The following is a 133237-nucleotide window of genomic DNA, read 5'->3' as shown; positions in this document are numbered from 1 at the left end:
CGAACTACTTTTAGTTCATTTATGAATAAGCCCATGTTACCTAATGCGGCAAAACGCCTAAGGAGCTTAACGAAATAAATCGAAATCATACATAAAATCATACTAAAAACTGCTGCTATTCATACATATGCGCAACGAATGATACAATACAAATATTCTCGTCTCTAAAATGATTGGCATCTTATGTACAGGTTCATGGACCGGACGATGACACGGGGGAGAACTTATTGAGATGATCTTTATCTCTTGTTGTCAGTTTATCAGCAGATAGGAGTAGATGTGACTGCCCACACTAGTTCAGTGACTCACTGTTTCTGCTGTCCGGAGTTTATCTTTCATCATTCATATGAAGCTTTGCCGCAATGTGTTATTAGAAGATGACATACTTTCGTGACAAAATACTGTATCTGAAAAAGATAAATAATTGATTTTTCATTCAAGTGAAAGAATATCTTTAGTGTGTCTCATGGGAGAACTCCTTAAAGACCATGTTTAACTGCACACATGAAACAAACACGCATTTATGCACGAACAACCAGACGCATGGTCTGATCTTACATGCCTCAAAAACACAGTTTCAGCAGGCCCCTCATAGGTTATTAGTTCACTTGAACACTCCAGGCAATTCACTTTTATATATGACGATTGATATAGTAATTACTCTTCAAATATTTCATAACAATCAATAAACTCACAGAGAGATAATAAACTATAATAACATTATTTTCATAGTTTTAGAGATATAGAATACTTACGACGCTTATCACATAGCAGGGAAGCAGGTGATGTTCTGGCTTACCGACCTGTCTAGATGACAGCACTGGGATGGCTGACACACGCCAGTGTTCCAGATTATCAGCAGAAGTATCAGCCTATTGCCAGATAACAGTCAGATATGTTAGCATACGTGCGACGAACTATTAAGTATGTTTACCTAACTCTTCTTGCAGTGGTCTGATATTCGAACCTAATGCAGTTGAACACCTTTCTTGCAGTGACCTGATGTTCTGACCGATTTGTAGTTGAAGGCTTTTCAGCAGCGGCCTAATGATTAAATCAAATATAATTTAAGAAATCAAAGTCATCAAAATATCGCCTAAATGTACATGCCCATATCGTCAAGAACGCTGTCCGACTTTGCTAGTAGTTTGTTATGCAAATGGGACGGAATTGTGAACCACTCGTAGGAGCAATTCCCTTCAACTCTGAAATAATGCAATATCTACTGGTGCCAGATATATGTGACTGAATCAAGAGGTCGTATTGGTGGCAACCCTATTCTTACCATGCCAACTGGCACTTCAATCCTAGTCATCTAAGAAGCCACAATTCGCTGTACAATAAGAGATGGTCTGTCTCACAGTCCCTGAACCATATTATTTCATCTACAGCCAAGCCCTCCCTGCAATGCTAAAGGCCTACATGAAGCGAGTTTAGATATCCCCAGGTTCTCTTGTCTCCCTTGGGCTCCTTTTCAATTTAAATGGGTTATTTGTTACAATCAAAATTATATATATATCTTCAGAGACTAAGCGTTAGTCTAAATAGGAGCACGTGACACGATTCATTAGCAGGGGTGCTATGATATAACTGATGTAACTGAAAACATCTCAAACCAAATTCATTTGCTCATTTACGATGTTTGATTCGTCGAGTTACGTTTTCTATATCCATGGCGGTATTACTACAAATCAGGCAGCAGGTGTAGGATCCCGTGTTAATATTGGTGATGAACTGGTTTATTTGTTGGTTACTCATGCACACTACAATTTGCATGTCTTTGCACAGTGAGTACTTTTGTATCAAATTGCATGCATAATGGATCTGTTCAGCGGGTCAGTAAACCGCTCTCTTGCTGCATAACCTTTACAAACTTATTTTTTTAAGGAATACGGAAACAATAAAAGAAAATCTCAATAATAATCCTGGAGGTGAGTAAAGAACATTTTACAGACGTTTCTCTTGTGCTTCGTCAATATGTCAAGATTGTGTTGCAGTAAGGTGGCGCCTGTACCATGCCAATGCCTTCAGGGAACTCGTCATCGTAACTATGGCACATGAGCTGTAGAAACCAATATACACGTAAGAGCATTAACACTCCAAACCCTAGAGCATGGAGTCAAGCTCGGACATAACTTTGCGCTATTGAACAATATAATATATTTCGCAATGTTGTCCACATATTCTTGTCTTGACAAATGCATAAAAATATTTCTTCGTCAGCCAATCAAATGCTTTGGAATCACATCCAAGTTAATTATGATTATGAAGTCAATATAGCGATAACTTAAATAGGCCTACGTCTATTTCGTTTCAGGTCATACGCCAAAACTGATATCCATAATCGGTGAGCGAGTGAGTGAATTTAGTTTTACGCCACACTCAGCAATAGTCCAGCTATATGGCGGCGGTCTGTGAATAATCGAATCTGGACCAGACAATCCAGTCATCAACAGCATGAGCATCGATCTGCGCAATTGGGAACCGATGACATGTGTCAACCAAGTCAGCGAGCCTGACCACCCTGAAATAGTTACGTAGATAATTAATTTTCCAAAATATATACCCACCCACCCCACCCCAAAATAATTCGCTCCATTGATATTTACGAATATACACTCAGGGACAAAAATTGAAGCGTAGACAAATCAAGGGGACCTAACTTATTTCCGCTTCCTGAACGATTTGGCGTCAAGGCTCCAAGATGGCAGCTTTGGGGATATTGCTACGAAAAGCTGGACCTAAAGCCGCGTCGCTTTTGCAAAAAACAGCTTTCCGAAATGGAGCACCTCTCTATTTCGCAAGGTAAACCCATGCATGCAACAACAATACACATGTGTAAAAAATATACAGCTGACTTTCTCCCTGGGCAACGTTTGACCTTTTATGAAACTTCAAGTTCATCGTTTTCCAATATGCGTATTTCCATGCACGTTACTGAATACTGGCCAAAGCTTACGACAGTTGTTTACGTATTTTATCACAGTGAGGTGGATCATCATTTTTGGGAATTCCATCAGTATGATTAATGGTCGTCAGAGCTGCAACTCGGTGTGCTCTTCCCTTTTTACATAACCAGATGATACTCACATTGGTTACATTAAATTAAATTAAATCCAGGACAGATTTCCGCAAATATACCTCCTCCAAAAGCGGATAGTTTATTTGTTGCTTGTCGTTTTCTTGCTTGTCACAAGAACAACTGTAAAACGTCTCACTATCTTTTGAAAGAAAACTAAAACAAGCGATCATCCAAGTATTTACAGAACCGCTTGATTCGTGGATCGCTGTAATTATCATGCTGTTTTGTAAATTAAGCCTTGTATGACGTCCTGAAACGGTACTTTTATGTACACACACTGCCACGCCTCGCTGACAAAAATGTTCCAAATCTCTGCATTACATGTATATACACTAAATCGAATTGTCCCAAAACACTAATGCCACTAATACCAAATTTGATTTTTACAAAATGTTAAGTAAAAAAAGATACCGTTAGCAACGCCCTTCTCACATCTCACGCCTGCTTTCCTAGGTGTCAGTATTAACTGCCATTGGTTGTCGTACATAGTGATATATTGTAACCGACTTAGTGCGCACACAAATTGGTGATGATTGTAAATGACTTCGGTAAACAAATGTTTCATTCACGAGTGGAATATTAGGCATTTTCAATTAGCTGAATCAATGAATAAAATAATCAGTGGGTATACAAAATGAAATCTTGCATTTAAAATATGATTTTTGCCGCACTTCCCTTATATCCACGAATCAAGGTTAAGCGAGTGTTCAATGTCTGTGTGACTGGAACAAGTGTGCCATTGGAAACGTCCAACATGTGGTACAATATGGGGTCTTATGTTTTGGTCAATACAGCGAACAGCTGTCATGTCGTTTCCTCCTTCTGGATCGAGATTCTGGAACACTATGGGGACAACTCTGGTTCAGACCAATTGCACCCACACCATGATGCATGGACCACCCCACGAGTCTCTTTCACACTAATTGGAAAACCATTCCCCATGCCTTCGCCATACTCTCACCCTGCCATGGGCTGTCAAACACAATATCAGCTTTCATCAGATAAAAAGTACAGTTCTCAATTGCCCATTGCAGTCGGTTTTGGCATTGACGATTGGTGAGGATAGGACCACGGTATGGCTTGTGACAGCAGAGATTTCTTCCGTGCAAAAGTCGAGGCACTATATCAGCATTAATGGGTCTGTTGTGAGTCCCAATGGTCTGGCGTGTCATTTCCGTCACTCTGGTGATGTGATCTTGCAGATGGTGGCGCACAGTCTAGATCTGTCGCTCTTGACGTTGTGATGTTGCTGAAGGTCGTCCACTGTGTGGATGGTCTTGGATGCTGTTAGTGACCTGATACCACTCCTGCAGTCGGTAGATTGTCCTAACATGAACATTAACATGATTGGCTACCCTCCATGCAGTATGGCCAACTTGCAGTTGTCCCAAGGGTTGGTTCCTCTGATTTCTCTTAAGTTGTGGCATGGTGATTGTGTCAAAACAAGAATAATTTCAGGCGAGTTTGGGACTCGCTTTCATTGGTGGGGTTGTCACAATACGCACATGCATTATCATTTTCTCATATGTCACATGGAACCTTTTACCACGTCTGCCTTTTCAGGTATGCATTTTCATCAGAAAACACACTGATGTTGGCAAGAACTGTCAATTTGGATTGAAAACCATGTTAACAAAACGGTACAATCATGATAAAAACACCATCTTGTAAGAACAAAATTTTGCTTTTGGTTTTTAAAGGATGATGTTTCTTCTGCAGTTCAGTATAGAACACAGTGTTGCACTTTACTGGGGGCTTTGGTTTGGATTTAGATTAGCACAATAAAGACTGAACTCTGGTTGCCATCTTGTATCTAATCAACATGCTACAACAGGACCACAAGCACTATCTTACCAATGATTATTTATTTTAATAAGTCATGAGCACTCAAATATTTACCACCACCCCAAAATCATATTTAATGACGTACTATCAACTTAATTTACAATTCTATTACCCTTTCTGAAAATGAACTATATGTAATTTAAAAAAAATTCTATTCTGTATTTTCACTTGCAACTTTGAGTGTTGGAGAGGGAAAACTTCAGATTTTAAGTATAGAGATTCAGTTATCAAGGGTATCATCACAGGATATAATAAATAATGGACATGGTGTGATGACATTAAAATATCTGTCTATATACATTTTTTTACAGCAATTGTGGTTTCTTTTGTCATTATCGTTACTGTATGAATAACATTCATAATGTATATCATCACTTGTCCATTAAATGTTCACTGTTTTTATGGACATTGTTTACATGAAGTAAACAAGTTCCAAACCACTTCTGTTCTGTGTAAAGTTTTCAACTGATGATCACTAGAAATCATCTAACCACCATCACTATATTACATCGTCAACAGTATTCTGTGGAATGTTTTACATAAGCAAATCTAGATTAATAGAATAATATATAATATATCTTGATATAGGAATTCAATTACAATGACAAGTATATGATGTTAATGTGAAGAGGTGAATGGATCTCTCAAAATTCCAGTTTGAGAATTAGCTGCTGTCATGGGGCAGGTCATTGTATGTATGTTTTCTGTTTCTTAGCAAAGGAGCCAAGACATGGATACCTGACAAAGATTACTTCGACCAGTTCAACAGCCCTTGCATGTATCCTGACAGCCTCACCTCCAACTGGAAACTCCCAGCTGTAAATGGTATGTTGAGTTCATTTATTGCTGAATGAAAGTGCAAAATATCCGAGCACTGCCAAGTTATTCAAATATTATGCATGATATCAGAATCTTGATTTCATTTGGTTGTGAAAATGTAAAGAACTGAATGAAACACTGTTGATTATTGTGGGCTAGCAACTACTGATTCATATATCATGAGAGTTTAATTAATGATCTTCTGGAATATTTTATTCCCATGATGGTGGACCAGAAACTTTTTGTGTAATGGTCCCTAAATCATGTTGTGTTAAGTCATTGACAACTTCCAAAGATTTTTACTTGTTTTCTGAAAAAGTTTGTCAGTAAAAAAAATTCATTTTTTGCCATTAGATATAGACATGTGAGAAATGTTTTAAACAGGCACCAGTACATAGTAGGTAGGCCTAGCTTGGGTTCCTGGTGGTATTTCTTGTTATGAATGAAGAGCTGTGATTGTCTTTCACTAGTGATGGATTTCTATTTTGGTAACTTGTCCTGCTTGTGTTATCCAGCTTTTGCTCACTGACAACTAATGAGATGTGATTATCATTCATTTGTGCAGAAAAATCCGAGGTTCATGAGAAGCAGGTACAGAACTTGACACTGAACTTTGGACCTCAGCACCCAGCAGCTCACGGTGTGCTACGACTAGTGCTGACACTTGATGGGGAGGTGAGTAACTCATGGTGTGTTATGACTTGTGATGACCGTAGTGTGAGTGAGTTGAGTTTTACACCACACTCGGCAATATTCCAGCTATATAGCGGCAGTCTGTAAATAATCGAGTCTGGACCAGACAATCCAGTGATCAACAGCATGAGCATCGATCTGCTCAACTGGGAACCGATGACATGTGTCAACCAAGGGGGCGAGCCTGACCACCCAATCCTGTTAGTTGCCTCTTACGACAAGCATGGGTTACTGAAGGCCAATATTCTAACCGGGACCTTCACGAGTTGATGACCGTAGATGGGAGGTGAGTAACTCACGGTGTATTATGACTTGTGATGATTGTAGATGGGAGGCTAGTAACTCATGGTGTATTATGACTTGTGATGACCGTAAATGGGAGGCTAGTCGTAGTGTATTATGACTTGTGATGGCCGTAGATGGGGATGTGGGGCCCACACAGTGTGTTGACCCTAGACGTTAATATGGGTCAAGTTCCAAGATTGTAAATAACCATCACATAGTCGTGCATGTCTGTGTCTGTGAGCAAGGTGATAGTTTTATTCCATGTATCAGTGGGTAAGCAAAGATATGTGTCCTCCAGTAGTTGAACATTCTATACTAAGCAGCAAAAGAAACATCAGTTTGGAATTTTCCTTCGCAGAAACGGGATAACTCATCTAATGTTTTGATTGTACATTTTTCACAACATCTCCAACTTTACCTGAGCAATGACATTCCTTCCCAAACTTAGAATGGAACCCTGGAAATGGTCTCAAAAACGCAACCTGATCTCTGAGATGGTACAGTGTTCTCCATGTTTATCATGCAACTCATGCTGCACGTGCTGTTCACAAGGATGCCCCTTCTCACGACAGCTCAGATGAACCAGGCGCTAGGAAGACTTGAAGCTGGCCACACTTCACAAGCCGTTGCGAATCACTTACAGGTCAACGTTCGGACCATCTACAGGCTGCAGCAACGTTTCCGGGCCACCAACACCACAAATGGTCTCCCCCGTACTGGCAGACCAAGGGTGACCACAAGACGACAAGACCGCCATGTTGTGCGACAGCATGTACAGAATCCCTTCATGCAGGCATCCGAAACAGCATGCCAGACAGTGGGAACACACGGAAGACCAATCAGTACTGATACAGTACGCCGACATCTTAACAGCGGGAACTTCAGTTGCCGTAGACCTTACCATGGACCTATCCACACCCTTGTCATTGGCGTGAGCGTCTACAGTTTGCCCTACACCACCAAAACTGGCGATACAGGCAATGGAGAACTGTTCTGTTCACAGATGAGAGTTGGTACTGCGTATCAACTGCAGATGGCAGAACAAGAATATGGCGATGACGTGGCCAGTGTTACTCAGACCAATGTTTTATGGAAAGAGACTCATGGGGAGGTGCAAGCATCATGGTATGGGGTGGAATGGGCCTGAACTAGAGAGTGGGTCTGGTGGTGTTCCAGAACCTTGGTCCAGGGAGAGGGCACTACATCGACCAAGCACTCAGACCCCACATCATACCACATTTCGCACGTCACCAGAACAACATGTTCCAGCATGATAACGCCCTGGCCCATACTGCTAGAGCTACACAGGACTTCCTACAGCAGAACGGTGTCAACATTATGCAGTGGCCAGCCCTTGGTCCTGATTTAAACCCAATTTAACATCTTTGGGATGAATTTCAGAGGAGACTGAATAATGTCGTACCAAGGCCGAACAGATGATTTAGTGCACCAGGACTTTCTCAGAGTGTGGTTCCAGGCCAATGCCAATGGCCTTCATCAATCGATTGGTGCACTCCATGCATAGACGCTGTGCTGTGGTTATTGTCGCTTGTGGTGGTCACACTAGATACTGAAGGATCTGAATGGACTGCAAATGTTCACGTAATGTCTTGAAATTGTGCTGAGTTATTCATTGATGTGTCAAAATATTGTACACAAAAAATGTTTTTGATCAGCTTATTATTTCTGTAGCTGTAATGATTTGATTACAGTGCCTATCTAATTTTGAATTTGTACTGACGTTTTTTTACTGCTGAGTATAGTAGTAGTACTTGAGGTATTTAAGTGAGAAGAGAGAAAATGATGACTAATGCATGTTTCTTCTTTTACTTAGACGGTGGTTCGAGCAGATCCCCACATCGGCCTGCTGCACAGGGGAACAGAGAAGCTGATCGAGTACAAGACCTATCTACAGGTAGACTCATCAATAAAATATGTCTTAGTTGTGCCATTTCCTGTCCAGAGTTGTATCCCTTGTCTTAGTTGTGCCATTTCCTGTCCAGAGTTGTATCCCTTGTCTTAGTTGTGCCATTTCCTGTCCAGAGTTGTGTCCCTTGTCTTAGTGGCGCCATTTCCTGTCCAGAGTTGTATCCTTGTCTTAGTTGTGCCATTTCCTGTCCAGAGTTGTGTCCCTTGTCTTAGTGGCGCCATTTCCTGTCCAGAGTTGTGTCCCTTGTCTTAGTGGCGCCATTTCCTGTCCAGAGTTGTATCCCCTGTCTTAGTTGTGCCATTTCCTGTCCAGAGTTGTGTCCCTTGTCTTAGTGGCGCCATTTCCTGTCCAGAGTTGTGTCCCTTGTCTTAGTGGCGCCATTTCCTGTCCAGAGTTGTGTCCCTTGTCTTAGTGGCGCCATTTCCTGTCCAGAGTTGTATCCCTTGTCTTAGTTGTGCCATTTCCTGTCCAGAGTTGTATCCCTTGTCTTAGTGGCACCATTTCCTGTCCAGAGTTGTGTCCCTTGTCTTAGTGGCGCCATTTCCTGTCCAGAGTTGTATCCTTGTCTTAGTTGTGCCATTCACTGTCCAGAGTTGTATTCCTTGTCTTAGTTGTGTCATTTACTGTGCTGAGTTATGTCCCTTTGCCTTGCCAGAGTCCGATAATTCTGGTTGTCATGGTTTTCATTTTTGTCAAGACCAGTGCTTCGTGGGTTTCCCTGTGAAGTGTCAAACGTTCAACATCAGATCCCTTCTGGCCTTACACGTAAAGCTGACACAGGGTGATAAAACTGAAAAATAAAATATTCACAGCTCCCGCACTCAACAAATGCTTTGATTTATTGATTCTGTAAGAATTCTGTAAGAATTTGTGTAAACATGGTAAATGGACAGTACACCACTAAATCAATAGGACCGTTAAAGATGCTGTCTATGGGCCTAAAATGTACATATTTGGTTGCCCTTGTTTTCGTCCTCGGCAATATTACAGCTTTACGACAGGGGTCAGTAAAAATTAATTGAGTCATTACCAAACAATCATCTTGTGTTGGTCAAATACTAACACCTCTGTGAAGCTTAAATTTGGTTGGGGTGGGAAAAATGTTAATACTGTTTTTGCTACTATGTATATATATTTGCTTCTGATGAGATGTGTTTTATGTGCTCTTTTCACAGAGGGTGTTTTTTTTTAGAGAAAAATGGTGTGCAGTATACGCATGAAATATGTGGTATATAGGTTCACGAGAGGTGTTGATGGACAATATGATGGTCCTGGCGACTTGTTGTTACACGGGGTCGACTATGACGTGGGCGGTCATCAGTGCTGTTGGTGGCGTTGTATCGGTGTCTTAAACGTTCTATCGTTTGTATGCTGCAATTGAAGTCATTAGCAATCACTCAAGCACATTGACCAGCCTCCAGACGTCCATTGGCTTGTCGGTGATCTCTCGTTAACCTAGCCATAGCTGCTGTGTCCAGAACACAGGCGAATAAATGCCATTCAAGACGGCAATTTATTCCTGAATGCATGCATGATGCGCGTGCATTTCGATTTCTATGTTGTGTTTTGTTCCCTTTCAACAAACAAACATTTGTAACCTCAATCTCAAACAATAGTTTTGGGGAGCAAAACAGGCTATACTACAACGATTCATTGTTTCCTCAAACTTGACTTTCAGTGTATATTTTAAATAAAAGGTTTAAATACTCCATTGATACTTAAAATGTCATTTCAAATATTACGACGTTTCTTTTGCCTTTCAGTAAATTATTAAATACACTCTTGATTGTATTCTTTTATTGATATATGATTGTCAAACGATAACTGAAGCCATTTATTGGGTCAAACCATGCACTTAACCATAATCACTTAAACATGAGCATTGGTGACAAACAGTGACTCGGGCATTTAAACATTTTATTACCTACGAGGGCGAACATATCAGGGTTCATATTTTTCATACGATGCCCTAGGGCAAAATATCACTTTGTCATGGTGACGTGACGTCATGAACAATGCTATGACGTCACGTTTCTTCTGTGACGTTGCGTTCTACATGTGGCGATGGCTGGTTGCAAGCCTATGTTTGAAAGTAGATTTGGGTTTTTTTCCCTCAATTTTACAACTTCGGTAATAAACAGAATATTATTCTTGTGCCCATGACATACTATGTTTACGACACTCGTGCCTAAATATCGGTATATCCCTCACTCTCGCTCGGGAAATACCAAAATTTAGGCACTCGTGTCATAAACATAGTATGACATGGGCGCTCATATAATATCCTCTATGTAATCATGATGCCAAGGTCTCTCTTTGTGACTACAGCATTTCTGCAATATTCTATCTTTTTAGTTAAGCATATATTTGTTTAGGCTCTTCCGTATTTTGACCGGCTGGACTATGTGTCGATGATGTGTAACGAGCAGTGTTACTCCCTGGCAGTGGAGAAACTCCTCAACATTGAGGTGCCAGAGAGAGCCAAGTGGATCAGAAGTAAGTCACACAACACCAGACTAAAGATCACACATCCATTGTCATGGTTGTACATCCATTCAAATCCAAGACCTCAAAACTAAGTTGAGTGGAATAAAGATGGTGATTTGATCAGGATGAAGTACTGGTTTGCAGCCACCATGACCATGTGACTGTTTCATTTAGGCCTGGTAGGTATTCTCTCGTTATATGTGTCGATGGATTGATTGATAATGAGTGTGTACATTTCCTGGATTATGTTTAACTTTGATTTTCAAGACTATCATTTGGGGATCATCTGACAAAAGGTATGCTAATTGACAGTCTATTTAACTGGAGTCGAGCTGTCTGTTCCAGAATGGAGCCCAGTTTGTGAGTAGGAAGTGTCATGTGTCAAATGGTCAGCATTAGTGAGAGTATGTGGAAATCTCTCGGTCTTTGTCTTGTATTACCCTTGTGGGGTAAATTTGTCTATAGATTATTCCTTGCTGTTTCAGCTTTATTTGGTGAGATCACCCGTCTGCTGAATCACATGATGGCTATAGGGACCCATGCCCTTGATGTGGGAGCCATGACACCCTTCTTCTGGCTGTTTGAGGAAAGAGAGAAGGTAAACTAGACTAGTTCTCCTGTGTTTAGTGTTACAGTTGAATATCTGTGTCCATGTTGCACACTTTACCTGCAGTTGAAATTTTGTTAAAAGTGCTTTCATTTTCATCATTATTCTGAATTATATTTGGGTCATAATAACATGGCAGTCTCAAGTTTTGTTATTTATTTTATTTTATTAGTATTTTGCTGAACTCCACTGTGAGCTTATTACATCATGTAGGTCAGCATTTTTCAAGATTTTCCCATACATGTTGATTATTATCCCTTGCCACACGTTTAGCGCGAAGCGGGGGATATAGTATAAGGCTCTGTCCGTCCGTACGGATTGGAATATCTTAAGAACCGTTCACTAGATTCTGTTCATATTTGGTACCTAGGTTCATCACAGTATAAGAAAGATCCAAATCAGGTTTGATGACCTTGACCTTCATTTCAAGGTCACAAGGGGACTTTAACGTTTTACCTGCATGTTAAGCTATCTCAAGAACCGTTCTCTGGATTTTCTTCATATTCAAAACCAAGCTTTATCTAGGGACAGTGCAGGACCCAGTCGATTTTGGTGACCTTCACTTAATTTTCAAGGTCCAGCACAGAGAGACTTTGAAGATTTCAGTATGTTAAATTGCATGTTAAGATAGTCAGCAAGATATCGCAAAAAATATTCTCTGGATTTTCTTCATATTTGACACCAAGCTTCATCTGGGGGAAGGCCCAGGGGCCAGTCAATTTTGGTGACTTCACATAATTTTTAGGGTCACGACGACACTTTGAATATTTCAGCATGTTAACCTGAATTGTCAGCAAGATATTTTAAGAACGGTTCTCTGGATTTTCTTCATAGACTTTCAAGACATCCCTTGAATGTTTTTCAATAAGCAATTTCTTTAGTAATTTTGCATATTTCATACACTATGACATTCATGTCAAGCTCAAAGTCAGTCTTGTAAATATGTGTGTGTTTGAACAACTAAAGAGCCAGATATCAAGAGAGGTTGACTGGTCATGATTTTGTTGACATTTAACGTCATCTTAAACTTTCATTACTTTTAATATAAGTTTGATTTGATAATTTGCGGCTGGGCATTATGTCTCCTTAGTGACAATGCTTGTCTAATATACTTTAGGCAGGATATCAGAACTCTGATTATTTTAGCCAGACACTAACTGTGCCAACATAGACTCAAACCAGGGACAGTTCTTGGAGTGGTGAAGTGCACAACATGTTCAGTTCAAAGCAAAATATATTGCCATCAGTCATGCTGATTGTCATACCTAATATGTTGTTTGTAATTGCTCGTTTATCATTACTTTATACCCAGTTGCCCTAGATATTCCTAATTGCCTCAGTTAAGGGTGGGCATGTCTATGATATGCTATGTGAACGCAGATAGGAAGCACAACTAATACAAGGATGACAGTGTGTTACAACCAAGCATGTATGCCCTGTAAACCAGCAGCAAACTGTATTAGTAATACTCTCAGTTTGTTAGTTCAGAAACAGCTTTGTTTCTACAGGCCTTCTGTTGTCAATGTGATGTCAATATTTCTTATAGCTGATGGAGTTTTACGAGCGAGTATCAGGAGCCCGTATGCACGCTGCGTACGTCCGACCAGGAGGTGTATCGTTGGTGAGTCTCTTCAGTTGTCAGTAGGTGGCTTGTCATACTTTGCCTGGATACAACAAATCAATGAACCCAATTTGGAAATCACTGTTTATTGCAGTAGTCTCACATAATGGCTTTGATAAGAGAGAAAGAGAGAGAGAGAGAGAGAGAGTTGTATCCTGTGCCCATATTATTATATTATTCTTCGCACCCTCGTAACTCCACTCGTGTAAGCATGGTTGTCATGGCTTCTGACACGAAATGACCGTGGAGTATCTGCCTTCCGTGATTCAACGTCCTGATATGAATTAATCAAATTGTAACTTCGCAGTAAGACAAAACGAGCTTCAGACAGGAATCTTATGCATCTGTCAATCTATCACGTATAACTGCATCAAATGACCCGATTGACCTACATGTAATACCGACTGAATACCAAGAGAGAATCATGATGGTTTTAAGAGGGGTTATAGGGGTGGGGGGGTCATTAATTTTGTACATAAAAGTATTTTATGCATTTTATAATTATGCATAACAAACATGGGAAGGCTGATTTTGTACATGACATGCAGGGCGTGTGTGTGTTTTTTTTTTGGGGGGGGGGGCACTTACTTTGTACATACGTTTTAGGGGGGTGTCATTCACACGGTCATAGGCGAATCTAGATCTAGAAGAGGGGTGCACCCCTCCTTACTTTGCATTCATTGCTGTATTGAAAATTTATGTATTAAAGCATTTTCCTTTCTAAATTCTAATAGTCCTGTTAGTTGCATGTTCAGCAAGTCACAGGTAACTTAAATATAGAAATGTTTAATTCTATTTGGTAGGACTTTTCTAACACATGCTGTAAACCTAGGGTCACATATCATCCTCTGAGAATGTCTAGACAATTCTGTGGACTTTTTCAGTATTAATTCATTCTATTAATAGAATCAATAGTGCACAGGTATTTAGCTTTCACTCCAGTAGCAAAGAATTGTGGTGTCAGTGGTGATGTTAACACTCACTGACTATTCTTTTTTAATGGCTTGTCCTAATTTAAAGTCAGTATTACCTACTCAACATTTTGGCCAGTCTGTAAACTGAATTTCTCCAGGACATGCCACTGGGACTGATGGATGACATCTTTGAGTTCATTGAGAAGTTTGGGCAGCGGATTGATGAGGTGGATGACCTACTGACATTGAACAGGATCTGGAAGGCCCGCACTGTCGACATAGGGATCATTTCTGCTGAAGATGCCCTCAATTATGGATTCAGGCAAGTACTAATGTGTTAGTGAGTGAATTTTGATCTATGCCACAGTTGACAATGCTGCTCCTTCATCCAATGTCTGTAAATCACTTTTTAAACAAGCATACAGGAGTGAGTGTGTTTTTTACACCGCTTTTAGCAATATTCCAGCAATATCAGGGCGGGGGACACCAGAAATGGGCTTCACACATTGTATCCATGTTGGGAATCGAATCTGGATCTTCGGCGTGACGAGCGAACGTTTTAACCACTACCCCACCGCCCCCAAACAAACATAAAAGGAACTGAACACATCAGGCTTGATGGAGTCAGTCAGCCAAGTCATGAGTCTTAATCTTACCTGTACTGGTGGAGGTTTTGGAGAGATTGTACGCTTGGACCTCACCTAGTACCGGTTACTAGCACCTTTGCTGCAATATCTTCACAAAAGTAGAAGAAAACAGAAATTCTGCTACATTATTGAAGAAGCAAGATCATTATATAGGCAAGTGATATATATTCAGGCCTATGAGAAGTATTCACCAGAAGGAGTACATTTGTATCGACATAAGATTGCTGCACATGCTCTCCATGCACTATCTAGCTTTAAGAATGTATGCTGCATCACTTCATATTCTTTTTGTTTTGAATGATGATCAAATCAAACTTTCAATCATCATCTGTGTATTATGTTAACTCTCTATCTGCTGCTTCCCAATTGCGCAAATCGATGCTCATGCTGTTGATCACTGGATTGTCTGGTCCAGACTCGATTATTTACAGACCGCCGCCATAAAGCTGGAATATTGCTGATAGCGGCGTAAAACTAAACTCACTCACTCACTCTATCTGCTGCTTAGTAATACTATGTAGCACGGAGAGTCATCTGTGCAAGAACAGAATTACCATAGTAATCACTGATAATACTGCAAAAATGTTTAAGTAAGTTTTGTCGTTGTTGTATAATGTGTATGTATGTATGTCCTTGCACTGGTATATCATGTACAGAGTGTATGTATGTTGTTACAGTGGTATATCATGTACAGAGTGTATGTATGTCGTTGCAGTGGTATATCATGTACAGCGTGTATGTATGTCGTTTCAGTGGTATATCATATACAGAGTGTATGTGAGTCGTTTCAGTGGTATATCATATACAGAGTGTATGTGAGTCGTTGCAGTGGTATATCATGTACAGAGTGTATGTATGTCGTTGCACTGGTATATCATATACAGAGTATGTATGTAGTTGTACTGGTATATCATGTACAGAGTGTATATATGTCGTTGCAGTGGTATATCATGTACAGAGTGTTTGTATGTTGTTGCAGTGGTATATCATGTACAGAGTGTATGTATGTCGTTGCACTGGTATATCATATACAGAGTGTATATATGTCGTTGCAGTGGTATATCATGTACAGAGTGTATGTATGTTGTTACAGTGGTATATCATGTACAGAGTGTATGTATGTCGTTTCAGTGGTATATCATATACAGAGTGTATGTGAGTCGTTGCACTGGTATATCATGTACAGAGTGTATGTATGTCGTTGCACTGGTATATCATGTACAGAGTGTATGTATGTCGTTGTACTGGTATATCATGTACAGAGTGTATATATGTCGTTGCAGTGGTATATCATGTACAGAGTGTATGTATGTTGTTACAGTGGTATATCATGTACAGAGTGTATGTATGTCGTTTCAGTGGTATATCATATACAGAGTGTATGTGAGTCGTTGCACTGGTATATCATGTACAGAGTGTATGTATGTCGTTGCACTGGTATATCATGTACAGAGTGTATGTATGTCGTTGTACTGGTATATCATGTACAGAGTGTATATATGTCGTTGCAGTGGTATATCATGTACAGAGTGTATGTATGTTGTTACAGTGGTATATCATGTACAGAGTGTATGTATGTCGTTTCAGTGGTATATCATATACAGAGTGTATGTGAGTCGTTGCAGTGGTATATCATGTACAGAGTGTATGTATGTCGTTGCACTGGTATATCATGTACAGAGTGTATGTATGTCGTTTCAGTGGTATATCATATACAGAGTGTATGTGAGTCGTTGCACTGGTATATCATGTACAGAGTGTATGTATGTCGTTGCACTGGTATATCATGTACAGAGTGTATGTATGTTGTTGCAGTGGTATATCATACAGAGTGTATGTATGTTGTTGCAGTGGTATATCATGTACAGAATGTATGTATGTCGTTGCAGTGGTATATCATGTACAGCGTGTATGTATGTCGTTGCAGTGGTATATCATGTACAGAGTGTATGTATGTTGTTGGAGTGGTATATCATGTACAGAGTGTATGTATGTTGTTGCAGTGGTATATCATGTACAGAATGTATGTATGTCGTTGCAGTGGTATATCATGTACAGCGTGTATGTATGTCGTTGCAGTGGTATATCATGTACAGAGTGTATGTATGTTGTTACAGTGGTATATCATGTACAGAGTGTATGTATATGTCGCTTCAGTGGTATATCATGTACAGAGTGTATGTGAGTCGTTGCACTGGTATATCATGTACAGAGTGTATGTATGTCGTTGCACTGGTATATCATGTACAGAGTGTATGTGAGTCGTTGCACTGGTATATCATATACAGAGTGTATGTGAGTCGTTGCACTGGTATATCATGTACAGAGTGTATGTATGTCGTTGCAGTGGTATATCATGTACAGAGTGTATGTATGTTGTTGCAGTGGTATATCATACAGAGTGTATGTATGTTGTTGCAGTGGTATATCATGTACAGAGTGTATGTATGTTGTTGAAGTCGTATATCATGTACAGAGTGTATGTAAGTCGTTGCAGTGGTATATCATGTACAGAGTGTATGTATGTTGTTGGCGTGGTATATCATGTACAGAGTGTATGTAAGTCGTTGCAGTGGTATATCATGTACAGAGTGTATGTATGTTGTTGCAGTGGTATATCATACAGAGTGTATGTATGTTGTTGCAGTGGTATATCATGTACAGAATGTATGTATGTTGTTGAAGTCAGTGGTATATCATGTACAGAGTGTATGTAAGTCGTTGCAGTGGTATATCATGTACAGAGTGTATGTATGTTGTTGGAGTGGTATATCATGTACAGAGTGTATGTATGTTGTTACAGTGGTATATCATGTACAGAGTGTATGTATGTCGTTTCAGTGGTATATCATATACAGAGTGTATGTGAGTCGTTGCACTGGTATATCATGTACAGAGTGTATGTATGTCGTTGCACTGGTATATCATGTACAGAGTGTATGTATGTTGTTGCAGTGGTATATCATACAGAGTGTATGTATGTTGTTGCAGTGGTATATCATGTACAGAATGTATGTATGTCGTTGCAGTGGTATATCATGTACAGCGTGTATGTATGTCGTTGCAGTGGTATATCATGTACAGAGTGTATGTATGTTGTTGGAGTGGTATATCATGTACAGAGTGTATGTATGTTGTTGCAGTGGTATATCATGTACAGAATGTATGTATGTCGTTGCAGTGGTATATCATGTACAGCGTGTATGTATGTCGTTGCAGTGGTATATCATGTACAGAGTGTATGTATGTTGTTACAGTGGTATATCATGTACAGAGTGTATGTATGTCGTTTCAGTGGTATATCATGTACAGAGTGTATGTGAGTCGTTGCACTGGTATATCATGTACAGAGTGTATGTATGTCGTTGCACTGGTATATCATGTACAGAGTGTATGTGAGTCGTTGCACTGGTATATCATATACAGAGTGTATGTGAGTCGTTGCACTGGTATATCATGTACAGAGTGTATGTATGTCGTTGCAGTGGTATATCATGTACAGAGTGTATGTATGTTGTTGCAGTGGTATATCATACAGAGTGTATGTATGTTGTTGCAGTGGTATATCATGTACAGAGTGTATGTATGTTGTTGAAGTCGTATATCATGTACAGAGTGTATGTAAGTCGTTGCAGTGGTATATCATGTACAGAGTGTATGTATGTTGTTGGCGTGGTATATCATGTACAGAGTGTATGTAAGTCGTTGCAGTGGTATATCATGTACAGAGTGTATGTATGTTGTTGCAGTGGTATATCATACAGAGTGTATGTATGTTGTTGCAGTGGTATATCATGTACAGAATGTATGTATGTTGTTGAAGTCGTATATCATGTACAGAGTGTATGTAAGTCGTTGCAGTGGTATATCATGTACAGAGTGTATGTATGTTGTTGGAGTGGTATATCATGTACAGAGTGTATGTATGTTGTTACAGTGGTATATCATGTACAGAGTGTATGTATGTCGTTTCAGTGGTATATCATATACAGAGTGTATGTGAGTCGTTGCACTGGTATATCATGTACAGAGTGTATGTATGTCGTTGCACTGGTATATCATGTACAGAGTGTATGTATGTTGTTGCAGTGGTATATCATACAGAGTGTATGTATGTTGTTGAAGTCATATATCATGTACAGAGCGTATGTAAGTCGTTGCACTGGTATATCATGTACAGAGTGTATGTATGTTGTTGGCGTGGTATATCATGTACAGAGTGTATGTAAGTCGTTGCAGTGGTATATCATGTACAGAGTGTATGTATGTTGTTGCAGTGGTATATCATACAGAGTGTATGTATGTTGTTGCAGTGGTATATCATGTACAGAATGTATGTATGTTGTTGAAGTCGTATATCATGTACAGAGTGTATGTAAGTCGTTGCAGTGGTATATCATGTACAGAGTGTATGTATGTTGTTGGTGTGGTATATCATGTACAGAGTGTATGTATGTTGTTACAGTGGTATATCATGTACAGAGTGTATGTATATGTCGTTTCAGTGGTATATCATATACAGAGTGTATGTGAGTCGTTGCACTGGTATATCATGTACAGAGTGTATGTATGTCGTTGCACTGGTATATCATGTACAGAGTGTATGTATGTTGTTGCAGTGGTATATCATACAGAGTGTATGTATGTTGTTGAAGTCATATATCATGTACAGAGCGTATGTAAGTCGTTGCACTGGTATATCATGTACAGAGTGTATGTAAGTTGTTGCAGTGGTATATCATGTACAGAGTGTATGTATGTTGTTACAGTGGTATATCATGTACAGAGTGTATGTATGTTGTTGGAGTGGTATATCATGTACAGAGTGTATGTATGTTGTTACAGTGGTATATCATGTACAGAGTGTATGTATGTCGTTTCAGTGGTATATCATATACAGAGTGTATGTGAGTCGTTGCACTGGTATATCATGTACAGAGTGTATGTATGTCGTTGCACTGGTATATCATGTACAGAGTGTATGTATGTTGTTGCAGTGGTATATCATACAGAGTGTATGTATGTTGTTGAAGTCATATATCATGTACAGAGTGTATGTAAGTCGTTGCACTGGTATATCATGTACAGAGTGTATGTAAGTTGTTGCAGTGGTATATCATGTACAGAGTGTATGTATGTTGTTACAGTGGTATATCATGTACAGAGTGTATGTATGTTGTTGGAGTGGTATATCATGTACAGAGTGTATGTATGTTGTTTCAGTGGTATATCATGTACAGAGTGTATGTATGTTGTTACAGTGGTATATCATATACAGAGTGTATGTGAGTCGTTGCACTGGTATATCATGTACAGAGTGTATGTATGTCGTTGCACTGGTATATCATGTACAGAGTGTATGTATGTTGTTGCAGTGGTATATCATGTACAGAGTGTATGTATGTTGTTGCAGTGGTATATCATACAGAGTGTATGTATGTCGTTGCACTGGTATATCATGTACAGACTGTATGTATGTCGTTGCAGTGGTATATCATGTACAGAGTGTATGTATGTTGTTACAGTGGTATATCATGTACAGAGTGTATGTAAGTCGTTGCACTGGTATATCATGTACAGAGTGTATGTAAGTTGTTGCAGTGGTATATCATGTACAGAGTGTATGTATGTTGTTACAGTGGTATATCATGTACAGAGTGTATGTATGTTGTTGGAGTGGTATATCATGTACAGAGTGTATGTATGTTGTTACAGTGGTATATCATGTACAGAGTGTATGTATGTCGTTTCAGTGGTATATCATATACAGAGTGTATGTGAGTCGTTGCAGTGGTATATCATGTACAGAGTGTATGTATGTCGTTGCACTGGTATATCATGTACAGAGTGTATGTATGTTGTTGCAGTGGTATATCATACAGAGTGTATGTATGTTGTTGCAGTGGTATATCATACAGAGTGTATGTATGTCGTTGCACTGGTATATCATGTACAGAGTGTATGTATGTCGTTGCAGTGGTATATCATGTACAGAATGTATGTATGTTGTTGATGTCGTATATCATGTACAGAGTGTATGTAAGTCGTTGCACTGGTATATCATGTACAGAGTATATGTAAGTTGTTGCAGTGGTATATCATGTACAGAGTGTATGTATGTCGTTGCAGTGGTATATCATGTACAGAGTGTATGTATGTTGTTGGAGTGGTATATCGTACAGAGTGTATGTATGTTGTTGCAGTGGTGTATCATGTACAGAGTGTATGTATGTCGTTGCACTGGTATATCATGTACAGAGTGTATGTAAGTTGTTGCAGTGGTATATCATGTACAGAGTGTATGTATGTTGTTGGAGTGGTATATCATGTACAGAGTGTATGTATGTTGTTGCAGTGGTATATCATACAGAGTGTATGTATGTGGTTGCAGTGGTATATCATGTACAGAATGTATGTATGTCGTTGCAGTGGTATATCATGTACAGCGTGTATGTATGTCGTTGCAGTGGTATATCATGTACAGAGTGTATGTATGTTGTTGGAGTGGTATATCATGTACAGAGTGTATGTATGTCGTTGCACTGGTATATCATGTACAGAATGTATGTATGTCGTTGCAGTGGTATATCATGTACAGCGTGTATGTATGTCGTTGCAGTGGTATATCATGTACAGAGTGTATGTATGTTGTTACAGTGGTATATCATGTACAGAGTGTATGTATGTCGTTTCAGTGGTATATCATGTACAGAGTGTATGTGAGTCGTTGCACTGGTATATCATGTACAGAGTGTATGTATGTCGTTGCACTGGTATATCATGTACAGAGTGTATGTGAGTCGTTGCACTGGTATATCATATACAGAGTGTATGTGAGTCGTTGCACTGGTATATCATGTACAGAGTGTATGTATGTCGTTGCACTGGTATATCATGTACAGAGTGTATGTATGTTGTTGCAGTGGTATATCATACAGAGTGTATGTATGTTGTTGCAGTGGTATATCATGTACAGAATGTATGTATGTCGTTTCAGTGGTATATCATGTACAGCGTGTATGTATGTCGTTGCAGTGGTATATCATGTACAGAGTGTATGTATGTTGTTGGAGTGGTATATCATGTACAGAGTGTATGTATGTTGTTGCAGTGGTATATCATGTACAGAATGTATGTATGTATGTCGTTGCAGTGGTATATCATGAACAGCGTGTATGTATGTCGTTGCAGTGGTATATCATGTACAGAGTGTATGTATGTTGTTACAGTGGTATATCATGTACAGAGTGTATGTATGTCGTTTCAGTGGTATATCATGTACAGAGTGTATGTGAGTCGTTGCACTGGTATATCATATACAGAGTGTATGTGAGTCGTTGCACTGGTATATCATGTACAGAGTGTATGTATGTCGTTGCACTGGTATATCATGTACAGAGTGTATGTATGTTGTTGCAGTGGTATATCATACAGAGTGTATGTATGTTGTTGCAGTGGTATATCATGTACAGAGTGTATGTATGTTGTTGAAGTCGTATATCATGTACAGAGTGTATGTAAGTCGTTGCAGTGGTATATCATGTACTGAGTGTATGTATGTTGTTGGAGTGGTATATCATGTACAGAGTGTATGTAAGTCGTTGCAGTGGTATATCATGTACAGAGTGTATGTATGTTGTTGCAGTGGTATATCATACAGAGTGTATGTATGTTGTTGCAGTGGTATATCATGTACAGAATGTATGTATGTTGTTGAAGTCGTATATCATGTACAGAGTGTATGTAAGTCGTTGCAGTGGTATATCATGTACAGAGTGTATGTATGTTGTTGCAGTGGTATACCATGTACAGAGAGTATGTATGTTGTTGCAGTGATATACCATGTACAGAGTGTATGTGTGTCTTTCAGTGGTATATCATACAGAGTGTATGTGTGTCTTTGAGTGGTATATCATACAGAGAGTATGTATGTTGTTGCAGTGATATACCATGTACAGAGTGTATGTGTGTCTTTCAGTGGTATATCATATAGAGTGTATGTGTGTCTTTCAGTGGTATATCATACAGAGTGTATGTGTGTCTTTCAGTGGTATATCATACAGTGTGTATGTATGTTGTTGGAGTGGTATATCATGTACAGAGTGTATGTGTGTTGTTGGAGTGGTATATCATACAGAGTGTATGTGTGTCATTTCAGTGGGGTAATGCTACGTGGATCAGGCATCAAGTGGGATCTGAGGAAGACACAGCCATATGATGCCTATGACAAGGTGGACTTTGACGTCCCTATTGGACGTATTGGAGACTGCTACGACAGGTTAATAACACACTTGTTTCTATCTTGCATTAAGATACTTATTTGTGATTGATTACTTAGTGAATGGGCAATTCCATTTTGGGGAAAATGCTGAACTTTGTACCATGGCAAATAATATGTGATTATATATTTTTGAAAATATTTTGAGTATGCATATATTTAGATATATGTGCAGAATGGTATGCCCCTGACAAGACCTTTACTGGCTTTAGTGTGTGTTACATTCTATGCATGTTCTGAAATACAGACCCATGCCAGTTATATTCGGACACTTGACGTAACTTCCATAGACTTACATGTTATTTCAGTGTAGCATAAATAATTTTCATGAAGTGAGTTTAAGATGGATCTATGTAAAATTTGACAGGCAAATTTGAAATCATCTTTGCTTTGCCTATATATATAATTTCATTTCAATTCTCCAACCACTATTTAACTAATGACATCACATTTAGCAACTTACGTATGGTTCCACAATGCACAATCCTATAGGCCGCCATGTTGGCGGAGTTCACGGCACTGTACACATGTTGATTACATTGTTGCCATTCGATAAATAAGCAATGGAAAATTAAACTTTGTGATTGTAGGTAAAATGATTCCTCACAAGTGTGCAAAATTTGACTTGGATCTTACGAAAATGAAATTCATGAAAATTGTTTATGCTACACTAAATTAACATGTAAGTCTATGAAAATTATGTCAAGTGTCCGAATATTGCACGGGTCTGTAGGTTTCTACATGTTTGGTATGCTGTTGCTTTTACATCACACACATGCAGTTATAAAGGGTTATGTATGACTGTAGAGATATTGATGTCAAGGCTACTGACATGTGAATATCTTCATAAGGAAGGACTTTTAATGCAAATTCTACCATGAATCAAGAAAATACTAGATTCTGATTGGTTGTTCAGAAAAATCAGACGGCATCAATTGTGGATTGACGCTCATCTGATTGTAAGGCCGCTTCACCGCGCATTGACAAATCTTATTGTGAGAACTACTTTCGTTTGACCACAATGATGGCGGATCATAACAACAGCTCCATGGATTTTGACGCTGACTTTCGAATATTCCACATAGGCAATTGGAAATTAAAAATTAAAAATGCGTTTGATTTCATTGCGCTTCACTGTGCACATATAGAACACTGCCTCACTACTTCAGCTTGACCACCAACATGACTAATATCAACACAACAGACGTGATGGAAATGCTGATAAAACATTTATTTAAACTCGAAAAATACAATTATATGATTTCCCCCTCCCCACATACACACACACACACACACAATTATGAGGGAACCTCACTATCATATTACCTTCAATTATAAAAATATTCAAACTCAATTACAATACACAGCCCCAAACATAAACAAAACAATATCTAACATATAAATCAGAAAGCCTTGTAAAAATACATCCCTATCTATACAAAATATGCAGCAAAACATTAGTAAACATTTACCTACCTGGTAAATGGTATATTTAATTCCGTTTAGAATGGGAAATTTGCAAGATAGATCTAACGGTCTGGCGAAACACAACATTTATGCCACTCATAGTCATACTCCATCATATCCCGTTGCATCGTTCACAAAATAATTCTGTTCTCTGCCAGCTTCCCGCAAGGGTTGTCACTGTTATGTTCATCTAATTTGAAAACGCTTGGACACAGTCCAGTCCCAAGCGATGAAAACAAAGTTCCAAGGAATCACAAGTTAGTCGTGATGTACACTAAGCAGCAGCACTGTCACCCTTTTGTGGCATGCCGGGTGGAGGCAGTGCGATGAAATCATGATAGGCGGTCATAAAAATCAACAGTCTTTGATGAGTTACAGGTCGTAGGTTGATCAGGAAAGTATCTATCCTTCGATTCTGCAGGGTTCAGATTCGACAGTCAGTCAAGTATTGCCCACTGTCACTTCAAATTTCAACCTTTTCGCGAAATGTAAACACTGGCTCGTCCGCCATTTCAAACTGTTCGCGTAACTGTCTACTTGAAGAAAATAAGTATGTCAGACGATTCCATTTATAGTGTGGCCAGGGGTACAGTTTCACGGCACACAAAAACAATAGGCTGGTTTTAGTCGCAGGAGTTGGGATGAAAAAACCCCAAGATCTCGGGTATTACATAATTGCATTGAATAAATAGTAGTTTGATTTCTTTGGACAGAATATTGTTATGTTGTAATGTTAAAAAATACGAACGGCACCTACCGCTCCCTTCACAGACGAGTTCAATTAAGCCTCTCGTCCCATGCCGGATTACACAGTGTCTTCCGCAGAGCGAGGAAGTTCGATTTTAAATGGTTCATGGTAGAATGGAGATAACCCTAGTGTGTTTGAAAATCAGAGACATGCTTTACTGTATTGATGGCGAGTAAAAATTTAGTCGCCATCAATTCAGTAAAGCATGTCTCTGATTTTCAAACACACTAGGTTTATCTCCTAAGTAATCTTATGTTTGAGATACCTCCTGGAATTAGACATCATATTTTTATCTTATTTTGACCAATCAGATTCAAACATAGTAGAAAATTAGTATGGAATATGAAAGACAATTTGTTACACTCAACTTTCATTTTTATTAAACAGTTGCTCTGCTCGTGTAGGGCAATGGTGATGAGATTCATATAATCGCTGTTACAGATACCTGATCCGTATGGAGGAGATGAGACAGTCACTGAGGATCATCCACCAGTGTCTCAACAAGATGCCACCAGGTGAAGTGCGTGTTGATGACAACAAGATTTCTCCTCCTAAACGGGCAGAGATGAAGGTAAATAGTGTCTGTATCTGGTATACCAACTATCAACTGAGATATTCTTTTAGCTTGTTGGAATTCAGTTGAACAATTGCAAGAAATCTAGTTACTGTTATTTAACAAACAAGATAAAGACAAAATATGATCATAAAGGAAAAAATATTTGCAAGCAAGTGAGTGTGAGAATACCAAAGTGGTAACAGTGTGTTTTGTGACAGAAGATTTGAACATGTATGTTCTCCGTTATCTCATTGTACAGGTAGAAACTAACCCAGGCCAGTCTCACATACAAGTATAACAATTTCAGGCTATTTAAAACTTGAAATGCATTATTACATCATTACCAGCTGTCACACTGGATAATGAGATATGACTGAAATAATGTCACAAGAAAAAACAGACTGTCCTATGTTTTACTTTGTAATACTGATGTATAACGAGAAAAGTTGTTACTTATTTGGAAATAATGGTAAGAATCTTAATTTTTATCATTCTTTCTCTTCAATATGAGAACTGAAATGGTTGATAAATGTAATGAAGAAAGAAATGTTCAAGGGAGGCAACTCTGTACCCTTGATTGTAAGATTGTCTGCCCCTTCTCCACATGTCTTCTGTCAGCTCCATTCATACAGCAGTCAGTACCATTGTTTCATTTTGTTAGGTACTTGGATGCCACTTATTATGACATTGATATCTGTGGAAACAAGTTATCCTTTGCCTACTAACTGAACAGGAGTGAATAAGTAATGGATCTTCTTAAATGAAGATTTCTTAGTACATGTGTTTTAAGGAAAATATGCCATCTTATGCTTGTACCCTGAAATATTGTTTCATTATGTTTGACATCATTATTTTCCTCATATAAAATGATGTTTCAACCTCAAACAATCCCTTTAATATTTTCACTGATCAAAAGAAGGCGAATCACTATAATGTACAGAAGAGGACGTTATGTGTATGCGAGATCCCTGTTGTGCTAATACAAAGTGACTACCTGTGAGGGAGTCACTCATTCACGTGACTGCCTGACCATGCCAGGGGAATTCTGCATGTCACGTAAAATTGTGTCTAAAAGTGATATTTATGAATATAATGGTTCAGTCATTGATTGTTCTTCGAGTTATTGAATGACATGAATGAAAATGTAAATAGAAAATTCGCATAGTCAATTTTTGAGCAAAATGTGATGACTTTTAACAGCGTATTTCACCAATGTTCATATTTTTCAGAAATGTAAATTTAGTATTTTCTGAAAGCTCATTCATTGTAGATTCAAAATATACATGCAGCTTTCAAGGCACAGGAATGCACATCTCATGGTTATTTAGTTGAAACACATTAACTTTCTTCGAAACTGTCTTGCATAGAAGTGACTGGAGCAGCGAACTGTTAATGCAAGGTAACCGATGCCTGACTAAATTGTTCAGTCAAAACATCCGTTACTAGGTATTTGTGAAGTGTACAAGAAATATGTGAGATTTCATTTAACAGTCAAAACAACACTTTATTTATTCCATTGATGCCTTGAAAATATAAGGCTGTGTATATTTAGGATTGTAGACTTTGAATTTGGAAGTGAATGTTCATGATGATGTTTTTGTGTTGTAGGAGTCTATGGAGTCATTGATCCATCACTTCAAGCTGTACTCTGAGGGCTACCAGGTTCCTCCAGGCTCTACCTACACAGCCATTGAGGCACCCAAGGTGAGCCCCTCATGTACAGTGTAGTACTATAATGCCATCGTGACTCTCTAGGTGAGTTCATGACACAGTACTATACAGCCATCGTGACACTCTAGGTGAGTTCATGACACAGTACTATAAGGCCATCGTGACTCTCTAGGTGAGTTCATGACACAGTACTATACAGCCATCGTGACTCTCTAGGTGAGTTCGTGACACAGTACTATAAAGTCATCGTGACACTCTAGGTGAGTTCATGACACAGTACTATACAGCCATCGTGACACTCTAGGTGAGTTCATGACACAGTACTATAAGGCCATCGTGACTCTCTAGGTGAGTTCATGACACAGTACTATACAGCCATCGTGACTCTCTAGGTGAGTTCGTGACACAGTACTATAAAGTCATCGTGACACTCTAGGTGAGTTCATGACACAGTACTATACAGCCACCGTGACCCTCTAGGATAGTTCCACACAGCCATTGATGCTTCCAAAGTGAGTTCATGATAACTACTACACATTTGTTGCAGCACTCAATATGATCTAATGACGATACTGTGAATACAGGCTGTACATGTGCAGTATGACCAATGATAAAGCTCTGCTTCTGCCAGATTGCCAGGACCTAGCAGTACATCTGTCCAATTGCAATGATCCTGTGTCCAGTTTACAATCATGTATAAATACTTCTATCCAGGTTGCAGTGATGTGGCTGTAGTTCTCTATATTGCAAATTATGCACTTCTATTCAGATTGCAATGATCTGGATTTTTGTTTCTGTATTTGTATTTTTAACCTATCATTTCGTTTAACCAACATTAAGATTAAAGTTACTGATCCACTGTGTTGACTTTCAGGGCGAGTTTGGAGTTTACCTTGTGTCTGATGGCACCAACAGGCCATACAGATGCAAGATCAAAGCTCCAGGATTTGCTCATCTGGTAGGTCGCATTGTCATTGCTTGGTTCTGGCAAGTAAACATTATAATGTGTGCTCCATCTTCATTTCCAGGGTTCTGGCAAGTACAGTTGTACAAAACAACCTTAGCGCTAAGACTGTTGTAAGTCTGTGTCGAGGGATGGGACTTACAATCACCTTAGCGCTAAGGTTGTTTTGTACAATGCCCCCTGGTGGATCATTGCTCATGCTGTCAACTTCTGGTTTGCCTGGCTCAACACCATTTACTCACTCTCACGAAATAATGAGCAAGTAATAATTTTTCCTTATCCTGACTCATGCTCTTTTGCTTGTCTTCTTCTTCTTGCGAACATAGTGGAACACTTGTATCTCCTTATTTGAAGCTCCCTTCAAAATAAAATCACTAATTGGTACTCACCACGAGTTGCTCCCCTTTGTCTCCCCTGGCGGGAAAAGGTGTCGCCACCCTCTGGCCATGTGCTGCACTCTCTCCTTCTTCGCCCAGTGAGCAGGATGTGAGAGCGCCTTGTGTCTCCTTACACACATATCCTTTGATAATCTCTTAGTTTTTACCTCTCATAGGTTACTATAGAGGTATAGCTAGTATCCTTTACTATTTGTATTGATTAATTATCATGATTTCTACTGTTTATTCCGTGTATTCGTGATTGTTCAGCTAGCTTTACGTTCATGAAAATCTGTACCGATTTGTAGATTACGCTTTTCTGCCTCCGATCCACATGTAATATGCCCTAGTTGTTCTACGCCGTGTGCGTTTAATTCACGATTGCAGTTACTGCATTAATTTATCTCATTCTGCATTTAATAAATATCATCTTTGCGTCTTAAGACGCGTGCTGCAGATAGATCACGCAAACAAGGGCAAAACATGGCAGAGAGTCCAGATATTCCTTCCAGTCAGCTGCTAGCGATCGACCCTCTCCCGTCTGGTGTTCTGCTAGAGACCCTGCGCGCAGAGGAACGGGGGCGCAGTCCGTTACCTCGAAAAAGCGACCGCCTCCCCAGACATCCCGTCATTGCAGACTAAGTCTAAGAGGGCTCTCATCGCCGCCTCAACGCAGATTGAGGACACCCAGGGCAGCGCAGACTTCCAAAGGAAATCTCTGAAGACAGCAAGAACTTTCTCAGCCGAGATCGTTCCAGCAGCAGAGTTGGGCCTCTCGATGATCAGCCGATAATCATCCCTCGACTTACGGCAGAAGAAGCTGACGGTGTCAGCGACTGTGACTTCTGCAGAGATCTCCATGCAGCCTGATGCCTCTACACCGGCGTCAGACGTCATTGATGTGAACCCCATCGCAGAAAAGACGCCGACGACTTCGCCACAGATCATCCCAGAAGACATGATGCGGCAGATTATGAACATCATGGAGGACCACTACAAACTGCGCAAGCAGGGTCCGAACCCAGCGAAGGCTCCAACGTGACAGCACCCCAGAGGCACCCCCGTCAACGTAGCAGCCAAGACGATGTCACCTTCGAAGGAAGTCCCGCACCACCTTGGCGAAGGACCTAGATGTACAGCCGCCGAAGGCCTTAGCGCGGCGGAGAGATCATCACCATCTTCGATTTCATCTCTAGATATGGACTCAGACCATCAGACATCACGGAAGCGCTAAGGTCATATCATCGATCCCGGACGGGCGCAAATGAAGCTTTCTCGGCATTCGCGGCGACATATGATTCCAGATCTTCATCGTCTAGAAGAACATCGAGGGACTGCCGAAGAGCTTCAGAAGCTATCAACATTCACCTCACAAGTCTCGAAGAAGATCATCCCATAGACGATCTCCACTCCGTTCATCACCAGGTCGATCACCCATCAGATCTCCACATAGAGCGGCACAAGTCAACTAGATCGCCACAAACCTCATCAGATATACAGACAGCTACACGCAGCGGTCGAAGAGCATCTACAATTTATTAATGATGATGGTTTTGAGGATGATGGAGGAATCATATTTTCTGATGCAGAATCACGGTATTGGATGGTCAATAACCTAGATCTCACATCACCATCTAAAAGTGGCAATACAGCTCAGGCGTATTTGATGAAGGAAGATGATCCAGATGCAATCACTCTACCCGATCGAATCTCGATTAGCGCAGTGCCACAGAATCTAGATGCAGCTTTCCAGAAAGCTCACGAAAGTTCAGATACCACATCTACCCAACTTTCAAGCCAAGAAGTTCTCCACGCATAACATGGACTCCTTCTACAAGGCCCAGGACATCGATGAGAACTATAAGATCATCAGCGATGTAAAGAACAAGATTTACAAGATGGATGATCGCAAGTTGGCTCATATAGAAACCATGACGAAGGCGTATGTTCTTTGGGTTAAATAGATCTAGGGGCGATCAATGAGACTCTTATTACTAGATTCGAGGATTCCACGACGGAAGATGATAGAATGATTTATTCTGCCTTACTTATGCAAAAGAAAGATCAGCAGTTTTAACGGATCATCTTACATCTGTTTCAGCAGCACTGACCTTAGCTGCGTCGTCAAGGCCTCCTGCGCCTCCTGTAATTGGGGAGAACTTTACAGCCCCACTTTATACAGCCCGTGGTCGACAACATCCATCTTTGGCGGAGAAATCGACAAGGTCGCCAAGGAAGTCTCTAAGGATTCCAGGGAAGTCCTTATGATTAGATCGATGGACACACTAGCCAGCGTCATTCGTCAGACTTCACAAAGATACTCAGGCAGATCTAAGTTCACGGGCCTACAAAGAGCAAGAGACAGGAAGATAGCCAGCTCTAGAGGTAAAGATTCTTTTAAAATTAAGCCCATATGGCAACTATAGAGGAGGATCAGGAAGAGGCAGGACACCCAGAGGTTCCCGCAATTATAGGCGCTGAAACACAGGTTGAACGACTGGAGTCTTCCACCCCAGCCGTTCCAGTACAACCAGCTCAAGTGGGTGGGCGCCTCCAACTACACTGGGAAAACTGGGGAATACTGCAAGATCCTTACGTCTCCAACATTATGCAACACGGATTTCAGTATCCCTCTACAGGACAAGCCTCGCTGACAATCAAACCCCCAAGTTCGATTTACAAAGCAACAACTACCAAAGATAAAGAGGCTGTCTCATCACTCCTATCCAAACAGGCCATAGAAGTAATAGACCAAGCAAGCGTCGAACCAGGTTTCTACTCCCCAGTTTTCCTAGTTCCCAAGAAAAACTCCACGGAGAAATACAGACTCATCTACAACATGAGCTTTTTCAACAAGAACTATCACGCAAAACCACGAAGTTTAAGCATGATACATTTACCTCAGTTACGCCAGATGATTAGTCCTATGGACTACATGGGCAGCATAGATCTACAGGATGCCTACTTGCACATCCCCATTCATCCCGATTCCAGGAAATACCTACGATTTACTCTAGAAGGGCTACATTACCAGTGGAAAGTACTCCCATTGAATATCATCAGCCCCTGGCTATTCACGAGGATAACGAAACCGATTATCAAATTTCTACATCGTCAAAGGGCTACGCCAGTGCGTTTTACCTCGACGACGGGATACAAGTAGATCAAGATCCACTCGTCTCAAACTACAGTTAAATTACATCATAAAGCTACTAACACAACTAGGTTGGTTAGTAAACTTACGCAAGTCGGACCTAGTACCATCGCCAAGACCTACAGTTCCTAGGTATTCGATTCATCACAAATCGCGAACCGTATTATGGTACCAGAAGACCGTTGGCTCAAGATACAACAGACCATTCCACCAGCTCTACTCTCTCCGTTACCACTCGCGACAATGGCAGAGCCTACTAGGTCTTCTCACATCAGCCCAAGACATGACTGTCACAGGCAGATTACAGTTACGCGTCCCTACAGGTCCTCATCAACGCACATCTCAGCGATGTACAACCATTCAGTCTACGAAACATCTCAGACCACATCTACTATGGTGGACCAAGGAATCGAATGTCTCGCGAAGGGATTGGTTTAGCAGAGCAGGAATACAAAACCCATCTGTATGTAGGCGCGTCACTCCAAGGTTGGGGAGCTCATCTCACCAACCACACGATATCAGGGTTATGGAATCAGCAAGAATGCAAACTCCATATAAACAGTCTAGAAATGAAAGCTGTAATCAGCGCCATTCTACATTGGAGCACATTTCTACAAAATCTTGCTAATGATCCATACAGACAATTAAGACAGTGGCGTTCTACATAAACAAGCAAGGCTCAACGAGATCGATGAACCTTTTGAACCTAAGCTTTCAACTGTTCGATTTAATACAAGATCTAAATCTACATGTCAGAGCAGTGCACATTCGAGCCAGAAATATACTAGCAGGCGGCTCTCTCGGCCTCATCTACCATCACCGACAGAGTGGATGATCAACCGGAAATTTTTGCACAGATAATCAAGCAATTAGGAGCTAGCTAATAGACCTATTAAGCCACGCAGATTCAACAATCAGCTACCGACATTACGTGTCACCAGTCCCAGACCCCCAAGCTTGGGCAGCGGACGCTCTAAGTCTATCATGGGAAGGCCTCAATGCGTCACGGCGTTTCGCCCGCCAGCAATAATACCTCAAGTATTACAGAAAATCAGACAAACACAGAGCCTACAACTCACTTTGGTCGCCCTACTGGCCGGCCAGAGCGTCGGTTTCCCATACTAATTCAAGAAATCGGTCAACCAACACTGGAGCTACCCAAGCGGCATAAACCTGTTAATTCATCCTCACACCAAACAAGTGCACGGAAACCCAGCAATGTTCCAACTACACGTTATGGACTGTATACAAATGTGTTTAAACAAGAGAGGATATTCTGCCAGGGCGGCAAAAGCAGTCACGCTTGCCTTCACGTCAACTTCGTGGCAATACTGCGGCGACAAAGTGGCACAGTTTGAAAATTATGCAACAAAGAAAGGGTTTACAGCAAGAGAGCTTCACAACCTCAAGTGGCAGACTATTTGTGTTACCTACGCCAAAACAAACATTTAAAAGGTTCAACGATATCAACATATCTTGCGGCTTAGCTCTGTAATCACCATGAGAGCGGTGTCAAATTGACAAGATCTCCAGAGTTACTGGCCTTACTACGAGCTTTCGATTGGAGGACCAAAGCGGAAGTTCCGCTTCCAGCTTGGGATCTGAATGTAGTGTTACAACACCTCACGAGTGAGGTCTATGAACCATTGGAATCGACAAACTTTGAATTTCTCTCACAGAAAACATTGTTTCTGCTATCGCTAGCCACAGCAGCAAGAATGTCTGAAATTCACGCTCTGGATTACGAGAGGATACAGTTTGATGACAATCATAACACAGCGCACCTCCGGATTAAGATGGGATTTCATTGCAAAGAATCAACTGCCAGGTCAACCAGACAGATTATTCCACATCCGGTATCCTCTATTCTCGGATCACAAGATACACAAGACCTATCACTGTGTCGGTAAGAGCTCAAAGTTTATTTCTGACGATCCAAAACAAGGAGAAAGATTTCTCAAGCGTTTATTCATCCCATTATAAGCCTCACGAATCAAACAGAAGTGTCACGGACCACAATATCTATTTGGATAAGGACTGTCATTCTCCGTGCCTACAAGGCAGCAGGCTTGGACCCACCAACAGCATCAAATCCACATGAGATCAGGGCACTGGCCTCTACCCTCGCCCTACGGTAACTGTTCCTTGAACACGATTATGGAAGGATGCTATTGGAAATCTAACATGGTATTTGCTAATCACTACCTAAGAGACATCACTACAGAAGATGTCTCTGGCATTCATTTCGGACCACTGGTCCTCGCTCAACAACTGACAGTCCCTGCAGTAGGCGTTAAAATATTAGCCTCACAAGATTAATATGTATTTTATACATACTCATCTAGCTTATAACTCTAAGGAGTTTTAGGGCTATGTATATATGTTCAGCTTAAGTATTCTACCTTAAGCATATACTTGGATATAGTCAATTTCAGTGCCTCTATCAGAGTCACCTATATATATATATATATAATTTATATGTATTGTTCAATATATTCATAATGTAATTCCCCTTTAATGGCTTTATATAACCTATGGTTTCTTTATACAGGAAACATCCTAAATCTAAGGCTTCATGAAGTTCCGTGAGGGAATATTACAGTATATCTATACAAAATCACTAATTATAAATCCAAAGTATTCTGTTACCCACCTCCGTTCCATTAGGATGCTACAAACAAAGAGCATGAGTCAGGATAAGGAAAAATATGTAATTTTTAGAGTAAAATTGATATTTTATACTTATCCTGACTCATGAGGTTAACCCTCCCATCCTCCCCACATAACACTTTGGATTTCCCTGTAAATTCAAGTGTTGGGCTCGCTAAATCAGGAGAGAGTGGAGCACATGGCCAGAGGGTGGCGACACCTTTTCCCGCCAGGGGAGACAAAGGGGAGCAACTCGTGGTGAGTACCAATTAGTGATTTTATTTTGAAGGGAGCTTCAAATAAGGAGATACAAGTGTTCCACTATGTTCGCAAGAAGAAGAAGACAAGCAAAAGAGCATGAGTCAGGATAAGTATAAAATATCAATTTTACTCTAAAAATTACATATTTCAGAACACTTGTATCAATGTTTGTTGGTTCCCTTCAAACTTACCCTTAATCTATAAAATCTTAATAGCACCATTTTGTAGCACCACAGCTGCCATATGTGGAATGGTGTATGGTTGAAAGTAGTCATCACTCATCAGGAGCTTTGTTTATTTGTATATCTTGCTGTTATGTACTGTTTTGTAAACTGTTATTAGCTATCAAATGCATGTGTTATAGAACATGTTTAGCTACTAAGCTATTATTTCTTTCTGTGAAAATTTGTTTTGAAAGTTTACTCATTATTTCAGGCTGGTTTGGACAAGATGTCAAGGAAGCACATGTTGGCCGATGTTGTTGCTATAATAGGTGAGGCATATATTTCGTATTCAAGTATGTGTGTTCCATTTATAAATTAGAATAAGATTATTGAAATTGATCACTTTCATTTTTGTGTTTTCCAGCAATAAAATCACAGGAATTCTTAGAAGACTTTGAGGTTCAGACAATATCCTGAGTGAATATGATTTTATATATGAAAGTTATTAGCAAGTTGGAAAGGGGAGGTGACTATGTAGCATATATTTTAGATTGCCTCCCCCTTGCTCAGTACTTGCCTAATCGTGTCAGTTTTCACTGTGTAACTGATGTAACTGATTGTTTCAGGAACCCTGGATGTTGTGTTTGGTGAAGTAGACCGATAGAGCAGAGGATGGCACCTTGAGACAAGTATGTGAGTGAGTGAGTTTAGTTATGTAGTGGTAGGGAACAACATACCTTCAATGTGGCATTGTAGATCTTAAGGACTGTATGTGTTCACAGACAACCTGGTCAAGTAGTGTGTAGGATGACATGTTCGCATACAATGCGATATAGTAGAAGACTGTGCGATATACATGAACTTAGTTCACAAGCTCATGTGACTTCTGGTGAAGATTAACCCTCAGCTGTGGCATGGTTGAAAGTGGTGTCAGGTGCCCATGGGGGTATTTTCATGTTCTCACTGGACTGCTGTTTTGACTTTGCAGCTCCACACCAATCCTGATCAAGTTCTGTATTCTTTGTTCATGGTGAGCAGTAACTGGATGACAAGTGCGGCCAGTTCTGATGTGTGTGTTGTGTGTTGCAGATACTAGCTGTTGTGACGCAGACCAATGAACACAGGAGGGAGAGCAACTATGTGAAGGAATATTTATTGTACATACAGTGTGTTGAAGCACCCCCAGTCTCAGCAGTACATTGCTACAGCAGTCTGTCATTGGTAATTGTTTTGTACATAAAGGCCATATTTGTGAAACATTTCGTGAATGTTATGATTTGATGGCATTAAAACTTAACAACAAGGACATTCTGTGTTGTTTGTTATTCTTTGGAAAACTGAACATAGTACAGGATGCATGACATCACAGACACATGTATATCAGTGTGGGGAGTACATTGATGTCTGTCACCCTACCCTGACATTGCATCAATATCAGTCATTGGATTGTATGTCTGGTTCAGACACTATTGTATCCAATGGCATCAAGCAAGAAATAATAAATTGTTCATTTAGTTCAGATGTGATTCATGAAATCAATTTCTGGAGTGAAGCAATTAGAAATTGCACTCAAGTCGGAAATCGGGGGGAATGTTTTGTTTTCCTGTTTTTTTTTGCACTGAACCAAACTCATCTGTGAAGACCTGGAAATGGATGAAGGTGTTAAATGTGTGGATGGTAAAACTTGAAGAGGGAAATTAGTAACCTTGTATCACAGCAACAATCTTCGGTCAGAAATGGAGAGATTCAATAATAATGTACATAATGTAGTTAATATATCCCCACAGCCTTTGCTTATTTTGGAAATCTGTTAGGTTGTTGAAGCAGATCTGACTTCATACTTGTCATTCAACAAAATGAACACATGTGGACATCATGCTACTTGACAGAGTCCAAAAAACTAGGGGCCTTTTTGAAACTCAGGTCAGCAAGAAGATGACTCCCCAAACGTCAAGACAAATATCTTAAAATGCATTCAGAGTACAGGTGTAGGCAGAAGATATTCCCAACATTCACAGTTTGAGAAAATCAGAGACCAAAAGATCTGACATTGCCTGGTCATCGATTCCTGGTGAACTGGTGTGTACACAATTCTACTGATTGATTCTCATTGTTTCAAAATTAACATACATATGCAAAATAAGCTGATGACATTTCAAAGCATCTTGTTGGTGTTAAGTCATGTATAATTTCTGAATACCACATTGTATGATTTGGAGTATATATTTAGGCTCTGTGTTATTGATATGGCTAAATTTCCTATTCCAACAAAGCACCACAAAGCAACCAGGAGACGTAACAGGAAAAAATACCCTGGTAATGAGGAAAAGGTCAATGATGATTTGTCTTCTGTGTCTCTAGAACTGATTGAAGGGTAAAGGATATGTTTATTGGTAAACTATAATTGATTGTGCCTGTTGAAAGTGTTCTTGATCGTGATAGAAAAGGACAGTTGACATCCTAATCACCATATCCGTGTATGTACTGCATCCTTGTAGTGGCTATAAATAATGACAACCGACATCATTGTTCATTATCAAACTTCCTGGGAGTGTCCACAATAATGGTTGAATTTGTAGGTTCAGCATCCGTGTAGTGGTTATAAATAATAACAATTGACTTCTCTGTACTTTATCAAAATTCATGGGAATGTTCACAATAATGGTTGAATTTGTTGGTTTAACATCCTTGTAGTGGATATAAAGAACTGACTTACCAGTCTGTTAACGATATTGTCAACATGTCTATGGCTACTATACTATTTATTCTATTCTGTTTTTGTAAAAAGGTGAACACAATATGGTTCAAAATCAAGGATCTAAAGTTATAAGAAAGCTTTTTAAACACTTAAACATGACACATAAATGACACAAAAAGAACCTAGAATACAGAGGGTTTGTTTAAAGGAAGACATGAACCATTTTGATCTATTAAATGTCCTCAAATTGTGGCTCTCAAACTATGATCATACTTTATATGAAGGATAAATATGATCCAAATACTCAAGTACATGTTCCAGTAAAATTATTCCCATATAAATAACATTTGTTACATTGGCACACAGTAAACTAAAGCGTGCTATGTGTTTAGCTTTTATCATTGTTCTCATGATTATGAGTCACGACATCAAGGAGCGGTGTGTAGTACAGCGACCGGAGATTCACCAGTTAGGTATTTCCGGATCTTACCTACCCCACAGTTAGGCAATATGAGGGTGATGTATCCGTTGCAAATGTCTACAGTTAGGCATTCGGTCATGGCCAGTCGTTGTTGTCCTTGTCGATAAACAGGTTGTAAGCTCTTATCTTTATATGTTGAAGTGATTTATTATTCTTTCCTTTCAATTCAATTACAACCAATAAATCTGACAGAACCTTTGCTTGAACATGACAACATTAAGATATGTATTTTCGTGGCAGCCTAACAGATAGCAAAAACGAAAAGTGTGAAGTATGACAAAACGTATGGACAAACAACCGAAAGTCTGCTCTTGGGTTACATGTCACTTCGTGAAGTGATATAAAAAAATTACAACGATTACAAACCTTGGAATAGAAATCCAATGGAATTTGTTGCCGAAAGTTTATTGTCACAGGAAGGACATGTTGTAGGAAAGAAACGTTTCTTTTTTCACTTTATGGTTACAGCTGAACGACTTTCAAATCTATCATTATAATATACAACGTATATTTTGCCAAAAAGTATACATAGTCTCCGAAAAATACGTGCATGTTTTATTTTATATCATTATGTTTAAAGACACGGAACAGGAAAGACATTGATTACAGGGGCGACATCTGTGGTAATATGTGAATGACTGAATACAATGTATATTTTGACAAAAGATCTATTCAGTAAGATAGTGATATTTTCCTATACGTTTTGGTTGAACAAACATGGCCAAACAAATGTCAAATAACATCGGCTGTTATGAGATGTACACTGTCTTGTTACAGGAATGACTTTCATCTACTCAAATTGTCTTTGACTGTAACCTGAATGAGTGCTATATGAAGGATTTTTCAGAATAAAAAAAATATTCCGCTAAATGGATGCTCCTTGAAAGAAAATAGCTCACAGTGCACCGATACTTCTTAAAAATGTATTGTGCAGTTTCATCTGCACACGGACATGGTTGATAAGGTTGCGCCAACAACACGGGTCGTAGGTTATACTGTATCGCCCTCATGTATACTTAATCAGATTATATATATAGAATAAACAACATGTCCTGTTTGAAATACTTCCCTGTTCTCATTGATTTCTACTTTGAACACTCATAATATGTGATACCTTTTGTACAAAGGTTACTAGATTGTCCTTTATCGTGATATGTTCACAGGGAAAAAAATCTTTCCTAAATCATAGAAGACGTGATAATTTAGAAAGAATTTCCTAAATCCTGAAAAGTGCTATACGTTGAAATAATTTTCCCACTTAAATACTATTCCATATGTATTGACAGGTCTATCAGTTTCGTGTGTCAAAGTTTTCCTTTGTTAATATTCAAATGACAAGGGCAGTATCACGAAACGAACAAAAGTAACATAATAGTGTGTATTTACCTCAAATTAGATGTAAGTGAAACACGGTGCAATGCTACGATAGTTTGTTGTGTATTGTCATAATTACAACAATCGTGCATTTGAGCTTGTATATTGCCATCACTGAAACTCTACACTGAATTAACGCCTGAAAAGTAGAATTAGTCTTCTGCAACCCATGCTTGTAAGAAGGAACTAGCAAGGTGGGGTGGCCAAGCTCGCTGACTTGTCATCGTATCCCAATTATGTGGATCAATGCTGCTGATCACTGGATTGTATGGTTTTTTCTTATCTGTATGGTCCAGACTCGATTATCTACAGACCGTCGCCATCTATCTGGTATTTTGCTGAGTGCGGCGCTAAAGAAAAACAAACCTATAGTGTATTATGCCAGATTAACATGGCAGATGTATGGCATGCAATATAATCTGACGTAAATATTGCCTACTCTCCTTGAAGTACCACTTATACTGTTTGCACACTGCCAATATCAGTAAATACCACTAATGCTTTCGTAACGCTTCAGTCAATATGTACAAAAGTGGCTTGTGGTTTAGTTAAGATCACCCCTTTACCTTGTTTGCTATTGAGATACATAATGTTGTATTCACATACACGTTTCAAGGGCAATAGTTAGGCAACCCACTTTAAGGTACTTCCTTGTAGGCCAGTCTGTCGAATCATGTGCACTGGGTAGGGAATAGTTCGGCAAAAAGACAACAATCTATACATGCCTCTAATATAACAGATCCTGGTTTCAGCCTGAATAGCACACCGCATTGAATTCAGAACGCGCTTTCCAGTTTATATAAAAGGGGCTAACTGGTGATGGAAACGCAGTATGCCATACGAGATAACGCTTGACCGTAAAGGTGTGCAAATTCACCCATATCATTCTTAACTGATAAGATATCTTAGTTGAAGCATCGTGTTTATTCCACAATGTTAAGCCACACCCTTAACAACCTTGCATTACGTCAGATGTGTATAGCTACAGGCAAACAAGAATCTGTGACAACACCTATGGTGCCCTTTGTATATCGATTATTATTTCATGCCCATCTATAAATGAAATTGATCTGTGCATTTGCTTGTGTGCTCCCTTGACGACAACATTCAATGATAATTACACCAGATCTCTAACAAACACTTGTCTAGAGCCACACACCCAGTTATTGACTACCACGCAATGCCTTTTCGAAATGGACAGTTTTAATATTGCAATTTAAGAAGCGAGTGTACAATGTTGTCTATAGACCAATAAAGCGAACCTTACATTCACTTTGGTGACTGTCACGTTAGATCATAGGCATTCCACGACTTTGTAAGGGGGCAGGAATATTTGTCAAATTCATCAAAAGTGATCACCAACAGTACTGATCATGGATGAAATTACGCTAAAATAACTGAGAAATAACTTATATATAAATGGTATTTTACCTAATAATTTATATAAATGATATTTTACTTCGTAATTTATATAAATGGTATTTGACCTAATAATTTATGTATATGGTATTTACCTAATAAATAGTATCAATAGTATTTTTACCTCGTAATTTATATCAATGGTACTTTACCTCGATTTATATAAATGGTATTTTACCTCGTATTTTACCTGATAATTCATATAAAAGGTATTTTTACTTAGAAATTTGTATAAATGGTATTTGTACCTATTAACGTAAATATATGGTTTAACAATCCAGCCATTATGTAGTGCTTTTCGTCCATGATATTCAAAGAGAGATCAAGAAATATTTTCACTGTCCTGGGTAGCTTATCTGACTTGAATAGAAAGTTCTAAGTGGCGACCTACTTCAAGTGGCGCCCAGGACACTTGTCATACTTGTCACACCTTAGTCACGCCAATCATGATTTGTTATTTGAAGCACTGCAGCGTTCATATACATGGCAACACCCACTGCAAGATTGCACATATGCCGGCTTAGGATATATACGCGTGCTGAGCTCTTAAGGCTATGTCAGCCTGACACTGCAGGTCAGCGTGACATTGCACAATGCAACGCGAACACAACAGTCAGGATACAATGTCGAGGGCGTGGTCATGCCAGCTCAGTATGTTTGCACCGTATCAAAGCTACTGCACTGACATGATATGGGTCACCAGGATGTTATTGTATGACGTTGTAATCAGCTTAATACAAGTGATATCATTTCATGGTTACTAGTCTTGAGTAGATTCAGCTTCCTGCTAATATTTCCTGACCTGTTTACTATCGGATGTGAGCTCATTGTCAGAGGCTCACTCATTAGTTGGCAACCGGCCAGTGATGTTCGTTTACGTGATTGTATAATTATGTTTAAAAATAAGACATATACTCTATCAGTTAGCAAATGCAGTCGATTTGTCATAATATCGTATTGGTAATATATATCTGTATCTGGATCAATGCCGGAATTAGCTCTATGCTTTGTGGGGTTTTATTATTTGGGAAACATATCAAAAATCTTTATAAAGCAAATAGGTCGGATTTTAGCAACATTCCGGCAATATCATGGCTGGGTACACCCGAAATGGAATCGAACCCGGGTGTTTTTATTTCTCTTTTTTTTCTGCCATTTCCTAAACCCATAACACTATTCTTTCTTTTATGTCCATATTTATGCACCCTGGTGCTGGACATGATGTCCGAAGAAAGATAACTAAAGAGTAATTGTTTTTAGTCCTGTCAGTTTCAATTCTTTTCATGTATGCTCGTGCTCTTGTTAGACTAGTTCAGCAGTTGCTTGTAATACACCTGTTGACAAGACCCTGGGTACATATACGGTTCACATTAAAAAGCACGGTGAGGCTATACGTGTGAAGTGGGTGATGAGATTGGAAACCAAGCATCGACACAATTATATTGGAAGTTTTCAATATTGTAATACTAGTATTTTGAGATCGTATTCAGTAATAAAAATAGTTATATCAATCTTCAATACTTGAACAAGTAAAGTAATTCAAACTCATATGGCTATTCCCGAAGAATGCCCAGGAACATGACTGTAAAAGAGCCCAACTGAACAATAGAGTGACGTCTCTAGAGGTTTATAACCCCAGGGAATATGGTATTGCATGCCAACAGAATCAAGTGGCCTCGCTTATTGCTCCAATGTCACGCGAATGAAATGCACCTTGTTGTGGATACCAATATGGATATAGTTTTATTTTGGGGTTGCTGTTTTATTAAATGTATGCAACCCTCAAACTTAGACTATGTGGGTGTTTTAGGAAATATTCACAAAAGAGGTTTGGTTTCATTAAATGTAAGCTATGGGTGGTTGTTTCATTAAATGTATGCTATGGGTGGTTGTTTTATTACATGTATGCTATGGGTGGTTGTTTTATTACATGTATACTATGGGTGGTTGTTCCCTTAAATGTATGCTATGGGTGGTTGTTTTATTAAATGTATGCTGTGGGTGGTTGTTTTATTACATGTATGCTGTGGGTGGTTGTTTTATTACATGTATGCTATGGGTGGTTGTTTTATTAAATGTATGCTGTGGGTGGTTGTTTTATTAAATGTATGCTATGGGCGGTTGTTTTATTACATGTATGCTGTGGGTGGTTGTTTTATTACATGTATGCTATGGGTGGTTGTTTTATTACATGTATGCTGTGGGTGGTTGTTTTATTACATGTATGCTATGGGTGGTTGTTTTATTAAATGTATGCTGTGGGTGGTTGTTTTATTACATGTATGCTATGGGTGGTTGTTTTATTACATGTATGCTGTGGGTGGTTGTTATATTACATGTATGCTACGGGTGGTTGTTTCATTAAATGTATGCTGTGGGTGGTTGTTTAATTACATGTTTGCTATGGGTGGTTGTTTTATTACATGTATGCTATGGGTGGTTGTTTTATTACATGTATGCTATGGGTAGTTGTTTTATTACATGTATGCTATGGGTGGTTGTTGTATTACATGTATGCTGTGGGTGGTTGTTTTATTACATGTATGCTATGGGTGGTTGTTTTATTACATGTATGCTGTAGGCGGTTGTTTTATTACATGTATGCTATGGGTGGTTGTTTTATTACATGTATGCTGTGGGTGGTTGTTTTATTACATGTATGCTGTTGGTGGTTGTTTTATTACATGTATGCTATGGGTGGTTGTTTTATTACATGTATGCTATGGGTGGTTGTTTTATTACATGTATGCTGTGGGTGGTTGTTTTCTTACATGTATGCTGTGGGTGGTTGTTTTCTTACATGTATGCTGTGGGTGGTTGTTTTATTACATGCATGCTATGGGTGGTTGTTTTATTACACGTATGCTATGGATGGTTGTTTTATTACATGTATGCTGTGGTTGTTTGTTTTATTACATGTATGCTATGGGTGGTTGTATTATTAAATGTATGTTATGGGATGTTGTTTTATTACATGTATGCTATGGGTGGTTGTTTTATTACATGTATGCTGTGGGTGGTTGTTATATTACATGTATGCTACGGGTGGTTGTTTCATTAAAAGTATGTTGTGGGTGGTTGTTTTATTACATGTATGCTGTGGGTGGTTGTTTTCTTACTGTATGCTGTGGGGGGTTGTTTGATTACATGCATGCTATGGGTGGTTATTTAATTAGATGTATGCGATTTGGGTGTTTTCCTAATGTACATATGGGTGGTTGTTTTGTTACATGTATGTTATGGGTGGATGGGTGTTAAATCAGATGTTATGTTATGGGATGTTGTTTTATAAAATTATACAATATGGGTGATTGTTCGGTTTATTATATATAATAATGATAACAAACCCCATAATAAATCTCGAACACGCTGGACGGTTTCGACTCGCATTAACAGCTCATCCCCCTATTCGATCGGGTGACGTTACTATTTTTGAGAAAACCAAAAAGACACACGATTAATACATGCATGGCACGTGACTTGAGGCCATCATATCAAAGGTCCAATCTGTCGACCAGGTGTGACTGTAGAAAATGAGCACAGCATGAGACCGTAATTAATACGTAACGTCTTTTGCTGCGTGCATTACTTGTGACTTGAGATGGGGTCTTATTAACCTATTGCCTGCCACCAGAGACCATATAATATTATATGGTCTCTGCTGCCACTTGACACGACAACAAAGAATTTATATTTGTATCGATTATCAAAAGAGCCTTATCTACTTTTCTTTCTGATTTCTGAAGATACATACGCTGTATACTCGGACAACGATGAAACGAATAACAACCATTATATCGGTTGAACGACCAATTTACCTGTAGCCCAAAGCTACTGTCATGAGAATATTGTGAAAATTGGTTTTGAAAATAGCCGTACACGAATTGGAATTTTCTAAGACGAGAGTAGCACCTCTTTCTAGCCTACCCGTTAAAATACGGTTTGGAACTGGTCTTCAGCAACCCAGGTTTGTCGTAAAAGGCGACTAATGGGATCCGGTGGTCAGACTCGCTGACTTGGTTGACACATGTCACTGTATCCCAGTTGCGTGTATTGATGCTCATGCTGTTAATCACTGGGTTGTCCGGTTCAGACTTGATTATTTACAGACCGCCGCCATATAGCTGGAATATTGCTAAGCGCGGCGTTGAACAACAATCCAACCAAAACTCGTTCTAGTCTGTGTCGCTGTGTCCATGCATCGTTGCTAATGGTACAGGTCTCATGCTGACTGACTGAGTTTCTACAACTAAACATTGGCTTCTTCAAACTGCGTGACTGCCGCTAAGGCAACTGGTAAACATAGCTCCCATTCTGTGACGCAATATTGTATGGAGTTGAAATAAATGAAATGTACTGATTGAGTTATTCGGATGTTATGCAGCCTCGCCACAAGTGCTTGTTATCTGGAACAGTAGTGTTGCTTCGCATACGTTTTTTTTAAAAATAGGACAGATATGCTTTCACGTTAACATCTACTTACATTACGAAGTAATGGTTAAATGTAGGTCAACTTTCAAATCCATTTAGTCCTGACGCGTGTTGTGTCATAGTTAACGTAGGAGTGTTTGAATACATCTCCAAAGTGCAATGCCCTACAATATATTTATCAGTTTGCTATCCTCATACTGAATGATAAAGATCACTGATATTTAGTGAGAGACACAATAACATTATTATTCATTGTTTAGTATTAGTACTATGAACAACAACTGGGCCAACTGTTAGTGTAGTTGACTATCGCAAACAAAGTGTCATTAATTAGAAACCACACTTGATATAATTGATAATTTAGGCACCCGATGATAACTAAATCATACGTCCAAACACAGCAGTTGTGCAACTAGAGACCCAGGTATTCCCACTTTTAAAAAAATATTCTCAACTTCAACCATGAACCGGAACTTCGTACTGTCACAGTAGTACCAATTTGAAACGATCATACTCAAACACCTCTCTCAGGTGGTAATACCAATCTGTCCACTCTGTTTTATTTACTGATAAGTTATGTTTCTACTTGTTTTTCACCTTGAGAATCACAAATGCAGTTTTGAACTGATATTTATTTTGAAATGAGATTTAGTAGTGAGTTTAAGGAGGATTCAGTATTAACAAATCCACAGAGCTGTATTATTTGTTTCATGCTAGACATTATGATGAGACACTCATATAATTTCGTCTGTCATATGCAAGAATGTCAAATGGGTGTTTTTTCTCAGATATAGGGCAACACATATGGCTTCTTTAGTTAGATGGAGAGTCATCTCAGTATAGCTCAGGACCCATATGAGGTCTGATTTAGTGCACAATGTTTTCAGTTTAATTTCTTGAAGAAAAGTTAAGATAATTCTCAAGAGACAATTGATTCATTTATGCCTGCCACTAGTGTGCATACCATGACAAATTCTATCAAAATTATCATGAAACGTAGTCAGTCAATCAATCAAAACCATTTTGTAAATTATTATAACCCTAAATGATAGACAAAATCATGCTCCTGTATGGTAACTTATATGATACTGGTTGGCAAATTAGCCCGTTACAACATGGTTGCTTTGATTAAAAGTCATTTCGATTAAACATATTTTCTCTTCCAATAATCTATTAGATTAGAACAGTGCGTTGGACAATATTTTTCCACAAAATATAACACACAAGGAACAAAAACACCTCCCTTAATGATAAGAAGACGTATTATATACTTTCTGAACTGTCCTACTGACTAGTGGAAGAGGAAAACTCATTTTTCACTTTTGACCTTAGGTGCACGTCACACAATTTCTATACACATTAATTAAGCAACCCCTGACAAAACTAGGTTCATTAATATGAGTGAGTTAGTGAGTTTATTTTTAGGAATTTTCCCGCAATATCACGACAGGGATCACCAAAATGGGCTTCACACATTGTACAAACCCAGGTCATCGGTATGACAAACAAACACCTTAACAACTAGGCTACCGCACAGTCCCCATTAATAACAACACGTTTGATGTAGTTATCCTAGAAAGCCCTTTATCAAGAGTGTGATCATGACAATAGTTGATATTGCCTCCCAAACAGACAAATATATGTACGTACAGCATGGTACTCTTGACATTGATACCAGTGTAAGTAAATGTATATGATGGCAAGTATTGGATTGTTTAGTCAGCACATGTAACCATAGCTCATAGGAGGCTGTCAGAGGCAGTACAGTGGCAAATTATCGGTATACATCGCACAGGAATGTCATACAGAGCTATTGGACCTTAACACGTAAAGAACATTCCACAACTATGTGCTCCTCAAAAGACATCAGTACAGGAAGACATGGCCCTTGAAGTCCAATGACAGGAGCAGGGCTCTGAAAGAAGGTCTTCCCAAAAGGGACCAGTCCATCAGAACTGTCAGAAATCGGTTGAAGTCATAAGCGGTTGTCAGATGTCCCATGTTACTGCTCAGCATCTGAGACTTAAATCGGTTTGGTGTAGGGCAGACAACATTGGAGTCTCAGGATGTAGTAAAGCATTCATTGAACACTGCTTATACCCCCCGAAACATGGCACCAACAGTCCCTGGAAGTGAAGAAAGGCTCCGTCATCGTATGAGGAACAATATGTAATCATTGTAAACTGAACATGATATGAGAAAGAGGGAATCTCAACGTGAGCGCAACTTCCATAGCATCGTAAACCCTGTTGTGCCACATTTTGACAATCATGGATGACAATGCTAGATCTCATGTTTCTCAAGCTGGTACTGCATTTCTGCACCGGATACTTTGCCTTGGTCTGGTGTGTCCATATTTGAATCTATTTGAACTTGTTTGGAACACACATTCTTGGATGTCGATAGCAGGCAATAGTCAACCATTACAGAACGTGGCAGCTTTAGAGGCTGCATTGCATCGAGAATGGCAGTAGGAATCTCTTTATCGTATCAGGTTGACTGAAGGAATGACTGCGAAGGTAGACTTTCAACCTATGTAAGATAACAAAGAACATTTTTGGACAGCAAAGGTTATTTTCAACCTATTCATGTAACCTCTAAACTCCATAGTTTTCATGGTAACTAATTGTACTTAATCATTGTACTTTAGGAACAGAGTTATTGAAGCAATTATAATATTGAATATTGGCTTTAGTTTTGGTATTTTTCTGAGTCAAAAGCCATATCTTTGATTTAACATAAGGGTTCTCCACCATAGCTCAAGTTTGATACATTGTGTTTGGGTAGACATTGTACAAAAATCCCAGTGTGTTTGATTAATTTCTAGGCATATATTTGAATTTAGGCTGCACCTTTGTAACATATGGTAAATTTCAAAGGCTGAGTTGACTTTGATAATCAATCTTAACCTGTCGCTTTAAGTCTCTACATCAAACTTCCCATTGTTTCAAAGAAACTTACAGTCACAAATAAGTGACTGTATTTGTTTACTGTTTAATGCTGCACTAAGCAATATTCCAGCTATATGGTGGCAGTCTGTAAAAATCCAGTGATCAGAATCATGAGCATCAATCTTCACAGTTTGGATGCGATGACATGTGTCAACCAAGTCAGTGACTGACATTTGACACAAAATGTTTCAAAATATTCCTGAGGTTCCAACCTGTATCATTGACAGAAGTCACCTAAAACACATAACAAGAAATAATGTTTTTATTAATAAATGTTTAGTACTGTGATTCTTGCTGCTATAGCTATCAAGTCACTGAACTGTGTTCTTGGTATCTAGTTTATGGCTTAGAAAAACAAATGATGTGGTGAGGTCTCCTGGGAACTCACACTATGGAACCAAATCAGTACTCACTGAGTCTTCCTCCCAACTCTCTTCATAAGGCTTGTAATTTGGACAGATAAAGGAAAAAAGAAAAACTATGAAATACCTTACTTTTTATTCAGGATACTAGCAACTGGAATATACAAACCTTTACAACTGCAAGAGCAATATACATCAACAAAGGGCATGCTTCAACTAACCACTTGTGAATTGATACATTAGTGATCATTATTTTGATACAATTAAGCACTATTTCTGTTCATGGGATATTTGGGGCAAAGTATCTGAAAAGGACAGTGGGAATTTAAAAAAAAAGACATGACATGACAAAAAAGATGTATAATGCAAAAACAAATTTAAAACACAAAGTTCATGTCAGCCTCTAGCTACCATAATAAGGTATGCATTCTGGTTTAATGACATTCACACTCAATTCTAGTAAAATTGAAAACTCACTCTAATAAATATGTCAAATACCAAAACATTGATTTAGTTTAGTAAGACAATTAGCAGCAAAATGTTACCCACCCCACTTTGATTTTACATGATTTTTTTCAGGTCAATGACTGAGTGACTGACTAGCCTTTGTATTTGTTTGCTACTGGTGCAAGAAATTCTCACCATTTTGCTACACCTCATATGATCACTGTTTGATAGCATTTCATGCTCATCATAAAACTGGACTCATACTATTGACTCTGCATAAAGCAGATATGTCCTCTAAATCTTGATGGCTTTGCCACTTTTATTTACATTTGTTTGTTGTTGAAGAACTCACTCAGCAATATTGCTGCTAGATGATGGCAGACTGTTATTGTCATTATGATCAAAATGCAATACACATTTCCATCACATAGTACTTGCAATACACATGTATTGAAATAATGTAACAGCTACATCCATTCAAATTATATCTGCAGAAACATCTGGTGAACATACTTAACACACTTGACAAATGATCTTCAGGGTGACCTTTACATTCCCACAAACTTTTCAATTTCTAGACTCTTTCTCTGCTCTGAGGAAAACAAATACAAAATTACACTAATCATCAGTAAACATTAAAATGACCTTGACCCTTGACATGACTGATCAATGTGTTTTCCTAGCAGATTTACACCATAGCTAGCCATGTGGCAGAGATAACATTCAGACAAAAGGCTGCTTAAATACTCTTGTGATACTATTACAGGAGTTTCAGGGCATAAACATTAACAAGAAAATGTCCAATTATCAAGCATCAGAATACATGGCACTTAGTCATTATTTTCTCCGACTGAACAATACTTACACCATCACTAATCAGACAAAAACCTTGATGTTGAAAGACAAACTTTCAGTACTGGTAAATATCTTTTATAAATTTCTCTGGCCGATACCAAAAGTCTTTACTATTGTTCCTTATAATGTGGACAATAGTTACAGCAAAATAAAGATGGCAAGATGGATAGGTTGATTACTTGACAAACTTAATAACACCTGATGGTTCGAAAACCAATTTATACTGAACTAAAAACAGATCCATAAGATAGAAATAGTACAAATTTTATATATGTATATAAAACGCTTCTTGTTAAAATATGGACATATGTATTTCAGGTCTGTAATGATCCTTTGTTGAAACACAATCATTATGTATCATTCATTCATTTCATAATACCACCGGGAATAATTTTCTGAAGACCTTAAAAATACAGTCTTAAAAATGTTGTCTTTCAACTAGGTAACACCTTGAAATTTTTTAGACATGTTTTCACTCATGCTGAAACTATTAACAGTAGAAACATATATACTTCTAATCTGAAACAATTGTCTCCAAATTGCACAATTAACATCAAAATCAAATTGAATCTTGTTCTACAGCTAATATATGACTATTTGTACTGCAAACATTAACATACACACGTACTTATGAGTATACATTTATATTTGTCCATTCTCAACAACTATCAATCACCATAAATATCATCATATTATCAGCAATTATTCACACCTCTTTCCTGAATAATTGGTAAATGTATCATAGATCTTCTGGCTTCAAAATACATGCAAAATATTGGACTCAATAATTATGAACAATTTTTAAATATGTAGACGTATATACAGGAAGAATGCAAACCGCCTTGGCGGTGTAGTGGTTAGAGCGTCCGCCCCGGAGAACGGAAGGTCGCGGGTTCAATCCCCGACCGCGTCATACCAAAAGATGATAAAATATGGTACTTGTTGGTCCCTGCCTGGCGCTCGGCATAAATGGGTACAACAAGGACTGGTCGGCTCTGAGTCAGTATAATGTGTCTGAGTGGGGTATTCATGCTTCACTGCGGCATGGTATCTCAGTTGGCTAGCACTATAAAACCAGCTTAAGTCTGGGCTAGTATAAGCAGCCGCAAATACACATACACACGCATGCACGTCATCATACGAGCGAAATATTCTCAAGCATGACGTAAAACCCAATTTTACCTCACCTCACAGGAAGAATGCGGGGCTCATAGTGCTCTGCAGTTTTTCTGGATTAAGTACACATATCAGAAAATGGGTGATAATGAGTATGCAAAAACAATAGATACACTCACAGCATGAATATCACCGGTACTTCTTTACATACATATTTCATTAATGTTTCACAGAGGTTGAAGCTGTGAAATTTTTCATAATATACAGCCAACATATTACATTATTGTACATACAAAACATGTAAATTATGAGGAATTTCATGACATATATCATGTTCAATATAGCTATCAATATGGCGATGTTGTCATAGTGTTTCTATATACAACCATTAGCAAACATGTGGAGGGCAAAAGAAATATGTAACAGCTGCAGTTTTCAAATTCTGATAAACATGTTTCACTGATTTGGCAGACAGGTGGAGTGATCCTGTGAAAGCTAAATGAGTGTAGTCACAACACAAATCTGGTAGACATAGCCCTGCAGTGTTACAGGAGGATAAACACAGCTGATTATGTTGCTGCTGTCTGAACTATGTCGGCGATCAGAACATCAATATTACTGACTGGGGCTTTTGATTACAAGCACTGATATCACACCAAACACAACACTACAGAAATATGTGTGCTATTTACATCAATATTTACAAGAAATTTGGATGGGATATTGTTTCTCTTAATAACACTTAAAGAAATCACCGGTGATTCACAATACTAATTATTCAATACACATCAATGAGATCTTCCACTATCATTCGCAAGAAGAAAGAGACAAGCAATTAAGCATGAGTCAGGATAAGGAAAATTATATATAAAAGATACCTCTAAAATGTTCTAAAGTGTAGTAAGTAGAATACAAACAAGGTTAAAAAGAGGATTACAATAGTTTCTCAAAAACAAGCTAAGTAAATATCCAATAACAGTTAAACCCAATAACATAAAAGCATATCTTTGCAACAAGGTAGATATTTGCAATACATGTTGGTACATTTTTCAACACGTAAAATAGTTATAATTATAACCAGTAACAATGATCCTCAGTTTAAATTTACAGCCAATGTGATGTGTGAGATAATAATCCTCAGTTTAAATTTACAGCCAATGTGATTTGTGAGACTGTGGGAGGATCCTATAGTTTGGCCATTAAATGGAAACCAGGAACCTATCAAACAGACAAAATTACACGTATAGTGTGTCACTCTTTACTGTTCAGTTACACCCTTGCTTTATCAAAGAGATATTGCCTTGAAGGAGACTAAAAATATATTTGGACACGATTCAGATAAAATATATATTGCACATTCATTTAATCTTAATGTAGCAGTTTGCCCGTATATCTGAATATCACATATCTTTTTTGTGTGGCCCTCCATTAAAACTGTAGATATAATAGACTACACATAGATCATATGACCTCACAGGTAGTGATGCAACAAGGTATCACCTGTACTGATCATTTTCAAAATCTATCATACTTTTCTATTTATGAAAGTTTATATTTTCATAAATTCATTGTGTGAATGCACACTTGCACTTTACCAGTTGTATAATGTATATTTTACTCCTTGAAGAAAGTTTAGGGTGTTTGATGAAGGTTACACCATTCAAACTAACACTAACACACATCAACAACAATAACAAGAAAAGGATTGTAATAACTGACGAAAGAAGTGAAGGGCTCAGATGGAAAAAAGACATGGATATATGATCATAATATCATATTCAACACTCAAGTCACTATTTGTCAGTGTGGTATCTCAGATCTGTCATATTCTTTAACACACTTTGAGAACTGTAATATATGGTTGTCCAAGAAAATTCATCTTCAAATATTTAAGTAAAAGCAACATGTTTTTTTTCTAAAACTGACTCACATGTAAACTGACTTCACATGTAAAATAGGGGTTTATCCAATTTTTAAACTAGGTAGATTTAAGTGGGGCAGAGCATTGGGTTTAATATCTGAAAATGACTTCCTGTGTTTAATAGCAAAATAATTTGAATGATAATATTGTTCCACAGCTATCAGAGAATTCAAAATGGCAAATAGCAGAAAGTCATTATGTCATTTTGAAGTGAATGTTCAAGTTATACTACTTTTCTTTCCAAAACGATTTTGATGAACAAAATGACTCAAAAACAGATCTGCCCCAACCTTGTAGTCAACTTTGTGTGCAGACTCTTTCAGTGTTGTCACAACCCCTAGTGTACAGTACACAACCCAGTACACTTAAAAGAACCCACGAATCTGTTGACCAGATGGTGGCCACATGAATACATGCAAACACCAAGTTGCGGGTACAGAAACGAGCAGTAAACTTGGACAAACTGCTGTGCTTATGTGTTCAGTCCACCCAGCTGTGAATGGGTAACTTGTAAAGATGAGAAAGCCACACTAACTCAGTGCGCTTAGTGGCTGCGCTAGTTGTATGATCCCCAGGGAGTTGAGATTGATAATACGACGTAACGTTGAGATTGACATCCAGTGATTGAGGGAAAAACAAAGTGCCTTTGAGCAGCTGAGCTGGATATCGGCGCTATACAAATGTTAGCATAATAATAACAATAATAATAATAACCACTTGCGCATATCGTATGTTTAAATACATATGAAACTTCAATCCTCCATACAACAACAAAGAGGCTAGAATCAAATGTAAATTGTTTGAGCAAGTTTTGATGAGGCTGTTGCAAGATTATAAACATTCAATATTAAGAGTAAAACATGTTTGAAAACATGATATTCAATTAAAAACATGGATCTTCATATGACTGTCCAAAAATGGAATAATACTTTGCAACGGAAACTTCGAAAATGATGCAATTCTTCAATAATAGATTGCATGCAACAGATCGAAAATAACTGAAACTGTTACTAAAGAGAAACTGATTTGTTATAATGCAAAGTGTCTTTGAACATGAATGTTAAAGATTATGCGCATTACTATATACAACATTACATTTCTAACTTTAAATTCGGATATACTGTAAATCATGAAATTAATGCATTACCAAATTAATGTGAGTGTTGAGCCTGTGGCTAAAATGCATCCTCAAATTAATCCAAGTAGTTCTTCCTCTCAACTACAAAAATGTCATCAAAATGTAACACCAAGACTGTAGACTGTAGAGTCCATTATAATTGTTGTTGGGTGACAGCAGTTCAAATCATATCATTTGCTCTGTTCACAAACTTCAAATGTCTGACATGTCATCACATAATGTATCAACCACACATAACTCTGATCTTGGTGAGAGGCACAGTATGAATCTAGTCGATCATATTACTTATGATGAGCTTTGTGACATGTTACTGCTTTCAGCTAAGAGCTGTGAACCTGACATGACAATATATTGCAAAATGTCAGGATAAAAATGTGTCACGTTATTAAAGTCCAATTATGTTTTCACATCAGTTTCATTACTTACAGAATGCAAAAGACAGTGAAGCGTTCATATGTTGACCAGCAAGTAGCTCAGCATTTCATGCACAGAGAGATACAATACATCATTATTATTATCCATCATGTTATTGTGGATTCAGCTATTTCATTGATTAAGCTTCTAATACCTAATGCAGATCTTCTGTTGTTCTGCAACACACTGAGTTATCTCAGGCTGTCTCTGACATAGTCTTCCATCACAAATAACAAAACATATTTCATAGCAAGTTTAGGTGCTCAGATGTGGAATAAGCACACAGTTAGCACTATCAGACTACATGAAAGAATATATCACTTTCCAACAGGATAACTCACTGCATTGTTCTGAAAAAAGAAAAATATTTTTTGATATATTATATTAAAAAAATGTAGAAGAACTGCTTTGTGCAATTATGAAAAAATTCCAGTAACAAGTCCTAATCAAAATTTACATTCAGAAGTTAACCAGACCATAATAAACTCCTTTGTGTTTATTTTAACTTCGGATGCAAACAAGGTTTCTAACCTCCATTATGCTGACCATTTTCTTGTTCTTTGCCAAACCACAAGACCTCTCACCATTTTATGATGACTGACCACTTTGGCCTTTGAAAAGCCCAAGTTATCACCCAGAAACAATTTCAGGCAGTTGACCAATCAACTCAGAAATTTAAAAAAAATGACTTGGCTAATGAACTTTAAATATTGATTAAATCTTCTTCGCAACATATTTATCATCCAAGAGATCTAAGCTCAATTCATGACTGACCATTTGACCTTTGAGCTGAAACTCATGAGCAACATAAATTCTGTGAGAGGAAGTTGGATAATCTAGGAGTGGGTGAGTGAGTCTTAATGCAGTTTTGAACAGTATTCCACTAACATCATGGCATGTCAACTTAATATGGGAGTAAAACATAACATGATGCAAGAAATCCTCTTCATTGTCAACAACACATAACTAGTTTTCGAGATAATAGTACAGAGTGACAGTCAACCATTCATTGATCAGAGAGGTTAGAAAATGTCCTTATGGTTACCATGTGGTACAGATACCAGGAGATTTGAATTAAAATCTCCATTGATGGCCATATTCTGAACAGCATTTTCCTGTTATGTGTTGAGTAAGTTATTAAATACCAACTAATAACAGTTAGTTATTTAGTGTGAGTACATGGCCTCCAAAAAGAGATAATTTGACTCAGTTGAAATGATGACTCAAAAACACACACCTAAGAAGAAGAGCTAGATACCGCTTGAATACTAGCTGTGTGTAGTCCACAGTGAAGAAGGGCTTCTTGCTTAGTAAGTTAAACGTCTAGTTTTCGAACAACTTTCAGACAGCAAGTCTTACACTTCTTACTACCTAATGAATTAATATGTTCACAACAAAGTTATGTGCACTTCTGTATAATTGACCCCCCTTCTGGACAGAGAACGTACAATGCCATTAACTACATATACATTACAATGAACTTTAATTCAACCTTGACAATGACATTGAACATGACAATGTAACTTTAAAGATTTCCCTGGTCAAAAAGGTGATATACATGTTATAATATCCCTTGGATGTCAAAACCATTGTTGTTTTCAACACAAAGTCTGTCAAATTGAAACAAACCTTAAAGCATCCATTATTTACATGCCCAACATATATGTGGCTAAGTTACAAAAAGCGACATATCATGTCAGACAAAGATGTAATCACGCTGACTATGTCACGGTGAGCTACAAACAAATTTAACAGTATACATACCCATCAGACTATTTTCTCTCTCCAACTACAAACAAAATGATAATATTAGAACCAAGGTAAATTTGTTGAAATAACAACTGATAAACTTGTTGAGAGAAGAAATGCAAAATATGGTATCAATTTGTAATTAATTAGGTGAGCATTATGGTACTAGTTTCTAGTGGTGATTGAAAAAAATGGTACAATGAATGAGTCAGTAATATAGAAATATGTATGGTTTGTGCGTATGTCATTATTAATACAAAACACTTGATATGGATGTGCAACTTCTTTATTATTTAGACATGACGTTTCTGGGCTAAGAAGTCATTATTGCTTAATGCTGCATCAGCAATACTGGCCATTCACCGGTAAAAAAAGAGAGCTTTGCGTGTTCGCGCGTGGACATGCAAACTGGTATTACAGTCTTTGATGTTATGACATGAAACTTTGAAACACCATACTAGATCAATAGTCATACATGAGTGAGTTACATTGTCTGTTTGAGGAGAGGTCATACAAAGACAATGATTAGGTCCATGTCACATGAACACTTCATATCATATTTGTCTACAGCACTGAAGTTGTTGCCAATCCTAATTTGTTGTATAACTTTGAATTGCATATAGCCATGGTCATTCTGTTTTGTACCCACAGTTTCTTCTGAATGTAAGTTAAAGTTTTTGTTACATCTGTGAAACACTTAAGCTCCTAGAAAATGAAAATAATTAATCAACTGACTGATTGAGTTTAGTTTTACGCCGCTTTTAGCAATATTCCAGCAATATCACGGCGGGGGACACCAGAAATGGGCTTAACACATTGTGCCCATGTGGGGAATCGAACCCGGGTCTTCGGCGTGACGAGCCAACGCTTTAACCACTAGGCTACCCCACCGCCCCAATTAATCAACAGTTTTGCTCATTTTTCACATAGGAATGAACACACCTACAACATTTCAGATTCATCAGTCCAGCAGTATCAGAGGAAATGTATGGAGGAGATGTTAATTGCTGCAGTCTATCCTTTGGAAGAACTGTTTTATGAATACTCAGGTTATTTGCTTCTTAATCAGTTATCCACCGGAAAGAGATCACTCTGAAAGTTCTCCCCATCAAAAGAGTAAAGCACTGGATGGCCAAAGTTGAATAGTACAACTTTTTCCACAACAACATTCCTATATGTCAGTCATATCTTTTCAAAGTCTCCCTTGAGACTGCCAGAAACCTATGATTTTGTGTTCAAATCCTGTTTTGCCCTTACTATGTTTCCATGTTTGTCAGGAACACCTGTGCTTGTTGGTTTCACATAATTAATGACCTGTAGTGGCAGACCTGTTCGGTGGGACCTAAAATTGCAATTTACAATAGTTTCAGCTTATTCTCCACATAATCTGGTGACACCAACTGAGACTCACATACCCATCTTAAGGAACAGCACGACCACAGTTGCAATTCCAAATATCAGTCCCAAAACACTGACAAAGACAGCCCCGATGAAGATTCCCTCAGAAGATGCTGAGAAAGAATAAAATTTGGTTTATTTATTTCATATTGGGAGTAATTTGTACAATCAATCATGAAAATACTGCAAATAATATAACTGAAGCAAGGTAACCTGTGTATGACCTGCAATATTTGCTGTAATATGCATCAATGGATACGATAACAAGGCAATTATATATTCCTCTTGGGTTCTAATTTTTTTTAAAAAAGGAAAAAACATGTCAAGGAAAGAATGCCATGTAAATTTCGGTTTTAGTAGGTTGCCCTCATAAAGACTTCAAAGAATTGCACTAGAAGTTCACCAGGAAACACTTATTGGAACAGACAAAGAGGCAAATGTGGTACATTTTACTTCCATATCAATGTGTTTAACATCTCCATAATATCAGTTTAATCCTGACATTCCAGCATCTTTTTACCTCAGACTCATTCATTCAATATTTCTCAAAATGTTTATCATCCAAAAACCAGTGCCATACATCTGTAACGAGACACATGACTTTACTTATTATGTCCTTTAACTGAGTACAGTTCTAACAAAATGACCAGTATGTGAGAATCTTACCTCCATTACACTTTGCTGCTTTCAGACCAATGAATATTACAGTTATCAATATCAGAATGGCTCCACAGGCAATTGTTGCAATCCGCAGATATTTTCTCTTTTCTGGAAGATCCAATTGGCAATTAATAGAGGACAGTAGATAACAATACTTGTACTTGATTGATGTACACATGAAGATCCAGGTTAGAATTGGTCTTGTTTGTCGTAAAAGGCAACTAGTGGGATTGGGTGGTCAGGCTCATTGACTTGGTTGGCACATGTCATCGTATCCGAATTGCATAGATCATGCTGTTGATCACTGGGTTGCCTGGTCCAGACTCATTTATTTACAGACTGGTTCCTTATAGCTGGAATATTACTGAGTGTAGTAGTAAAAAACAAACAAACATCATTGAAGTACATGGAATACATTTCTTTAAAGGTCACATGCAACGTAAAACACAACTTTGCAGATTCTGATACCTTTCGGTATGGACATACCGAAACAAATCGTCAAAAATGCAAATTCAACTTATAAAGTTGAAAAAAAACGCGCGAAATCGGAGTTCAAACGTTTCACTAATTTTCCCCAGTCTTTTCTGGGGAAAACGGGTTTCAACAGCTGGGCTGCGCTCATAGCACGTGCGCAAGTAAATAGGTTCGCGCAGCTTGGAAGCGGGTTGTCGGGTGAATACTCGGTGAAGGCTTTGGTGTGAGCTATTTTTCTAATGTTTTGTTGATATCTCACAGGCGCGAGCTTTTTATATGTTATGACAGTAAATTAACTGTTTATATAATTTCATTTGTCTATTTCACCATACGTTCTTCTTACCGAGACACTTTCTCAGATCGATACTTAAAAGCAATGTCATTATTTAGCTGTTGACAGAATTTCTAACTGTGATATAGATATGTCGTTGTCACAGACAAAACTCAATGTCTTGTTTTATTGACACCTGTGTGTCTGCCTGCCTGTCTGCTAATGACAATATTCAATACACAGCTGCTATCACTGACCACATGCAATTTGAACTTAACACCAATCAGGCTATACACCATAAACAAAATGCATTGACTTATGGCCCGAGTTCGGTCTCTGTCACATTATGTAATTACACAGACAGGCAGGTGTGATACTTGAACACATGACATGTTATGATGTCTGTTGATTGCAAAATGTTATACACAAAAAATGAGCATGTATTTACAAAACCCAACATCTCTATATACACACACACAATGAGCAGTGCATGAGGGCGGCATCTGCAAATGAACCAGCCGTTACACTTGAGTGCACACCCACCCGCTCTGACTGGGTTCGGTATCCCGGCTGCTTCGTTTTGAGGGAGGTAAACCCAAGTAGAAAATATTGCACTTTTGATTTGCGATTATACGCTTATAATTTTGTTTATTTGTTTTTTCATAATCAGCAATGCATATTATATGTCATGAAGAACCCAAGATGCATCATGTAACAAATCACCAAGAAAAATCATGTCTTGAAGGAGCTGAGAACCGATTGGCCATTAAGATATTCTTGGACACAGACCAGGTGGATATGGGGGAATAACCATGGGCTTATCAAGATTCTGAATGGAATTAACAGGAACTGAGGTATACTGTAAACAAGGGATAAATGACCCTGTAGATTCACGCTGAATAGCCTATCTCCATGACATTGTCTTTATTGTAATTTCCGGACAGATTCCACCTGGAACTTCTTCAAATCTGTCTACAGGTACTCTGCAAACCTTAGCCATCAGAAGATAACATATCCCCCCGGCCCCACATGTTTGAAAGAACAAATCATCTGACAGTTACTTAAAGTCCAGCTTGATTTTACACTAAGTGCAAATCGTTTCCATGGAAATGATGAAAAACATAAATGAAAAAAATCAGCAAAAAGCAAAAGGCACCATTTCAAGATCTCCCTCACATAGCTGCCAAGTTTTACTGAAAGATATTAAGAAGTTTTTGAAACGAAACCCACCCCTCCCTTTTGAGACAAGTCTAAATCATTTCCATGGAAACCCAAAAAAATAAAAATGCCAAAAATCTGTAAATAGCAAAAGGCTCACATCAAGATCTGTCTCATATATCTGCCAAGTTTTGCTGAAAGATATTAAGAAGTTTTCCAGTTGTGCTCCGGAAACGGAACCCACCTCTCCCTTTTGGGACTAAGTCAGAATCGTTTCCATGGAAACCGGGAAAAATAAAAATGCCAAAAGTCTGCAAATAGCAAAAGGCACCACTTAAGGATCTGTTTGATATATCTACCAATTTTTGTTGAAAAATATTGAAAGGTTTTTGAGTTATGCTCCGGAAACGAAGCCCACCCCACTTTAAGACTAAGTCCGAATTGTTTCCATGGAAACCGAGAAAAATAATAATGACAAAAATCTGTAAATAGCAAAAGGCACCACCTTAGGTTCTGTTTGATATTTCTACCAATTTTTGTTGAACAAGAAGACAAAGTCATCAATATCCCCCGCAATGGCGAAATACTCTTCATGATTATGTCTACGAGTTATGATTATGTCAAATATTTAGGTGTGTATATAGAAAAGTGGAAGGAGAGTATTGAAAGATTTTTAAATTTCTGCTCCAGAAAGGAGCACTATCACCAATTTCAGTCTATGTCAAATTTGTTGCCATGGAAATGCCAAAAATATTTTATTCAGAAATCCAAAACTACCAAAAGGCACCAGTACACCACCAGATCAATCTATGTGCCAAGTTTGGTGAAGAAACATTGAACGGTTTTAGAGTTTTGCTCCGGAAAAGTGCACTACCACTAATTTCAGGCTAAGTCAAACTTGTTGCCATGGAAACGCCAAAAATGTTTTATTCAGAATTCCAAAACTACCAAAACGCACCAGTACACCACCAGATCTATCTATGTGCCAAGTTTGGTGAAGAAATAGTGAACGGTTGCAGAGTTCTGTACCGGAAAAGATCACTACCACTAATTTCATTCTAAGTCAAACTTGTTGCCATGGAAACGCCAAAAATGTTTTATTAATAATTCCAAAACTACCAAAAGGCACCAGTACACCACCAGATCTATGTATGTGCCAAGTTTGGTGAAGAAATAGTGAACGGTTTTAGAGTTCTGCTCCAGAAAATACAAATGTGCCCGGACGGACGTGCAAGTAGCATAAGGCACCACTTAAGGTTCTGTTTGATATATCTACCAAGTTTTGTTGAAAAATATTTAACGGTTCTTGAGTTGTGCTCCAGAAATGAAACCCACCCCTCCCTTTTGAGACTAAGTCTGAATCGTTTCCATGGAAACCGGGAAAATAAAAATGCCAAAATTCTGCAAATAGTAAAAGGCACCACTTAAGGTTCTGTTTGATATATCTACCAAGTTTTGTTGAAAAATATCGAACGGTCTTTGAGTTATGCTCCAGAAACAAAATGATTATGGACGGACGGACAGACGGACGAGGCAACGACTATATCTCCCACGCATTACATGCCATGGGGATAAAAATGAAGCAGATAACACCATTACAGAGATCAGAACACACCATACACGTACTTATAGTATACACATGTGAATGTCCCCAAAATATGAACCAATAACAAGTTACATTGGAATACATAGTGAAAAACAGACTACTTTAAGTGAAAGGTAATTGTTTGATTGGCTTTCTATAAGTTGGTGAGCCAATAATGAAGCATACAACTTCTTGTTTATTGCTTTTATTACGTGTGGATTCTTACATTGTTATCAAGCTAAAATACAGGATTCATGGCACTTTAACTTGAAAATGGTTTTAGAATCTACACTGAAACGTCTCTCTATGCAGTAAACAAACAGTTGTCATCCAAAAAGTTGTATGCTTCATCATAAACTAAAAGGCACTAGAAACAGTAGGCCTGCATAACCAAGTGCTAGGGTGAAGCAGCTAATATTTAGAGGAAACTTATCACACATGGGAAAGAAATGAGGATTTTTCTGCCTTTGCAGAAGAGATAAAAAGATGCTTGGTGCTCTTGACTTTGAAGAGGATTTCTGTTGAAATTTTGCTTGTTTAGTAACAGTGTGATTGCAGCCCAAATACAGCATTTATGGCAATGATGTAACAGAAGTAGAGGATTAGCAATAGTTATTAATAAACAAGTATCCTGACCTTGTTGAGAGTAAGGACTACAAAGAAGTTTGTGGCTCCCCTTTCGAATGTCAGTCCCACTTTTGTGTCACGTTTTGGCCTGAAGGGCCCTTAATTTGTGTCAAATTTAATGAACACTAACACAAGTTTGTCGCACAAGTTCAGTCAGGTTTTGTGACAGTCGACTTACCACCCTTGAAATTTTCGACAACTGTTTACAGTCTTACACAAAGAAAAGAAAAAGCAGAATACATATGGATGCATATCAGTTGCCGAAACTCTACATCATGACTTACTGTCATCTCTCTTTGGTACAATCTCAACTTGTCTGCCAGGCACGCTTCCTGGAAGAAGAGAAAGTAAAAGCACATCATACAAAAGCATAAAGTAAACAAGAGTCATCATAAGATGACAAATCCCCCCGGCCCCCATAAATTTGAAAGAACAAATCAACTGACAGTTACTTAAAGTCCAACTTGACTTTTTAGGACAAAGTCCGAATCATTTCCATGGAAACCAAGAAAAATAAATATGACAAAAACCTGCAAATCGCAAAAGGCACCACTTTAGGTTCTGTTTGATATATCAACCAAGTCTTGCAGAAAGATATTGAACGTTTTCGGAGTTGTGCTCCGGAAAAGAAGCTCATCCCTCCCTTTTGAGACTAAGTCCGAAACATTTCCATGGAAACCAATAAAAATACAAACGATAAAAATCTGGAAATAGCAAAAGGCACCACTTTGGGATCTGTCTCATATATCTGCCAAGTTCTGTTGAAAGATATTGAACGGTTTTCAAGTTGTGCTCCGCGGAAAGGAAGCCCACCCCTCCCTTTTGAGACTAAGGCCAAAATGTTACCATGGAAACCAAGAAAAATAAAAATGCCAAAAATCTGCAAATAGCAAAAGGCACCACTTTGGGATCTGCCTCACATATCTGCCAAGTTTTGCTTATAGATATTAAGAAGTTTTCGAGTTGTGCTCCGGAAACGAAGTACACCCCTCCCTTTTGAAAATAATAAATCACAAAAGTCTGTAAATAGCAAAAGGCACCACTTTAGGTTCTGTTTGATATATCTACCAAATCTTGAAGAAAGATATTAAGAAGTTTTCGAGTCATGCTCCGGAAACGAAGTCCACAAATAAATCACAAAAGTCTGTAAATAGCAAAAGGCACCACTTTAGGTACTGTTTGATATATCTACAAAGTTTTGCAGAAAAATATTGAATAGTTTTTGAGTTATGCTCCGGAAACAAAGCCCACCCCTCCCTTTAAGACTAAGTCCAAATCGTTTCCATGGAAGCCCGGGACAAAAAAATATGCCAAAAATCTTTAAATAGCAAAAGGCACCACCTTAGGTTCTGTTTGATATATCCACCAATTTTTGTTGAAAAATATTGAACGGTTTTTGAGTTATGCTCTCGGACGGACAGACGAGGCGTCAACTATATCCATCCCCATTACATGCCAGGGGGATAACAATAATAGCAGATTGTTCAATTACATAATGATTGCTTGACTGAGTTTGTGCAGAAACAACATGAGCAGGAGTGAATTAAGAAAAACACATTTATTGTAAGTAAACGAGCCGGCCTGACAAAAGCTTAATGTGCAGAGGCATTAGCCTGCCTGGGCAGGGTGAAGATGGAAGAATTTGATTTATGAGAATTGGGGGATATATTATGAATTACAATGCCCCCCAGGATAGTATGTATTAACTTAAGTATAGGTTAGACCTGAGAACATGTAGTGAAAAGAAGTAGGTAAGTTGAACCGAGCACAGCTCCGAGGAGGAAGCCTGGGGTGGAGGTGGGCTTCAAAATACCAACCAACATGGCGCTAGAACTGAACAAGACAAAGGAACATGGACTGCATGCGCAGAACCACATGTGCGCAGGATTAGGTGATGTCATGCACATGTAAAGCTAATTATGAGCTATTAAGCATTTTTGAAACAAAATATATATGTAGGGGATTTATATGGATTTGTAGAAGAAAAATAGGAGTACGTGGGTAAAGAATATAATATAATTAACGAGCTAGATGTACAGTGCCTAAACGGAAGTAGAATACGAAACTGTATGCGGAAGTGAATCAGTAAGAAAGTTGCGACTGATGGACCTACGAAGTTAAAGTTAGTGTGTGTGTGTGTGTGTGTGTGTGTGTGTGTGTGAGGCGGGTGAGTAGGTATAGTTGAACTAGAATAAGGGAGCAAGATAATCCGCTAGATTATTATGATACTGTATATGAAGCAATGTAGTTGTGCCAAGACAAATGTACTGAGTTACGTACTACTTGTTTCTTCACAAACAAAAACATAACATTTACATTTTGTGCAGAAACATCATGAGTAGGAGTGAATTAAGAAAAACACATTTATTGTAAATACACACATAATATTGGCCGGAATGAGATAAAAATACATTCATTATACATACACATATAATACTATTTGGCACATAATTGGGAGCTGGCTCGGTTGCTACTTACTGATATTTACTAAGATTAGTTGCAGGGGACGAGGCGGCCTGACAAAAGCTTAATGTGCAGAGGCATTAGCCGGCCTGCGCAGGGTGAAGATGGAAGAATTTGATTTATGAGAATTGGGGGATATATTATGAATTACAATGCCCCAAACGAGGTACGGTAGCAACCAAGAGCCCCCAATGATATAGTGTAATAGCAGATTGTTCAATTACATAATGATTGCTCCTTTAAAGGAACTTGATCAAGTGAGTGAGTGAGTGTGTGTGTGTGGTTGGGGTTAAGTTCAACACTGCTCAATAAGAAAGGAAAAAGCCCAAAGAGATGACACAAACAGTGTTTTCATATTGGTCATATTGTTTATGAAAAGGAAGAATAAGGAAGGTCAACCAAGTTAGATAAAATGGAATAGGTACTTTCAAATACTGAGTAGGTGAACTGAAACATAGTTTCCAAGCTTGACTGAGTTAATGAACATCTACCACTGAAATATATTCATGTTTCTGCAGTGCTGAGGTAGTCAGATTATGCATACTTAATTTCACATAAAGCATGTAGTGTTAAGTTGCACCCTAGACTTACTTTCGGTAATTTCCTTTGCTTTTATAGACTTCTTGAGAACAATATGAACTTCTTTCTCGTCTATTTCGGGTGTCACCTGTGAACACATCAGAAATAGGACAATCAATTCAATGGACTTTACTTGAGGGGCTTCATTTCACTCAAACTCAAAGAATATTGAATCAGTTGCTTCACTGCATATTCTAACATGTCGTTTAAAGTGCCCATTAAGCACACAGAAAGTTGCATTTACCTCACCATGTTTCAGTTTATATATGACTATCAAATTTTGGAGTGTTCCAGTACTTTTTCTTTTAGTAGTATATATTGTTTCAGGGTCAGTAAAACAGACTAGGGGTATGAAAAATAATATTAATTAAAGAACTTTGGCATATTGCTGGTTTAATTTTAAGTTTGCCAGGTCGGGCTTTCTGCAGTTATGCTGTTTCAATTGCACGTAACATTAGCAGTTGCATCCATTGTCAATTTTTATGCGTATAGGATGCATACATACAAATTGAGAATGGACAGCAGTGTAAAGTGTTGCGCTTTTGAAAAGGAAATATATCAAAACTGAGTCCCTGTTATTATTGAAGAGCAATGGCCACAAAAGGCATACTGTAATCTAGGTTGGTAGTAGAAATTCGAACTAACCTGTAGAGGTTTAAGATTCTTTGAATATATTCCTCCTTGGGGTACTTATAAGCATTTAAATGTCCATTTAAATTCCCTACGACAGTTGTAACAATATTTGAATAAAATATTTACAAAACAAAAACTACGTTTTGTCTTGTGAGACCACCCTTACAGGGCCTTCCGGCCCCCTACAGCCAAGAGCAGGTAACTCTAGACCGTAACCTCGTACCTCACTTTCCATGCTGAACTAAGTCAGACAGAATGCGGGAGGTGGGTGGATGCAGAATCAAGGAGGAATATATTCAAAGAATCTTAAACCTCTACAGGTTAGTTCGATTCTTTTTATATATTCCTCCTTGGGGTACTTATAAGCATAAGACAGACTCCTAAAGACGGATCTCAGGAGCTGCATTCTGTCTGCTTAAACACCCCGACAAGAAGTGGAATTTCCCAAGCTAATTATAGCAGAAAAGGCACACTTACCCGTCACGCGGTCCACCAAAGCCAATCAGGCGGGGCATGAGCCAGGGTCAGGGTAAACGATGCAAATTTGTCCAGCTTAAACCTCGCTAATGCAACGAACGAGACACACCCTCCCTCCTTCCCCGTAATCTACTCGAAGTGAAGATAAGGGTCCCGCAATAAACCCAGAAACGAAATGCCGGAATATGAACAGCAAAGTTTCCAAGGGCAGTTTAGTCTAGAGCTTCTCGGTTAGAAAGCAAGAGACATGGGAATAAAAAACCAGCACCACATAAAACCCATCACCAAGGGAAAATGTAACAAGATTTGTAAAACCCAACACCAGTGTTAAAAATTGGCAGATAATGGTTCACACAATAATGTTTTAAAAACCTCGAAGCTCAATCGGCTAGAGAGGTGGAACCATGCCCACTGGAGAGAACTGACTGACCGAACCGAAAGCACGCCACTGGAGAGTCTGTCAAGTTGGTAATGACGGATGAACGCATTCGACGGCTCCAAATAGCCGCTGAGCAGATCTCCTCAATGGGCAGGGCTGCAGCGTAAGCTGTCGATGTAGCCACTGCCCTAACCGAATGAGCTTTCAACCCAACAGGCGGATACTCTGTTTGAGTATAACTCAAATGTATGGCAGAGACAAGCCACCGAGAAATGGTCTGCTTGGTCGCCGAAGACCAGCCTGAACCCCGCCATAACAACAAAACAATTGGTTACCCTTACGGGTACCCCTTTGTTCGCTTGATATAAGCCTGAAGTGTCTTACGGACATCTAAGACGCGAGCACGCCGTAGAGAGGTACCGGACAGGGAAGGCTGAGTGAAAGCTGGGAGCTCAATAGGCTACCGGCCACATGGAAGGGACTATCCTTCTTAGGACGGTAAGTCTCAGGCAGCCAATGCTAACTCTGTCTTTGTGAAAATAGTAAGCTGGATCGGCCGACATTGCATGAATATCGCCAACCCGCCTGCCAGAAGTCACCGCCACAAGAAACGCCGCCTTCCACGCCAACAGCTGGAGGGAAAGAGCCGACAGATTGTGAAACAGTGGACCGGACAGCCAATCAAGAACGATTGACAAGTCCCATCGGGGACTAATCCGTCCGGACAACCGGACGGATTCTGTCCACGCTTCGCTAAAAGCGCTGTACAAGAGGGTGCTGCCCCAAGAGAGCACCGGCCAACAGGAATATGAAACGCAGAAATAGCCGTAGAATATCCTCGAACAGTGGAAGCCGCTAGACCGCTTCCAACCGAGACTGGAGGAATTCCAACACACAGACTAAATCTGTAGAAAAGGGATCAAGAATCCCCTGTTGACACACCAGCCAATAACAGGCCCATCTATCCTCATATTGAACGCTTGTCGAATCCCTCCGCCGAAGCCAGAATTGTGTCTGCAACTGGTGCAGGAATTCCGCCGCGATGGAGGCGATCCCGATAGCGGCCAAGCCACCCACTGAATACTGGGATTCGGTGGGCCCGCTCTGGGATAGGAGGTCCGGTCGAAAAGGTAATAGAACAGGAGGCTGAGCCAGAAACCTGAGAATTACCGAAACCAGCTTTGTGCCGACCAAAGGGGTGCCAGAAGCACAAGTAGCCGAGCTGGTTGTGCGGTCAGCTGCGACAGGACCCTGGAAATCAGTGGTATCGGGGAACGCCCACAGTACCCTGTCCGTCCAATCTAGCTGAAAGGCGCTGCTATTAACGCACCCGATCCGAATCCGAGCAAAACACAGGAATCTGGTTCGCCACCCCAGACGCTAAACAGATCCACCTGGAACGACCAACAACTGGGAGATAATCCCAATATCTCCCGGTCGAAAGCATCCACTGCGTGGGGCTAGTATACCGCGGAGAGAGCATCTGCACGGACGCTTGTCTACCCCCGGAGATAAACAGGCAAAACCCGAATGTTGAACTGATCGCACCACAGTAGAAACTGCCACGCCTCCTGAAGGAGCCGACGGAGACACTGTGCCGCCTTGCTTGAGAATGTAAGACATGGCCGCTTGATTGTCCATTTCTAGATCGAACCACACGGCCCTGCACCAACACCCTGAAGCACTCAACACCCTGCGGACTGCTCTCAGTTCTAACACATTGATGTGTAGGTTGACCTCCCCGCCCCACCAGAGGCCGGAGGCTGAGTGCTCGCCCAGGACCCCCAACCTGTGAGGGAGGCGTCCGCCTGAACTGAGAGGAAGGTGTCGGGTGTCGAGGGGATCCCCTGACAAATTCCCGACGTCCGGCCCACCATCGCAAGTGAGGGATTAACCACTCTGGCGCTATGAGCATAATCTCGTGAGCCCTGCGAAAGGGGACCACAGCTGAGCTAATGCTTGCTGAATTGGTCGCGATCCTCAAACGCCGCGACGCCAAACCACGCCCACTGTCGCCGCCATGTTGCCGGAAAGCAACCGGGCCATGTTCGGGCCGACGCAACGGGGTACTGGAGGAACTGTAACACAGTCCCCCGGACTTTGACGATGCGGTCCGGAGCAAGGGAAACAATCCCTAGCGCCGTGTTGAATCTGGCTCCCAAGAATATCAGATCCTGCGTCGGAACGAGGTCTGATTTCTTGAGATTGATAATCCAGCCCAGTGACACCAGAGTATCCAGCACGCACAGTGTGGAGGCTCTGCTTAACTGAGGCCCTAAGGCCCGTGAAGCCAATCGCCCAGGTACGGGGTGACAACACCTGCCCCGAGACCTGGCTAACTGAGCTGGGATTCGCATAAGTTTGGTGAACACCCTTGGCCCGTGGAGATGCCGAAGGGGAGCACGCTTGAAACTGGTAGCACGCCCCGTCGAGGAGAACCGGAGGTACTTCTTGAATTCGGGTGCATTGGAACATGGAGGTATGCGTCTTTGAGATCGATTGACGTAAGCCAATCCCCTGTCTCGACGGAGGAGATCACTGACCTGAGTGTCTCCATCCTGAAAGACGGCACCTCCAGTAATTTGTTCAGCCCTCTGAGATTCAGAATGGGTCTGAACCCTCCGTCCTTTTTGGTCACGAGGAAGTAGGTGGAATAAAACCCCTCTTCTCGCTGACTCACAGGAACCACCTCGATGGCCGCCTTGGTCAGTAAAGACTGAACCTCGGCACGGAGGACTTCCGCCTTGTCGCGGGGGGTCGGCACAGGCGTGGACAGGACCCAGGGATTTGAGGTGGCTGCCTCCCACTCCCGGAGGAATAGGGACAGCCGGCCGCCGACAGGGACGTGTGGCAAGAGGCAGTGCACCCCCACCGTCGGCAAGTCTCCGCTTGCGTGAGTGGGGGGCAACAAGGGCTCTGGGGAATGAATCAGTGGGAAGCCGGGGCTGGCTTCCCCTTGCCCCGAAAAGACTGCTGCGCTGGAGCAGGCTTGCCCCTGCCTCTCGTGCGCCTGCTCCGCTTGGACTGCAAAGGGGCAGCCCACTTAACATCCTTCGCCGAGGCAGAAGGGTAAGCGGACGCAAGCGGGGAGGGCCGATGGCGAGGAGCGGAGGGCTGCTCCAACAAAGGCTTTGAGTCCTTAAAGGTAGAGACAGCCTCCGCGGCCTCCCGTACCACCTGCAAGGCCCCAGGGAACAGGGAAGATCCCATGGTATAGGGCAATGACAGTAGAGCTTGCTGTGTGGCCGGCGAATACCGCGCCACAGACAGCCACAGGCGGCGCAAGCCCATGACGGCTCCCATCATCTGGCTGGCACAGCACCGAATGCTGTCCCGAGCCAGATGCGAAGTGTATCCCGTTAACTGCCGGGGTGAGCACCGACTGATGAATCGGCACCGCCAGCTGTGGGCCACCAGCTGTCCCTGCAACGGGACAGGTAGGCTGAATGGACTGCTACTTTAAGTTGTTGAGCACAAGACCGGTAACATTCTTCGAATGACCGGTAGGCAGACTTCAGCGGCAGTGACGTACTAGCCGGAAAAGGGGGGAGACGCCTGCCCTGCCTGGCCGAGGCCAGGGAAGACGAAGACGACCCTCCTAACGTGACTGAGGCAAAGACGCATTCGTCCACCACTGGTGGTTCGAAGAGCGTCTCCGCACCTAACTGGTACCGCCGGCCGACTTCAGGCAAATCAAAACGCGATCGAGTACCAGCCAGGAGCGGATTCACCACCTCACTGACCAGTGATGGGAGAATGCGCAAGCGTGCCTCTGCGACCTGGTTGGGTGCAAACGCCTCCCCCGGGAGCCGAAACTCCGCGGGGTCGGGTGCCGGGACGGGAACAGCCACCTGCGGCAGGACTTCGGCGATTTTCTCCCGAACCTGCCGCAGGGACGAGGCAAAGGAGTACGGCACTCCCGCCTCCGATTCCACCGTCCCTTCCTCCTCCTCCATATCGACCTCGGCAGAATCCTCGGCCGCCATAATCTCAGACTCCTGAGAGAGCGCCGAGGAGACGCCAGAGGCAGGACCAGAAAAACTCATAAGGTCAAGAGGAGCCAGGGGAAAACATCGCCTGCCGGGAGGAACTCAGCCAGGTCGCCGAAGTCGCCCGAGAGGAACCTGCCGCAACAGGCTTCCCGGGCAACCCCGACTGGCTGCCGGGCGCCGAGGTATCCCCGAACTGGTCGGCGCCTAGGCGACCGCCAGTCGGGACACCAGGCAATGACAGGGGCAACCCTGTATCGCCGGCACCAGGCACCTGTGACAGACCAGTGCATAAAGCCAGGTCGTCACCAGACGCCGAGGGCATGCCGTCACCAGGGCCGAAGCCAGGATCAAGCCGCCCGGGGGGAGGCGCGTTCTCCGGGCCGCAGCCAACCCCCCCAGATGTGTCAGCCCCGCCCCCGACGACCGGCGCGCTGAGCTCCTTACGGAACCCCGCTAACGCCATATCAATCAGGGACTTGACTGACGACATCTGCTCCTGGAAGAAAACGGTTAACGAATCAACAGGAACACTTTTTACAGGTGCTGAATCAAGAGGGGGGGTGGCGGGTACAGAGACGGAAGCAGTAGGAGATGCAGAAGGGGCATGAGTGCGTGAAGACGAAGCCGCCTTGGTCGCCTTAGCTTTCTTGGGAGCCGGCTCCACGTGGGAAGCGGCTCCCGTGGACCCCTTTTTTACTATGGGAGCGCTTTGGACGGGGATCCTGTGCCCAGAGATCACCCCGCCCAAGCAAGTTGCCGTAAAACAGCGCTAGTCTATCCGCCAATGGTTTGGGGCGCGAACTTGGCACATGCCGCACACCCCTCTTCCTCATGTTCCTTCTGCACTAAACAGCGTAAGCAGACCTCGTGGGTATCCCGTACGGGAATTGCAGCAAGGCACGGCACAGGGTTTAAACTGCAACAAGTAAAACCTGTGCAGCAATCCTATACCCACATACAAATACATGTAAAAGACGCATGGGCTTACACCACTAATGCGACAACGTGGCATGCAGTTGACAACCTAGTACATACTGCAGCATAACTAACAATTACGCTTTTTAGCTGCATATAGAAAATGCGAGCAGTAGACATACCTACACGCATAAAGATACAAATAAAAATCACTAAAACCACCTGTAACATTGAAAACCACAGGGGAAACCAATGAACAGGAAGGCTAGCGAAGGCACCTGTCCGCCATCTTGCCACGCACTAGCGAGCCGACCGCGACAGGTACCAAGTTACAACGAGAAATTATGAATGAAAAAATTCAGAAAACACCTCAAATTCGCCCATGCCGGGAAAAAAGAGAACCATACATACAGTTGCCGTTTCTGAAACACTCATAACTCTCTTAGTCGCAAGGAAAAACCTTCTGGTATGGACCCACGTCTTGTCGGTACAACGACAGCATGGAAAGTGAGGTACGAGGTTACGGTCTAGAGTTACCTGCTCTTGGCTGTAGGGGGCCGGCCGGAAGGCCCTGTAAGGGTGGTCTCACAAGACAAAACGTAGTTTTTGTTTTGTAAATATTTTATTCAAATAATGGTCAAATGGGTCATCAAGCTGCTAATATGATGAACATTTTTATCAGGCCATAATCTTACATGATTTAAAAGTGTATAATAACTTAACAAGTCGGAGAGCGTGATATATTTATGGTACAAAATGACCCCATGAAAATTCACTAGCCAGTTGGGCCAGTGACTGTGGAGATTTACTGGCCTGACTGGATTTTTACTAGCTATGGGGTAGCGGGCCATTGTCTATTTCGCACACTGAATGGGGTAGGGTAATATAATATTTTCATGAGAATAGTGCACACTTGAGTATAATTGCTATTTGGAATATTGTGCCCAGTCACAAAACTATGTTGTATCATCTCTGGTGAATGAACAAAGAAAGTTTGTTCACGAAAACAGGAACTAAGCCGGAAATTAATGGGCTGTGCAAACACTTTTTTGTCCTAATCTACAGGTGACTCATGTTCAAATGATCCAAAGAATTAACATCAAAGAATTTGTATTCAGTGATTAGAAGTTATATTAAACCCATTATACAGGATATACTATGAACACTTTTTCATAACTCCATTTCAGCTTCATAGACCTTGTACTTTCCTGGTCAAAGATGTCAAACAGATTGAGCGAAGGGCAAAAAGAATAACTTGTTTGAGGGGCATTTATAAGTTGGAGCACCAAGGATGGATAAGAATATATGGATGAACAACTTCTTTATTACAGTGAGAGCAACATTTCGGTGTAGATTCTAACACCATTATCAAGCAAGTGATAACTTGATAATTGTGTTAGATCCTACACTGAAATGTCCCTCTCACTGTAATAAAGAAGTTGTTCATCCATATATTGACAAATAGGATGTCAACTATGCAAAAATGAATCATAAGAGATGAAATATGTCACACTGTTGGTAGTTTTCAAGTAGTTTCATAAAACAAGTTGATCTTGGATACATTCACTACATTACCTTCATTTCAGTTTCATTAAACAATTTCTTGACAAGATCGTCATCCACAGGTTTGTTGTCTTTGACTATCAGCTTCACTGAATCAATGAAGACTGAAAACAAAACCAAGAAATACAAATAAGAAAATGTCATCAGTGGTACTGTCAGTTTATTCTGTTTTATATGAATAATTTCCATCCCATACAAAAAACATGTTTTCGAAGCACAGGTTTCATTTTAACATCTCAAAACCAGCATATATGTGAAACCTGACACTGCAATCAGTATCCAATCTTTCAAGGTCCAAAGCAATTTTATTGTGCAATCTAAGCATATTAATTAAGTATGCATACTGTTTCATAACATGATCTCTTTTGATTTGGACAGTCAATGGCAGCTCATTAGAAGATGACAAATTCCCCTAGAACAAATCATCTGACAGTTAATTAATTTGATTATTAAAGACTAAGTCCAAATTGTTTCCATAGAAATCATGGAAAATATAAATGCCAAACATCTGCAAATAGCAAAAGGCACCACTAGAAAATTTGTTAGATATATCTGCTGAGTCTTGTAGAAAGATATTGAATGTTCTTTGAGGAGTGATCCGGAAACAACACCCACCCCTCTATTTTGAGACTAAGTCTGAATCATTTCCATGGAAACTGAGAAAAATAAAAATGCCAAAATCTGCGAATAGTAAAAGGCACGATTTTGGGATCTGTCGCAAATATCTGCCAAGATTTGCTGAACGATATTGAAATGTTTTTTTGTTGTGATCCTAAAGTCCACCCCTTCCCTTTGAGACTAAGCCCAAACTGTTTCCATGGAAACTGAGAAAAATAAAAATGACAAAATCTGCAAATAGCAAAAGGCACCACTTTGGGATCTGTCTCATATACCTGAGAAGATTTATAGATAGATATTGGTCAATTGTTTAGTTATTCTCCAGAAACTAAAATCCACCCCTTTTTGAGACTAAGTCCAAATTGTTTCCATGGAAATCCAGAAAAAAATGACAAAAATCTGTAAATAGCAAAAGTCACCACTTTAGGTTCTGTTTGATTTATATATGTATGTGCCAATTTTGTTGCAAAAGATGGAATGTTTTTTAGTTATGCTCCAGAAACGAAATGATGGACGAGGCGTTGACTTATATCCCGCCACATTACATGCCGGGAAGATCTCAAAATCTTAGTAGAAATTCCATGAAAAGTTTCAGCTTATTTGATTGAATATGTACTTACAAAATAAGTAGACCACCAGAAGCACTAGTCCGGTTGTATTATGATAATAATGACAACAATGATAATGCTTGTGGTCACAAAGGTTGAGACTGAAAAATGAAAGTAATATTATATTAATATATTTGAAATATCAAAAACTTAAAAAATACAAAAACAAATATTGTATCCACTTTCATTGTATTATTGTTATAGCATGGTACAATTAATGATATTTAACCAATGATGTATTTCTCTTTTTCATCATTAGGCCAATCTCGAAAGCTTTTGAAAGGAAAGGGACATATGGAAAAGTGACATGACAAGGTTCCAACAAGATGAACAGAAGAAATGTATATCACTGCAAGAATACTACCTCTCATGAAGCACAGCCTATTTTCCTGCAATTAGGAGAACATTACACTAAATAAATCCTTCGAGTTTTAACAGATGTCTTAATTGTCAGCCACCCCTCCCTTTTGGGACTAAGTTCGAATTGTTTCCATGGAAACCGGGAAAAATAAAAATGCCAAAAATCTGCAAATAGCAAAAGGCACCACTTAAGGATCAGTTTGATATATCTATCAAGTTTTGTTGAAAAATATTGAACGGTTCTTGAGTTATGCTCCAGAAACGAAGCCCACACATCCCTTTTGGGACTAAGTCCGAATCGTTTCCATGAAAACCGGGAAAAACAAATATGCCAACGTTCTGCCAAATAGCAAATGGCACCACTTTGGCATCTGCCTCACATATCTGCCAAGTTATGCTGAAAGATACTAAGAAGTTTTCCAGTTGTGCTCCGGAAACGAAGCCCACCCCTCCATTTTGAGACTAAGTCCTAAACGTTTCCATGGAAAGCGATAAAATAATAAATCACAAAAATCTGCAAATAGCAAAATGCACCACTTTGGGATCTGCCTCACATATCTGCCAAGTTTTGCAGAAAAGATTATAAGTTTTTGAGTTGTGCTCCGGAAACAAAACCCACCACTCCCTTTTGGGACTAAGTACGAATCGTTTCCATGGAAACCGGGAAAAATAACAAGAGTCATCAGAAGATGACATATGCCCCCGGCCCCCACATATTTGAAAGAACAAATCATCTGACACTTACTTAAAGTCCAGCTTGACTTTTTTTAAAACTAAGTCCAAATCATTTCAATCGAAACAAGAAGACAAAGTCATCAATATCCCCCGCAATGGCAAAATACTCTTCATGATTATGTCTACGAGTTATGGTTATGTCAAATATTTAGGTGTGTATAGAAAAGTGGAAGGAGAGTATTGAAAGGTTTATAAAGTTCTGCTCCAGAAAGGAGCACTATCACCAATTTTAGTCTATGTCAAACTTGTTGCCATCGAAATGCCAAAAATATTTTATTCAGAAATCCAAAACTACCAAAAGGCACCAGTACACCACCAGATCTATCTATGTGCCAAGTTTGGTGAAGAAATAGTGAACGGTTTTAGAGTTCAGCTCCAGAATAGAGCACTACCACCAATTTCAGGCTAAGTCAAAACTTGTTGCCATGGAAACGCCAAAAATATTTTATTCAGAATTCCAAAACTACCAAAACGCACCAGTACACCACCAGATCTATCTATGTGCCAAGTTTGGTGAAGAAATAGTGAACGGTTTTAGAGTTCTGCTCCGGGAAAGACAAATGTGCACGGTCGGAAGGATGGACGGACGGACGCACGCACGCACGCGCGCACGGACAAAGTCCATTTTAATGATGAGAAATATAAATGCCAAATATCTGTAAATAGCAAAAGGCACCATTTCAACATTTGCCTAATACATCTGCCAAGTTCTGTTGAAAGATACTGAACGCTTTTCGAGTTGTGCACCGGAAATGAAGCCCACCCCTCCCTTTTGGGACTAAGTCCGAATCGTTTCCATGGAAACCGAGAAAATAATAAATCACAAAAACCTGCAAATAGAAAAAGGCACCACTTTGGGATCTGCCTCACATATCTGCCAAGTTTTGCTGAAAGAAATTAAGACGTTTTTGAGTTGTGCTCCGGAAACGAAGCCTAACCCTCCATTTTGAGACTAAGTCCAAATTGTTTCCATGGAAACCGAGAAAATAATAAATCACAAAAATCTGCAAATAGCAAAAGGCACCACTTTGGCATCTGCCTCACATATCTGCCAAGTTTTGCAGAAAAATATTAAGAAGTTTTCCAGTTGTGCTCTGGAAACGGAACCCACCCCTCCCTTTTGAGACTAAGTCCAAATTATTTCCATGGAAACCAGAAAAAATAAATATGCCAAAAATCTACAAATAGTAGAAGTCACCACCTTAGGTTCTGTTTGATATTTCTACCAATTTTTGTTGAAAAATATTGAAAGGTTTTGGAGTTATGCTCTAGACAAAATGGGGCGTTGGGGTAGCCTAATGGTTAAAGCGTTGGCACGTCGCGCCGAAGACCCGGGTTCGAATCCCCACATGGGCACAATGTGTGAAGCCCATTTCTGGTGTTCCCCGCCGTGATGTTGCTGGAATATTGCTAAAAGCGGCGTAAAACCAAACTCAGTCAGTCTAGACAAAATGATTATGGACGGACGGATGGACGGACGGATGGACGGACGGCGGGACAGACGGACGAGGCGACGACTGTATCGCCCCGCATTACATGCCGGGCTGATAAAAATGCCAAAAATCTGCAACTAGCAAAAGGCACCACTTAAGGTTCTGTTTGATATAGTTACCAAGTTTTGTTGAAAAATATTGAACGGTTCTTGAGTTATGCTCCGGAAACGAAGCCCATCCCCCTTTAAGACTAAGTCCAAAATGTTTCCATGGAAACCGGGAAAAATAAAAATGACAAAATCTGTAAATAGCAAAAGGCACCACCTTAGGTTCTGTTTGATATATCTACTAATTCTTGTTGAAAAATATTGGACGGTTTTGAGTTACCGGTATGTTCTGGAAACAAAATGATTTAAGGACGGACGGACAGACGGACGAGGCATTGACTATATCCCCCCGCATTACATGCCAGGAGGATAAAAATACACAATGCCTAGATACCTTTACTATGATATTTCGCATATAAATTACAAGATATCTGGTAACCTGATACTACTACTTCTTGAAAAAACTAGTCAAGACCATGACTATTTTAAGTTAACCACCTGTGACCCATTTTCACGATGTTCAAAGATTGCAGGCCTTTACCCCCAAGATGTCATTTGAAAACTCACACTCAGGCACTCCAAACTGAAATAACTAAGGTATCTAGAGGTGCTACAGTGGAACTTTATCAAATTTCAAAGTACATAGAGAATACTACACAAGGTCTCCTTACATACAAATTATACGAAACGAGTGTCCTTCCTATGGTATCTGACCGAGCGGAAGCGAGGTCAGATAATATAGGAAGGTCACGAGTACATACAAATTATACGAAACGAGTGTCCTTCCTATGGTATCTGACCGAGCGAAAGCGAGTCACCCATAGGAAGGTCACGAGTTTCGTATAATTCGTATGTAATGAGACCGAGTGTGGTATTTTATTTATTACCCACATCTTACATGCATTAAATTGACAAAATAGCGTATTTTTGTTATGTTTTTGGTTTCAAACCAAAACCGGTTTCATAAAGAGATTGCGGAAGAGTTTGTACTGTAGTACAATATTTGCATGACGTCACACTGTAATGACGTCACTGCCTTGGTAACCGACGTCACGATGCATGTCAGTTGTCATCGCTTTGTACAGCCTTCTACAGTAAACTACTCCGTAGCAGTTCGTTTCTTGGTTTCCAGTTGCTTCATTCGGCTAACATCACTGGTGGAAACACTGCGTTTATGTTTTTCGACGGATATAATGTCTCAGTTCGACTCACAATTAAACACCGACACGGCAACGTTCGCAATGTTTACATTCCCACAATGCATTTAAGTTGTAGAATGAATGAATTCACGTGTTTGTTATGAATGAAAAAATAGTTACGTCAGAATATGACCTAATTGAGAGGTCATCGGTTATCCAATCAAATCGTTAGAATCTCAGGTCTAGTCGTTACGACACAGGTCAACGCGATACGACACTCGTGTGGAGTACAAGATTAGTATGCAACTACCCATACTTTGACCTCGTGGGTAATAAAGTGGGTTATCTTCTAAATGAAAAATCTTGTTTCAAGAAGAGAATAACAAAACATGAAGCAGATCATACTGTGTGGTGACTGGTGATTGTTGCAAAGTGACACCATTTTACTGACATCCTGATACTACAGTGACACTCACGGCAACAGAAGACTTGCCTCAAAATACATACACTACAGGAATAGTACATACACAACAGGATATATGGGCATCTTTGGGTAATGATAAGAGGACAGTATTAAATATTCCCAAAACGTGAATACATCTTCATCTTTTACATAGCCTACCTGGAAGTTTTACAGAATCGTCATTCGATGTCCTGCAATCTGATCCTTGTCCAGTCACGGAACACTTTATTGTCATCCCACTTGAACTTGGAATGGTCTTGGTTATCCCATCTGCAGATTCTGTATCTGGCTGGAGGCGTGTGTTTCCATCCTGCAAAGGTTGTATGATATTTTGTCAGGAATTCCAAACTTTCTTTCTTGATGAAGCGCCTTTCAGTATGAATTATAACCTACACATAGCATATCTCTAGCAAGCTCAAAAGAAGTGTAAAGGTTGCTCACAAGTATTACTTCAACATATGAAGTCAACTTTCTGATACCAAAGGATACAAACTTAATAGTTCAGACTTCATCTTTCCCACAGAACTAGATGCTATGGATACAGCCACAAGTAGGCATAGACATAAGCTCACTTACAATTTGATCTAAATGAGACCAAGTTTACCAATTCTGCAGATCAAAGGTGTCTTACGATAAATACGTACCCATAACACAAGTGTGAGATTTGTTGCTGAACCTAATGAGCAGGTGACAGTGAAGTCAAAAGTGTTTTCTTGCGTGGATGTAATCTTAACAGGCTCTTGCGTCACATCTGCAAAAAAGAACAAGAGAATCCTGTAGTTCTGAAACAGCTATGATTTAACTACATCATTCAATGAGCAGCAGTTTACAGAAATAGTCCAGATCATGAAGTACATAATGTACAATATGTGATTTGTATATGAGTCTATAACTGTAACTTCACCCCCAGCCAAACTTACATTCTCAGACTTGAAATAATTAAGGTGGAAAGGCAAAAGTCCCCTTCCAATTGACCCTAAAGCATTTATGGTGTCAGTACAGGGCTCACATACACTCAAAAATTGTTGTTGAGACAAGTGGCAAATATGTCAAGGTGACAAGTGTACCACATCATGTTCACAATCCTTCTCCACCAAGATAAACTGCTTGTCATTATGTTGAGTTAAATGTCAAGTCTCTTGGATCAATCTGATCCATTTCTCTTTATCTCTTTAGGTGAGTACTGTGGTGTTGTCTGTGGCTACCAGGGCTGACATGCACAAAGCAATCTTGGCGCTACAATTATCCTTAAGATCCCAATCTTAGGCTTCGGCTACAATCACCACCCATTGGCACAAAGCGACTGTAGGCTAAGATCATTGTAAGCTAATATTGCAACTTACAACGGATCAATTGTAAGGAGTTAAGATCATTGTAGTTTGTGACAAAATGGCATTCAAGTCAGGTTGCTTTTATATTGCATAAAACCGTATGAGTTGCCTCGACACTTCAACGACATAGAGAATGCACTAATGATTTAACATCAGAAACAGTTATTTGCGGTATGTATAACTATCGAGTGGATATTATAGAGTACTATTCCCATCCCATTCAATGTTGGAAAAGACGTGAAATTACACACCTTCTTGATACTCAAGTAAAGAAAGGTGTCTGCATGGAATTAGCAATGGCCGTGACATTTTCAGTAACTCAAGGGAAGCTAATCTTAGTTTATAGACAAGGTGGGAGAGGTTTATTGAAGGTAATTATTGATCACTGCACCCCTTAAGAATTAATAGGACCAGAACCCTTTGTTTCAATTGTGTGTGGGGGTGTAAAGCCCACAAGTAAGACAGAGTGTGAGACGGTATCAGCCTGCCATTTACTAATGGAAGTGGTAATACATAAAATCTGGACAAACCGATAGTGGGTCAGGGACCGAGATAACCGGGCCACATCAGATATTGGGACACTCTTTGTAATCTGTTGCCATTTCATACTGCCACCTCCTGTCTGTTCCGAGACAGTAAGAATTCAAGGGTCGGTCCGGTAATCAGAACCACAACATTATTTTTTCAAGGCCTAACATCTATACATATATGTGGTATTTTTGGGTAAAACATTTAGAAAAGAAAAATATATCCCCATGGGCACCAATTATGCTCCCACTTTGTGGATCTGTTTCTATAAGCATGAGTCAGAATTTCTGCTTGGGCGAGCAAAATCAAAACAAGGTCAAGATATTTAACCTAAGCTTCAGGTATATTAATGATCTGTTATCATTCATGAAAAAATCAACAATTTCCTTCCACTATAATTACCCACCTTAAATCAGGGCGACCAGTGAGACCACTTCATGTGTTTCATACTTAGATCTATGATTAAGAAGACATGACAAAAAACTTTCCACATGGGTAGTAGTATTATAATGATGGTTCTATTACAGGGTACCCTTTGGGCTTATTGTGGCTTAATTCCTCTCCCAGCGTCCAGTCAAAAATAGTCATTTTTGAGCGCAAGACATCGTTCGATGTTCCACCTCTTATTGACTACACAACTGTCTAGGCCTCGAGGTACCGAGTGGAGTTTCTTTATATTTGGGTCAGAAATTCCAAACGAGTCGAGGTCTAGACTGACTGTAGGTATCCCTACATGTAAGTTGTGACGCCATTGATGGCGATCCATCGTTTCGTGTCCATGGGGGACAGCGACGTCTTGTTGAGGGTGATCCCATAGATTTTGTGTTTGTCGCTTCTCAACGCATTCATTTGATGTTTGAACCTTTTATTCTTGAAGGGAGCTTGTTTGAATAGGGTGTGTTTGATGTGCTGTTACACGACATATTTCTTGACCCCTTTGGCTTGTTTCATTTTGTCATTATCGGCTTTCTTGATGGAATACATTTTTATTGGTCGTACTGTGTAGGGTGTGGTCTGGGGGGTAATCGCTCGTATCGTACAGGTGGATGGGTTTTGCCATGTCCCCATAGACATCCTCGGTACAAATTTCCATCAGCAACGAATCCGTGTCCCTGTACAACACTTTGTACCTGTCACCATATTGCGTTTTTAACTCCTTGTGCGAGGAGTTTGGATAAGTTGAGAATGCTCAAGCCCACGTAGACGCGTCGATTCAGTTTGATATGGCTTTTTGTCATCTGTAGCGCTGTCAAGTCGTTATCGAATAGTTTACTTCGATTAAAGGTCGGGCTGGCTATGAGTTTCTTGAGTTTTCTTCCTCGCGCTTCCTTAAATTCTCCATGGTTTTGCGAAATACCGAGTTGTTCATGAGCTTATACAGCTTTTTCTCAAAGTCGCTTGTGGCTTGTTTTCTTAATTCCGTGTTCAACCGGATGTAAGGTTCCATCCAGGGACTTTGATCGAATTTTAGAACTCAGTGTACTTTGGTCAGCTTCATGCCCAGCGATAAGTACAGCTGCAGATTTCGATAGTGCACGACATATTTTTTCTTGTTCATCAAGTTGGGTACGAGTTTTTCCACCTGAGCCAGTGTGTTCTCTTCCTACAATTCTCGTTGATAGTCGGACATCCAGTCTCGGTTCACCATTAATCGTTCGTGAGCCAGCGGATAACTGTTGTGGACAGCGTGGAGTTCCACGGGATAGTCCAAATCCACTTTGAATAGGAATTCCATTTGAAAGTTTTCAGGGATAGTCATAATGTTTTCCGGATTTAAATTCTCGCTGTTAACCCACTCGAACCTGTGCGTGGGTAGATACTGACTCATAGCCAAGCCATACAAGTTGTTAGCGTCGAGATAGAGGATGTGGTTGGAGGGTTTACTCGAGTTGTAGCCTTCCATGTATGGGTTGTTGGCTTTGGCATAGCGTTTTGAGACCATCGAGATCCCACTGCGCAGGCCTTTTTCGACAAACAGATGCATGTCGTAATCGGTTAGGAGTTCTAGTGTTGCTCTGGTTTTCTTCAAGAGCGCATCCCACGAGAGACCGGGGCTGGTGTAGTATTGTTTCAAACACGTTTTTCTAAGAGTCTTGAACACGTCAGCCAACAGCCGTTTTCAAGTCGAGATCATCATAATCGCCTAAATGTTGACAGCCTAGTTTCTCCCACACGTGCTGGGCGCAGTCGTAATCGTTCTGGGAGATGGTTGAGTTGGTTAAGGCACTGTAAATGCAGTCGATGGGCGGTAATCGCGTCTTCTCGAACTTAGACCAATCGTCCATGTACTTTGTACGGGTACTTTGTTCGGTCGTGTCGGGCGTGATGTGTTCAACCTGTTTGACGAGGGTTTCGAAGTCGGCGTAAATGACGTAGGGCACGGACATTTGATGTTTGTGATTGATAAATTTTAAGATATTGTCGTTCTCCTTAGGCATGTCGATTTGAACAGCAGTCTCTCCCACACCTCGGCAATCCTCCCCGTGCGATTCCAGCAGGTCGGCTCACGTGAAGCCATGCAGGCACCATTCGCAGAAATGTTTCTTTCTGGCATTTTTCGATTGGTCGTACAACAGTCGACTCAACCTTCTGATCGCCGCGTAGTGATATTGGTCCCCTTTTTCGATGAGGAATAAATTGATTCTGCGCACATCACTGGACCTGGAGCGGATTTGGTGCACGATGGTTTTGTCCCCTTCGTGACAGAACACGTTAATAGCTAAAGGGTTTTGCTTTTCGAATCGCGTCCAGTAGATGGGTGTGAGGCAAGAATTACCTTTCTGTTCGTGCGAGGCAGCTATGAGCGCCACCACTGCACAATAATTGTTAACTTCCTCCCCTTTGGGTTCGGGGTTGAGGATGGCCTTTTTATCTCTTAAATGTTCCGGCACCGGGAAGTACGATCCACCTTTGAGTGGTTTGTAATTCGCTATGTCGACATAAACGGTGTTGACGGTATCCACCACCCATCCTGAACCTCGATGCGTCCATTTTTCCAACGATGCTTGTATTTTTTTGGAAGGAGATGTTGATGGAGGATTCAATTGATTCTGGTTGAGTTAGGACTTCCTGCTTGCCTCTGAAATACGGTTCGATGTATTCCACTCTACCGTCCGACTGAGGTTTTTGGAGCGTCATCTTCATCGTCAGTTGGAATTTGATACTTTTCAAATCATTTAATTCTTCACGAAGTTTAGTGTCGACTAAAGGTTTGATTTTATCGGTATTGATATTAGAATCAAAAGCCATTTTCCAGCCTCGGAGACAGTTACCCAGAGCATGGTCTGTCGGCACGAATTGCAGTTCGACCGGCTGGGTGTTTTCCAACAAGGTGAGCAGTTGGGCTTTCCTCATGCGAGAATAACCCTCCAACCCACGTTCTTTAGCTCGAGCTTTGAGCTCTTTGGCGGTGGGGGGTTTAACCTGTGTCATGTTCACCAAGGTCAGCAATTCGGCTTTCCTCATGTGAGAATAACCAGTCAGTCCACGACTTTTCGTGAGAGTTTTCAGTTCTCTGACAGTAGCCATGTTATATACCATATGAATGTTGTTTCTCTAATTGGTTGTATATACCAAATTTAAATCGTCTCTAAAAACCCACTTTTTTCGTCTTGCCTATTACTAGACTTTCTTTGTTCAATTGTCTCTCTGTAAATAGTTTTAACTATTTTCTTTTCTCCTATAGTATTGTAGCGCCATGAGCGGGTATTAGTACCTTAATGTAGCGCTATATAAATACCCACATTATCATTATTATAGTTTAAATGAATGTTGTTTCTCTAATTGGTTGTATATACCAAATGAATTTAAATGTTAATCTTCCTGAGTCTCCTAAATTCACTCATAAAATCTGTATGTCTTTTATTGATAGGTTTCATTCTTACTTTGTCAGCCCCATGTTCTTTGCACAAAGAATACTGACATTTGACCCCTATTCCACATATTTTGCATGCATAATTGGCATGACCCCTTCTCGCACATTGGGCATGTTTGTAACAATATTCAGTCACACAGCGTTTATTGCAGGTCATGGGCTTGTCCAGCAATATCACTTACAATGGTAAGTTCCTAAGGGCCACAAACTTGTATGCACATATGGTATACAAATCTCTAAATGAATATTTAAACGCCCACTCACATTCCATTCTCAGCCACAGCATTATACAGAAAGTAGGTAAGAGATATCGAGCCAGGCTATCGCTTTGCTTGGAGTTTGGCTAGTTTTCCTGGGGGAATATGGGATAGGATTGGGACAGGATTGGGACAGGATTGGAAGAGGAGGGGATTTCCCAGGAAATAATGGGAGAGGACTTGGACAGGATTGGGATTTCCATATAGACATATGGGAAGTATGGAATATATATGCCCAGGAAAAACACAAAACAACCATGCCACCAAAAAGAGATTTTCTTCAGACCAGATCCAAGAAATATGCTCCCTTCACGGTGTGCTCCCAGCAAGCGAGGTCAAAAAGCGCTTCGGTATTGGGTCCACAAGGCTGTACGAGCTATGGCAAGAGCCTGATGTAGAACCATCGACCCTCTTGCCCGCCGGCGATATAGCTCCGCCTACCATCCAGGACTTCTACGATTGTCTGGGGAGGCTCGAATCTCATGTGGAGCAAAACGTGACGATGTTGCCAGCTCGTGTGGAGCAAAACGCGACGATGTTGTCGGCTTGTGCGGACCAAAACACGAATTTAATAGTCAACATCTTGTCTAGGCTGGACAAGGACGATGACGAGGAAATAGAGGAGGAAAAAGAAAAGATGCTAGAATTGGCCCAAAAGTGGACCTACATTTTGATCGTCGCCTTGTTTCTCAGAAAGGTCGTCCACAAGACCTGGAAACACTGCACACGGGCCGACAGACCAGTCGACAGACAGGCCGACAAGACGAAGACAGAACACCCAAACCAGTTTCCACGGTCCCTTTCAGGCACCCCTTCCACATGGAGTAGAACTATATAGTTTGCTGGTTGAAAAATGGATTTGTGGTTGCTGAAAAAATGGGTTACCCTACCGAAAATGTGATTCTTATCAGGCCAGCGCTGTACCAACACACTGTCGGGACCGGCTGTCAGTCCCTATGCGAATTTAACGGGCCCAGGCTGGCAACCTAGTCGGTATATCGAACGATGTCTCACGCTCGAAAGTGACTATTTTTTACTGGACACTGGGAGAGGAAGTAAGCCAAAATAAGCTCATAGGGTACCCTGTAATAGAACTAACACTACTAAGGTGTATTGAAAGAGGGATGACTTCAACTTTCCCTTCAGGTTGAGCAATAGTCCAGTAATACTGGCAAAAGGGGTAGAACAAATTGCAATATAAACAATTTTTGCTGAAACATGTATGTAAGTTGTGTACTTTTTACATATCAAAAGTACAGAAAAGTATCACGAACGATTTTGTTCGAAAAAGTTAATTTTTTCATAAATGCAAAAAACGCGTACATCTGATACAGTCAAACAGGTGGCCGCTGTTACTAGCTGTGTTTCCGTAGATTGCATCATGTAAACAAGATGGCCGATCAGGTTTCGCCTATATTGGTGAAACATCCAGACCAGTCACCATTAGGATCAAAGAATACCAGGCTTTAGTAAGAAACAGACACTCCAAATCCGCCATAACCGACCACCTTAAAACCAACCCAAACCACAACATCAGTTGGAACACCACCAAAGTCATCGAAAGGAACCAGCCCGATTTCAAAACCCGAAAACTACTTCAAGCTGTCCACATAAAGAGGATTTGCCCAGCCATCAACAGAGATGAAGGATATTTCATCCCCAAGGCCAATCATCACTTCCTCAATTAACTTCATGTAACCCTACTCAACTATCGTACATTATCCATTGTGTAACACTGTACATTATCCATTGTGTAACACTGTACATTATCCATTGTGTAACACTGTAAATTATCCATTGTGTAGCACTGTACATTATCCATTGTGTAAATTTCACTTCACCACTGGCTGCCTATCAACATCTTTAATCTCTTATGTATACAAGTATGTACAAGTTCTTTACTGGTTTCCTATCAACCTTCTTAATCCTGTGTTATCAACCTATTCTATTGTATAAACAACTCATTTTCGCCTCATCCCCCATCTATTGTACAAACATCTCATGTATATATATCACCCAAAATACTTCCCATGTACCACTTGCTTGACAACGTCATTAGAATCTATGTCGAAACGTCGCCTATATAGAATAAAGAAGTTGTACATCCATAAAAATACCCCCCATTCTTCATCGACCCAACTTCTAGAATGCCAATCAAAGATGGTTACAATGATCAACTCCTCAGTAAAACTTTCAAAATGTTTTAGGTAGGCTTGGATGTCATTTTCAAATTTGACACATCAGTGACAAAATTTACGTCTAATGCAATACTTTATTCTTTACAATGTTTTTAGAGCTTAACAAATTACCATTCTTTACATATGTTTATGACAGGTGGGTACTTAGACCTTTTCGCAAACACCTGGTATAATAATAATAATAATAATAACAATAATAGTGGATACTTGTAAAGCGCCAGTGTCCACCCACTGATGCATGCAGAAGAAGGGAAAATGTCATTATAGGCTTTAGTAAAAAGGAATGTCTTTAGGACCTTCTTAAGAGAGTCCAGGGTCGGGGCGAGTTTGATTTGGAGCGGTAGAGAGTTCCATAAAAGAGGCGCGACATGCTGAAAACCTGTCTTTCCAAAAGAGGTGAGCCGAGCTTGAGGTACTGTTTATCCTGGGAACGTCGAGTTCTGGAAGGCACATACTGAGTTAGGAGAGATGAGAGATATGTAGGGGCAAGGTTGTTGAGACACTTAAAGACTGTACACAGAACTTTGAAGTCAACTCGGTATTGAACAGGAAGCCAGTGCAAAGACTTTATCACAGGGGTTATATGATCATATTTAGAACTCAAAGATATAATTCTAGTGGCTGTATTCTACACTTTCTGGAGTTTTTTCATGTGTTCTTTGGATATTCCAGTGAGAAAGCTATTGCAGTAGTCTAGGTGGGAAGACACAAGACATCTGACCAGGATATGTGCACTGTCTTTAGTGATGTATTTTGGATTGTACCAATGGAACGAATGTGAAAGTAGCATGTCTTACACAGATGATCCACTTGTGCAGACATGAAAAGGCCCGACTGTAGCTGTACTCCAAGATCTTTAACTTGTCTTGGGGAGATACAGGCAGAAGCAATCATCACTCGCTCAACATCTACCTTGTCGATGTGCTGTTGTCTTCCGACCAATAATACCTCTGTTTTGTCATCATTTAACTTTAGTTTTCTTTCGGTCATCCATGACTTAATTTCAGAAGTACAGTTTTCAATTTGTTGTAGGGTGTCATACATTGATTCAGTGTTAAATCTATTCATCAGTTGAACATCATCTGCATATGAAAAATGAGGAGTCCCAAACTTGTCAGTTATGGTTTTGAGACAGTTTAAGAGAAACAACACAGGTCCCAACACTGAACCTTGTGGGACTCCACACAAGAGCACTGTCTTATCCGAAAACTGTCCCAAGACATAAACAGACTGCCGCCTGACATAGAGATAAGATGCAAACAAAGAGAGCACTGTTCCACTGATACCAACTTGATGCTGTAAAATATCCAGAAGCTTGGAATGATCAACTGTATCAAACACTGCACTGAGATCTAAAAGTGTCAGCGTTGCCATGTCACCAGAATCCACTAGACACCTGAGATCATTAACAACTCTCAGGAGCAAGGTCACTGTTGAATGCTGCGGACGAAAAGCAGACTGATAGTCATCAAGGATGTCATGGAGGTTGATATGCTTCATCAGTTGTCTGGTAACAGCTTTCTCCACAAGTTTTAAAAGAAAAGTCAAGTTTGAAACGGGCCGATAGTTCTTGAGTATGTTGGTATCAAGTTTGGAATTCTTTAACAGTGGAGTAACAATAGCACTTTTCAAACATGTATCCCATTAATGTCAGTCTGAATCATTATTATCCCCCTCCACAAGGTGGGCAGAGGATATTGGTTCAAGCTCCATCTATCCATCCATCAAAGATGGTGGGGATAGATTTTCTCAAAAAACGTTACACATAGGCCTAAAAGTCATCCCATCAAATATATTCTTTCTACCTGGTGTTTATCTCGACACACACAGGGGAAGAATGGCATATGCAGTTGCATGTCTTGTAAAGGATAGGTATTTCCTGACAACTATTAAATACCTGTGCAAAGAAGAGTATGTTTATGAAAAATGAAATTTTACAGAAAGGTTAAACAGGAATCTAAGGCAATGATGTAACAGACATGGGGTATTTGAAAGACTTTGAAATTATACAATTTTTTCTGATACCATTTACTGTCAGGAAAGAGAATGTACACACTTGCATTATTTGTGAGTGAAAATGTATGCAAATATAGCAGAGAAAATATATAAGGTCTTTGTATGCATCAAGTCATGTCATGTTGACCATCTAATTTCATACAAGAAGACAAAGTCATCAATATCCCCCGCAATGGCAAAATGCTCTTCATTAATATGTCTACAAGTTATGATTATGTCAAATGTTTGGTGTGTATATAGGAAAGTGGAAGGAGAGTATTGAAAGGTTTTTAAAGTTCTGCTCCAGAAAGGAGCACTACCACCAATTTCAGTCTAAGTCAAACTTGTTGCCATGGAAACGCCAAAAATAATTCATTCAGAAATCCAAAACTACCAAAAGGCACTAGTACACCACCAGACCAATCTATGTGCCACGTTTGGTGAAGAAACATGGAACGGTTTTAGAGTTCTGCTCTGGAAAAGAGCACTACCACCAATTTCAGTCTAAGTCAAACTTGTTGCCATGGAAACACCCAAAAATATTTAATTCAGAATACCAAAACTACCAAAACGCACCAGTACACCACCAGATCTATCCATGTGCCAAGTTTGGTGAAGAAATATTGAACGGTTTAAAAGTTCTGCTCCGGAAAAAACAATGTGCACGGACAGACAGAGTCCATTTAATACCCCATCCCACCCACCCCTCAAAACACGTTGCTGGTGATAACGAGTCAGCAGATGGTTTATCTGTTATGAACTAACAACTGTTAACTATATCTGAGGGGTACAATTAAGAAGTCCAAGGTTTAAAGTAGAAGACGTGATGAATGCTGATAATATTTTATCATGATGTTAGGGTTATTTTATGCTCTGAAGTGGGTTTTACGCGTCGAACAAATGTAGAGAATGGACACAGAAAACCCAAAATACTGTGTCTGGAGAGATGCACAAAAATACAGAGAGCGTACCTACAGTAAATACCTGTGTATGTTATTTCATCCATCAGCTATGACTAATGTCCACATGATAACTCATTAATTCAAGGCTCTGAACATAGTGTTTCTGTACATTTCTGCTGTTTGTCTAACCATCAATCTTTTTGCATCTTTAAAGACTACATGGTCGAAACTCACTTGCATATGGTACATTTTCTTCTGCATCTAAAGATGAACCAGATGAGTTAGTCACAGAAACCTTGTATATGCCTGCATCTTCAGCTGTAAATGGTCCAGTTAATGCAATTTCTGCTGTTTTTCCTGCTCTACTCACTCTTCCAACATACGGTCCTTGTGGTGTAAATACTTCAGTAGACCCTGAAAATCTTGCAATGGTAATACGAGTTCCACTTGTATCAACTCTTGTCCACTGTATCAAGAAAGGTAGTGGTGCAGCTGGTGTATAGGTCCAATTCAGGTACAGCGTGTTTGTTGCTTCACTGCAGATACTAACACTCAAGGGTGGCGGAACAACCCAAGTAAATCCTGAAACAGAAAATGATAAGAGGTACATAAACAAATACATGTAGTACTGTATTGACTGGAAATTTAATCTTTCATTAGCAAGTCACATGCACGTTTTAATTTAATTAAACATGCATGTAGAGCCCACCATCTTACTTCAATTAAATTTTGACTTAATTATGATATTTTGAAGTATGCCTTTGGTATGAGGCTTTATACACTTTAACTGCTTAAAGGCCTGTTAATAAGGAGAAAATATACACATGTGCAAATTTGCATACATGAGTAAATTTACATAGGGTGTGCAGTTTGCTATGCGTTCAGAAGGACTAATAGTTCCTTTCTGCCTGAGCAATGGATGGATTAAGACGTGAGATGTCAAGAAGTCATTTCCCACATTACATCAGTGTTGGTCTGATACTGTGATGTTCCCATGACTGACATTCTAGAAGAAAGCAAAGATCATGTCATTGGTATGCTGAAGTTGTTGGTAATCATTTCACTGATGCTGAATGGTTGGAGAATGTGACGAGAAACATATGAATTGATCTGCACTTGACTGAAAGATGAGCCCTCTCCCTCTGATAATACATTTGAGGAACCATTGGATGTAAAGAAAAAGGTTGCTAGAACAAATTATTGGATGGCTTCCTCCGCAAAGTATAGAACTGTGGCCAACCTTTTTGGTGTCAGAAGGCAACCGTATGTGTCCGCGTCCATCAAGTGTGTGGAGCCATCATGAAACTTCTCCTGACTGAATACGTCAGGTTCCCCGAGGGAGACGCATTGAAGGATGTTATCAAGGGCTATGAGGAGTGTTGGGGACTTCCAAATCTATAGATGGCAGTCATATCCCTATCATAGCTCATAAACATTCAGACAGCGACTACCTGAACAGGAAGGGTTTCTATTCCGTGATCCTACAAAGGTAAGGCAGAGTACATGACACCCTTGTCTTTGTAAAATCAGGCATTTATTTCCTTGGAGATGATGGAGCTCTTTTACCCAAAAGGTTGAACAACATCGGAAATACACAAATGTCAAATATTGACTCACTCGAGCCAGGATGACAATTGAGAACGCGTTTGGTCTCTTGAAGGGACGTTGGTGGTGTTTGCAGAAGAGTATGGACATTGACGTTGTATTAGCCTGCACGGTAAGTGCATGCTCTGTTGTCCTCCACAACATTTCAGAGAGTGTCCGCGATCTCTACAGGGAGGATTGGGATGCCGAAGAAGACAAACAAGAAAATGACCACCAACTGGATGTACAGGAAGGGGGAGACGAAGGGATCACATGCATGAAAGCACTGTGTCATGAAATCGCACTGGCTTCTGCAATGATGTGTTTGTAAGACACTATTCATTTGTGGTGACATGTACTTTGAATAAACCATGTATAGTTCATACTGCTGATTTTTGTAAACATTTACACTTGTACATGCACATGCTTCAAAATTTAAATTAAAGTATTTTGTGAAGATAAAAGCATTTATTTCTTTTATGTTACCACACCAACCATAACCTGACCATAACCTCAGAGAACAATTTGACATGACGTCTTGCATTAGCCACAATATAGACTTTTGATAGCCTCAAAACCAGGATCATGACATTAGTGAATAATAAGGTATAGATTCAACAGCATCATGCTTAAGCTGGAAGGTTCAATTTCGAGAGCATTCAGTGACAGCTGTCTATTGCTTCTGTACAGTTTGGGAAATTCCACTTTTCCTTGAAACCTTGAATGGTTTAGACAGGTTTCACTGTATTATTAGGGTCTAATGTGGCAAATGTATTACATGTTATGTAAAATGCACATGGAAGCACAGTGTCTTCCTGGAATGCTGGCACTTCTTGTTTGAGGTAGGTAAAGCAGTGAAGCATGCAAATTGGAAGACAATGGGGATTATGGGGGGGATTTCCTAACCCTACGTGAGTGAAATTCAGAAAGTGAGCGAGAGCTCAAAGTCTATTCTTAGTCTTGAGTGAGCGAAGTTCAATTTTTCATGATAAAAATAGGAAAATATGAGTAAACACAACTCACACTGGGGTATATATATAAGGTCATCTTACTGTTACTCTATCTATGGCTAATGTTTAAGTTAATGTACGGTTTATTGCCAACAGAAGAGGTTGTCAAAGTTTAGTCATGGGTGGCTACAAATTCTGCATCAAAAGTAGACGACAAAATAGCATCCAGTTTGATGCTTTGGAAACATGCTCAGCTGACGAGGGATATGTGAGTATCCATAGTCATTGTTGAATCAAGCACTGGTGGTTGGAAACATTGAAGTATTGCCGATTTGAATGATAACAGAATCAGGACGTAAGTTTTTTAGTTGCTGTCTTGAACCCAGGATCAAGAACTCTGTTTTAACTTCATTGCATTTCAAGTAATTGGAACTCATCCAGCACTGTATGTTGCCATGCAGTGCTCCAATCTTTGAGTGAGGTATAAAGCTGGTTGTCATCAGCATACAGATGAAATCCCATTCAGTAATTTCTTATCATGTCTGCTATGAGCAATATGTACACAGAGAAAAGAAGGGGGCCAAGAACCAAACCCTGAGACACATCCATTTATTTTCCTGCTTATCAGAGAGTGCATCTTGAATTTTCACAGACATTGAATGATCAGAGAGATATGATTTTATCCACTTAAGTGCTGTTCCATTTCAGCATTGGCTCCTTGTCTCCTATCGTATTGTCTACTCTATGGCTTTTGTCTGTACATATGTTCCTTGACTTTTTTCTGATTTTGTAAAGTGCCTATGAGCATCTATTGATGTATACTAGGCGCTATATAAATCCATTATTATGCTTTACAGACTAAGATGAAAAATGCAGCAGAGAGGGTTTGGGGGATCCTGGCAGTCAGACTGGTAAGGTTCCTCTTCAGCTCAGGGCCCTTGCCCCCTCTACATGCAGCCCAGACAGCGAATGGGACTTCTCCCAAGAAACATGTCTAGTCAAACCCACCAAGAACTTTCCGGAGAATATGTAGACTCCAAAACACAGCAGCTATCTGCATTACCTAGAGTGTCAGAATTGCTATGCTCCTGATGGAGAACCCTGGCACTTTCCTGATAGAATAGAATAGAATAGAATAGAATATTAATGCCTTTTCAGGAATTTGTGTTACATCAGCAGAGCTACTGACACATTAGACAGATACCAAACATATTTACATAAATTCTTTGATTTAGATATCTTCACATTTGTTTAAGAGAGATATGGTGCTTGGAATAAAGGATGTACGGGCTCTCTTAGTTTTCACAATTGGAACTTTGTATCGGCAGCCTGTAGGGAGAAGGTTGTATTCCGAATTTAAGTAGTGAGTAAGGTCAGATATGATTTTGACAGCTTGATTCACGATTTGCAGCTCATATATTGATGATAAACATTCAAATCTGACTCCAGCGATTTTACTTGCAGTGTTAACAATTTTGTCTATTTTAGATTTGAGATGAACTGAGAGAGACCCGTACCAACAATGGAAGGAAAATGTTAAAATACTCTGAATAAATGCTATATAAAAAGATGACATCACAGATGGGTTAACATTAAAAGATCTCAGTTTACGCATGAGATGAAGACGTTCACACTTTTTGTATAGTGCTTCAGTGTTAGAGTTCCAGTTCAGCTTAGAGTCAATGAAGGTTCCCAGATACTTATACTCCGACACTGTCTCAACACATTCACTGTTGATTATAACTGGAAGCAGTTCTGTGGGTTTACTCCGAAAGTCAATTATCAGTTCCTTTGTTTTTGTGACATTTAACAGTAAGAGTAAGTGGTTTTCTGCACACCAAACCAAGGGTACCGAGAACAATGGGGTGTCCGACAACAGTGTTGGGATGCAAGCGAGATATTTCAAAGGCGAGGTCCGCATATTTAGAATACTGTTCCTGAATCTTGCCAATCACTTTGCTGTCAAAAAGGGACAGAAAATTCAATGATATAAATAAATTCATTAGCTTTATCAAAAATGACACGTTTGATGGCTGGAATTCTTCTGAGGCTGTATATGGGTCTATTCCAAAGATGTTTAAAAACATCATTTTCCATGACGTCCTTGACATTTTCACGGTCGTACCATGGATGGACCTCAGAGTCAAAGCCACAGGCATAGTGAAGACGATAGTAGAAGCAACGGGCCATGCCATCATGTCGTTTAAGATATTCACTGTGCCAAGGAAGGGCATCCACTGACAGGGTGTTGGACCATCTCTGTAAATTCATTACAGTCGACATTTCATGTTAATATTTTCTTTAAGAATCACATTTAGGCGAGTGGGAAGTGACTGGTCCTGGGCAGCAAAAAAGAAGCCTTCAGTTTTGCATTTAAGACCAGATGACTTCATCTAGGCGAAGGAGTCAGTTGGATAGCTATTCTGTTCCACACACTGCATGTACACATGATACAATGGCTTCTAGACAGACTTGGTGAATAACTTCACCTGGTTTACTCCCATCGCTGTGCCGTCCAGCAGTTCATAACCATCACCAAAATCAACCTCATTTTCGGATTCTGTCCAACAACCTTGTCACGCTTAAATAGCTGTGGAATTCCTTGCTTTCATCTTGACATGCATACCCAGAGGATCATCCGATAAACATGTGCAAAAATACACACTAAAATTCTATCATGAAGAGCTTCCACATATTTATATTTGACATATATAAATGATTAAGAGAGGAACAAGGGTGGTGGACTCCGTTATCAGACATGATCCTTCTGGTCAGGCAGTCAAGAATCTGGATATCTTGTTTTGTCAAACGACTAAGTACTCCAAAGGAATAGGAAAGGACTGGCACAGCAAAAGTATTTGTGGCTTTAACCTTGTTTCGAGCATTTAGCTCTGAGCTCCAATTTTCTATAAGCGAGATTTATACTTGCCCCGAAGTTTGTCTTGAATCTGGGCATTCTGGAGCTTGTCTCGAACTTTGTCTTATTATTACTATAATTACTATTAATGAATGCACCCATATCCTATCATAAAGTGCCTGTGTAAAAACAAGGTCTTTTCTGCAAAGGATTAACCATCAATACAATGATTTGATTGGTTATTGTTGTCTTACCAATTTATTTCTTTAAAGACATCTAGTTTATACTTGTTAAGTGTGCTATTTTGGGTGACCAATGATACCATAATAATGTTATGTACAATTTTTCAATATTAGATTGTTAAAAGACAAGCAAGTGTTATTAGCATCTGCACAGAAACATCGCATCCATATTGCAATAAATAAATTGTCTATCCATTAAAAAATTGTTCCTGTTCATCATGCCCCTCAAAGATGATATAAGTTTAGTCGGTTTAATCTAGATATTTGTATTTTGTTTTTATTCGTTTGTTGTAGCATTCAACAGAATCACTCCACTTCATTAATTTTGTTGCCGTGGAGTTCTTCGATGCGAGACAGACAACATGCACTAGGATTGCACTTAGGGCATGTGTGAAATATGATTCATATTACCATTACAATCATTTCATAAATTCACTGAAAACAGATTTTATACAAATAATTATAAATTATTATGCTAGGATCATAAGACAAAAATATAAAGATGTACACTGATTTTGTTTTCTTTCAATCCTAACATTTTTTAACAGGCTGTACATTGGTTACATCATTTCAGTAACAGTACATATATTTGTTGTCAAAACATTGTCTACTGACTATTACACAATGTTGTGATCCATCATTTCTAAAGGGTGATCCGAATTAAACAGTCTCTTTCCTGAAAATTGAAAGAACAAGAGCGTACACCAAATTGATTGTAATTTCTGCAGAAAACAAGTCTGTAGTTCATTATTTACCTATTATATTCCACTTTGGTATTTACATCCCATAAAAGACCCATCAAGATCCGGATTAGAATTTATGTTCTGTAACCCATGCTTGTCGTAAAAGGTGACTAACTGGATTGGGTGGTCAGACTCGGTGACTTGGTTCACGCATGTCATCGTATCCCAATTGTGTAGATCAATGCTCACGCTGTTGTTAACTTGATTGTCTGGTCCAAACCCGATTATTTACAGACCTCTGCCTATAGCTGCAATATTGCTGAGTGTGGTGTCTAAACTCACACACTGACTCACTAACTCACATCCCATAAATGTGCTGAAGTCACAGTAGCGTAATTGAGTGCTATTCTTTCTGACAACATTAAAATCACATCACAGTGCAATGTTTTGTCAGAACGTAATAACAACATTGCAAATTTACGTTGTGGAAACATTATGCATTGGGCTCTTCACAACATTATAGTCATATCCGATAAAGTAATTTCCTCCCTTTACATGATTATCACCTTTGACATGAGGCCACTTCTGGAGGTTATTTTTCCAAACATGGCGTCGAATCTATGCTATTCATCAACAGATTTTGACAGCTTTACTATGAAACAACTTCAAACATACTTGAGAAATCATGGTAAATATGTTTCTGGAAAGAAGTGTGAACTAATTTTGAGAGCTAGAGGTTTTAAGTTCATTAAAGATAATGATAAACTTGAATAATGTCGACAGTAAAGATCTGAAGGCTCGTGTTGGAGATACTGTCAAAAGGCACCTTGGGTGTCTTGTTTCCCCATTAGAATAGAACTTGCCAGACCTAAGTAGTTTGAAACATGGTTGGAGTAGTATACATGATAGGGCTACTGCATCACTTCCTCCTATGGCATTATTTATGTCAAATAATGCCCCACCGATGGTCGAAAACTAGAGAAAACGGTGTAGACCATTGTTTGATGTCCCCCATATGTTTATATACAAAAATGTGGTACTTTTTGATAGACCACACCGGGTCAATGGCGCGTTGCTGAATATCTCCATTTTGGAGGCATTTTGTTTTTTATCAATTGCAAAACGAAAGCAACAAAATTTTGTAATATTGATTAACCAGTCAAATTTAGATTCTAGTATGACCTCTTTTCGTTTGTACATATTGCATTTTAACTGCAAGGCGTACAAGTGTCGATAATGTGTCCGAGATCGGAGAGCGAGATGACCCCTTCGAGGCTCACTTTAGTCGTTGTGTCTCTCTGTATGAAAATCTCGCAAACTGATGCATTTGAGCCCAACAGATTTTGACTCCCGTCACGATTTCAACATCGGGTGATGGCTCTCGGAAAAAGACTTTGATATACAGCGTAGTATAGACTTTGATACATAGCGTCCCTTGTAATACAGTCATCAAACATCTTCAAATTTGGTCACCAACTGTAAACTGGTTCCTCGGAGGGCCGGTTTACTCAACAGCATGTGACTTGGTTTTCTCGGGATGACACTCATAAGTACGCTCCTTCTTAGCAACGGGACGTAAGGTTCCAGCACAATCCCATTATTGACGACTTTCGTCACGTAATGATCGAGTTTGTACAAGGTGTTTTTGGAGATACCCCCCGGTCTCGACATCATTTAAATCACCTAGGTTACCACCGCAGTGGAGGCTGTAACTTTTTTTGCTTGTAAAGGTTGTTTATTAGCTCTAAGTTGTATAACTTGCCTCTGACACTGGTTTCGTCAAATCCTCTCGTGTCCCCATGATCAGAGAGCGCTATGGTAGAGCATTTTCTAACACAATGCATTCCAGGTCCTGAAGCATTCAATGTCGTTCTTAATATGCAGCGTCACGCTTAGATATCCTATGTATATGGGTCAATATTTTATATCTAAAACGGACACTTTGAGTTCCGGGATCATACCCTGCATTAACATTTTGTACTGTAATAAAAGGAAAGATTTGGTTCAACCGCTGTTGTACGTTTCGTCTTTTATCGCAACGGCTCTCAACAGAGTCGAAGGACGTTCACCTTGAATATTACCAGTCATGCTTGTCTGATCGAGATGAATGCACAGCTCTCGATAGGGAACTATCTCAGGAAATTTCGAGCCCGTTGGTTCATTGTTGGACTGTAACCCGAGTGTTTTCGCTGAAGGCCTGCCGTGTTTTAAGGGTTTTTCTTTACTGGTTGATGTCAGCGTTCCGTTCAATTCATTTAGTTTGAGGCTGGCCCCTTGAGGGTTAAATTTTTTGTCCTTCAGTGAAAAAACGATTTAATAACCGTCAGACAAAATTTGGCGTTTTTCATCGATAAATAGCCTGTTGTTGTTTCTCTCGTTACTGATGTTTGTCCACTGCGGGTAATACGTGAGATTGCAGAGAGATACTTCGAGTTGTCCCAACATGTTATCTATAGCAATATGCAATATGGACAAAAACTAAACTAAACCCTTTCCGAATATTGAGGGAACCCTTGGGGGTCAAAGCCGTTCGTCAGTCAGTGACGTTCACGAATTATCAGAGCACTTATAATCGATCAAAACCAGACGCTGTTATTTCGATATCCTAATCTGGGTGCGAACGACGTCATCGTCCCCGGGACGGCACACCTGGCTTTTCAGACCACTTTGGATTCCGAGGATGATAAAAGAGAACATGTGACAAACATCGGCCAGGCCATTGTGAAGAAAACAATGATTAAAATCAGCAGAAACAAGGTCCTAAGCATCAACGACAGTGACATGTTCTTCAGTTATGCTGACCTCTGGAGAACCAAGAGCGAACGCCAGAACATGAAATATCAAGAGATTTGTCCGAAGGATGTGATTCAACTAGGTGGGTGGTGGGATATACTTTTACACTGGCCGAGCTCAAAGCCGTGATGCCGGAAGATATGGCCATAGCCAATGCAATCAGGAACTGGTTTTGCATTCCGTTCGACTTCAAGTTGCTCGAGGGACACATGCTGTTTTATCAAGCTGCGCTGGGTGACTCACGTTTAATGACTATGGTAAAGTCGTGTATGCAAGCGACTAGGACAGCAGCTACCTCAATTTCGTTGGAGTTCGACATGGTCACGAATATGGAACTGGCCATGAACTGGAGCATCAATCTAAACATGCCGGCTTGATCGATAAAGGGCATCTTGATCATTTCAGAAGAAATATTTACGCCAACGAAAAGTATTGGAACCCCGATATCACCAAAGTGGAAGCTGACCCAATCAGCTTTTCAGCCAAGGCATGAGAGCCCACCAACAGTGGGACGAGATCCGAAAACTACCGGCGATCAAGCATGTACCGGAAATCTCGCCGATGTGACGTTGGGGAGTACCTCACAAGGAAGTATGTGCTGTGGTTGGACATGCGATCCACGGACGACGATCGGCTAAATGGCAGCGGGCGTCAGATCAAAAACGGAAGTGAGGGAACCACAATTCAAACCGCCTAGAAGGCTCAAGACACCGATAATATAAACCTATATATTCTTATGTGATTTTGGACGCACAACTCAATGTGCAAGATGAAAGATTCGTGCAAGCCATCTACTGAGCAATGCTTCTCACATTGCAGGATTGAGCTATCCCTGGAACTGCATTGCGCCATCGTGTGCAGTCAGATGGGTTGCGGTAAGACAGTTTTTGTGCTGGACATGTTGGAAGGTTATTTTAGGAATGCTTTCGATCACATAGTCATTCTTTGCCCTACTTTACGTGTCAATAAACGTACATGGAGAGAGCGTGGTTGAGCATAAAATGGAACTGGGAGTCTGTTTGTAGGACTGGCTGCTTGCCTTTCACATCAAGTTTAAAGGAGAATCTACCCTGTTTATCCTAAACGATTGCAGCACAAACAAAGAGATAATCAAAAAGAGAGACATGCTCTTGTATTTAGTCTTCTTGGGTTGTCACATGAAACACAGCATTTCGGTCCTGACGCAAAAATTCAACACGGGTGCTGAAAGACCTCAAAGTACAGACGCGATGGGTCACCTCTTTCACTGCATGGACAGGGACTTGTTTGAGGAATGTCTGCTGGAAAACGATGTGATTCCCACCAATAAAGAGCGATATCATGCAAAAAAATTGTTAGCCGAAACTAAACACGCCAAACTCCTGCTGAAAACAGACCAACCTGTGGCTTAACAAGTGTGTTAGCTTAGCAAAGCAGCCAAGTCTGGACGGGTGAAGGCTTGCTTATAGAGGTGTGCAGCTCTGAATTGTGAGTTCGAATCCCAACATATTGCCTCTTGAGATACCTTGCAAATGTTCAAAACCTTTCCAAAAGGGTATCTGGTGATGATGAGATATCACAAACTTTCCAAAACAGCATCTGGGGAAGAATGAAAGTGGCAAACGCAGATACTGCTACAGATACGAGAGCAAGGTATCAGGTGACGATAAAGGGGCACTCTTCGCAAGAGGACAAATGCAGCTGGATCAACCCACCAGGGAACAAAAACCAATGCAAAAACCAATAAAAATTCCCTTGTGGGTTGTGGCTACTGGGTCAGCTTACTATTTTTTTCATATGAATTAAAATATTTTACAATTTTTTTATATGAATGAAAATTGAATGTGTAACCTCCACAACCATGATGTGTTTTGAAATTCTCGTTCTTATTAACCTGACATTCATATCGTTCTGTTTGGGTTGTGCCTTATTTAGTTACATTAAATTTAAAAACCGATTGATGCATTGCAAGATGGAGTGTGACAATCTGCTTGAACAAATGCTATACAAGGATGAAAAAATGAGGGCCGAGGGTGGTGTTGGTGTTGTGGATAAGCGAGAAAGGCTCACGGCACTCGTCATGGGTGGAAAGGAGAAACAATACTTGGGGGATCATATCACCACCAATAAAATATATAAAATGTCAGATGGAGAAGTCGATAAACTGTATGTGAGATACGAATCCAGACCAAAACAAAAGGTTTGCCATGACGCAGATATACACTGGCATAGCTTTGTATCTCCTTCCCATTCCACTGGAACATCGGCCGCACCTGTGCGAAGACCACGATGCGGATTCGTATGTTCTTAGCTCCCGTCACCGCGGCCATCATTACAGCGAAACATTGTCGATTTAAACATAAGTGTCCGCCTAACGATATACAACATGATGGATGCGAACCTCAAAATGATGGATGCGACACCTGCGGAGGAGGAGGAGACCCCCAAAAAGTGATCGATACTGTAACGAAGAAACCCCCAAACCCTAAAAAAGTAGCCGCTGGTAAAAAAGGCAGTGTAGCTAAGCTTTAGTGGCGTAACGATTCATCGATAGTATCGATGTTTGCATCGTCAACTACGCGATACGAATGCATCGATACAAAACACATTAAGGCAACATATCAGGATATTTATATTTCAAGGGTCCATGATATATCGATGTATTGCCACAAGAGACGATACATCCTGATACAACTTAATACTACTTAAAGTTGTAAGGAGTATTGCATTAGGATTAGGAATAGGAAGGGAGTCTCTTTGAAATACTTTGAATTTTAAAAACAAATTGAACCTTATAGGAATTTGTTTGTGTCTGTTATCTTCGTTACATGAACAAAGGAGTTGGTGTGAAAGTGAAAGAGTGTGAACATTTTTCAAACTCTGTGATCTGTAGAATACTTCAAGTAATTGAAATATGTTTTAGTTGTTTGACAAATAACACCATTTATTAAAGTAAGAGCAATATGGCTACGGTTGCTTTGATGGTTGGCGGAGCTATAGTGAACACCCTCACCATTTCGGGTGGCAATTATCTCTATTCTTCATTATGAACATCCAATGCAACAGAAATAGAACGGAACGGAACGTCATGATTTAGCCATGGAGAAATTACAAGCCCTGCAAGCCAACTAGGTGTAAGACCGAATGCAAAGAATGGATTTTATTCATGACCAACTCCAATGAGAAGGTCATGAGATGCGAACGTTTAAGGACGTAAACGAAGCCATGCACGAGTATTATCTCGTGACGGGAAAACAATTTGAACCCCTCGGAGATGAGCTCAACCTATCCCAATATTACACACCTTCCTCAAGTCAGAAAAAACACGAGTTGTGGTGTTGGGCCTCGCCACGACAGTCTTAATCGCCAAACAATTAGACTAACGTATATCTAGGTGCATACATAACCATACTGATAACAGCGAAGATAAGACCCGCTCCGTATTGTTGCAAATACGTGCTTCTATGAAAAGCCAAGACTTGCGGCAAGAAATGCACGACAGAGTACTGTGGAATACACATAATGTCTATCAGAAAGGGTTTCGTAAACAACACATTTTCGGTACCGTATGCTGTAGTGGTGTGAAATGCCATTCTTTTTCTGAAAAGTGAGAATTTGATCCGCGTAACGACATGATGGCTGGATTTCTAGCCCGGCACTGTAGACCGCTCACCCACCACGCCCTCTGTTTTGGCACATGAATATAGCAAATCAATTAGACATTTGACTTCGCAGGTGGATACAGCGAACCAAGTAGACATTTGACTTCGCAGGTGGATATAGCGAACCATGACTACTGTCAGAGCAGTGAAAGTGATTGCGAGGGAAAGTGGATTGGTTGGTTATTTTGGCACGAGAATTGCTGAATTGCTGACATTGCTGGACATCGAACCCATCAAACGCGTTACCATGCGAAAAATCAAAGCTCAAGGGAGGGAACTGGTTATTCCAGAATGAAGAAAGTTTTAACGTTGCTAGAAGACAACAAACCGGTGGAGTTGAGATTTGTGTTGGTAAGTATCTTCAAGGCTGGTGGATGACCGTTCAGTCTAATATCAATGTTGATAAGGTCAAACCACTGATCGCCAGCAAGATCAACGAGGAGTTGGATGATTTGAAAAGCATCAAATACCATCAAAGACCATCAAAATGTTGCTTCACAAATAACAACAGGCGGACGGCAGCACCGAGCACGTGGAGCCCTACTTCACAAGCAAACAGGAGGTCATAACCTAACCCGACTCGATTGATTCGACCATTGATGCGTCGCTGCAGAAAATACACGAATCGTTGGAACGATGGATACACAGCGGTTCCAGATGGGTGGTGGGAAGTATCGACACCGTCTATTTGGACATAGTGAACTACATGCCATTCAAAGGCGGAACGTACCTAGACTTGCCACTGTATTACAAAAATAAAAAGAACATCAATAACATCATAAATAAAACGGATGCTTGTGCGGTATATTCGGTGAAAGCTGCCTTAATTGCAGTAGCTATTAACAAGAACAGGCCTTCGAGCTATCCTACAGACGACAGACTTAACTGGGATGGCTTAGTTAAATCCACGCCCATCTCCTAATGGACAAGATTTGAAAAACTAAACAATTTGGCTGTCAACTTCTTCGGACACGAAGGCAATCGAAGGATTGTAGACAGAATAAGCAACTCTCAGAAAGGCGTACATAGGATCAATTTATGCATGACCGAAAAAAATGGTCAGTTTCACTATACACAGATTGAAAGTCTGAGCAGGCTGTTGTTTACGACCAATCGAAATATAAAGACCAAAATGCATTTCTTCGGCGGTGTCTGCACAGTTACAGTCGTGCCGACCTGTTGGAAGCGCACAGAGAGGACTGCCGAGGCGTGGGGCAGACTGCGATCAGGATCGACATGCCCAAAGAAAACAACAACATTCTCGAATTTGTCAACCACAACAAACAGATGCCCGTGCCCTCGTCATCTCACGCCAACTTAGAAGCCCTCATAAAAATATCGAACACGACCGCTTACCAGCGACCAGTGTGAGAAATAGCCACTGCCCAGCTAGCCCGTCGCTAGTAAACATCCAGTCAGGTCAGTAAATCTCCACAGTCACTGGCTGGCCAGTGAATTTTCATCACTCTCTCTCTCTCTCCTGATGGCCTGATAAAAATGTTCATCATATCAGCAGCTTAATGATGAAACCAGTGTCATGCCGACAATATCCTAAAATAAAAATTGGAAATTGGACCAAGACCAAATAAAGTTTCACTTACAAAACACAAGAACACGAGGTTTACGAGGTAGTCCGATACGATTGGAAAAGAAAGGCTCCTGTGATCTACAGAGGCCAGGACGAGGCTGAAAAGTTCCTTACCTGTTTACAAAACAAAGAGAAAATTATCAGGGAAACTTTATGGAAAATTATGCCTAAGTGTATGACGAAGGATGACTGGAGAGGTCATAAGAAGGCTAAGAGTTGCTATGTGTGCGACCAACCCCTGAACGGTGATTCCGTAAGTGATCATTGTCACGTCACGGGAAAATACAGGGGAGCCACTCACAATGCGTGTAACTTGAAGCTTAGAATAAACCCTAAAACAATACAAATCCCTGAGGTGTTCCATAATCTACGTGGTTATGAGTCACACTTAAGTATGCAGGCCATCTCAAAGATCAATGGCGACTTGACGTACATTCTCAACAACATGGAAAAATACATTTCGTTCTCGCTGGGCGGACTGAGTTTCATAGACAGTGTTCAATTTCTGTTCTCATTGCTGGATAGTTTGGTTAACATGAACGATCTGGATGCCTTCACCATAACGAATCGATACACCGACATGCCGACTCGACCTCTGTTGCTGAGGAAGGGTGTGTACCCATACAAGTACGTTAATACTGCTGACGGATTACGACATACACCTGTTTATCGAAAAAGGCACGAGAGGTGGAATTTTAATGGCCGCCAAGTGATACGATAAAGCCAACAATAAATACGTGGAAGGCTATGACTCGAGTAAACAACCCTGGCATATATTCTATCTCGACGCTAACAATCTGTATGGCTGGGCTATGAGTCAGCCTTTGCCCACCGTGGAATTGAATGGGCCTCCCCCCGATGTCGACATCAATAGTATTGCGTTGGACTCGAACAAAGGCTACATACTTGAAGTTGACCTGGAATACCCCAGAGATTTGCACGAGTCACACAACAGTTATCCGCTCACTCCCAAACGATTAATGGTTGACAAAGACTGGATGTCTGAATATCAGCGAAACAAGCTGGGATAAAACAAACTGGCCGACGTGAAAAAACTCTTTCCGAACTTGATGGATAAAACCAAATACATCGTTCACTATCGTAACCTGCAGCTGTACTTGTCGTTGGGCATGAAGCTGAAGAAAATACACAGAGTTCAGAACAAAGTCCTTGGATGGAACCTTACATAAGACTGAACACAGATTTAACACGTTGACTGCTTATCACGAGTATACTTGTAGTACCAATTCTGGCCGAATTTGCCACTACGAGTTATCTCGTAGCTACATCAGTGGTATTTTAAAACAAGTTTCACACGTTGGCAAAGAGGCTCAAGAAACAAACTGGCGTTCTTTGTTACCGCGACTGCTTCTGTGCCTGTTTTGCCAACATGTGAAACTTATTACGTTATTGTTACCTTGTATCCAAATGAATAGAAGTTTCAGATGTTTTGGTAAAAAACATGATGATATTAGTAATGTGAATAAATAAATTTTGATAATCACTATAACTATAATTAATCTATTTAGATTCGTTATTTTTTGTTTTAGTAAACGTTTCACAGTGTCATTTGCTTGTACTGCTTGTCATAGTAAGAAAATACCAATACCGTGATAATAGAGAGTTGCTTCAAATCATCTGAATTATAACAACAGACGTAGTTTTGCTATATTACATTCTATATTTGAATTTTCGAGTTTCAGTAGAAAGTAACAGAGAGTAAAAAGGTAAATTTAATGCTTAAGACTATATCTTCTAAAATTTACATCAGCGACATCAACTTTTAAACTTTTAAAACATAGGATTAATCATTACTGGTTAAATTAAGAATGTGATAACTTGTGGTTTCTGTGCAGGTGATGTTTACAGTATAAAGTATGAAACAGTGGAGTGGTGGTTCCAACAACTGTGCCCATACAAAAGGTATGCAGGATGCAATAATATATGCAAACATCTTCCAGAATGAAAGTATCCAAGTACAAACTTTGGGGTTTTTTTGCTCCTATGATTCAGTGACACCAGACAAATGTTTTAAAATGCAACCAATATTTGTGTATACAGAAAATAGATGCCTTGTCATTAGATGTTTATGTCATTGTTTTATGCAGAGGACAAGGACAGACCTTGGATACAGATGAAGATCTTCAGCCACTCAGTCTAAGTTTTGACTTGTTATTTAAGAAATAATTAATGTGACAGGATAAAATGTTTGTATATATTTAGTGTTTTTATTCTTTAGTTTTAACTGAATTAAATATTCAGTATAGTGTATCTTAAACATTATATACTTCACTCTTCAGCTTCTCTTAACCCTTCTCTCAGCTTACTGCATGAGTTTTCTGCCTCAGCCACAACCACCTAGAGCACTGCCACACAATAGCCTGCCCAAGCGCGCCACTTACTGTAGGCCCCTTTGTCATAAACCTTGTTAGCTTACAGTAATACTGTCCCCTGTTTTAAAGTTTGAGCTTATTATCAGTTCAGAACATTTCTGTCAACTGGTCACATGGCATTAGTGGATATTGGATCTCACATGTTTTGAATTATTTGGACATTTATAGGAGCTCTTGAGATCATTTCTGAAGGTTAGTCTATTTCAATACTTTTTGTAGTGTTACGGTTAAATGATTGCGGTGACAAAAGGTTTAAGAATCCCCTTTGAACCAGCAAAATATAACACAGACAAGTCTAAAATATTCAATAATATATTGAGCAAACAATGAGCAAGATACAATGAATCACAATACAGATTTCTAATACAATGCAATTGAGTCACATTTCTAAAGTTATGGGTCACATATATGAAATATTAACTCACCAGAGTCTTGGTAATACAGTGAGATCAGTTATTCTAAATGGAGCTTGGTTACAAACAGAGCAGTCAGGCAAGAAGTGTCAGGGTCAGATGATGACGAAGGACGATGGTAGGCGCGCGACTCCAGTGATATGACACGGTTCGTGTAATTCCGCGTGTTAGTCCGTGTGTCAGTCCTTGCATGTCGCACCACAAACCAGCCAGCCTTTATATATACTGACACAGATTTTCGAACTTTCCAGCAAAGCATGGCAGTATCATTAACCACTTAGATGTTGAACATACGACATGTCGACATATAAACATCCGGTTACGGGAGGTAACTCTGGAGCTCTATAATAAAGGCGTGCTGCTAAAATACTGTTGCCACTGAACATATATGACTGAAATGTGACCCACAACCAACACTCAACACCCTAAACATTGTGACTCATAATTATTATCACCTAACCAATGTTATTACAAATTACAACAAGAAGACAAAGTCATCAATATCCCCTGATATGGCAAAATACTCTTCATGATTATGTCTACGAGTTATGATTATGTCAGATATTTAGGTGTGTATATAGAAAAGTGGAAGGAGAGTATTGAAAGGTTTTTTAAAGTTCTGCTCCAAAAAGGAGCACTATCACCAATTTCAGTCTAAGTCAAACTTGTTGCCATGGAAATGCCAAAAAATATTATATTCAGAAATCCAAAACAACCAAAAGGCACCAGTACACCACCAGACCAATCTATGTGCCACGTTTGGTGAAGAAACATTGAACGGTTTTAGAGTTCTGCTCCGGAAAAGAGCACTACCACCAATTTCAGTCTAAGTCGAACTTGTTGCCATTGAAACGCCAAAAATATTTTATTCAGAATTCAAAAACTACCAAAAGGCACCAGTACACCACCAGATCCATGTATGTGCCAAGTTTGGTGAAGAAATATTGAACGGTTTTAGAGTTTTGCTCTGGAAAAGACAAATGTGCACGGACGGAGTCCATTTTAATACCCCCCACAAAACGAGTTGCGGGGGATAAAAAACACACTCTCGTAACAGTTGTTTGTACATATTCATGTGATGTGTACAGTTTTTTGTGTTTATGCTTTGATAATTTGGCTGCTTTGTCATATTGTAAATATTGAGAAGTTTGTGATAACTTGTAATTATTTACAAACGGTAAATAATTCAATAATTCAGTAAGCTATTTATCAGTGTTAAACTTAATCTGTAAGTACTATACAGCTGTCGTATGAATGTGTAAATGTATAATGTGTAAATGTATGAATGCATAATGTGTGAATGTAAGAATGAAGCAGGGTTTTACCATTATATATATTTTAAATGTTTCTCATTAATCAACAATAACTAAATGTAGTTGTTGTATTGTTATTGCTGTCATTTGATTAGTCTGCACAGTGTGTATCTATGTTTCATTTATTCGTGCAGATGTAGGTGTATTGCTCGTGAAGCTGTCGGTGTGTACTGATTATACCCAGGTCCACACACTTGGTGGGTTTATTATATTTTATGCATTGTGTAATGTCTACATGATAAGAAATGTTTGTTTCCATATATGATATGTATATGCATATCTATGTATGAATTAAAGTACAAATGGAATGTCACACAGTCATCAATATATGTTGAGGCAATGTATAAGAAATAGATTAGCAATAATGATACTTTGTAAATGGTTATATTTAAAGATGACAGTAATGATTGATATGTTTGAATTGTTTCAGGTATTTTTTACATGAACTATCAGAAATAAAGGGCTATAATGCGAACACCACTGTGTCTGTTCTAATGATGAAACAGTTCCGGTTTCATTAAGTGAGTGAGTGGGTTACTGAAGATCAATTCTAACCCGGATCTTCACGGGTCAGAAATAAATATGGGTCACCTTAACCAGAGTTACCTATTGTTCATTATGTTGCTGTCATTATCAATTTTTTAACTGACCCAGAAAATGGATTGTGGGCCATCAGATACATAGAATATTTTGCTGCTCTCACTCTTGCCTTTAATGTTAACTTTTTAGTTAAATGTTGAAATGTTTCATATCATTGCGTTTGGCTTTTTTGAAGGGCCTGTGGTCATAAATTTGAAAATCAATTATTTTTTAATATTGTTTGGAATCATTTATGGTAACAATGGCCTTGAATTTTTGTTCTGAAATATGCATAATATCTTAATTAATTGTATTCAGAAAGATTTTTCTTGAGTCAACATCAAGATATCCCCGTGTCCAACCAAGACAGAGAGAGTGCATTTAATTGACTGACTGTTTCATGGATAGAGACCACAGTGAATTCAATTTGAAGAATGTATAAACATATGATAGCAATACTGGATCTGTACAAACAGACGTTCATCCAACAGTGTGATAATGTTTCTTTGCCGATGTAGTGCCAACATTGAACCTGAGCATCAGGACATCAGGCCACATTGTTGTGACAACATAAATAGGAGTCCACAGAATAACGTATGTATAGTTGGGAATTGCAAACCAAATCCACTATCGACTATCGGAAGATTGTGGTGAACGTTTTTCGATTATAAGGTGAGGTGAGGTGAAATTGGGTTTAACGTTGTGCTTGAGAATATTTCGCTCATATGACGACGTGCATGCGTGTGTATGTGTATGTGCGGCTGTTGTACTAGCCCAGACTGAAGCTGGTTTTATAGTGCTAGTCCACTGAGGTACCATGCCGCAGTGAAGGATGAATACCCCACTCAGACACATTATACTGACTCCAAGCCGACCAGTCCTTGTTGTAACCAATAATGTCGAGCGCCAGGCAGGGACCAACAAGTACCATATTTTAACGTCTTTTGGTATGACGCGGTCGGGGATCGAACCTGCGACCTTCTGCTCTCCGGGCGGACGCTCTAACCACTACACCACGGAGGCGGTCCTTTTCGATTATAATCAAAATATATACATTTTTCATGCAATCACCAATTTTAAGGGTTTTTCCACAACGTAAGATGCAATGTCACAACGTAAAATACCTTCACACAATGTATTTACGTTCCCATAAATGACGTTTCACAATGTCACATCACAACAATGTGACAACATAAATGGGAGTCCACAGAATAACGTGGTATGGATGTACCGTTTTCCCAGAAATTATTGAGATAATCTTTGTTTCCTAATAATGATACTAGAATTTAAAAAAGGTGTTAGTCGCCAATTCGGTCAGATTGTGAAGCTGTTGTGTATTTTCACTGGAAATTTGACAAAGGAACGATATGTTGAACTGATAACGACACAAAACACACTCCGGGCTACACAAAACAGTGGTTGTCAGAGTTTTAAACAGGCCCAGCCTATTGAGAATGTGTGGGGACTAATGAAGGACAGAATAAACCAAAAAGGACTTAGAAATATTGAGGATATGAAGAAAGAAGTGGTCAAATATTGGGATAAGCTGTCGCACGATTTCCTACAAACTTTGATCAGTAGTGTACCTAAGCGCATTCAGTTGTGTATTGCAGGGCAAGGAGGTCTTACATAGTACTGAATCATATCTGAACAGTATGACTTCTAAAGTTTTTATACATGTATTAGATATTTGTCGAAACAACTTCTCAATAACTTCTGGGAAAACTATACTCTCAAAAGTATCATAATGTTCCAACAATGCAAACTTAATTGTGAGCTGGGATACACCCCTTGTACCAATGTGCTGGCAGGTGGTGCAGCTCAGATCACAACCCCGTCAAGAAATCTGGGATATCTTGGGGGAAAACAATAGCAAAAGCAACCATCAATCTCAGGGAAATGCTCTACTGGCTGCTGAACAGTTATCGCCAATACGCCAGTATCACCCATGCGCAGTTCCAGTCAATTACAATTCCGGTATTTTTTCTCACGGTATTTGACAACAACAAAGGACAGAAAAAGAAAAATTTTCACTGAAAGTAACATAAAAGAAAAGTTAAAGATAAAGACAGGGGTGGAAATAACTTTAAAATTGCCCGTGTACTCCGGTACAGTGGCACATGTGATATCACTTGCCCTGATAATTTTTCACTATACCGGCCATTTTCTTGTTGATTATTTAAATAAACAACATAATTAATGTTGGAAAGTCATACCGGTACAGTGTGATATACAAATTTGCTTGCCCAACAGAAAAAAACACTGGACTCGGACATCGGGCAATGGGTTATTTCCACCCCTGAAAGATATGAACCCCACAAAAAAAATCTTAACTTAGTCAGGAGGATGTTACACGACCTATATGATAGTAAGTTCAAGTTCACAAAAGGCATTAATTCTTTCATTCCCTATCAATCTGCTGTAAACGACACTCAAACTAGTCACACAATTATTCGAGGTTACTTAATGAAATAAACAATCTTATTTCACGAATGACAGGAAAACTTCTGAAATGGTGAGAACTGTTACAGTTACTAGCTGTGAGAAAACAAATAAAAGTGGCCAAAAGTCTGTTCACAAAACATGTTACGTTGGCGATGTTTTGAGCAGTAGGTTGACTTTGAAAGTATTCGCCATGTTGATAAGCCACCAATCCTAATATGAGTCAGTGATTGAAGTGAGTTTAGTTTTTCGCCGCTTATAGCAATATGACAGCAATATCACAGTGGGGAACACCAGCAATGGGCTTCACACATTGTAACCATGTGGGGAATCAAACCCGGGCCTTTGGTGTGACGAGCGAACGCTCTAACCACTAGGCTACCCCACCGCCCTTATCAATCGTAATTTGATTTGGGGTACAAATTTCACAATTCACAAAATAAGACCTATAATTCGCGATTACCTCCGTTGCTTTCTTTACGTTTTTGTCATCTGCTATTAGAGAATTGGCACCTGACCAAAGAAATCTAATTGTTGAACTGAATCAACAAAGCCAGTCAAGCTACAAAACAGGTTTAAATCCAAGAACAATTCAGAAAACTTTAAAGGGTTTTCAAGAGCATGGTTCAGTAAAATCGTTGACGAGAAAATCATCACCAAGAATTGAAAGACGACTTTTTTGTCTCGTGAAAAGGAATCGACGGCAAGCTCTTGGGGACTTGACAGCAAAATACAGCCATCAGGTACAGACTACAGTGTCTTCTCGCACTGTCAGAAGAAGATTGTTCACTGTCTGAGAGGTAAAGTAGACATGTGGTAAGCAAGAAAATCACCATTTCTCTTGTTAACTGAGGGAAGAGGTGACAATTCGGTCAGACAAAATTGCATTGGGGAAGAAATGAGTGGGATAATGTCATGTTTAGTGATGAGACACAAGTCCACATCGGGAAAGACAGAAAGTTTATGTGTGGAGAAAGTCTGATGAATGGTTGTGACCCAATTCTTTGGGGATTCGTGCTGATCATGAACGAAATTTGAAGTTTTCAGTTATGTTTTGTGTGTGTGTTCCGTTTACATTCATCGTCTATAGACAGTTTGCCAAGACGACTCCAAGGTGTCCTATGACTATGAGCACAGCATCATATCTCTAAATTCTGAAAATTTGAGGTGAGCACCTTTTTTAATTACACAGATACACAAATTATAAAAAGGGACCTGACTCCGCTATAAATAGCCATGATGTCACCGGTGTGACACTGACTGTATTTGTACTTCCATCATTCCCTTCCGCCGCATTACATAATAACATGATCGGTGGCAGTGAACAGGCAGGACACGTTGGTGAATAGCTGTTGAAGCATCATAATTAATTCTGTTTCATTAATTTAATGAACAGTGGAGTAATTTTGTCAATACCACTAAAATATGGCAATAACTGTTCGGCAGCCAGTAGATCAGTGTCCCTTTAAATAATGCCCCCATAGTCAATATACTACTTTACCTTTGTCAGTGTTGGGTACAGGGATTGGGATAGAGAACTTTAACAATGGACCATTCTCAGGATTATTAGCCATTTTCTGAATTTAGAATGGACCACTGCCCTTGTATCAATAGTAAACTTACCCCAAATTTTAATGGGCCATTTTCTATTCAAATGTGCAAAATGGCCCATGGACCCTGCCTTTCCCAATCCCAGTGGGGAAATTGTGGAGAAAAATGCATTTTTTAACGCATAACAAAATCTCGGACATTCAGAACCTTCTTTTTTTCAAAACAATTAATGTTTTCACTTGCGTTGCATCATGAGGAAGGAAGTTTAACATTCCCAAACCCAGTGTTATATTCGGAGGTTGACCGTGTACGACGCGAGGGAAACTTTTTATTATGTAACCTTTTTACTAGTGGATTAATGATTCCATAATAGCATGATATGACAGTTGTCACGATGTATATACTCACCATCAACGGTGGCTCTTTGGTAGAGAATCCACAAATATAGTACGACCACTTTCGACGACATACTGCAGTATCCCTTTCGTAGAATTGACGTGATAAGAAAGTGGGTGTAAGTAAATACTTGTCCGCCCGTTTCCTTCCTGAAACCGTGAACAAGACTTCGAACAGTGAGTGAATATATCCCCTTGAAATAACGCTTACTGGCGTCGTCTGTCTTTTTCTTGGGCACGAGCGCAGTAGATTCTGCACACATGAAAACAGGCTGTTGGAGTGTTTCGCACGCGCTCGCCAGATAGACCGTTCGCTTTACCTCCTCACAGAGCGGGTACAGCTATGAACACTTTGTTTGGGGGAATTGGGGGGATTCGGGTTCTCATTTCCTTATTTGAGTTCTGTAACCGCGAGTAACTGTAATGCGAATATATCTTTAATATTGATAACTGGCTCTATATGTATTAGAACACCGGTATTTTAGAGTCGGTTAAAACGGCCATTTTAGAAAGAGTCAAAACGGCCAATTATAGTAACTCAGCAAGCGTTCACGGGTGATTTAATCAGAGACCATATAATATCTATTGTCTCTGATTTAATATGTACAGTTGGCCATAAGTGAGTCATCATATTAGAGAAATTCCCATAGACTTGCATGTTAATTAACTCTTGCAAGAATATTTTTCATGAATTTTGTTTCGGTCGAATTGCTTTCAATATTTACCAGCTGGGAAATCTTCTCAGCTACATACATATAGATCTACACATAATTTCCATTCAATTTTCCGATGATTATTGGGAAAACTGCAACTATTCAAACAACATATATTAGACGTACCAATCAGTTTTAACATGGCTGTCTTTGGGATAGATTAAAATTAAGTTGTAGATATCTACTTTAAAATGGTGCTTAATCAGGTGTCATTTGATAACTAATCAACGGAAAGATGACAGAAAAATAGATCTATGTACACGTAGCTGAAGATGATTGCCAAGATGTTTGCAAAATATCACAATGAAATGATTTCTACTCAATTTATGAAAACTATTCTTGCAACAGTTAATTAACATGTAAGTCTACTGTAGATCTACTGTGCAGTAACGTTGCATCAGCATTAAATTGTTTCAGCCTTATAGCGACTAACTCTGCTACATTAATAATTAATTACATGTACAGCATATGAAGGTCAAAATACACATATAACACAACGCACACAGTTTCACTTCACGGTTTTGATATCCGTGGAAAAATCTGTTATCTTTAATTTCGCCCATTCTTTTGTTAGGCAAAGCTAAATTGCTGATAATGGCTACAGTAGTGAAAATTAGGTTATTCGATCGGAAATCTCACCATTTCCCACACGTCATTAGCTACATAACAATTCATAGACTAGGCCCGATTCTGGAAAACACTCAAATAAAAGATGTTGAGGCATACTAAGCTAAAAAAAATGTTTTTAATTGACACTCACAATTGAAAAGCAAAGTGGCCGCCCAAATCGCCTGTAAATAGTAGTAGGTGTGCAGGGTTTTTTCGCCTATAACTGTATCACTATTTTTAAAATATTTGAAACTTCAGTTTTTAAGCCATTTAATGAGTGCATGTTAATCATGAATAAATAGTATCCCAGGCTGAAAAGTGTGTTTTGGACCCTCAAAATTGAAAAACACAAATGGCCGCCACAGTTGCCTCAGCTAGTGGTATAAGTGTGCACAGTGTATCATCACCCGTGATTGTACATCATTTTTCAAACGTTTGACACCTGATATTTTTTAGACATTTAAAGGGTGCTGATTACGAAAACACAGGATACCAAATGAAAAGAAAAATGTTTACGAACCTCAAAAACTGAAAACAAAATGGCCGCAAAAGTAACTGATTTTGTGCAGATTAGGTCATTGTTACCCTGACGGTATTGAGACTGTGGGCAATCAAATAATATTCAAAGTTATACCAATGGACAACTACATATTTTTCATGAACATTTTTAGTCATATCGGATGAAAACAATACCGATAATCAATGAAACTTTAACCAGGGAGAATAGAAGACTTAGATTACCCCTGCTTTAACAAACTATTCTCAACAAAATTAAATTTATCAGTTTATGGTTGAAACATACAAACGTCATAACAGTAATGTTAAATCTATTCATACTTGAATCTCATATACATAAGAATTCCAATTTCTGTTATGCTTAGTAATCTGGTCAACACAACCATAAACAAGTTTGAATTCAACATCTCATATTTTTATAATATTCAAAGATTCATTAAATAAGCATCTTTGTGACTTGACTTTTATTCATGACACGTCATCAATAAACTTTACTACACATTAGAATTGTCATTGAAACAACTTTCCTCATCACTAGGCCTCCTACAGTCACACGCAAAAGTACATGGAACATTTGATCTCCTGCGTTTGCAGCGCATTGTTTGACATTTTCAGGAATGGGATCCAAAGACATCAATGGGGGTTGTTGACTGTTGTTTGCTCCTGTACAGCCCATTTCTGTGAATTCGGGAAGTGATGGAATATATATATATATAGCTTCACAGGTTTTTATCCAGATCATGGTTTGGTAAGCACACGCTGTACGTGGTGGCATAGGGCATCGGTTGTCGGCGGCATCAACTCAGGTTTGCTTGATTTCTCAACCATAATACTTGGCACTGTGTTCACACTTTGAACATTATGAACACCGTATACTAGTACCATGCACACAAACCCTTCAGCGGATGTAGTCTTGTCTTGGTTCACCGCCCAAATCCTTTAGGAGATGATGAGGATGGTTGAGAAAGACCTTCCGGGCTGATCTCTTGGTATGACCATAGAAATAGGATGTGGTATCACAGCCCTTTAGTGCATGAAATGGCAACAAAAATGCAACAGAATGTGCTGGCAGTTTCCAACTTTACCAATTGGAATGTACTTTCTTTTCTGAGCAGTTCCTGTCAACACCGAGATGGTGTCAACTTTGAGAGATGGAGAAGCAGACGGGCATCTGTATCTCTGGCAGCCAGTATGACTGTGCCTGAAGTGATGTTGATGGCATGAAGGATGAGCCGTGCGTTGGCCTACTCATCAGTTGATCCAGGTTTATAGTGGACTTAGAGGACTTGACTGCTTTCTCGTCGGCAAAGCCACTGGTTGCAACTATCTCTTTCTCATGAGGAACAGTTGCCAGTAACTCTTCAGATAAGAAGCAAGCCAGGTCAGCTTTGTTGTCACTAAGAGCTATGAAGTTGGCCCAGGAGTGGGGAGGTGGCCCATCTCTGCCTTTCACAATACGTCGTATTGGCCTTGTTGTTTGGGACCTTCGTTCGTCTTGCAACTTTAACATTTCATAACATGATTTGGGATGTCGATTATTGTCCAGATGTAATATTCTGCACCAATATTTGATACATCTGCCGTAATATTTAACGCATAATTGGGTCCTGCCAATTTCACCAAGTACAGCATTGGACGAAACATTTCTATTAACACACAGGAAACGTTTGAAAAAGAAACATTGGATTTTCTCAATGTGAGGACGATATGAATGCTCCCAGATTTCACTACCGTACAATAATATTGGGGATATCTTACTATCAAATATTGCTGAAGCAACTTTCAAAGAACAGCTTTCTATCAAAATTACATAATAATAATGGTCGAAATATTCCAAATGATAAATCCTACAATATATACTATTCAAATATCATGTAAAGTACACAATATATGATTAAAAATACTCACATTTGTGTTGCTATACAGACAGGATTTCAGACAGAGAAGTGACCATGTGGATAGCACAGTGAATCAGTATTTGCATGAAGATTTTGTGCTGGGGATAGGTCATGTGATCATCAATTATGAAAGTGGGGCTATATACTTACTAATGATTGCAAAACTTTTGCCATTACGCACGATTTGAACCCTAGCACTTTGGATTTCAAGTCTAGTGTGTTAACCACTACAGCCCGTTTGAGACAAAATAATACCAATGAATTGCAATCTAACATAAAAACAAATAGACATAAAGGAATCAAACCAACACGGACAGCAATACAAACAACAGACCAACTCTAGAAAAAAATTGCATAATTTGTGTCACAAAAAAAAAAAGTTGTTTACGAAACTGTCATCATTTATTTGTGCGTTTTCCCAGTTTGTTACAGTTGAGTTGAGTTGAGTTGGGTTTTACGTCACATCGGCATTATTCCAGCCATATAGTGACGAGAACAAGTTTGCATTAATAAACATTGTAAGTACATACTCGGAATGAGTTTTATTTAAAAAACCATATCAAATTTAAAGGCAGGCAATTTGTTAGTCACATTTCACAGTTACAATTTATGATAGTTACATTTCACAGTTACAATTTATGGTACAGATCAACTTCCCTCAGGTAGTTCACTATCAGATGAGCGCTCGCGCGGGAGAACAGATCTTTTAGGTTTGTTGCATCATAATGTGAGTCCCTTGCAGACGATAAGTCCACGCATTCAAGCAGAATATGCTTGATGGTGAAAACCTCATCGCAAGAGACACACATGGGGGGTCCATCCCCATCCTTTTTCAGCAGCTAGTCATGAGTAAATCGACTGTGGCCAATACGACATCGTCGTAAAAGTACCTCATCACGTCTTGACTGACAACCCAAGTAGGTATAACCAATTGTTGGTTTCAATTGATACAGTTTATTTCTTCCTACTTGAGTGTCCCATCGTTTTTGCATGAGGTCCCGAGTATAGCTTTTGATAGTGGGTTTGAAAACACTGTACGGGATTAGCAGTGGAGATAAGGGCTTGTCAAGAGCTGCTTTTGCTGCAGCATCGGCTTTTGTGTTACCTGCTATGCCGACGTGACCCGGCAACCAGCAGAGGACGATGTCACATTGACCAGCAGAGAGGTCGTTGTAAAGTTCCAAAATGTCCAGAATGATTGGGTGACTTGAAGTAACATTTTGAAGTGCTTGAAGGCAAGATAATGAATCTGTGAAAATGATGAAGTTTTTTGGAATGATTCTGCTGTTTAATATAGGTCAGTAGTATATACAATGATTGTCCGAGACCAAGTCCAACAAAAGCCTCTGTAAAGCTTTATTTCATTAATAAAGCTTTTGTCAGGCCCTTAGACCTCACCGCCATTGTATATACTACTTTTGAATCCCCAGTTAACTTCCCGGTCACTATGACCGCGAACCAGCACTTTCCTGATCACGTGACGCCCTATTTCGTGTTGACCTCAATGAAACAGTTTAATGTGAATCACTCGACAAGGTAAGTGTTAAAGGTCACATGCAACGTAAAACACAACTTTGCAGATTCTGATACCTTTCGGTATGGACATACCGAAACAAATCGTCAAAAATGCGAATTCAACGTATAAAGTTGAAAAATACCGCGATGAAAAAACCGCGCGAAATCGGAGTTCAAACGTTTCACTAATTTTCCCCAGACTTTTCTGGGGAAAACGGGTTTCAACAGCTGGTCTGCGCTCATAGCACGTGCGCAAGTAAATAGGTTCGCGCAGCTTGGTAGCGGGTTGTCGGGTGAATACCCGGTGAAGGCTTTGGTGTGAGCTATTTTTCTAATGTTTTGTTTGATATCTCACAGGAGTAGTGTGCCTCGTCACCCTGGCGGGATTTTCAAGATGGCGGCACATCCGGTCCCCATGGGCGCCGCCATCTTGGATCAAGATGGCGGCATACCACGGTGACTGGATGTGCCGCCATCAGGGGAGATCACTCGGTTCCGGTTCCGTGGAGTGCGCGCGCGCTCGCGATGACGCCACGTCCCGGTTCCGGTGGATGCCGCATTACGACGATGACGTCATCTCCGGGCCAAGATGGCGGACGCCAGCGTTTCAAGATGGCGTCCCATCCGGTGGGATTGCGTGAGATCTTGCGGGATCTCGTGGACTCTCGCGGGATCTCGCGAGCGTAGACGCCTTTCAAGATGGCGGAACGGACGAGCGGCGGACGGGACGGAGAGGGGAAGGAGAGGGAAGGAGGGAGGGAGGGAGAGGGGTGAGGGGTGAGGCGGACGATGGCGTGGCTAGACAAGTGTGTGTGTGTGTGTGTGTGTGTGTGTGTGTGTGTGTGGTTAAAAGCTTTTGGATGTAGCATTCTTTCGAGCGAGGTGGGTGGCCCTGAAAAGGGCCGTTGGTATGGGTGGGTGAGAGATCACCGAGGTATCTATTGTGGTGATGGTGGTGCACTGGAGGCAGTGCTGCTGGAATCGTCCATGGGTTCGACAAACTCCAAGATGCGTTGAAGTAGAGAGTACATGGTGTCTATGCGATCTTGAACGAGGAGGACCTTGTCATGGAGTAGAGCAAGTAGATGTTGGCTTTCACGTTTACTCACTTTCTTTGGAGGTTCACTTGACTGGTGGGTGGGAGCCGGTCGTTTCTGGGTCTTGTTAGAGCAGTTCATACTCTTATGGTCCTCTTTACCACAGTACCGGCAGGGATGTGGACAGGCGTAACTGAGATGACCTTCGTTTTTTCCACAGTTGTAGCAGGTGTTGTTATCGTGCTCGTTGTTGTCCTTGGTCTTCTTGGGACATACGTAATGGCGATGGCCTTGAGCACCACACTCGGTACAGGTCACCTTGGGACAGTGTAGATAACTGTGGTCATCTGTTTCACACAGCCGGCAACGGAAGGAGGCGGAGGCGGGAGACGACTGCATGCTTCCAGTTTCAGTCAGCAACTGATGGGGAGAGCTGAAAAACCTCGAGTTTATATAGCCGGGGTTGATGACGTCACTTTGACGCATCTGGTTAGCACTGGATGCATCTGGTTCGCACCACTCTCATCCTGACTCAACAGGTCGATAGGCTAGTGTGACGTCATGGGGTATGTCATCATTCCTATAAATAACAAATGAGGTCATGGTGTGCACTGCCACGCTTAGGACGACCAAGTGACGTCATAGGGTGACGTGACTTATATAAACCAGGCTCAGCGTGGGTCTTACCAGTTCTCACATGCCGTCACCACGAATGAACGAAGATGAGCTTGAAGAGGAGCCTGTGCCGTACCAGTTGGAGCGGACGACCCAAAAAACAACCAAGAAATTTCGGACTGGTACTCAGCGCTTCAACCTGACGTTCAATCCAACTTGGCTGCAGCGTCAACAGCCTGAAGACCTCCCCCGTCGTTCTCAGAGAACAGTTTGATGCAGTGTTAGCAGATTTGAGAGACGATGTGGGCGGACAGGATGGTGATCGTGTGGGATTGGCCCTGGAACACCCAGCCCAGGATACACCCATCCGAATCACGTTTCGGCAGATGGGTGACCTCCAGGGGGAACACATCATGGCTGAAGTGGAAAAAGTACAGCAAAGCAACCACGACTTACATATCGATGACACCATGGACATATACTTACTGCATGTAGAGGATCCTGATCGTATCGGTGAGGGGCACGGCCGGCCAAGGCACCTCGTTGGCTTAAACACTTTCCTGGAAAAGAAACAATGCATCGTCCAAATCAAGAATGAGGATCAGCTCTGCTTTGCCTGTGCCCTGGTCGTGGCCAGTCACCACGAACACAAACCCGATCCTGTGACCAAAGAATGGACGAAGGAATGGAAACGGCTTTGTGATAGTCGCAGCCCAGTTCAACTGAAGGCTGCCAAGGGCTTGTTTCGTCAACTCAAGATCCCCGAAGGTCCTTGTACAGGACATGCCACGTGGGAGTTGTTCAGTCAACGTTTGGCACCTTACTATCAGCTCAAAGTCTACTCCCAAGATGTGATGAATCGCCTCCTGTACAAGAGTGAAGTGCCTCAACCCACCAAGATCCTTCACTTGTATCATCACCATCAGCATTACGATGTCATTACATCCATGCCTGCTTTTACAGGTCGTGTCTACTACTGTGAAACTTGTGACCAAGGATACGACCACGCTGAAGATCATCGATGCACCCGAGAATTTCAATGCCACTGGTGCCAATGTCTTGGATACTGTGGCGACGTGGACAATGAAGGGCTCTCCTGTCTCCAATGTGGCGGATGGTTCCGAAACTCGTACTGTTTTGAACGGCATCGGACGGCCTCCACCAAGCATCCCAGCACCTGCTCCACCATCCACACGTGTCATCGATGTCTGGCCAAAGTCAACGTGAGGAAAATCCAGGGCATGGCCAACCACCAGTGTGGCACGAATCGTGACTGTAAGATCTGCAAAGAACCCTTGAAACCCAACCACCAGTGTTACATGTCCGTCATCGAACCACCGAAACAAAATGAAGACGGTGAAAACAAGGATGAAGACAAAGAACGGCAACAGCGTCAGTTCATCTTCTATGACTTTGAATGTACTCAAGATCAAGGAACTCATGTTCCCAACTTGTGTGTGGTGCATCTGGGATGTGGAAAATGTATTTCCGAGGCTTCGGATCAGTTGTGTGACAAGTGCCCCTGGCGTAAGGAAGGAGAAGGGCCTAGCCGCATCAAAGTGTTTCGGGGATCTACGACCTTGAAGGACATGGGCGACTGGCTGATGGCCCTGGCAGAAAAGAAACAGAAGAAGAAGAAGAAACGTAAGACACCCCAGCAGCAGCCGTCGGGCCGTGCCTCGAAACAACCCAAACTGTCATCACCAGAACCCGATGATGATGATGTAGAACAACAAGACGACAAAGAACAAGACGATGAAGACGACATTTCCCCTACCATTGATGATGATGACGTTTTAGTCATTGCTCACAACTACCGTGGGTATGATGGACACTTGCTCCAACAGTACTTTCATCAACATCTCGTGAAAGCGCCCCAGGTCACACTTCGAGGGAATCACATCTTGCAGATGACAGTGGGACGCCTTGTTTTCAAGGATTCACTCAACTTCCTCACGATGGCTCTGAAGCAGTTTCCCAAAACGTTTGCATTGACGGAACTCAAGAAAGGCTACTTCTCTCACTTCTTCAACACCGAAGCTCACCAAGGCTATGTGGGTCCTTATCCTCCCGTGTCTACCTCACGATCCTGACAGCATGTTTCCTGCGAACGTAAAGCTTTCTTGGCCTGGTACGATGCACAGGTGGCTGAAGGGACTGTCTTTGATCTGGATGAGGAATTGTTGACCTACTGTCAGAGTGATGTGGACATTTTGCGTCCGAGGCTGTGCTGCATTCAAAACATATTCATCCAACAGAACAACGTGGACCCTTTCTATGAAGCGGTGACTCTACCCATGGCTTGCATGCTCACCTTCCGAAAACAGTTTTGGAACCCCGCACCATTGCCATCCTACCTACTCAAGGTTATCGCCTCGCAGCGCTGTATACTCGCTTCAGTGTCTCCACTGGCTCAACTAGGTCATGCATCAACACCCTGGGGTCCACATCCAACATGCTCGGAATGGTGGAGAAGTAGGCTTTGACTGTGCTGGCGGTAGTCGCTACATGGTGGATGGCTACTGACGACAAAACCACGCACCGTGTATGAATACTTGGGCTGTTTCTGGCATGGATGTACTCGCTGTTACAAGACGGGCGATGTGAACACCATGCTAGCTTGGGTACAACCCCTGGGAACGATACCATCATACCATGTACCGACTGGGTGTGTTACGTCAACATCCCGACATCGACCAAGTGGTGACCCTCTGGGAATGCGATTTTCTGAAACAACAGAAAGACAATGGTGACCTGAGAGCCTTCCTGACCACACTGCAAGGACCCCATGCCTACATGTCTGACCCGTTGGATCCTAGAGATGCTTTCTTTGGAGGTCGTACCAACGCCACCAAACTGTACTATGAAGCCAAAGAAGATGAAGAAATTAAATATGTGGACATTTGCTCGCTGTACCCTTACATCTGCAAGTATGGTACTTTTCCCGTGGGACATCCCGAGATCAAAGATCATCCTCCCGTGTCTGACTTGTTTGAGCTCCACGGTCTGATCCAGTGCCGAGTCTTGCCACCCACCGACCTCTATCATCCTGTTCTTCCTTACCGTGTCCAGGGTAAGTTGTTATTTCGTCTGTGCCGTGCTTGTGCTGAAGAGCAGTTGGATGCTCCCTGCCCCCACAGGGATGAAGACCGGGCATGGATCGGTACCTATGTCAGCAAGGAGCTTCAGTTTGCTGTTGAAAAGTGTGGCTATCAAGTGCTTCACATCTTTGAGGCTTGGCACTTTGACACGCTCGCCACCTACGACCCTGACACTCAAGAGGGAGGACTGTTTGCCAAGTATGTGAACAATTTCTTCAAGATCAAGCAAGAGGCCAGTGGATACCCAGAAGGCTGTCCAGACCCAGACGCCTACATCAACGAGATACAGCAAAAAGAAGGAGTCACCTTGGATCCTGCTCACATTCGCAAAAACCCAGGACTACGTGCTTTAGCCAAAGCCTGCCTAAACAATCACTGGGGTAAGTTTGGTCAACGCGTTGGGTTTGCCAAGACAGAATACATCAATTCCCCTGAGAGGTACTTTGCCCTCCTCTGGGATGAGCGCTGTGTGGTGAAAGACATTAACATCATCAATGAAGATCTCATCTGTGTCACTCACAAACCTCAGGTAGAATTTCACGACCCCCATCCAGCCCACAATGTGGCCATTGCAGCCTGGGTGACAGCACAAGCCCGTCTCAAGCTGTATTCTTATTTGCAACCCTTGGATCGTCGTGTCCTCTATTTTGATACGGACAGTATCATCTACATTCACCGTCCACTAAGCTACAACCCTCCACTGGGAGATACCTTGGGGGGAGCTGACTGATGAACTTGGAGGGGGCAACAGTATTCAAACCTTTGTCTTGGCAGGACCCAAGAATTATGGCTACAAGCTACGTCATCCTCAATCTGACGGCAGTGTGGGCATCAGCAAGGTCCGGGGATTTACTTTAAATCACAGGGCGAGCCAACATGTCCACTTTGACAGCATGAAGAACCTCGTCTGTCAGAGGGATCAAGCTAACATCACGGTGCCGTACCCACACCACATCATTCACGGAGGACTTCGCCAGGGCAACGTGTTGCTGTCCAAGGACACTACCAAAACCTATCGCTTGGTCTACACCAAACGCCGAGTGCAGTACGACCCCCAAGGCGTCCCCCAGGGAAACTCTCCCCTAAGGTTATAAAGAGTGAACACATCCCTCCCATGGACTTTTGTTGCAGACATGCTCTGATCTATTGATGTTTAACCCATAAAATGTGATTGCCTTGTGAATGATTGCTCTATCATTCAATAAAATGTGTTTGTATTGCACTCTTGTGTTATGTTGTCTCTCTCTTCAGGGCCAGGCCTGGTGGAGTCCATGGTCACCCTCAACCCTGTTGTACCCTGTTCTTAGACTCAGACCTGGTGGAGGCCACGGTCACGTTTACCATGTATAGGTACTGTCACAAAAGGGAAGAGAAGGGAGAGCAGAAAGGCGCAGTGGAAGCGTGCTGGGCTCATAACCCAGAGGCCCGTGGATCGAAACCACGCTCTGCTCTGTATTTCTTTTTTTCTTTCTATGTTGCGAATACAACCCCTTGAAGTGGGTTGACGTCGTCACACACCCTATGACGTCATCACGACCGTGTGTCTATAAATAAAGAGACGTTTCTGTCAGAGTCATTACAGATTCTGGTGTCTAAGAAAAAGGATGGAACCTGTTCACCGCGATAGGCCTAGGGAGAATCGTTGTGGTCTCGTGCTCGCTATCAAGCAGGTCGAAGCCGTGGTTGACAAACTGATGGCGTTTAAAGTCCTGACCATCCTCATGAAGGCAGAGATTATCGAAAAACCTCGGACCTCCTTTGACCGTGTCAGAGAATTGTTAGACATGCTTCCCCGACGTGGACCCCAGGCTTACTCCCTCTTCTGCAAAGCTTTGGAGGAATGTGGAGAAACAGAAGCCATGACCTTGCTGGGTCTCAAGACTCCAACTGACAAGGCACAGTCACAAGTGACAGTCCACTGGTTATTCTTCTATGGAATCAAGTCACCGTTGAGTAACTTTCATCCAGCTGTGTTTACCTTGGATGGTTTTACATTTAATTGTGTTGAACAGTGTTACATGTACTCTAAAGCCATGTACTTTGGAGATTTGGACAGTGCAACGCGTATTCTGCAAGAGGCTGTTCCAGCAAAGCAAAAACGTCTGAGGCGATGTGTGAAAGGCTTTACTCAAAAAGTGTGGGACACAGTCAGTCTTAATGTGATGACCAAGGCGATAACGGCTAAATTTTCCCAGAACAAGGACTTGAAACAGAGATTGATTCAATCTTACCCTAAGTCGTTGGCTGAAGCTAGCCCCTTTGATCAAAGATGGGGAATAGGAATGGGTGTATCTCATCCTGATATTGACAAACCCTGGAAATGGTCGGGGAAAAACAAGTTGGGAAAAGCGCTCATGCATCTTCGTGACACGTTGTTGTTGTGAATGACGTCATCCATGGACAAACTCCAATGACGTCATCCATGCACGCCCCACGTGACGTCATCCTGTGTATCTATATAAAGACTCTTGCCCCATCGTGATTCGTCTTCATGTTGTTCACGCTGCTCTTTGTGCTCGCCACCTATCTAGAAGAGAGACACTTTTTAGAACAGTTCAGAGAAGCGGTGCAAGACGCCATCCAGAAACAACACGATCGTGACGTCATTTGAAGTGACGTCATAGCTCAAGCGCTGCTGGTGTTGCCTATAAAAGCGCCAAGATCGATCGGCGGGTCATCAGTTGCATCAGCTCAGTCGTTGAAGATGGCATCTCCAGGCAACCTCCCTTCTTCTTTTCGTCAACTTGGCCGCCCAGGCAAAGGACCTCGCTTCTGACATGGCCCATCTCCACAACACCATGATGGCTCAAAGCCAGTTATACAAGACCAACTACATGGATCTCCAGGACCGCCGCGTGTGATGGAACAAAAGTTGCCATCGATCATCCGCAAAGCTGGCAGGTATTCATCCGAAAAGAGAAACACTGTATGGAATGATGGGTCGCCTTCTGTGAGTTGACTGAGGAAGACTATTACTGGATGGCGTATCACCAAGACCACTTAGAGATCCTTTCCGACAGCGCCAACAACTCTGTTCGCTTGATACTCATCGGTATCAACGATGCGTATGCCAAGGAAAATGCAGGGGAGACCTTCCTCAGCAAGCTGTTCCACATCGTGTTCAAGTTGAGGAATGGACGTCCTATGGCCTATGACCATGGTGTGCTGTACAGCAAGCTGCTGGACAAACTCCAGGTGAAACTCTGGCCTCACCCACCCAGCTATGATCTTCGATATGCCACCTGCACTCTACCTTTGTTCTCCAACGATCCAGAGGTCACCGACATGACGCCCAAACCCGTCCCTCGAAAAAGAGGCACTCCCAAGACCACTCCTACCAAGACTTCTCCAAAGAAGAAGAAGAAGAAGGAGGAGGAGACCCCCACCAAGGTCTCCACCCCACCCCTTCCCAAGACCCCCACCAAGAAGACGCCACCTCCCCAGGTGACCCTGGCCCTGGCTTCTCCAAAGAAACAGAAGAAGAAGAAGAAGCCAAACAAGGAGCCCCCCACCAAGACACCCACCAAGAAGACGTCACCTCCCAAGACACTCACGAAGAAGGCACCCCCAAAGCCTAAGAGTCTCAAAGCACCCCAGACTCCCAAGAAACAGTTGGAGATGACTGACTTGTGAGAGAACTATCCACAAGTCAGCCAGGCTAGGGTTGAAGAGAGCGAGAAGGGTCAAGGGATCAGTCCTGCTAGCCCCAAAGAGATCCCCCCAGGCAGAGTTACCTCCAGATCTTCAAGACTTGTATGATCTACTCCCGATGGCTGTCACCATGGAAGCAGAGCAGACAGCTCCAGAGAGGGCTCCAGAGGCGACTCCAGAGACGACTCCAGTGAGGGCTCCAGAGACGGATCTGGTGATGGCTTCAGTGACGGCTCCAGAGGAGCCAGAGGACATCATTGACATCCCCATGTTTAACGATGAAAATCATTTTCATCAAGGTCAAATGGACTTTTTGCGTTGTTCTACCTGCAATCCCGATGATCACCTGAACTGGTGGTGATCTGTGGATGTACTGTTGTTGATCTGTTCGCCATGGTTTGTTCCTCAATAAAATGTGAATTCCATTTCAAAGGGTTGTGTCTTCTATATCTTCAGGGATCGTAGCTCTTGGAGGTCATCTCCGGTGCAACCCGCAGGGTGGTAAGACGTGTGTCAGTATGTCAGGGACACTATCAGGGACACTGTTAGACTCACTTTACGTCATCCCTTTACCATGTTGATTGCAGGCCCTACAGGGTCGGGTAAAACATCGTTTGTCAAAGCCTTCATGGAACATGTGTTTCAACCAGGGATCCTTGATCTTCCTCCTCAGGGGATCGTGTGGGTGTACAGTGAATGGCAACCCATGCATGAGGACTTGGAAGTTCTGACCTCGAGGTTAGGGATACCCCTGACGTTTGTGCAAACCACGGGGGGAAGCCAACACGCAGTTACCTGCAGGGTCTGGGGCTAAGACCGAGGAGGGTTTGCCTACGCCCCATTCGTTGATCATTGATGATTTGCTGGGCGACAATACCAAAGAGGAAGAAGCCGAGGTCCTGCGATGGTTTACCAAGAAAAGCCATCATCGCCCAACACGTCCGTGTTGTACTTGACCTAAAACCTCTTTGCTTAATCGCCTCATCATCCGCACCATTAGTTTAAATGCCCACTACATGGTGCTGTTTAAAACCCGAGGGACGCCAAAATGGATCACTTGGCCAGACAAATCTTTCCAGGACAGACGGCCTTCCTTCGGGAAGCCTATGAGGATGCCACTTTGGCTCCTTATTCCTATTTGTTTCTGGACTTGAAACCGACCACGGCCAAAGAGCACCGCAATAATGTCCCATCTCTTCGTAACCCCACCACCCTTTACATTCCCAAGTCGTGATAAATAGAGATGATCGTCTACCCTACGGTCAGTTGACCCAGAGCTGCCATGGGAGACAGACGGAAACAGACCCAGCCCACAAACGTGCTGTTGCCACAGGCTTGTTTAAACCGATCCATAAAACACTCCTGACCACCTTGGGTCGTGATCCCACCGAACAACATCGATCAGGTGTGCAACGGCTGTACGAAAGTCTAAGTGCTCCACCTCCTCCCTCTGCTTCCTCCAAACAAAGACGTTCCTTAAAGCAGTTGTACCCCACAGCACCCACCATGAACACATTTGTCCCTGTCAGTACGCATCGTGCCTCTCCTGCCGCCTTCTCTCCCCCTTCATTCACATCGTCTCCCCTCTCTCCCACCATGATTCAACCCTTTCAACCCTTGACCCAACCTCGTACCACCAGCACCAAACGCACCGGCAAGAAACGCACGGGTGCTAAACGCCCCAGCCCGGGCACCCCACGCAAAGGAAGCCACAGAAGCATGCCCGCCCGCAGAAAAGTCAAACCCATCATCGTGAAGAAACGACTGCCTTCGGCAGAGAGCGTGGCTGTCAAAGGACGTCATCGACTGTTGCAATGGTTTGTCATTGCCGTGAGAAATATGCGAGCAGGACGTGTTCCTTTGAAGACGCAGCACAAGACCTGGCTGTTGAGGCACCAAGACGTGCTGACCAAGATTGCGAATCCACGACTACCTATGGATGAACGCCTGAATTACCTGATGAAACGCAGTGGAAGTGGTACGTTGACTGGAGTTTCGACCCGTATCTTGCTGAACTGGCAGTCCAACCTACAGGAAAACAGCAGAAGCCCTCAGCGCCGTTAAGCGCCGTGCCCCAAAGAAACCCAGGCGTCGCAAGTCACCCACCCGCAAGAGAACAAGAAGAAGAAGAAAAGGGTCACTTCACCGTCAGCCCCAGGTGCAGCCTTGACCCGGATGGTGTTAAGAAGTCAAAAGAAGAAGAAGACAACAGTGGCCTTACCCCCACTCCCTCCAGCGACATTACCATAAATAGAGGCCTCCCACCCCCATCCTGGTCAGTTTAACGGTAGCAGCTGCAGGGACGACACCATCATGTCTGCACGTTTGAAACGTCACAGAGAAGCGCTCTGTCATGTGTGTAGTCCTTCTGCGACACCAGCCATGCAACAGGCTATTTTGAAACAGGCCCCATCGGAACTGATTCAAGCCATCTGTGAATGCGTGGTGAATTTGTATGGAGGCAACATTCCTATGACAACACAGCAACGTCAACGTTTACAAAAGCATGGGTCACTGATGCATACGTTGATGAAAAAAGAAGGTGTCTGTGTCCAAGAAACGTCAACTATTACAGCAGAAAGGAAGGGGATTGGGTCTCTTGTCTGCCTTGGCATCGGTGGTGGGTCCCTTGGTGTCTGGCCTGTTGGGTAGATGATCCTCAAGGAAGATCCTCAAGGAAGATCATAAATAGAGGACGCATCCTAGATTGGGGTTAGTTGCATCTACACCGTCCTACCACCAAGATGAAGCATGCACGGAAGATGGTGATAGTCCCAGAAGAGGTATGGCAAAGTCTGCAAGAAGAAAAACGTCAACGGCATTTGCTCAAGTCCAACCTGTTGGAACAGAAACGCGTGCACACGCTTCACGATATGGATTCCCTCGTCCGTGATGACACGGTGCCCTTTAGGGACCGAGAGCAGCAGTATAACACCTTGTTGCAACACACCTTGGCGTTTCAAGACCAAGCCACGACCAAACCTTTAGAAGCCACTGGCACCCCCAGGACGGGCACCCCCAGGACGGGCACCCCCAGGACGGACACCCCCAGGGTTGGAACCCCCAGGGCGGGCACCCCCAGGACTGGAACTCCTCACCGTAAGTACAGTTGACTTACTGAGTCACATGCATGTTCCCATGGTGTAGAGGTCGCCTTCCTCAGAATGAGTCCACGAAGCACAGGGTAGAGCAGTGGCTCATGGTTTGTTTTTGTTTTAGAACCCGATGATGTCGAAGCCATTCTGCATGAAGTCGTGCAAACGGTTCCCAAAAGGCCAAGCCAAGGCCAGGCAGTTGATGGCCCGTATTCGTGCTCATCCCGACTTGGTTCAAATTCGTGGTGGAAGGGGAACCCATGCCTGGGACGCACATGGTGGATCTCATCAATGATCTTGTTCGACAACGTACCAAATCAGACCCTCCACAGGGTTGGAATATTCTGGGTCAGTATCTCGCTTCCAGCAACGTACCCCATGAACTGATTGGCAACCCTCTACGCTGGTCCTGGATGATGAAAACCAAAGGGTCATCCACCCAGCCTCCTGACACCCCGGTGAAACGTCAACACCCTCCACCCACTGACTTGTTTTTGACACCACCCGCATCCAACCTTCCTCTGGAACCCCAGAAGAAGAAGAAAGCTGCAGAGACCCCCTCCTCCCCTCTCAACCGGGTTCGTCAGTGGATTCACTTTTAATAAAAGGGAGCAGAGGGTGATGTCAACGACAGTGTCACCATGAGACGTCCAAAGAGAAACAACAACAGCAAAGCATCATCGTCTCTGTCTCCTGCATGGACACGATGGCTCCACCACACCTATTACGATCCCAAACACCCAGCAGGCTATGGAGGGTGGCTTGCCTTGTGGCAAGCAGCAGGCCGACAAGCCAAAGCAGGACATCAAGACAAAGCAGGACCCAGAAAGGGGGGACCCAAGAATGGGGGACCCAGGAATGGGGGAAGCAAAACGGGGCCAAGGCCCACACAACGTCAGGTTCGCCAATGGTTGAAAACCCAGGACACGTACACCTTGCACAAACCAGCCCGACACTCGTTTCCCAGGGATCATTACCGTGTGGGTGGCGTGGATGAATTGTGGCAAGCCGATCTGAGCAATCTCCTTGCGTATCAGAAAGAGAACCAAGGCAACCGGTATTTGCTGTGTGTCATCGATGTTTTCTCCAAAATGGCCTGGGTGCAGCCCATGAAAGCCAAGACCGGTGCCACTTTGATAGAGGCCTTTCAACGGATCCTGAAACAAGCCAAAGGACGTGTGCCATCCCAATTACAGACAGACAAAGGGACTGAATTTGTCAATGCACCTTTTCAAGCCTTCCTCAAGAAACGAGGTATTCATTTCTACACCAGTCAAAACCCAGAAACCAAAGCCTCTGTGGTGGAACGTTTTCAAAGGACGTTGAAAAACTGTATGTTGCGTTATTTCACCCAACAGGGAACACGCCACTACCTTTAAGGCATTACCCCAACTGCTGCATTCCTACAATCATCGCGCCCATCGCATGCGATTGACAACGGCCCGTGGATATACGTCCTAAAGCTCCCTACGATGAAATTCGGGTGCTGGATCACATGGAACGTCAGAAGCAGAAGAAGCAGCGCCAACTCAAGACAAAGAAGAAGAAGAAGAAGAAGAAGCACCCTCTCTTGTTACCCGGGACCCGTGTCCGTTTGAACAAGACCAAGGGCACGTTTGACAAAGGGTACCTTCCCAACTGGACCACCGAACTGTTCACCGTGGATCGGGTGGTGAAAGGGCGTGTTCCTCCTGTCTATCGAGTGAAAGATGATCATGGAGAAGTGTTGCAAGGCACCTTTTACCCGAAGAACTGCAACCCATTCAGAAAAACGGATGACGCGTGTACAAAGTGGATCAGGTCCTGAAACGCGGCGACGCCTTCAAAAAGAGGATGAAGTGTTGGTGAGATGGTCAGGATACCTGCCAGCTTTTGATTCATGGATCCTCGCGCCCATCTGGTCTTTAAATAGCGCGGCCTCCAGTCTCCCACCGTCAGTGGAGCCTCCACCATCATGCAGAGTGAACTGATCTCAAGGTGCAAGGAGAGCGGCAAGTTATCCCCACGCTGGTGCTGCTTTGGCATGGACTTGCCACGGAGTGAAGTGGTGTTTTTCTCCCAAGTGTTTCTGATATATGGCGTGGTCATCATGAGCATGGTTCAGTTGGAATTGGACAACGGTGAAACAGTTGTGGACAGCTTTGTTGGCCAGTGGCTTGGGGTACTTGCTCCCACAACCCACGTTGGTGTCGTCGTCGTCATCATCGTCATCCACGTTGCCTCCTTCCTCGACTGCATCTCCAACCCCCTCTGTATCCAGCCTGGTTCCCTAAGAGAGAGAGAGAGAGAAAGATGTCGGTGTCTGTGTTTTCCAAGCGGGACTTTTTACGTGACCTTACCCAGCGATGCGTCCATGGATGTTCATCCCAACAACAGAGTGAATCATTACGAAGTCAAACTACCCTTTCCCATTCAAGTGAATCGCCAAGAGTGGGAAGTCGGCGTCAGTGAACTTCATTTTCCCATGACATGGTACAATGTGTCATTCCCCTTCAACTGGTTTGTCCTTCATGTGAACTTGGAACGCATGACCCGGATTTACAGTTCATCAGCACTCGATGCGACCGTGACAGAAGAGAACCCAGGCATCATCAGAGCCGTCACCTTATTCCAGAAGGAGTGTATTCCAGTCGCCAACTGGTCCAGAGACTGAACATCCTGCTTCAACACACCTGTGCATGGCTGTTGGAAAAGCATACAGCTGATGTTTACCAACAGGATGCTCGAGGACGTTTCAACGTCACCGTGAACTACCCTAAAGAAGAC

At 40.9% G+C, this 133237-nt stretch overlaps 2 protein-coding genes across 5 annotated transcripts; one reads left to right on the top strand and one right to left on the bottom strand.

The window, feature by feature from the left end:
- The first annotated feature begins 2652 nt into the window (after nucleotides 1–2652).
- Nucleotides 2653–36527, top strand: LOC124258231 (NADH-ubiquinone oxidoreductase 49 kDa subunit-like). 3 transcript variants are annotated; one of them, XM_046692295.1, is made up of 15 exons: nucleotides 2653–2805; nucleotides 5643–5752; nucleotides 6312–6421; nucleotides 8559–8639; nucleotides 11030–11150; nucleotides 11627–11739; nucleotides 13295–13369; nucleotides 14442–14605; nucleotides 23089–23208; nucleotides 25865–25994; nucleotides 27588–27683; nucleotides 28525–28608; nucleotides 35491–35548; nucleotides 35846–35908; nucleotides 36309–36527. In XM_046692295.1, exons 1-14 carry the CDS (start codon nucleotides 2705–2707, stop codon nucleotides 35881–35883), a joined length of 1401 nt encoding a protein of 466 aa, XP_046548251.1. In that variant the 5' UTR covers nucleotides 2653–2704; the 3' UTR covers nucleotides 35884–35908; nucleotides 36309–36527. The 3 variants fall into 3 exon arrangements, with proteins under 3 accessions (XP_046548251.1, XP_046548253.1, XP_046548252.1); XM_046692297.1 differs by having other exon boundaries at nucleotides 35846–35912; XM_046692296.1 differs by having other exon boundaries at nucleotides 35846–35916.
- Nucleotides 36528–54390: 17863 nt separating this feature from the next.
- Nucleotides 54391–114161, bottom strand: LOC124258233. Of its 2 annotated transcripts, XM_046692299.1 has the most exons (12): nucleotides 113735–114152; nucleotides 90532–90879; nucleotides 79857–79963; nucleotides 79372–79522; nucleotides 74988–75076; nucleotides 73762–73853; nucleotides 65803–65878; nucleotides 63033–63080; nucleotides 58640–58741; nucleotides 57991–58086; nucleotides 56591–56615; nucleotides 54391–55176 (listed from the first exon to the last, which is right to left on the bottom strand). In XM_046692299.1, the coding sequence occupies exons 6-11, from the start codon at nucleotides 73765–73767 to the stop codon at nucleotides 56599–56601; spliced, it is 345 nt and encodes a 114-aa protein (XP_046548255.1). In that variant the 5' UTR covers nucleotides 73768–73853; nucleotides 74988–75076; nucleotides 79372–79522; nucleotides 79857–79963; nucleotides 90532–90879; nucleotides 113735–114152; the 3' UTR covers nucleotides 54391–55176; nucleotides 56591–56598. The 2 variants fall into 2 exon arrangements, with proteins under 2 accessions (XP_046548255.1, XP_046548254.1); XM_046692298.1 differs by lacking the exons at nucleotides 54391–55176; nucleotides 56591–56615; nucleotides 57991–58086; ... (1 more) ...; nucleotides 63033–63080; nucleotides 65803–65878 and having other exon boundaries at nucleotides 73760–73853; nucleotides 113735–114161.
- Between the last annotated feature and the right edge of the window lie 19076 nt (nucleotides 114162–133237).

Source organism: Haliotis rubra, unplaced genomic scaffold, assembly GCF_003918875.1.
Source record: "Haliotis rubra isolate DU_JTF1 unplaced genomic scaffold, ASM391887v1 Scf688, whole genome shotgun sequence".
NCBI classification, from domain to species: domain Eukaryota; kingdom Metazoa; phylum Mollusca; class Gastropoda; order Lepetellida; family Haliotidae; genus Haliotis; species Haliotis rubra.
This window is presented reverse-complemented; position numbering and strand designations above follow the sequence as displayed.

What these genes read in the sequence shown, in the direction of transcription:
- LOC124258231 (XM_046692295.1), top strand. Translation starts at nt 2,705, where the DNA reads ATGGCAGCTTTGGGGATATTGCTACGAAAAGCTGGACCTAAAGCCGCG. An exon ending in GAGAGCCAAGTGGATCAGAA is followed by an intron (nt 11,151 to 11,626) that starts GTAAGTCACACA and finishes TTGCTGTTTCAG; the next exon opens with CTTTATTTGGTGAGATCACC. An exon ending in CTAAACGGGCAGAGATGAAG is followed by an intron (nt 25,995 to 27,587) that starts GTAAATAGTGTC and finishes TTTGTGTTGTAG; the next exon opens with GAGTCTATGGAGTCATTGAT.
- LOC124258233 (XM_046692298.1), bottom strand. Translation starts at nt 113,984, where the DNA reads ATGTGTGCAGAATCTACTGCGCTCGTGCCCAAGAAAAAGACAGACGAC. An exon ending in ATCTCACACTTGTGTTATGG is followed by an intron (nt 79,523 to 79,856) that starts GTACGTATTTAT and finishes CAACCTTTGCAG; the next exon opens with GATGGAAACACACGCCTCCA. An exon ending in CGATTCTGTAAAACTTCCAG is followed by an intron (nt 75,077 to 79,371) that starts GTAGGCTATGTA and finishes TTCATTTTTCAG; the next exon opens with TCTCAACCTTTGTGACCACA.